This window comes from Thamnophis elegans, chromosome 11 (genome assembly GCF_009769535.1).
Source record: "Thamnophis elegans isolate rThaEle1 chromosome 11, rThaEle1.pri, whole genome shotgun sequence".
Taxonomy (NCBI): Eukaryota; Metazoa; Chordata; class Lepidosauria; order Squamata; family Colubridae; genus Thamnophis; species Thamnophis elegans.
Window position 1 is genome coordinate 4,650,509 of NC_045551.1, and position 144,179 is coordinate 4,794,687.

General features: G+C 40.6%; 1 protein-coding gene across 1 annotated transcript; it reads right to left on the bottom strand.

Annotated features, from left to right (window-relative positions):
• Positions 1-9,138: 9,138 nt before the first annotated feature.
• Positions 9,139-94,442, bottom strand: C11H1orf21 (chromosome 11 C1orf21 homolog). The gene is made up of 5 exons (XM_032227054.1): positions 94,236-94,442; positions 72,039-72,133; positions 27,820-27,896; positions 23,907-23,967; positions 9,139-9,713 (listed from the first exon to the last, which is right to left on the bottom strand). The coding sequence occupies exons 1-5, from the start codon at positions 94,327-94,329 to the stop codon at positions 9,675-9,677; spliced, it is 366 nt and encodes a 121-aa protein (XP_032082945.1). The 5' UTR covers positions 94,330-94,442; the 3' UTR covers positions 9,139-9,674.
• Positions 94,443-144,179: the final 49,737 nt, after the last annotated feature.

The window sequence follows — 144,179 nt, forward strand, 5'->3', positions numbered from 1 at the left end:
GTGGAATGATCTACCTGCAGAGATCCGGACCCTCCCCACTCTCTCGGCTTTCCGAAAAGCCACTAAAACCTGGCTGTTCCGGCAGGCCTGGGGCTGTTGACCCCATGAACGAGGTCCAGCCCCCCGTATGTTGAGTGTATAGTGTGCTGCTTTTAAATCTGTTTTTCTCTTTCCCTATATGTTAACTTTCATTTTACTCTTGTATTTTGTAAGCCGCCTGGAGTCCTACGGGATTGGGTGGCATATAAATTTATTAAATTACAATTACACATTAATCCAAATTGCACGTGTGCATGCTTATTTTAAAAGACGTATCTCTGAAAGGAGTGAAGAGCAATATGCTAAGACCAGATTGACAATACTTTGGAATGATTCCTAGGAATTGTGGGATGCACAAAGGTCTGTAGAGGCTTCCTACTGAAGGAATTAAGTCATATATCCTCCACTGAAAGTATGTCCCCATCTATGCATAACTATGGGCGCCCTGTATTGAATCAACATAAGCATCAGGTATTCCAATTGGAATCTAGGATGAAATAAACACAAGATTTTATTTTTGCAGGTGCTCAAGGCTTCCTTCAAAGCTTAATTTTCTTAGAACATCTTGTGGCCCAGTCCAGCACTTCTCTGCTATAGTTTCCTGTTTTGAATCCTTGTTTAACTAATAAACCCTTCATTCTTTAAAGGTGCAGTAGATGTTTTGGGATCTAATTTCTCTCTTTGGAAGATGTAATCTGGTAACAAGTTTCCGAAATCTAGGGTTGCCCAGATTGGTTACCAAACACTGGACCTAAAGGGGTTCTTTATATCAGCAGAAAGAGAAAGCCATTTTCCTTTGGCCTGGTGTCAAGCATGCCTCCTTCAATATCTCCTCCTTTACGCAAGGCTATCATCCAGGCAGCCGCTTTGCCTCCCGAAGCCATAGCAACACTTCTCACTTTGGCAACTTCCAATGAGAAAACTTCCCCATACTCTTGCATGCAATCCCAAACTTGCAGTTAAAAAAAAACCCCCAGTTCTTTGGGATCTCCTCCAAAAATCACTCCAAGTGGAGGAATCTCAGGCATTTGGTGCCTTCCGGGGTTCTGTTGCTGTGGCTGGGGACCCTCCCTCTTGCTCAGCTCCGGCAGCTGTTCCCAGGGACGTTTCGGGGCTAACCACGTCTTCTGCTCCCCACTCTGCCTGCTCGGCTAATTCACTCTCCCTGTCAGTGAGACTTACACGGACCCGCCGTCGTTCCCAGGCCTCCTGAAGAAGGTGTAAAGCAGGGTCGTCGTGAGATCCTCTCTTTCAGCTGCCTGCCAGTCATCTTCTGGTTTTCGGCTGGTTGTGACCCTTGCCATCGTCTTCTGCTGCTGGTTGCAGAGGTTTGTCATTTGGCCCACGAAAGCTTTTAACTCCGGGATGGGTGCGAAGTGAGGCCTTGCTTAATGTCAGGCATGCCTCCTTCAATATCCAAGAAAGGAAAACCTCAACTCCATTTTAATAGAGATAAAGTACTTTTATTAGATATGAAGTGAAAACAACAAAAGGAAAGCAAGATCTGAGCCAGGTAGGCGGGAACCAGTGGTGGGTTTCAAAAAATTTTGGAACCTACTCTGTGGGTGTGGCCTCCTTTGTGGGAGTGGCTTGCCGGCCATGTGACCTGGTGGGAGTGGCTTGCCAGCCATGTGTTTTTTTCTTTCTTTCTTTTTCCTTCTTTCTTTCTCTCTTCTCTTTCTCTCTCTCTCTCTCTCTGTTTCCTTCCTTTTGTCTCTCTGTCCCTTTTTTTTCTTTCATCTCTCACTCTTCCTTTTTCTTTTTTTATTCATTTATTTCTTCCTTTCTCTCTCTGTGTCAGTCTGTCTCTCTGTGTGCGGGGGGGCAGTGGTGGGTTTCAATTTTTTTGGGAACCTCTTCTGTAGGTGTAGCCTGCTTTCCGGGTCCACTGGTGGAACTCTTCTAACCGGTTCGGTAGATTTGATGAACCAGTTCTACCGAATAGGTACGAACTGGTAGGAACCCACCTCTGGCGGGAACATAAACATATCAAACGTCTACCCAGCACCCTCCCCCCCAATTCCCCATTCCATTGTCCAATCTGCAACTCCCTAAGGTGTCATGTGGGGTGCATCTTCAAACAGCCTCATCAAGTTGGTATGCAGAACCGTTGGCCTTGACAAAATCCAAACAGCCACCAGAATGCACAGAAGATGGTAAGAACAAGACTCCTCCAGTACAATATAATTTCCTTCCCCATTACTATGCACCCACCCACCCCGTTTCTATGGCAGCCGATAGCAAGCAAGCATAGCATGCAAAACAGAGGCTGACACCTCTGTATGTATGTATATTTATTTATCAGCACAAACACAACACAAATGTAACAAAGGCAACAGTAAAAATATTGGGTTTCTGTCTGGATGGTCTTTGTGACGAGCCGATAGACAGAGAAAGGAAGCAGTAGGCTTCCTCCCATATTTGGGCATACCAGGGGTTGTGACACTAAATACATACCTATTTCCCTGGCTCAGCTGATAAAGGAGGAGAACCTTGTGGCTTAGTAATAGCAATAGCAATAGCAGTTAGACTTATATACCGCTTCATAGGGCTTTCAGCCCTCTCAAGCGGTTTACAGAGTCAGCATATCGCCCCCAACAATCTGGGTCCTCATTTCACCCACCTCGGAAGCCGGTGAGATTTGAACCACTGAACTGCAGGTAACAGTCAGATGAAGTGGCCTGCAGTGCTGCATTTAATCACTGCGCCACCTTGGCTCTAGTGGTTAACACATCTGCCTAATATGTAATACAGCCCAGGTTCGAATCCCAGTAAGGGTATGGCTAGCTGATGAGAGCTAAATATCTTGAAATAGATCTATACGTCTCCCTTTATTTATTTATCAGCACAAATACAACACAAATGTAACAAAAGGCAACAGTAAAATATTGGGTTTCTGTCTGGATGGTCTCTTGTGATGAGCCGATAGACAGAGAAAGGAAGCAGTAGGCTTCCTCCCATATTTGGGCATACCAGGGTTGTGACAATACATACATACATACATACATACATACATCATACATACATACATATACATACATACATACATACATACATACATATATATATATATATATATATATATATATATATATAATTTTCCTGGTGGAATAGAACAATGAAAGTGATACCAATGAACAACTGAAGTCCTACAGCAGCTGAAGCTACTTTAATTGGATGAGGAAACCCCCCCCCACACAGCGAAGAGACCCCCCCCAATGAAAGGCATCCAATCCATCAACCTACATAACACACTTGCTGTTTCCCCCTAAAAGTGCTATGAATCACTATCTTCATAAAAATTAGCAAGAACCAATGAATTCTGGCAACAGGAAACATACAACAAACTTGGCTTCTTGCCCTCATTAAAAACAACAGTACTTTGATTTTTGTAATTTTATTGTCTAGTTCTGGTGTCATATGTATAGTCTGCTACCTTGGTAACAGTATATTTTGTTGGATGGCTGGACCTGAATACCTTCTGATATTTCCTCTACTGTATATCCACTATGATTTTTTTTAAAAATAATGCTAATAATCTCTTTCCTAGGAAAAGCAACTACTTAGTCCTTCAGGAATTTGCAAAATTTAGGTAGACTGCAGTTACACTAAACACCACCTTTTCAAAGAAAACTACCCCTTCTACAGGAAAAAAAAGATTTCTGTGGAGTCTAAATCTCCACCATCCATGGTCTAGACTATAAATTAGTCTGTATTATAAAAACAGTTCCAATAAAACCCTCTGGCCTTTAACTAGACAGTAAATCCTGAGGGGCAAAAAATTATGCAGCCCTTTCTGTGCCATTCAATGTATTTCTTGGCTTTTGGACCTTGTTTTAATAAGCTGAAGATCAGGTACATTTTAACAAACTACCATAGCAGCTATGAGTTAGGCAAGGCATTTTAATCAATGAGTTTTCTGGTTGATGAAGTTTCTACAAAGTGGCAATAGATGGCACTAAAGATTAAGACCAAAAACTGGAATTTGATTCATATTTAGACTTGGATAAGACCCAATTCCCCTAGTCTAGAATTTCCACCTAATTATTTATGGAAGTTCATGAAAAGGTAGCAAACAGGGTATTTGTTCCTCCTTTCTTCAATAGATTTAAGATTTTGAAGTATTCTTTGATCAGTTATCCTCAGATTCGTGCTACGGAGGCTAAATTATGTCGGATATTTGGGGAGTTTTAAGAATTGTAGCTTATTTCCTGTAAAGATCAGGAGGTGGCTGTTACATAATTGCTTGCATTAATCATCAAAGAAAAACTTGTTTGGATCCTGGACAAGTTTTTTTCCCCCCTTCTATGAAATTAAAACAGTATTTTAGCTTTGGATCATTTCCTTCAAAGAATAAATGAGCAAGTATAATTTTTTGACTTGACTTGACTGAATTTGGTTTTCTTTATCTTTAACTTGTGTGGAAAAATCTCATATATTTATGCAGAAATATTAAAGCTTTAAAAGGGTAACATAAAACCTATGTTTATGTGTGATGAGTTTCAAGAGGGGATATTTTAGCAGTAGATTAATGAAACACCCATATTCTGTTCCTCAGTCCATGTAGAAGAATGCATATTAGGGTATTGCAAAAAGAAATAAACACTCATATGGTTTCTCCTTTCTATTCGGGCTCTAGGAAATCTCTGAGACTTTCATTGCATTCTAGAATGAACACTTTAGGCAAAAAGGGATTGATTTGAGTTGGTAGAATCTAGGCACATGTCAAATCTAGGCACATGTCAAATCTAGGCACATCTGGTTAGCAGTTGTCACACAGTGACCTACCAGATGCATCTAAAAGGCCCACAGACAGGAGCTCAAAGAAGACCTCTTCTTTCCTTCATGTAGAAAATCCGAGTTTAGAAAACTTTTTTTCACTTTAGTGTATAGATTATATGCCTTTGCAAGAATCAGATTAGGATATGGAAACTGCTTCTGGCTTTGCTTTATGCTGGAACTATGGGGAGACATTTGGCTCTTAGTCTCTTCCTGTTTACAGATGTTTATAGCTAGGTTTTGTCCCATAAATGTTTACAATGACCCTATCCTTTTGATTATGCTGGCTGGGTATTATAGGACTTGTAAGGACTACAATCTTCTATTTCTACAAATAATTGTAATAAAGTGAAGGCTGTTTGAAGACTTCTAAATTATCCTTCCTTCTTCGGTTCTGAATTTTAGTTAAGTAAATAATGAATACTTCCATCAGATATTCAACTATAAAATGCCCATTTACTTGTAGGCATCACCCAAATGGCTCCTGATTGTTTGCTCATTTGGCATTTCAATTCCATTTGTTTGTAATTTTACCCTGATTTGTTTCTACTGTAGCACATTTCTTTTGGCCAAATTCCATTGCTATATCTAAACTGAAAATTATTATCTTGTGTTCTCTTGAAAGGTGGAATCTTCCTCTCTCCCAATTCCAAAGTATTAACTATTATCATTAATTTGCCGTGGTCCCTATGCACAATAGTTGTAAAATAATAGTAAAGACTAGATGGTAAAAGACATAAAAGACACCAAACTCACTGACCTGTTTTGAGAAGGGAACAAATAAGAGAATATCCTATGGAATATGAACATTTGTCATGACTATTAGAACACAGAAAATGCCTGGATAAATGTCTCTACCCTTTGCTTGCCTGAAGAGTTTATTTTGAATGTATTGAAGACTTGTCTGAAGTCCGTCCAGGTTTCAGAGAGCCAGGGCAATTTATTGTCTTGTTATTGCCAGTCCAAAAGTCAGAGGTTCAAAAGTAGAACCCACAAATATCATACATGAGCTGACGTCAGATATTATTTCCAGCAAGAGTCAACTCAAGAGATGCTTCTTAAATAAGGTCGCAGACAGTTGTCAATGGTTTACCTCTTCGCTTGGCAAGGGGTCAATTAGATCTTCACTGTTCTGCTCTCTTCTCTACTTATCTGGTGTAGGGACTGGGAGGCCTGATGTCATCTTCACTTGACTTGCAGCTGTTCAGATGATGCTTGTGTTTGATCAACCTCATATGATTCCTGGCTTTGTCCTTTCAGAGACCGACATTCCAGACTCAATTGGAACAGCTTCCTTAGGATCAGATTTAGATTCAAAATCTGAGTCCATGTTGCTTCACTGTGAAACCAGGAATCTTAAGTCACATGGGGTTGTGGATGAAACTGTTAATTCTCAGAAACAAAGGAGGATACCTGACGGTTAGATATAATAAAAGAGAAAACGTATGCATTTCATAATCAGAAACATAGTCCTTTAAATCCAGGACCTTTGCTGGAAGCTAAAGTGACAGTTCTCCAGGTAGTTGGCAAACGAACCTTTATGTACATGCAGCTTGCTAGCAAGTATGAATCAGTGTTGCTTAACCAAGAGTAGGAACTATGTGGTGAAGATATTATAAAAAATCATAGGACATAAACCAGTGTCAAAATTTGGCCCAAGAATTAGTTTGTGCAGAATTTGAAAATGTTTCAGAAATGTTTTGCAAAAACTTGCATAAACAGACCTTCTCTGCTATTCATTAAAGCTGTCATTCCTCACCAGCTTGAAGCCATTGCTCCTTTAACAATCTATGTTTTACTGAGTCAATTCATTAAAGCAGGTATGTCTTTTTCTGGAAACCTTTTTTGTTTTAAGGAATAGCATAAATATTGTGCTAACATAAATTACAAAATAGTTCTTGCAAGTACTTTAATTTTTAAGTAAATAAGTAAAGTATGTTCAGGCTGGATTGTACTCACAGTGATAATATTGAGTTTAAAGTAGTCGATTATACCTGTATCATCTTCAATTTAGCAGGCAGCAAGAATGAAAGTGTTGAGGAGAGTGACATTCCCATATACACTACTAATCAGTAGTGGAAGGCTAGAATCATGTGAAGCTAAGATTTTTGCATAACATTGCATTGAGAGAAATGCAAGTAAAAATATTACAATAATTTGCAATAAATTATGCATCAGACATGGAGTCTTAACTATGTCAATCCTGGTCATACATACCATCTGGTCAGCCTCTACGGCAACATTCGTTATGAAGCTGAATGTTGTTTAGATAGTTTCTTCCCATAATTATTGTTTATGCTGCATATCTTCCTGTATGGTGACAATGTTCCAAACTGTCTTGTTTTAAGAACACTTCTGATTTATGTTCTTTAGGCACTGGTGCTGCAGTGAAACTGTAACTGATACTGCTCCTACCTCAATCTGTGAAATCTGGACATCAAGTGTTTTGTGAAGCACAATGATATCAGATGGAGTGAGAGTATTTTGAAGTCAAACACAATCAGTTCTAATGCAATTATAGTACAAAGTTTTGACAATTGACACCCGAGCCCATTCAATGACCTTCGTCTGAGCAAAAGACACGTTTGGGATGTCTTGGGGAAGGGATTTTTGATCCCACCACTGGATCAATTTAAGAAAAAAAATCCCATAATTCAGTGACTATGGGCTGATGAGGACTTGTAGCAAAACCCCTAAGAGAAGCCCTTCAAGTGGGTTATGAAAAAACACACTATACATCAGTGGTGGGTTGCAGGTGGTACGCCCTGGTACGGGCGTACTGGAGCCTGCCCAGAGCACCAGATACCGTTCCAGTACGGTGCTCCGGAGGGCCCACCTGAGCTCCTTACCTGTCTTTTAAGGCTTCCGTGCTTCCGTGCATGTGGATGTGTGTGTCGCGCACGTCCATGTGGACGCCGCCGGTCCCGTTCCAACCATACAGGTTGGAACGGGATTCGGAACCCACCACTGCTATACATGAGGAACCGAGAAACTATGAGCTGAAACTATGTAAGTGGGAATGGGAAGGGCTTTTAGTAATTCCAGTTCAGCTAAGGAAATCTTACAGGGAGTGGAGGGTGGACTACAAAAACCCAAACCATCCTTTCCAAACAGTGTATTCATACACGCTACAAAGAATAGCCAATTAAATCAAGAAAACTGAAAATTATAAAGGGAAAAGAGGAAGCAAGAGACTTAGGAAAATAATTCTCAGCAGAGTTTAGAGTAAATATGGAAGAGATTTAAAAGAAAGCTAGGGATAATGGACAAAGAGAAGATAAGGAATGAACGATTCCACCTAAGTATCTGTTTTTACAGCAGAGATGAATGATTTGAAACAGGCAATGTGGTTTGCCTTCTCTCACCAAATACTTGCAGAATCATTCAACAGATTAATACCCAAGAAGTTATTATCCTCAATCTTTGAGAGTCAACGTTTCATTGTTGTGTTTACTTGAAGTTGGATGAGTCAAATTCTACATACCTGTGAATAATCCAGCTGTTAGGTCAAAATCTTGATATTCTTCACTTGCTGTAACTGAGTTAATGGCAAATAGAGGACCACTTATTTTAAGAGAAAATACAAAAACCCCTTTAGGAAGCTCCTTCAATTAGTTGGACATGTGTACATTCCCATGGGATAAAATGTTAATTATTTTATAAATCCCATTGACAATGTGATTTCTTTATTGATGGATTGACATCATGCGATCCTAATTGGGCAAATGCATCTCCATTGCTGCAAAGCTGCATTTTCCTTTATGATCATGTTCCTCAAAGTCACAGGACAGAATATAACATATATAAGTTATAATGTATTTTTAAAAAAATAAATGCAAACGTTTTTTTTTTTTAACCTTAGGATCATTTTTACTCAGGACAATATTTGTTAAAAATATTACATCTGCCTTTGAGAAGAGAGAGTATCAACTTTTTATATTATGGAAAAATAAACTCTACAGACATCTCAAATTGGCACACAGCATTTGAAAATAACATCCTTTCAAATCATCTTTCTAAACTTTTATCAACTCCCTTTTCCCAATTATTCTTAACACACTGGGATGTATGAATGGGTATAAGAGAAGAATGCCTAAAAACAGTAAAATGTTTATTTCTTTAAAAAAAAAGACTGTGTGTGTGGGAGAGAGAAAGGGAGAGAGGGATTCGAACTGATTGTGATCGTAATTCCCATCTGCCGTCAGCCAAGCCAAATACTGTAAATATATTCCTTGATTGAAATAGTTAATAAAAGAAACTGGTGGCTTATTTTTTAAAAAATACGGATTTTTCTGCTCCTGCATCACCATATTCAGTATCTGTATGACAACATGCTTTTTAATTGTTAACTTCTTCCTAGCAGAAAAACGAAGTTCATCATGGCAAAACATCCCATTTTCCAAAGCTCTAAACTCTCAGTATAGCAAGAACTCCATGCCCCTGGGCTGATGAGTAGGGTGAACTGGAAGATTCAGCTGCTTGGTTATGGAAGATTTTGTACAACACCACCTCCGCCAATAGAAAACAGGCCAACAACCCCAGTGAAAGCTGCAGTGTCCTTTAGATGTTTTAAAGTCAAACTTCTGTGGTGTTCCTGGGCCCGAGGAAATGAAAACTTGCAACAGATCTCAATTAGCAGCAGCAAAGGCAGTTCCATAGAAGCTGTTCTTCTTCCTGTGAACCATGCTCATTGTATGGTCATTAAGAAAACACCGTAACTGAATGGAGCATACAATGTGGGGATAACTGTTTGTTATGTAGCGCTGTTCACTTTGAGAAGACTCCTCCGAAAGATCTGGGTTGAACCGTAATCTATTTACACAGGAGCACTCCTGTTTCGATCAGCAGAACTGGCATTATGTGATATCCTCTTCTTCTGAACAATAATCACGACCCTTTGGAAGAAAACAAAAGAGATTTTTTTAAAAAAGAAGAATTACACTAAAACCGTACAAAAAGATAGCGCATCGAAGACGTAGGATAACAGCCCTATCATCATTTTGATGTATGGACATCTGAGTCATATATACAGGGGTTGGGTTTTTTAAAGAATATTTCTATTCCACAAAACTCAACAGAGGAAAATTAAATTAGCCAGTTCCCATTCTGTTTGTTCTACAATAACTTTGTGAACTGGGTATGTCTGAGAACTGTCAGTGGTGGGATTCAAATAATTTAACAACCAGTTCTCTGCCTTAATGACCATCTGGGTAGGCGGGGCTCGGTGGTCATGTGACTGGGTGGGCGTGGCCAATTTAGCATCACTCAGGTCGATGGGCGCTTCGCCCTAGCTGTTATAATGTAATAAGGGTTAACCGGAGAGGCAGTTTGTCTGTAAGCAGGTCAATAAAGATTAGGCTAGAAACAACACTAGAATGTTTCCTTCCTGTCTTCCTTACAGGATTAGCCCTGTAAAGTGGGAAAAAACAAAAGATTTGTTCCAACAATCGGTTCTCTGAACTGCTTAGAAAGTTACCAACCGGTTCTCCGGAATAGGTGCGAACTGGCTGAATCCCATCACTGGAGAACTGTAAACCCCTCTTCAGTCTTTCAGTACTTGGCAATAATCTCCTGTTGTTCAAGAAACCTGAATGGTCAGATACCAGTTACCACGTTGAGGCTGCACTCCCTTAATGAGGCAAGAATTTTAAAATGCTGTGTGTAACTTTTACCTGCAGCAATTAAGAACTGCAACAGTATATACTTCAACATACTTCCTTTCTTTGTATTTCCAGTAATCACCAAGGGCTTAAAGGCTATTAGTGTGTCTTTCAATAACTTATAGTACATTGTATTGCCGATGTGCACGGATTCTCAAATAAAGAAAAAGCTTAATATCACAGAACAGGTTGGAGGTCTTTATACTTCCCTTATCTAGATCTCAGCTCTTTAAAATTAGAAATGAAGCTTTGGAAAAATATAGCATCCTGGAATAAACGTTTTAGCAATAGCAATAGCAGTTCGACTTACATACCGCTTCATAGGGCTTTCAGCCCTCTCTAAGCGGTTTACAGAGTCAGCATATCGCCCCACAGTCTGGGTTTTCATTTCACCCACCTCGGAAGGATGGAAGGCTGAGTCAACCTTGAGCCGGTGAGATTTGAACCGCCGAACTGCAGTTAGCAGTCAGCTGAAGTGGCCTGTAGTACTGCACTCTACCCACTGCGCCACCTCGGCTCACAGTTTTCTACTGTGTGTGCGTGTGCAGATCCAGACATAATATTCTAGTATCTTATATGTATGCACATATCTATATATAGATAATATACCGTATTTTTTGGAGTATAAGAGACACCTTTTTCCCTCAAAAAGAGGCTGAAAATCTGGGTGAGTCTTATACACTGAATACAGCATTTTTTGCCTCCCAAAATTCTGTCCCCTTCATGAAATGGCCGTGCATACCTTTTAGAAGGCTTTCAGAGAGCTCCTCGGGGCTGGGGAGGGCAGAAATGAACAAAAAACAGCCCGTTTTTTGCCCCCCAGCCACCAGCAGCACTCTATAAGCTTCCTAAAGACTATCCATGCCCTTTTTGACAAAAAACTGGCCCGTTTTCATGAAAAACTAGCCTTTTTTTATCACACACCCCAGGAGCACTCTACAAGCCTCCTAAGTCTTTCATGCCTTTTAAAAAAAACACGGGCCCGTTTTCACGAAAAATGGGCCATTCTTGGGAGGTTTGTAGAGTGCAAAAAAATTTTTTTTAAAAAATTCCTCTTCAAAACCTTGCTGAGTCTTACACTCCAGTGTGTCTTATACTCCGAAAAATGCGGTAGATTGTAAACAAATAAGACTGATAAATGGCTGGTGATTTTGGATTTTTGCTCTTTACATTTATGTTTTCAGCTATAAATTTAGGTCTCCTAATGCCAATATTTAAAAGTGGATATTTGCTAACCTCAGATACCATATGACATATGTATGCCCTTGATAAGCCAGATTGCTGCACATCAGAATGGAATCTATGTTTCCATAAACGTTTTTGGAAAGCTCTTATTTCCTACTTAATCCAATCTCAACTTCATGAACTTGATGGTCGAAAAATTATTGCAAATCTACATGAGAGCTCCTGTAACCTAAAGGCTAGGAGTGTATAATACAGTGTTTACATAATAGTTATCTCACAGGGAAGGGAAAGGAGAGGAAGAAGGAAGGAAGAAGAGAAGAAAGGGGGGTAGAAAGGAGGGAGGGAAGGAGGAAGGAAGGGGGAAAGGAAGCAGAGAAGGAGAAAAGAAAGGAGGGTAGGAAGCAGGGAGGGAAGGAGAGAAGGAGGGAAGGGGAAGGAGAGAGGGAAGGAGGGAGGGAAGGAAGGGAGTAGGAGAGAAGAAACGAGGGAAGGAAAGAGGGAGGGAGGGAAGAAGAAGTAGGACCGTTGTAAGATAAGATGGATCTATGGGATGTTAAAAAAGCAATCTTCAAGATATTGTCAACTGTAGGGAAAATTGTTATAAATACATATTATTAATAACAGTTATGAGATCATATAATTGTGAATGTATGTATGAAATTGATAAAATAAAAAAAAAAAATTGTTATCCCACAAACCCAGCCCACATTGATTATATGTTGACAATATAAGTTTGAGTAATTTTCCAAAGCAATTCCATTTGCAATATTATAAAAATCTGAGTATAATTAACCATGGCATGGCAATCTCATGTTAAAGAAAGGGTCGCAGCAGGGACCATGTACTTAAACCAGTAGAAGGTAAACACTTGAGTCTCCATATTCACAAGATTTATCTTGGTGGATTTGCCTTTTCATGGTGGCAGCTGTAAAATTTATATACTGAAAATCTGGCTGCTGCTTGCTGCATTCACCCTGTGAGCGATGGAGAAGCAAATGCATCTTTAGTCTCACAGAGAAATGTCACTGCGTAGGATGGCTTGTGATATTGGCGTGATTTGTGTATCTGCATTAAGCTACTCTATCTTGACTTTAGGCATATGTGTTTATGCATGCATGGACAACATCGGGGGTAACTGGCAGAGTATACATTTTCACTGAATTTCACATTTTCAAAGTTTTGACACGAGACCCCCATGAATATGGAAAATTGCAATCTGTTGTGGAAGTAATTCTAAAACTCCACAGAGATATTAAGATTATAAGACCGCTCCATAAGCTGAGAACATGATCTATTCTATCCAGAAAACTCTAACCATTACCTTCTAAATCAGATACAATAACCATCATCAACAAAGTTTACTTTCCCAGATTAAAATGCAGTTTATATGCTTGAGCCAACCATTATGGTTTGGTCAGACTCACTTTAAAAGCAGAAATGAGATCAATGTTATCAACTTACGGACGACTCATTCCAAATTTTAACAATTTGGAATGGTCTTTGCTCAGTTGTCTGGTCTGCATTTAAAAGGAAGGCAGTGGGGCAGAGGTGGGTTGCTCCCGGTTCGGGCAAACCGATAATGGTAATTGGGACTGAGTCGCCAAACTTGTAGTGACGGCTGGCTGGCTGGCCGCGCCCCCAAACTGGCCTGCTCCAAGCTTGCCCTGCATCACCTTGCAAGTGCTCTCCTGCATACACATAGGTAAGTATTTGCACTAGCCTAGCCCCCCTTCCCATACTGGCAAGCATCTCCCGAAGCCACCGCTGTTGCAGACACGGTGGGGACAGGGGCAGCATTCTGGAGAGGGTGGCGGGAGGAGAGGGCAGTAGTGGCGGTGAGAGGAGAGGGCAGCGGCAGGAGAGGACAGTGGCTGCGGAGGAGAGGGTGGCATTCCCAGGTTCCAGAGCGAGAAACCAAAAGAGATGCCTCCCTTTGTGCTCCGCTCACTCCCCCCTGGAAATGGGTTTAGTTTGGATCTGGGGTCTGTCAAGGAGCCGCTCGGCTTCATCAAGTTCCTGCAATGGGTAAGTTGAGCGGTGGTGACGGGAGGCAGAGCGCAGAGCCAGGAAAAGCCATAAGCCTTCAACCTTGCAGCATGGAGGCCATGCCTGTGTTTATAAATCCGGCGGATCAGTGGGGAGGGAAGAGAACAATGGGAAGGGAAAGGGTGGGAAATGGGAACAAATGCAGTGCGAGGCACTGGATCTGTGCAAGGAGGGTGGGGAAGAGGGAGGAAAGTTCACCTTCACCCGATCCTGGCATGGGACAAGGGGGGGGAGGAGGAACCAGCTGCCACCCCCAAAACAACCCCAGATGTGGGGTGGGGGGCCTGCAGCTCCAGTGAGAGGGAGGATGAGAATCTTTCCTTCTTCAGTCTGTCATTAAAGGTTTTGCACCTAAGGTAATTATAATTATTAACTTGAAATACTTCAGCTCAAACTCTGCTTTACTTTTAAGCATCTTATCGGCTCATGATGACTCCATGTAGGCAGCAGCAGACTTGAAAAGGGAAAGGAATGAAAAGAGAACATGCAAACATTGGTTAAAACTCAGGGATACAACCCACGTCTTCCTGAAGAATGGCATGCAGCTCTTCGGCATAGCTCCTTTCTCAGGGTAACTGCCATGAAAAAAAGAGAGATCATAGCTGAACTTATTAATTCAATTTAAAAACTCTGTACTTGAATATAGGTCACTGCCATATAGCGTTAATATTACTCTGCTTAAATGATGCCTTCTCCGTGTTGCAATTTGGATTCAGTCTTCAACTTTAGTTCACCATATAAGCAAGAGGGACAAAATATATTTTAACCAAATTACCAGACTGAGAGAAGATTAAAAAAAAAATCGGGACGAGCAAATTAAGTGAGAAAAATCTTCCTTGGAAGGGCTGAAATCAGGAGATGGAAATACGAGTGGGAGCAGAAGTGGGTTCCTACAAGTTGCCCTATTTGGTAGAACCGGTTCGTCAAATCTACCGAACCGGTTAGAAGAGGTTCCACCAGTGGACCCGGAAAGCAGGCCACACCTACAGACGAGGTTCCAAATTTTTTTGAACCCACCACTGACACACCACACACACCCACACACAGAGGAGAGAGAGAGATGCGAGAGGAGAGGAGGAGGAGGCAGGCAGGCAGGCAGACAGACAGACAGACTCACATAGAGAGAGAAAGAGAAAGAAAGGAAGAAAGAAAGAAAGAAAAAAAGAAAGAAAAAGTGTGAGAGAGATGAAAGAATAAAGGAAAAAGGGACAGAGACACAAAAGGAAGGAGAGAGAGAGAGAGAGAAAGAAAGAAAACACATGGCCGGTAAGCCACTCCCACCAGGTCACATGGCCGGCAAGCCACTCCCACAAAGGAGGCCACACCCACAGAAAATTTGTTGAAACCCACCACTGAGTGGGAGAGAGGGAAGTTTTTGTGAGAAAATCTCTCTATGTCTAGGCAAAAAGGTCTATATTCTTAAAAGGCACGAATAGGGAAACAAACCTAATATTGTTGTATGCCACATGAGTAATCATCCCTGCTAAAACTCAATACTTGTTTTAGTTTTGAAATTCAGTTAAGTTCATGCTGTGTGTTTTAATCAACTTGATGATTTTTTTTTGGCAGGGTAGCATTATATTCCTTAGCATTACAACCCTAAATACAATTGAAAGAGGAAAAGTTGTAATCAACACCAAAGAATGAAATGATGGTGACAGAAGAAGTGGAGATTATTGTTATTTAAAAACAAGAAAACAATGTGGTATATGGCCAAAAGCAATTCATTTCAGTCTTCTTTCTCTCTCTCTCTCTCTCTCTCTCTCTCTCTCTTTTGGAATAAAGTCTAAGAATTCGGCCTATTTGTCATTGAAGAGAATCGCATAAAGATAGGAACATTGTAGAATAAATTATAGATGAGTCATGAAATATTTCTAAATTCTGGCCAGGCCTATGGAAAGGGATGTGCACATTCTGTCAATTGTTTTAGCTTGAAATGCAAATTAGATTAAGCTTTTTAGATACATGCAAATTATGGTGTAGTTTCTAAATGTTATGACTGATATGATGGAAATCAGATAGCAATCAGTTATCTTTGAGATTACTGCGCTATTAATTTTTATATATTTAAACTCTTCTGAGAACAGTGAATAAATAAATACCATCTTGCATTTAGTATTTCAACATTAGTTCTACTTTTAAATACTTGATTCTATCCTACACCTTCATCATTTCTACCACAAACACACATTTGTATCCAATGTTATGTTGTACAGTTAAGGGTATTTGGGTTATCATCATGGAAATTTAAATTCAAATCCCCTTCATCCATCGATTCGCTAGGCAACTGTAGACCATTCACATTTTCTCAACCTAATAGTGTTGATATGAAAATAAAATGGAAGAGAAATACTGTGTGTCTGCAATCTGAAACTCTATAAAAGATGGGTATAAAATAGAAACAAATTAACAAAGTTAATTCAAATTTGTCTAAACCATTGGTTCTCAAAATGTGATTTTTCATGTTGTCAAGACCTTTTCAAGGAGTCTGCATTTTTTTTTTTAGATTTCCCAGTTTTAATTTCTAATTTAGTAAATATCAATCATTTTTTTTAAAATTTAAAATAGTCTTAAGGCCAAAATATTTCAGAACTGCTGTTCCAAACATGTTCAGTTCATCCAGATCATGGTTGTCTTAAAGGTTCTTTTTCAAGAGGCCCTGGACTGTTTCTCTGAAGATGTTTCGCCTCTCATCCAAGAAGTTTCTTCAGCCCTGACTGGATGGTGGGGAATGGAAAGATTTATATTCCTTGCAGACAGCTGGTCATTTGCATTCTTTTTAAAGGGCCGTTGAGGCGACTTGGATGAGAAGCAAAACATCTTCAAAGAAAAACAAGAAAGTCCAATTGTCTCTTGAAAAAGCACCTTTGAAGAACCAATGATGATGGAAACGTGGGAAGAGATTTGGGTAAGAAACGTAAAATTTACGCAAGCTCAAAACTTGAGAGAGAATTTTTATAAGATGCTTTATTGATGGCATTTAGATCCCAAAAAGCTAGCTTGTATGTGTCCGAATTTACAATCCAAATGTTGGAGATGTGATTGTGTAGACGCTACGTATTATCATGTATGGTGGACTTGTAAAAAAGTTAAAGCATTTTGGATAAAAATATGGTGGATTATTCAAAATATTCTTAAAAAGAAGATAAAGTTTACTCCTCAGTTGTTCTTGCTAGGTATAATTACAGACTGTACAGTTATAGAGACTAATTTGATTCTGAATTTAACAACGGCAGCAAGATTGTTGGTGGTGCAGTACTGGAAGAAGGAAGAACTGCCTACTATTCAAGAATGGACATTAAAAGTAACAAACTTAGCAGAGATGGCTAAAATCTCAGCATATTTGAAGGACCATTCAGATGATAAATACAAGTTGGAATGGAGAAGATGGATTGACTACATTCAAAACAAATATTGGACTAAGAAATTTCAATTAGCTTATGAATGAACAATGAATGTTATAATTTATCTAAATTTAGTTTAATAAAAGGGGAGTTAAAATACAAGAGGGAGGTAAGATGTTATAGTTAGCTTATGTTAGTGTATGATTGTTAAATGTTTATACCCTGTATTTTGCTCTGGGAAGTTGGGGGGAGGGAGGGTCGGGGGGAGGTTGGGGTGGGAGGAGGGAAGGGGAAATATTTGTAAAATTTACCAAAACTTTTCAATTAAAAAAAAGAAAAAGCACCTTTGGGACATGCTGTTCTAAACCATTAAACTTTGAAGGTCCTAAAGCTTCTGTCTCTGTGCTTGAGGCACCAGATACTTATTTTATTTTATTTTTTAAAAACCAAAACAAAATCCAAGCAATTTCTGACACAGATATTCTGAGTCCTGCTACCTTTAACTAGTTCTAAATTATGCCTCTTAAAATAAAAATAAGCAAAGGTTACATGCATGTAAACAGAAGCACGATTACAGCAAATTTATCCCCACAACGCAATACAGACAAGGATGAATTTGAGTTTAAGGCAGCATGTTCCTGTTCTTGCTCCTTCTTCCTCTTTCTCATTTTTAACAATTGATGATAATCATGCTCATATTCTGGCAACGTTCTGCCTGTTCTTCACCACATCCTTTTATTAGCTGCTTTATTGTTTTAAAATGATGCATTCATAAACAAACTGACACCCCAGGAATAGAGAAAATCAGTAGGATAAATTATTCTTTTGCATAGCTCTATTATAGTTCCACAGTATGAGGTTCAGAAACCAGAAAAGCACAATGCCTTCTACTGCTCTAGCCTTTAACGCCTTTTCCTAATTGCTATTTAAAGGAAGGAACGGAAGAGGATGGATGGCCTGGTGTGGCCTGGTGAAAATAATTATGTCAAACATTTTTGCTTTAACGATAGTAAAGGGAACTGCAGAGACACTGCAGCTTTTCTGATGAATGGTTTCTCCAAGGGATTAAAGTGGTTCCCAACACCGAAACTCTGGTCTTCTGTTTCCATGATGCTCTTTAGAAGAATGTCAATGAATGCACACGGAAGCACGTATTCAGAGCATAATTTTTCGTTTCTTGAAAAGAAACAAGCAGAGTCCACCCACACGAGTGAAAACGGCTTTGCGGCCTAACAGAACTAAGCTCTGAAATCACAAAAGGGGGAAAGAGGGGGGGAAAAAAACCAAGCTTCTATCTCCACAACATGCTGTTTTAGCAGTAGCACTTAGGCTTGTATAACTCCCCATAGTGCTTTACAGCAATCACTGGGTGGTTTATAATGTCAGCATCTTGCCCCCCAACAATCTGGGTCCTCATTTCATCACTCTCAGAAGGATGGAAGGCTGAGACAATCTTGAGCTAGTCAGGATTGAACTCCAGGCTGCGGGCAGAGTTAGCCTGCAATACTGGATTCTAATCACCGTGCTATCACGACTCCTGTTTTAATCTCCCAAGCGTCATTCTTTGTAAGTGATCAGTAGGATCCAAGGAGGGTTGTGCCACTATCACATCTAGTTACACAAACATTTTGAGTCAAGATTAACACCTTCTTCATTATGTGCTTCAACAGATCAAAACATAACTGAAGAAAAGGAGGAGGATCTGAAAGGAAAAATGTTGAAAATTTTCAGAGAAATCTTACAGAGAAATAAGCAAGAGATTAGAGGAGATATTGATGAGGTGTACCGGTGCACACCAATTACGCAAGAAGACATAGACTGCCGAAGGAAGTTCACATAATAGCAATAGCAGTTAGACTTATATACCGCTTCATAAGGCTTTCAGCCCTCTCTAAGCGGTTTACAGAGTCAGCATATCGCCCCCAACAATCCAGGTCCTCATTTTACCCACCTCGGAAGGATGGAAGGCTGAGTCAACCTTGAGCCGGTGAGATTTGAACCACCGAACTGCAGATAGCAGTCAGCTGAAGTGGCCTGCAGTACTGAACTCTAACCACTGCGCCACCTCGGCTCTATATTTGCAAAAAGAACAACTAGGGACAAAATATATTGGAAAACCAGAGAGGGGACAATAACATACAAGGGAAAAGAGTTAATCACAGTTAAACATACCATGAAGAGTCAGAGAACAATGAAGGCAGTACCAATTTCTAAGTAATCAATTAAACAAAAGTAGAATAATGTACAGATGGTTGGTACCGGAGGGATACTTGTTTCATGGCAAAAAAAAAAAACCCTCCAAAATTGAGAGGATAGAAAAAGCTCAAGAATTTTTAAAAAAATATTTTACAACGGAAGAAGAACAAGGAAGCAGAGAAGAGCTAGAAAGTAGAAGTCAAGAAGAAGAAGAATCAACCGAGGAAAAGTAAAGAAACAGGGAAGAGGAACAGAAGCAAGAGAGAGCGAGAGCAGAAAGGGAAGGCATGAGAGGGAAAAGTCAGATACAAACTAGAAGTAACAAAAAACATCCCAATTAATTATGGAACAGGAAACAACAATCATTTCGACAAATATTAAGGGTATGAACGCATAAAAAAAAAGAGAACAGATTTTCACAAAACTCCGGAAACTGAAGGCAGACACAACACATCTGCAGGAAGTACACATCAAAAAGGAACATATTAACTTACTAGAAAATGCAAAATTAGGAAAATTATATACTTCATTGGCAGACAAGAACTCCAAACTCCAAATTAATCTTTGCCAACGAAGAGGGCAGGATTTTAATGATTAATTTGGAAACAACACAAAAACCGATTTTATTAATAGTAATATACGCCTCAAACCAGAATCAACAGGATTTTTACAGGAAACTACATAATAAAATAAATGAATTGGACTACGAAAACATCTGTCTAATTGGGGACTACAATGCAATAGCGGATAGAAAGATGAATTACAAAAGTAAAAAATATCACCAATGATAATTGCCAAAATGCTGGAAATGTGAAAAAGCCCACGGAACATATTATCATACATATTATCACACATGGTGGACTTGCGAGACAGCCAAAAAATATTGGAAAAAGATTAGAAAATTGGTTGGAGTCGATAACAGGAGAACAAATTGACTGGAAATCAGAGGCATTTCTATTAGGAATAATGATGACCAATATAAAAAAAGAGATTTTATATTTAACTTTACACTTAATCACTGTGGCTAGGATTGCTTTCGCTCAGAAATGGAAAGACAAATTGACACCAAATGAAGACGAAATAATAAGAAAGATTCTAGACTGTGCCAAGATGGACAAGTTAACAAAAGAAATTCAGGAAAAGGAAGAGACTAAATAGGCTGTTTAAGTAGTGTTTGCTGACTACCAGCGTGACCCTTCTCATTGCAAAACCTCATTCTGTAGTTCTGCAAAAGCACTAGCAATAGCCAATATTAAGCTAATATTTTATCATTCCTGTCTTACAGTTCCAATTGTGAAGCTGCCCTTCAAGCTAAGTTCACGAAAAAGGGCCAGTTTTGTGGTTCTATCCTACACACATTATTGTTATTTCAAATTCTTAGGAAACTCCAAGTCTTCTTTTCGGTTGGCAGGTCTTAGGAAAATGAAAGAATTATGGGCAAAAACAACCATTACCTTTGAACTAAAATTGAGGGGTCTGGAGCTTTTTCTAAGAAAACAAACAAAAGAATAGAACCACTTGCAAGTTATCCTCTATTAATCTCTTTGGGTCATCACAACCTGGAATGTAGGAGACAGGTATCCTGGCTTGTGGCAGATTAAATGGAAAAAATAATGCCTTGATAAGTGAGTTCTTAACCCTGGGGAGGAAATAATCTTCAATGAACACTAGAAATGGTCGACATGATTATATTTGGCCAAGAAGTGAAAACAAAAGATTGGGCTTCTTTTATGATTCCTCTGCTAATAAACCTTTTCTCTGAAACAATTCTAGGAAATGGATAGCACTCTCATTTACTTTGTGAATGTAAAGGATGGTTTATATATTGTGCCAAGAAAAAGTCACTCCCAGCTCCCAATAGGTACTTACACACTAATACAGAGACTCAAAGCAAAGTCTAAAAATTCCAGTGGCACAAGCATTTTATTGCTCAAGTGGAGGCAATTCTAAATTATATGGGGATTTTTTAATTAGTGGTTATTAATTTAATATTAATATCTCATTCCTTCTCAACATAATGGAAAACAGGAAGATGATTGCCTTCATTTTTTTCTTGGTCATTTACATTATAGCTTTTGAGAATATACGTAAGGGCAGCAGCTATATCGTGACCCGACAAATGCGCGCACAACAAAAGCGCGCCGACAAAACCGCGGCGAGAAAACTGCGATGTCGAAATTGCGCCCACAATAGCGTGCTGACAAAACCGCGCCCACAAAAAGCGCGATTAGGGTTAAGGTAAGGGTTAGGGTTAGGTTCGGGGTTAGGTTTAGGGTTATTACCTTGTTTTCGCATTGTTTGTTGAAGGCGCGCTTTTGTCGGCGCGCTGTTGTGGGAATGATTTCGATGTCACGGTTTTCTCACCGTGGTTTTGTCGCCGCACTTTTGGCGTGCGCGCATTTGTCGGTGAACCATAATTATTTAAACATAATAATGCCAATCCAACAGTATTATGTCATTTAAGACTACTGAAATCAGAGACCAGATACAAAGGCTAATGTTCTGTTCCCATGTAGCCAATATCTTTTAAAATATGTGGTATCAAATATTAACTTGAAAATCTTTGGCGCAGTGTGTGTTGGTGTGGGACAAGGGGGGTCAGAACACCTGAGGTAATTCACTTCATGGTCTGTGACGCAATATTCGCTCCATAAGATGAACAGATATTGCTTAGTCCATTTGTATGCCTTCCCCTCCAATAAAGGAGCACATGGTACAATTTATTCTATTTGCCATAAATAGAAATCTAGAACAAAAAGTCTGCCAGCTTTTTTTTAAAAAGTGTGCATTTCCAGGGTCCTTCATATCTGGGCCAGATGAAAACCTTTCATTTTCCCACATCAATTTTTCCTGTATCTTTCTCAAGCCCTCATATCCCTCTTTCCCCAGGGCAGGCTGTGTTCAACAAATGCAGTCCATCCAGTAGCAGCCAAATTCTTTCCATCATTTATTATTTTTGCGTTGTCTAGACAAGTTAAGTAATTGCTGCTCGGGGAATCACTTATTATTACACAAACCTTTCATGCATTTTCACATTTTATAGTTACAATACACATGAAATAAAAGCAGTGTATCCAAGTGTTTTGTGTAACCGATGCGTTGATTAATAGTACAGGAATCTGCAATGAAGTTGATTGGATTAATAGAAGCAACTACTGAAATCTGTGGCTGGTTATTCGGTATTGACATAAACCTATAGTAACTGCTTTTAACTGCACACATTTTACTCCTGCATTAGAAGACACTGAATTTTGCTGAATTTTTTCCCGGGAGGGAAAAAAAATCCTGAGATTTGTCATCATTATCTTCGTCCTGGATAAACTTCAATGGAAAAGTTGAACTATATACTAAAATATGCTTAATCCGAAAAGAGACTCCTGTTCCAAACACCTGAAGTTTTGTTGGAGGAAAGGATCATGCAGAAACCTAGATTTAAATTCAAATAGCTGAACTATGGTGACCAAAGGAATGACCAAATTTTCCACCTCCCCCTAGTGCATTTAACCAACATTTCAGTTTTGAGGGTAGAAGTTACCATAAGGTGAACAGATATTTCCACCCACTTATTGGGGGAGGGGGCAGTGCGTCTTATGGAGCAAAAAATATGGTAATTTGTACTTGCTGATGTCAGAGAATAATTTTCAGTTTCTCTTATGGAGAACAGTAGTTTTGTTACCTAAGGTAACACCTCTATCAAGGATGAAGATAAAATGTTCTCTGACTTTTTAAAAAAAATCTTCATTTTGGTTAAAGACCAAAAAAACCATGAAAAGAAAAGCAGAAGGGAAAATTGCAGTTATTGAACCATTATCAGGTATAAGATGAAATATCAGACCTATGAAAAAACCCCATTACCTTCTATATGCCATTATGTCAGGGCATGATAAACAATAATTCTTATATTCCCATAGAAGCTCTCGGATCAGACTAGCTTACTATTCTAGAGGTTTCATGGTTTTTCCAACTTTTTCAGAGTGCCAAATCTGCTTTAAAAAAATCTGTAATACCTGATCAAGAGTTCTAAATGTCATTTAAGAAGCCCTTTTAGAAGAAGAACAAGCAGTGCTGGTGTGGGGCTGAGTTAAACAAGTCATCAGCTTAAAATCATTATGTTCCTACAAATGATCTAAGTCCCAACCCCTCTTGAATTCTGTTGAGTCTTATTTAGCATTGATTTAGAGCTGATCCTTGGTTGAAAAGGTTGCAAAGAGTTTTCTTTCCCCTCAGTCCCGAGGAACTAATTTAAATCCTTCTTCAACCTAGTCTGGAAAAAAAAAGACATTCATGGCGCCTAAGAAATGTAGCCATACCTACCTACAAACTCTCTGTATTGTCTTGGCCTTGGGAGTTCGCTCTACTGAAAATGGACATTGTCCCCAAAGGAAGTTTTTCTTTAGGGTTTAAGGTTTTACATTCCAATAAAACCAATCAGTCAGTGAAAGTATAATAGCTGAGCATTAGGAACTTGTTATAAAATGGAAACTTGCTTAGTCAATGATAAGTCCCAAATGGATTCTCACCTTTTAAATGATCCCATAGTCATAGTTGTACATTTTAGATATTTCCGTGTCTCTTTGCATTTCAGGATGACCCACGAGCAACTATATCGCAGCTCAAGTACAATAATGTATAAATTATTGTCTTTTGTCCCTCTTACCTTTTCAATTTTCTCATCCAGCATTCGGAAGAATTCTTGTTGGCTTTCAGAAATGTGCATGCTGAAAACAGAAAGAATCATTTCAAAGGGATTTTCAAGTGATGTAGTTTAGCGGGACAGTTAGTCTTCTTATGGCAATCGCTAACCTGCCACTTTCAGAAGAAGAGAAGTCATCAACCCCCATTGAGCAAAAGACTCAGAAGAAGGACATTTGTTTTAGTGGGGATGCCTTTGCATATTTCAGCACATGCAACAAGGTCTAATCAGATTATGGAAACAGATCATGTATTTCATCTCACATATATGACAACAGAGGGAATGATTCCCAATGGAAAAATTCCCAATATTTGAATTACAGGAGATTAGAGGAAGTTTACTATCTTGACCTGCTTTTTAGGAAACAATCAGGAGAGTCGTAATTTTAATGAATCAAGAGCTGGGAACTATGAATTTAATTTAGGATAGCCTCCCCAAATTCAGAATAATTTAGTTATTTAAAAAAGTCTCTGTTGAAAACAAAGATTTCTCAAAGACACAGAACCAGTTTGGGAGAGCAAAGTTGGCACAATTTACTTTTACCCTCAAAAGTCCTTTTATAGAGTTGGACATAGCACAATAATTCTTTACATTGAATTCATCAGAAGCCTCTAATTTATACTCTAACATATACTGACATTTCCAGAACAAGAGTTTTTTTTTACCACCACCCACAAAATCAAATAATCTGCTTCCAGTAACAACCCAGTGCTAAGATGCCAAATTGGGCAGACTTCATTTCATTTAATTTAATTTCATTTCATTTTATTTGTCTTGTATGCCGCCCACTCCCGGAGGACTCCGGGCGGTTCACAACAGACAAGGGGATGGGGGATAAATAGAAAAAGACAACACTTTAAAAAAGACGCAACATTCACTTCAGTTCTCAGAAGCAGGAAGGGCTGGAAATATAGTTTTGATAATACTATAGTACAGAACTGCAATACTATTAAAGCGTGGCAGTGCATTTGCAAAGTTCAGGACCCAAGACATCATAAAAATATACAGAATAAGGTCAGATAATTTCACTGTACAAAGCCAGGATACACAGAGGATTCAAAGGCTATGTTTTGAGCATTCACTGCTGAATTTTAGGATGTATTTTTTTTAAAAAAAAAAAACAGAGTCTGGCATTTTTGCTTCTGGGAAAAATGAACTCAGATCAAAATATTCAGATACAGATTCCAGAGGACCACTCAGAAAGTAGAAGTGACCTACTTGAGATTTGCTTGTGTTTTGTTAGTTTTTTTGCTTTTATTATTTCTTATGACTCAGTGGCTTCCATTTTTTACTACAATTCTATCGGCAATATGTTGGTGAATCGAGATTTCTAATGGAAATACTAGTAGCAATACAGAATAAAATTATGGTAAATTTGGTCTTGGCAATTCATGATCTCCAGAACCCAATTCCCATATATAATATTGGAGTGATTAACAAATAACCCTGATGTATATAGGCCTTTTCCTAAAGGCATCTTCTGTTGGTATATAAGCATTCAGAATGAGATTATATACCGTGAAACAGAAAATGGAGAAACCAAGATTTTTAACGCCAGGCAACAACATGTCAAATACACTGGAAATCAAGCTTCTTTTTTTAAAAAAAAGGGAAATTACATATTAAAAAACCAAGACAAACAACTCTGTAGAAAAGGATAAATGCTTTTAAAAACATAGGGAGAAAAACCGCACATGTGATGCCAATGCCAAATTTGCTTACCTATTTTAGTTATGTTTTTTTTTAATCAAAAGTTCTCAAAAGTAATAACGGCAGATTTCAGAATTTTATCCAATGGTATGGCAGAAGACGTTTCAAAAACAAAAGATAAGACTTCCTTTTCAAGATTATCCAGGAAGAAAGATGGTTGATTATAGAAGTTAAACCAACTTCAGCTTCTTTCCTAAAAATTTAATGTCTTATCGGTCATCATCTCTGTAGAGAATAGTTAGTGAAAAGGACGGTCACGGGGAACAGGAAAGTGAAGAAATATGAAACACCAAGGAAGAGGCATCCTCAACAATGATCACAAAGAGGAGAGGCTGCTACATTCTAAATGCATCCATAAGGATTAAGTTCGGCAATATTTTTAATTAGTTCTGAGGTCATCTTTTTCAAGAAGCAGACATGTTTTAGGAGCATAATAACTTAGGTAACCAATTCAGTCATGCAGATGTATGCCCCGGCATCTCCCCTTGGATGTCTGATGAAGCCACATACAAAATAATGGAGAAATGATTACACTGCGCCATTTACAAAAGGTGATGTGGCAGTTTCATAGCAGCTGATGCCCTGTTTGACATACCAAGCATGAGAGATGCAGACAGAATGCTGATGAGACAGCTTGCTCATCCTCCATTATTATTTGAGGCAACATCAACCTAGCATTTGAAAATTCAGAACTGCTGCTGAGCTCTCTAGAACAGTGTTTCTCAACCTTGGTAACTTGAAGATGTCCGGACTTCAACTCCCAGAATTCATAGGGCTTTCAGCCCTCTCTAAGTGGTTTACAGAGTCAGCATATTGCCCCCACAGTCTGGGTCCTCATTTCACCCACCTCGGAAGGATGGAAGGCTGAGTCAACCTTGAGCCGGTGAGATTAGAACCGCTGAACTGCAGATAATAATAGCAATAGCAATAGCAGTTATATACCGCTTCATAGGGCTTTCAGCCCTCTCTAAGCGGTTTACAGAGTCAGCATATCGCCCCCACAGTCTGGGTCCTCATTTTACCCACCTCGGAAGGATGGAAGGCTGAGTCAACCTTGAGCCGGTGAGATTTGAACCGCTGAACTGCAGAAAACAGTCAGCTGAAGTGGCCTGCAGTACTGCACACTAACCACTGCGCCACCTCGGCTCATAGGGCAGCACCTCAAATATTGTAATGCTAATATCATGTCACCCCTAGTTCTTCTTTTTCACTAGACTAGACATACCCAATTCCTGCAACTGTTCTTCATATGTTTAACCTTCAGCTCCCCCTCAACCAATCATCTTTGCCATCTTCTTCTCTGCAGTCTTTCCAGAGTCTCCACATCTTTTTATATTGTGGTGACCAAAATTGGACGCAGTATTCCAAGTGCGGTCTTGCCAAGGCATTATAAAGTGGTAGTATCACTTCTCATGATCTTGATTCTATTACATTCAGAATAATCTTCTCTTTGGGTAAGTACAGTTGTCCCCAATCCACAGAGACCAAACCCCCCCCCCCACACAATTTATATCTAGTTTGTAGCATAGCTTCAGTTCGACAATTACGGGTGTCAAATATTTTTGCTTTATTTTTGTATTTAACTTTTTATAAAGGTGGCCACTATAAATTGTAGCTTGAGAGTAAAACAAAATAATCGTTTTTAAGGAGCAGCAAAAAGCCAGTAATATAAAATAAATTGATTAAATTGAGAGACCACCTCCTGCCAATTACCTCCCTGCGACCAATTAGATCCCACAGATTAGGCCTCCTCCGAATACCATGCGCTAGCCAATGTCGACTGTCGACCCCCCGGGGGAGGGCCTTCTCTGTGGCTGCTCCGGCCCTCTGGAACGATCTCCCCGTGGATATTCGGCTCCTCACCACCCTTCAGGCTTTCCGCAAAGCCCTTAAGACCTGGCTGTTCCGGCAGGCCTGGGGCTGATGAGTTCCCAGCCCCACTCGAATTGTTGTGACTGTTGCCTTGTTTTTAACTTGTTTTTGTCTTTATTTTGTTGCTTGTATCCTCACCCCACCTTTGTTTGTTAGCCGCCCTGAGTCCCTCGGGAATAGGGCGGCATACAAGTGGAATAAACATTTCCAAACATTTCAATAATGAAGAATATGAAAAATGGGGAAAGGGGCAAAGGAATGGAAATTAAATGCAACAAAATGAAATTGGACTTACTTTGCTCTAGGTTGATGTACTAATCCTGGCAGTTCTTTATTAGCCTTAAGTTTTACATGTGAACTGGCACTTTTTTCCTGAAAAACAAACAAACACAGATACATATTCACAAGTTGATGAGGTTTTTTTTTTTTTATGTTAGGGAATATTTCCCATCACAGTCAACTGACTAATGAAGAATTCACGTATAAATATGAGAGTTTAAAAATGAAAAGGCAGTCAAGTTTTACAATGATAATCTACGACAAAACAGTCACACATCAACCTCCTATTTGAACACCCAATTCAAAGTATTGTGTTAAGCCAATTTCTTTTTCATAGAATCTAAACAATTTGAATTATCCAAATGATCCAAAACGACACAGAAGCTTGAATAATGCAGTGATTCCTCGTGAAAACAAAAGCACAAATATTTAATAAAACAGACCTAGGGTATCTGGGAGCCATAAACTCTTATTTCCATAATCTGTTTTTTTTAAATATCAAAACACACCTATACTCAGTCTCCGGATCAGTCTCTGGATATGCTTCAAGGTGCTAGTCGTAACTTATAAAGCCCTTCATGGTATTGGATCTGGGTACTTGAGAGACCGCCTGCTGCCAATTACCTCCCACAGACCCATTAGATCTCACAGGGTTGGCCTCCTCCGGGTGCCATCTACCAGCCAATGCCACCTGGCTACTACCTGGGGGAGGGCCTTCTCCGTGGCAGCTCCGGCCCTCTGGAATGAACTCCCCGCAGGGATTCGGACCCTCACCTCTCTCCAGGCCTTCCGAAAAGCCGTCAAAACCTGGCTTTGCCGGCAGGCCTGGGGTTGATGAGTTCCCTCCCCTCTCGACATGTATGGTTGTGCGACTGTTGCCTATTTTTATTATTTGTATTTCGTTTTTTATGTTCCCCCTTTCCCCCTTTTGAATTGTTCGCCGCCCTGAGTCCTCCCGGAGAAGGGCGGCATACAAATAATAAAATTCTATTCTATTCTATTCTATTCTACTTTCTGCTGTTACATCCACTCAATGAATCTCATGCTAGAATACTGATTAACCACTCAGTAAGAACCAGATGGACCTGTCATCCATTGTTACTACTTTCCATCCCACAGATTTTTCAGCCCCAAAGCATCTTGACTCTTGATTACCAGGAGGTAGAAGCTGAATGGGGAAGCCATTAATAAATTATTTTGTAGCTGGTGAGATAGTTCTCTGTTAAAACCTGATATTTCTCAGAGTTGCAGAATCATATACTGCAGAGAAGAGACCGATGGAGAGATAAGCAACAATGCACGAATGGATTTTCATTCAAAGCTATCTGCCCTTTCCACTCAATTCTTCAGCAGCACAATGTAAAGCCTCGGAATAAAAGATGCCAAAGGCAACCCATCTCTTGTGTCCTTTTGATCCCAGGGCACTTGGGATTGTCATTCCTGGCCAGGCTTCCTTTTGCTTACAAACACGAGAAGAAGACAGAAATCTCAAGTCAACAGAGGTGGGGAATGAGTGCTAATGAAATTGAACAATAGCAATAGCAGTTAGACTTATATACCGCTTCATAAGGGCTTTCAGCCCTCTCTAAGCGGTTTACAGAGTCAGCATATCGCCCCCACAGTCTGGGTCCTCATTTCACCCACCTCGGAAGGATGCAAGGCTGAGTCAACCTTAATCCGGTGAGATTTGAACAGCCGAACTGCAGATAACAGTCAGCTGAAGTGGCCTGCAGTACAGCACTCTAAGCACTGCGCCACCTCGGCGCAGGGGCACTATGACAGGAGTCTCTGCAAAACTGGGGTTTTAAAATCAGCATCTAGTTCCACAAGTCGAGAATGCTTGTTTGTTTTTCATTATCTCCTGTGATCCAGTGGTGGGTTTCAAAAATTGTTCGAACCTACTCTGTGGGTGTGGCCTCCTTTGTGGGAGTGGCTTGCCGCCCATGTGACTGGATGGGAGCAGCTTGCCGCCCATGTGACCGGATATGAAGATGCCGACGACACTTGTCAGAACCACCTTAAATGACCTCACACACAGCACTGGCATGCATAAGAATAGGATGTAAACTTGTTTTTTAAAAGGCATCTTTGGTTTGCGTTAAAACAACTTCAACACACGCAATGTTCTGATTGCACCACAAAGGCAGTAGGATCCTGATCTGATAGGTTAGGAAAGGCTTAAAATATTTATTGTACCTTTACAAAAGAGATAGACGAGAATATCAGTGCTACGTTTCTGCATCAGGACAGGCCAGAGATTCAGATCTGGCATTATAACAAACATGAGCCCCATTGGCGTTACTTGACCTGATCAGTTTAATTTTTGTGACATCTCTAAACCATCATTTGAAATATTGGGTATGCTGGGCATGTATACATGAAGTCTACTCCTCTGAGTAGTGAGGGCTTTTCCTCTCTGAAAAGATTTAGTGAACTAACAGAGATTGACAAGACAGCGTTCTTCTCTCAAGCTATATAATGACATCTCCTTTCCTGATTTGATTTTTTGCTAATTCTTTCTTGGCAGACTCACTGGGATTTCGCCAACTATCTATTGTTCTTACACTATCACAGGAATAACATAATCTCTGGCCAATATTTTCTGGAAATAAAATCATGGAACTTGAGAGTTTTCTTTCTTTCTTTCTTTCTTTTTTTTTTAAATTATTTTCAAAACAAACACAACACACAAAATCTTCCTTTTTTACACACTGTAGAAAGTGTATCAGTTGGTTTCAAAAGACTTTCGTGCATCTCTTCCACAGTCATCAAGCATAATTCATATTAACTGAAGTATTTTAACTCAGATATTTATACATATTACCATCATTATACCTCCATTTGACTACAATTGTTTAATTGTTATCCCTCCTTCCTTCCCTCCTTTCTTTTCTCCTTCTCTCCTTCCTTTCCCTTTCCTTTCCTCCTTCTTTCCCCCCTTCCTTCTCTCCTACACTCCCTCCTTCCTTCCCTCCTTTCTTCTCTCCTTCTCTCCTTCCTTCCCTCCTTCCTTCCCTCCTTTCTTCTCTCCTTCCTTCCCTCCCTCCTTCCCTCCCTCCTTCCTACCCCCCCCTTTCTTCTCTTTCATCTCGGAACTTGAGAGTTTTCAAGCAAGTTCTTTTTTCCTTTCTTCCCAGTAAAAGTCTTTTCTTGATACTTTGGTAAAGTACACATAGTGCCTGGAACTTGTCCAGAGGTCACGTAATGTGCAGTATATGCTATAATCTATTTTGAAATCCCCCTGAAATGGTTTGAAACAAGTGACTCTTTCAACATATCCGCCTTCGGGCTTCGCTTACAGACCAGCAGAGCTAACCTTTGCTTTTCTTTAACAACCAAAGCATTGGGCAATCTGGTTACCCCCCTCGTCTTCACCAGGCAGCGCGGAAAGGCATTTTTGTCCCCTGGTTAAGATGGCATTGGCTTTTATGCCATGTAGGGGGGATAAATATGCTGCTGCAGAGTATATTACATTTCTTCTACACAACATCATCTCCGAGTTACTCTAAAATAGTCATCTTCCAGTGGTGGGTTTCAAATTTTTTTCGAACCTACTCTGTGGGTGTGGCCTCCTTTGTGGGAGTGGCTTGCTGGCCATGTGATCTGGTGGGAGTGGCTTGCCAGCCATGTGTTCTCTCTCTCTCTCTCTCTCCTTCCTTTTGTCTCTTCCCTTTTTTCTTTCATCTCTCTCTCACTTTTTCTTTCTTTTTTCTTTTTTTATTTCTTTCTTCCTTTCTTTCTCTTTCTCTCTCTTTGTGAGTCTGTCTGTCTGTGTGTGTGTCAGTGGTGGGTTTCAAAAATTTTTGGAACCTCTTCTGTAGGTGGGAGTGGCTTGCTGGCCATGTGACCTATTGGAATAGCTAACCCGAGGAGTGATCTGGATAATTCTTCTACTGTGTTTTGGATTTACAAAAAGAGTACGAATGAACAGGAGAATAAATGCACGCATCGCAGAACACAAGAACGCAGTAAGAAAAAAAGAAAAAAACTTCCTCCTTTTTCCAGCACCTTAAAGCTGCAGGACATGAAATTAATTTTGAAGGAACCAGGTTAATCTCCAAAACTGAACACTTCAACAAGAGAATAATTATGGAAGCTATCGAAATAGAGAAACACTCCCACAACATGAATAAACGTGATGATACCTCCCCCCTACCAGACATCTGGAAACCAGCCCTAGTCAACAAATGAGCCCCACCCACCACCTAGGCCGTTACAACATGAAACAACAACGGACACATAGTCAGCACCAACCAGCATCAATCTACCAATCATGATACAACCACACAACCAATCATTCCACTTACTGAAACAAAGCCAGCACTCCACACACCCCCACCAAGATTTATAGAGACGGCAGCTCCAATCACATTTTACGCCCAAAACCCAGCCTAAAGATGGCAAGTGAGACCTCGCTGAAACGTTGCCAAGACAATCTCAATCTTACATGGGAAAAGACCCGAATACAAGACCAGCATGTCTGTGTGTGTCTCTCTGTGTGTGTATGTGTGAGTGTGAGTGGCTTGCCTCTCTCTCTCTCTCTCCTTCCTTTTGTCTCTCTGTCCCTTTTTCCTTTTTTTCTTTTATCTCTCTCTCTCACTTTTTCTTTCTTTCTTTTTTCTTTCTTTCTTTCTTCCTATCTTTCTCTCTCTCTGTGAATCTGTGTGTGTGTGTGTGTGTGTGTGTGTGTGTGTGTCAGTGGTGGGTTTCAAATTTTTTGGAACCTCTTCTGTAGGTGTGGCCTGCTTTCCGGGTCCACTAGTAGAACCTCTTCTAACTGGTTCGGTAGATTTGACGAACCGGTTCTACCGAACTGGTGCGAACTGGTAGGAACCCATCTCTGTCATCTCTTTAATTACAATACCATCAAGTGAGATTCATTAAGCAGCTTCTTTTGTGCTTGTGAGCAGATTTTGTCGACCCTTCTTCATAATGACCGCTGGGAGGTTTTCCCATTCACTAAGGGCAGCCATGAGGGACACAACTATTTATATACGCTGTGATTTTACAGAATGCTTTCTATCATCTTCTCTAGTCCCCTAACCTCTCCTTACCTTTGATCCTTTTTTGTAAAGGTAGGCATTTTTCCAAACAAAGCAATATGCTGTAGTTACCAATTATTTTTATTTTTCTGAGAAACAATTATGTGGGTCCCAAAGGCAGTCTTCGATGTAAAGATAATGCAGAAGGCCGGTGCTTTCCTTCAACATTTTTTTTTTAAAATGAAACAATAAAAAAGTAAGAAAAAAAGCAGGTATGTGAGAAAAGTGGCTTCCCTGTGTGTCATGTTGGAGAGCCAGTTCTTAAGCCTGGTTATGCCATAGTGGATGAAGGAATAAATGTATAGAAGAATTAAGAAAGAAGGTATATTCACTTTGGAGAAGTTCCCCTTCTGCTTTCACTCAAGCTGCCATAGGTATTGTACAAAATTCCTGCTCATTAAGCCCACTGTATAGAATTAATGAAACATACGTTTGGAGAAACTGAGGCATTAGAATTAATGCTCATATAAATCTAGTGGAGGCAAGCAATTTTAGAATATAGAATAACAGAGTTGGAAGGGACCTTGGAGGTCTTCTAGTCCAACCCCCTGCTTAGGCAGGAAACCCTATAGCACTTCAGACAAATGGCTATCCAACATCTTAAAAACCTCCAGTGTTGGAGCATTTACAGCTTCTGGATGCAAGTTGTTCCACCGATTAATTGTTCTAAATGTCAGGAAATTTCTCCTTAGTTCTAAGTTGCTTCTCTCCTTGATTAGTTTCCACCCATTGCTTTTTGTCCTACCCTTGACTCTCTCTTCTTTGTGGCAAAACACTTTTTGAAGTTTTGAATATTATAGGGAATGTTACTGCTGTTGAGTAACATAGGTTTTTGTAGAATATTTTTTTTAGAATACAGAATACCAGAATTGGGGATCTTCTAGTCCAACGTCCTGTTTGAGCAGGAAACCCTATACCAGTGATGACTAACCTTTTTGTTTTCACATGCGCGCACACCCACACCCATAATGCAATGTGCGTGCACCCGTGTGCGCCCATATCCCGCGAATGCAACTCCCTGCGCATGTGCACGTGACCCCGTGCATGTACACGCAAGCTCTCTGTGCTCCTCCTTCCCCCTCCCACATGAGCCGCCTACCCATATTTGGCTTTCAGATTGGTGCAGGTGGCTTTCGAGGCCCAAAATGGGACACGCGGGGCTCGTGCAGTGCCAATGCGCCCCCCCCCCCCTGTGGGCCCCGTTTTGGGTCTTGAAGGCCTCCTGCACAACCCTAGAAGCCAAAAAGACTCATTGCAATAGCAATACCAGTTAGACTTATCTACCGCTTCATATGGTTTTCAGCCCTCTCTAAGCGGTTTACAGAGTCAGCATATTGCCCCCACAGTCTGGGTCCTCATTTCACCCACCTCGGAAGGATGGAAGGCTGAGTCAACCCTGAGCCGGTGAGATTTGAACAGCTGAACTGCAGAACTGCAGTCAGCTGAAGTAGCCTGCAGTGCTGCATTTAACCACTGCGCCACCTCGGCTCTTATGGGGGCGCTGCATTGTTGAGGTCCCAAAATGCAATGCAAGATCCCCTGTGGTGAATTTACAGATAAGAGACAGTCTACCGTATATCTCAGAGTATAAGCACAGCTGGCAAAACAAACACATAGTGACATGGCATGTGTGCCGTAGCTTTGCCATCACAGTCCTAGACCATTCTGGATAAATGGCTGTCCAGCCTCTTCTTAAAAACCTCCAGTGATGGAGCATCCATAACTTCTGGAGGCAAGCCAGTCCACTGTTTAACCGTTCTATCGACAGGAAATTTCTCTTAATTCTAAGCTGGATGTCAGGCCTGCAATTATATTCCTTTTAGAATTTTGGCCTGCCACACTTTCTCTTATTTCATTATGCTGTTTCTTTAAGTATACTCAATGGGAGGGGGGAATAGACAGGAGTAGGTTTGGTTTGGTTTGGTTTGGTTTTATTGGGATTTATATGCCGCCCTTTTCCCTGAGGGGACTCAGGGCGGCTTACAACCACAGGGGAGGGGAAGTGCAAGGTCAAAACAAAACACTTTGTGAACAAAAAAAATAAAATAATAAAACACAACTTTCATTCAGCAATCAAACACTCGGGCGGGTAATTGGAAGCCTATCCCCAGGCCTGGAGTAGGATTGTGGAATGTATTGTTTTTCATTCTTTGCTAGAAGCCAAGGTCATCCTTTGTCTCCGTACTTTGACACCTGACCGGAAGCAGCTGGGTGGAGAGTCCAGCATGGAAGAAGAAGAATGGACCATGTGATGGATTGTGGGTGTGGGGACAAGATCATGAACTTTTAACTGGGTGGGATTCTGATGTCATTTCCAGAATTGGGATTAACTCAGATGTGCTAAGATGTCTGCTTTATTAAATTGGAACTTTAAGGATCGTTTTGCCTTTGATTCTGATTTAATTCTACATGATACTTGGAACGCTGACACCAAACCTCTCTTTGGTAAGCTTCCATCTGTTACTTCTTATTGTTCCCTTAGGTGCTTTGGAGAAGAGGTTGACCACTTCTTCCCCGTGACAGACCCCCAAATATTGGAAGACTGCTATTATGTCAACCCTAGTCCTTCTCTTCGTTACACTAGACATATCCAATTTCCGCAACCCTGCTAACATGATTTTTTAAGAAGAATAAACCGTGTTGACGATAACTCCCAACAATAATATGTCTAAAATTTAGAGCAAGTATATGTGTTCTGCAAACATCCCTAGCTATTTTTTTCAGTTTGCAACACACCACTACTATACGTATTATGTGCTGACAACAGCCCCAAATAACTATCTGCACTGGGTGCAATAAATTGTGCAGTATATTAGTATTGGACACAAGAGGCCGAAGATAAAATCTTATTCCAGATAAAGATTATTAGACGGCATTAAGCAAGTTGCAATTTCTCATCCTAATGTACCTTAAAGACTAGGAATTGATACCAATTTGTCTTTTTAAGTAGATTGGAGAAGGTTGGGGGGTTGACAGAAGAAAATGGGTACAGCTAATCACCAAGTTTATCCAGGGAGAAGCAGCCATAATACCATATTGTACTGTTTTTAAAAAGCAACAATTGTCTACAACAAAGACATATCACAATGAGAGGTCCTTGATGCTCTCTGAGCTTTCTTGCAGATGTTTTATTATCCTAACTAGGTAACACCATCAGGACTAGACTAGCACTGATGATGTTACCTAGTTAGGGTAACGAAACGTCTTCAAGAAAACAAGCAAGCTTAGAAAGCATCAAGGAATCTTCATTTCAACCTGAGATGCAAATATTTTCCTTTATTGGTGCCACATATCACAAAGATTAATTCATTCATGAATAGGAGTGGCAAATTTGCCTGTATTTCTATGTCGTGTGTGCACATGCGTGTTTATCAGGGGTGGGTTTCTCTTGGTTCGCACCAGTACGCCAGAACCGGTTCGTGAAATTTAGCATACCTTTTGGAACCTGTTCAGGAAGGAAGGAAGGAAGGAAGGAAGGAAGGGGGAGAGATACACACAGGAAAGGAAGAGATACACCCAAGAAAGGAAAGAAGGAAGGAAGGAATGGAGGGAGAGGGAGAGAAAAAAGAGAGAGACAAAGATAGAAAGAGAAAGAAAAAAGAAAGAAAAAGGAAGTGGGGGAGAGAGAGAAGAAAGAGGTGGAGAGAGACAAAAGGAAGGAAGGAAGGAAAGAAGGAAAGTGTGTGTGTGTGTGTGTGTGAGAGAGAGAGAGAGAGAGAGAGAGAGAGAGAGAGAGAAAGAAAGAAAGAAAAAGAAAGAGAACTTAGGACCACAATTGAGCCCAAAATTTTGGTTGCTAAGCAAGGGCATTGTTAAGTGAGTTTCACCACATTTTCCAAGTTGGCCATGCCCACCCGGTCACATGCCCACCAAGCCACGCCCCCCTGCCACATGACCACTGAGCCACTCCCACAAAACAGGCCACACCTACAGAATAGGTTCTAAAATTTTTGAAACCCACCCCTGATGTTTAAGTATGTGCCACGATTATATGGAATCAGGTCACAGAACCTTAGCAATCACACAGGTAGGCTCCTTCAGTATATATAGAACCAGTGGAAATACTCTGTGGGATTCTTGATTATCACCCTTCGAAGAACTATTCAATGTCTAGCAACTGCATTTGAGATGGCAGCTTTCAATGGAATTCCATTTGGTTTTCTTTAAAAAAATGTGATACAAATGAAAAAAGTTGGATTTTAAAAAAATGCACAAGAAACTTGATCATGAAGAAAAAGAAAGAAGGAAACTTCTTTCGCAAAGGAGAAAAACAAATGCTGTCGCTTTAAATTGGAACTGGGCATGCCTGGCTGTGGAATTCTGGGAATTGAAGTCCACAAGTCTAAAAAAATTTGAAACCCACCACTGCGTCAGTGCCTCACCAGCCATAAACCTCACCGCACGTCACTGTCACAAAATGAACTAGAAGACATTAAGAGTTTGATAAGGTCATCTACTTTGCTACAAGAAAGCCCACCATCCTAGTAACAATTGAAGCAAAGCCAATATTTCTTACTGGTCATTTTAATAAAATTATTTCAAGGGCACATTTTCTGGGCAACAATTCAGAAGTTGCTTACTATTAGCTTTCTTTCTTTCTTTCTTTCTTTCCTTCCTTCCTTCCTTCCTTCCTTCCTTCCTTCCTTCCTTCCTTCCTTCCTTCCTTCCTTCCTTTCTTTCTTTCTTTCTTTCTTTCTTTCTTTCTTAGGTGTTTTTTTCTTTTTTCAACTATGACTGATCTACAATCCAATACTAGTCCTCCTTAAGTTTCTAAGAGCACCCAGTATCAGCTAGATAATGCCAACTCATCTAGGATATCACTTCACTAACCACATCCTCAAACAGCAACCACTTAGTGGGAACACTGTTGTAAGATACCCTACATTCAACCAGATTTAGCTACATTGCAACATCGCTGAAACTAAATGAAATGTTTGGACTGAGAGGAATGCTTCCTGCAGAAGGGAGCAGTTGTAAAGATAGGCTTACTGATAAAATTGCTAAATTGACTTTTAATGCTGTTGGAAATATTCACGAAAGAGAGGTGTTAGGGTTTAGTCCCACTAGATGACATAAAAGTTCCGTAATAAACTGTGGTACTGAATTTCATAAACGGACTGTTTCATCTGATCTCACTGACAACTTCAACAACTAATGGCAAGATTCTTTAAAGCAAATATTTCTGATATCTGCTTTAAATATCTTTCAATGCAGTTTCAAAAAAAAGGTAAATTCAGATGGAATGATGGTCAAGGGAAGATCAAATGCCACTCGCTAATGATTGAACAGTTTTTTTTTCCTATTAGAATTGTTAAATATTTTACCACACAGAGAAACACACATACCAATATTATTTGTTTGTTCCTCTGTAGCAGTGGTGGGTTTCAAAAATTGTTGGAACCTACTCTGTGGGTGTGGCCTCCTTTGTGGGAGTGGCTTGCCACCCACGTGACTGGATGGGAGTGGCTTGCCGCCCATGTGACCGGATATGAAATTATGAATTAGTACTTAGGTTGGTCCAAGTAGCTATTCAGAAACTCTGGCATTGAAGCATGCAAGTCTTAAAGCTGTCAAGTTACAAGATCCTTGCCAGCGGTGGGTTTCAAAGATTTTTGGAACCTCTTCTGTAGGTGTGGCCTGCTTTCCGGGTCCACTGGTGGAACCTCTTCTAACCGGTTCGGTAGATTTGACGAACCGGTTCTACCGAATAGGTGCGAACTGGTAGGAACCCACCTCTGCTCTGTAGGCTGTAACAATGATCAAAGAAACTACTTACTAAATGTCTTTTTGCTGCCATTTGTGTAGCTTCATCATATGCAAGAATATTAGGAAATAATACTAACTGGATAGCCAGATGCTATTAGCAGAGAAACATCACTATGATTAAATACTTCCTAATAATTTTACTTTTTTAAAAAATATATATATCACCTCACTCTGAATAATTCTTTCTCTAGAACTACCTTGGAATTTTCTCTGCTCTAATTTTACACAATGGACCCAGTCATTCTTAATAACATTATCTGAACGAACCATATCCACTTCCCTAGTTTTCTACAACATTAAAAGTTTCCTTAATATTAGAGAAAGCTCTTCCTTAAATTGTCAGGTTTTAAATGATATTATAGGAGACTCCAAGTATATGATGTAACTTTCCAGCCTTTGTTATGCTACCTGAAGAGTTACAGAAGTTTGAAGAACAATCCATATGGAAGGGACCAAAGTGAGACAAATTTTTATATTGTGAAAACCATCTGACATTCTACATGAGGAATTCATGTGCAATGCATTCCTAGGTTTTCTTTATTGTACCCAAAACTAATACTAGGAAAATCTAAAAAAAAATGCTGCTCACTTCCCACAGATCTTTTCCTTATAACCCAACAATTGTACAATACTAGATACATTTTAGATAGCAGATAGTTTGGATCACAATGCCAATATTTAACCCAATACATCGGTCTTAGTTGTATTCTTACTAGGCTTTTCAAAAGAGTTGAGATCTGTCAAACATCTTTTATAAATATTTCAAATAATACAATTATTGCTAATAACGTATGCATAAGCTATGATGGATTCTTCAAACGAGCATTACACTAGGGGATGCTTAGCCACAGAGAGAACAAAGGTTTGTTTAGCGACGTACAGATAATTCTGTTTACATTTTATTTATAAAGGTGAGCTATTGGTTAGTTGCAAAGGTATGCAATGCTAAGTCAGATCTCTCAAGGCTCAAGATGGATTGTTCCCTCTAAAGTCTGGAGACTAAGTTGGTATCTCCTGCCCAGAGGTGGGTTCCTACCAGTTCGCACCTATTCCGGTAGAACCGGTTCGTCAAATCTACCGAACCGGTTAGAAGAGGTTCCACCAGAAAGCAGGCCACACCTACAGAAGAGGTTCCAAAAAAATTTGAAACCTAACACTGACACACACACACACACACACACACACACACACACACACACACAGACACACACAAAGACTCACACAGAGAGAGAAAGAGAAAGAGAAAGGAAGAAAAAAATAAAGAAAAAAAGAAAAAAGAAAAAGTGAGAGATGAAAGAAAAAAAAGAAAAAGGGACAGAGAGACAAAAGCAAGGAAAGAGATAGATAGATAGATAGATAGATAGATAGATAGATAGATAGATAGATAGAGATAGAGATAGATAGAGAGAGAGAGAGAAAGGAAGAAATAAAGAAAGAAAAAAGAAAAAAGAGAGAAAAAGAGTGAGTGAGAGAGATGAAAGAAAAAAAGAAAAAAGGGAGCGAGAGACAAAAGGAAGGAGAGAGAGAGAGAAAGAAAGAAAGAAAGAAAGAAAGAAAGAAAGAAAGAAAGAAAGAAAAAAAAACACATGGCCGGCAAGCCACTCCCACAAAGGAGGCCACACCCACAGAGTAGGTTCGAAAATTTTTTGAAACCCACCACTGCTCCTGCCTAAAAAGCTCATGTTACTATGTTGAACTCTTTCATTCACATGGAATAGAAAAATTATTCACAAATGCCAGTTTTATAGTCCTTTTCTTTGCAATTTTGTTCTTACACAAAAACCAGTGATAACAGGATGGTCTAAATATAAATCTGTGCTCCTGTTAGATTCCTTTCCTACTTCATTCTCTTGGTGTTTACATGAACAATTATTTTGTTCTAGCAATTAAGCTGTCAGTCTGCCAGAACAATATTTGTGTTATACGGGGCCATATCCTTCATTTCCTACAATCACAGGCAGCTCAAAACAACTGGAGAGTATTGATTACATTATAAACCTACAACAAAGCGGTGTTTAGAGACTTATGAGAATACATTCAGGTTACCCCATGGTGCTTAGTGCCAGAACTGCACATAATTTCCCGAATTGGCAGACCCAGCACAGCAGAGGTGGGTTCCTACCAGTTCGCACCTATTCGGTAGAACCGGTTCGTCAAATCTACCGAACCGGTTAGAAGAGGTTCCACCAGTGGACCCGGAAAGCAGGCCACACCTACAGAAGAGGCTCCAAAAATTTTTGAAACCCACCACTGGTCCTTGGATATGATTATTCTACACTATCATGCCCATATTTATAAAACTCAGTGCCTCTGTGAAAGGTAAGGATGACTACTGCGTTTGTGGTGCAATCAGAACATTGCGTGTGTTGAAGTTGTTTTAACGCAAACCAAAGATGCCTTGTAAAAAACAAGTTTACATCATATTCTTATGCATGCCAGTGCTGCGTGTGAGGGAATTTAAGGTGGTTCTGACAAGTGTCGTCGGCATCTTCATATCCGGTCACATGGGCAGCAAGCCACTCCCATCCGGTCACATGGGTGGCAAGCCACTCCCACAAAGGAGGCCACACCCACAGAGTAGGTTCGAACAATTTTTGAAACCCACCACTGCAGCACAGAGATGCCCAAGATGATAAGCAGAGCCAAGTCTAATGTCCTTTTGTCAACAAAGCCACTGGAAAAAGCACAGCATTCTAGAAAAAAAAGAGATCATTATTAGTTTTCTACGCAATCATTCTAGGTAATTATTATTTTATAGTATGATCGGCGTCGTGTCGACGCCTGTATACACAACCATGACACGAGTTGATAGACCTTGGCACAGTTCCATCATTGATGTGCATTTTGCCCTGGGCCCTTAGAAAATACGCTTCACAATTTGCTGTTACAGTGACTTTTTATTTAAAGAAAGAAAGGATATCCCATAACTGATGCGCTTCAGGCAAAAACGAAGCCTCTTCGTTTTTCAGTAGTAGGTTTTGTACAGCTATTGCCAGGAGGATCTCAGTCCACCAACACAAAAAGCACTTTAAAATATCCTTTATGGTTGCGCTTTATACTTTGGAGAACAAACAATTGTCCACAGCTCCCTTCCTTTTGCACCAGACTAAGGGTCCTATTACAAGCTGAACAAAGAATGGCTTATAGGTTTCAAAAACAGGAAACAGATTGGTAATCTTTGTGAGACTGAAGGCGCGTGCCTCTTTGACGCACCTAAAATATCAGAATGCCTGAAAGGGAAACCACTGCAAAAATAGAACGTGTCTGAATCAAAATTCAGGAAAAAACTCTAGAATATCATTTTCCCCCTCTCTGCTTTTAAAAGGGGTTACCTTTGGCGGAGACAAGAAAATGTTATCGAAGATTTATCAATTTTTGACCTGCCAAGATGCTAATGAAGAGATGGATAAAAGCCTTCTAATAGCATGGGAGAGAAACTTTGGCTATGAGATTGAAATGGGCAAATGGTGGGATCTATGGAGTAAGACTATTAAACTTACGATATCTACAGCGTTTAAAGAAAATATATACAAGATGGTTTATAGGTGGCACTTCCCCCCAACGAGGTTAGCCAAGATGTTCCCTGGGTTATCTCCACTGTGTTGGAAATGTGGAAGAAAGGATGGCACATTCTACCATATTTGGTGGTCCTGTACTGAGGCCACGAAATATTGGAAAAGGATTAAAAAATGGCTAAAAGAGGTTACCATGGAATGGAGACCCGAGAACCTTCTACTAAGCATTAAACCAGAAAACATGAGCAATTCAATATGGCATTTGAGCCTACATATAATTGTGGCCGCAAGAATAACTTATGCACAATTTTGGAAATCCACTACCATACCGTCGGAAGATGCTATAATTAAAAAAGATCTATGAATGTGCAGAAATGGACAGAATGACGGGTCAGCTGAGGGACAAAGGAGAAACGGAACATTATCTTAGCTGGAACTTATGGTATATGTGGGCGACAAGGAGAACAGCAGGGACTTAAAACGGGGAAAGTTAAAAGTGAACATGGGTATTGTAATAGATCCCTGAATTTTGTAATGAGAAGATGTGGCTTAGAGACCTAACAATGAGGAAGGGAAAAAAGAAGTTGGGCTGTGAATGACTGTCACCGCGGGGGTGGGGGGTGTTGTATGTTTAAAATTGTATTTGTATTTGTATGTTTTACTCTTAAAAAAATGTATAACTAACTATTATAGTACCTATTATAGAGAAGAAGAAAAAAGGGTTACCTTTGCTATTATTTGCCGTCTGCAACACTTTATTTAAAAAGTGTATCTTCCATCTAGATTTTTAAAACCACTTAAGGTTTATTAGAAACTTTTGATAAATAATAGAGGATGGAAGGCCAAGTTATTTGTATTCTTGGATCAGGGGAGTCAAATCATTTGCTTTCCTGGATCACTTTTTCTTCAGCTAGGAAAAAGAAAAAAATCCTAACATAATGATGCTCCACAGGGCATTTCCCTTGAACGAGACATGATCTGCTTTGTGTTCCACAACATTTATGCGGTACATTTCATTAGCACATTTTCTTTTAATAGTCTCAAGAGGAATTTTCAAACAGTAACCAATTGAGTTTTTTTTAATTGGAAGAAGATTTAAGTTCTAATTATTCATCAATGAGAGTAAATACTAATTGAAGTTCTAAACTGTAAGAATTATCTTCCAGCAATTTGTGATCTTTAGTACGAGAAATAAATAAAATACTAAACAATATCCAACTTAGATTATCTTTGATGTGGATTTATTGGAACAAGGTCTCTTGGGTTACTTTATAAATTCTTTTATTTTTAAAGTTTTATGTGTGGTGCTGTATAATGAGCATCTGTGAGAATAACCAATTTGTGTCTCATGCACACTGTAGCGAGGTGTGTAAAACTAAGCCATGCTGAAACTATAATTGTCCAATTCATGCTTAATATTAAGTGATAAATTGGGTTTTACAAAGTCTTATTCTCACACTGCGCAAAATCAAAACTAAATAAACCATATTGATAGCTGGAGTGGCTGTGGCTCCTTGCAAATCTTGTTTTCATACTCCCCCAAAAACAAGTATTACCGCTTTTATATCCTGACTAGAAGATTAACAGACAATTAGTCCTTTTTTCTATGGCTCTGCCCCAAACTAAAAACGCAATTGGAATTTGTTAACTTCTTGAGGAAGGCAGGTAGGTATAATAGAAAGACAAATAGAGACTTATTCTAAATAATACAACAGGAAAAATGGAGAGAACTCCAATAAATGTTCTATTGTGTACCTGCATTTGGCAATGAACTTCCAACCTTGTGCCATGTGGATATACCTGTCTGTATATATCATTAGGTGATATGTCTTTCCTTTCCTTTCAAAACTGCAGTTCATATTTAATAAGTTTTGTTTTTTATTCACAAATCATAAGCTGCCATCTCAAGAAATCACATGCAGATTGTTGAGACAAAGCTTTGAATTTTTTTCATTAGCAAGGCAGCCTCAAGAGCCGAGGTGGCGCAGTGGTTAGGGTACAGTACTGCAGGCCACTTCAGCTGACTGTTATCTGCAGTTCAGCGGTTCTAATCTCACCGGCTCAAGGTTGACTCAGCCTTCCATCCTTCTGAGGTGGGTGAAATGAGGACCCAGACTGTGGGGGCGATATGCTGACTCTGTAAACCGCTTAGAGAGGGCTGAAAGCCCTATGAAGCGGTATACAAGTCTAACTGCTATTGCTATTTATATCAGTGGTGGGATTCAGCCGGTTCGCACCTATTCGGGAGAACCGGTTGGTAACTTTCTAAGTAGTTCGGAGAACCGATTGCTGGAAGAAATCTCCTTTTGTTTTTTTCCACTTTACAGGGCTAATCCTGTAAGGAAGGCAGGAAGGAAACATTCTGGTGTTGTTTCTAGCCTCATCTTTATTGCCCTGCTTACAGAAACTGCCTCTCCGGTTAACCCTTATTACATTGTCACAGCGAAGGCGAAGCGCCCATCGACCTGAGTGACCTTGAGTTGGCCACGCCCACCCAGTCACATGACCACCGAGCCCCGCCTATCCAGCTGGTCATTAGGGCAGAGAACCGGTTGTTAAATTATTTGAATTCCACCACTGCTTTATATCTATTAACATTTCACAATTGAGCATAATCGGATATGAGTCCCACATAGTTTCACACCAAGGACTATGCAGGCACTACCTAGAAAATTTCTTCTGGAAAGTTCAGAAAATGCAGCCAGACAATGTCTGCACCCACGAATTTGGATGAAAATTTTCGACACGCCGTTTGCCGGCTCTGGTTTGAACACTGTCCTAATTCAAAATTTCCTGATTCAAAGTGAATAGAGGAAACTAGCAGAGTGCAATTTTAAGCCAACATCATATTTATGAGCTTCTAAATTATGCCTTAGATGACTCCTGCAATTAAACAACTATAAAAAGACATGTTAGAAGATGTAAGGCTCATAATAATAAGAGAAATAGTTTGGACAGCCTAAAATACATTAAACATTGCAAAAATGGTTTACAAATAAATAGTTTAAATAAATGGAATTCAGAACAAGCTCTAGCAGAAGGCAGTAAAAAGGAATTTACAAATACATGGCATAATGAATCTTTCTTGAATGCAAGAACTTAATTTATAATTTATGTAAATATCTAACATCTAAATCTAAATACAGCAATGAAAATTGGATATTTATTTTATTATTTGAATTGTATTATTCAATATTATGGTTAAATATATTACCTACGAATGTCAAGACACTTACATTATTTGTCTAGTAGATGATGTACATATTTACATTAGCAAAGGCTGCATTCACACCTTCCTAGGAAAAGATCCAGCTGCTTTAAGGATATACACATGTTTGGGAATACCTCAGCACTCAAGAAGCACTTTTCCTGGTTTGAATCTGAAACACAGTCCTAGAAGACTCCTGGAGCAAATTCTGAGAGATCTGGCAAAGACCTTAGAAATATAATAACAATGTACTTCGTGTTTTATTTCTACAACACTAGTTTCATTTCTTTTTCTGTATACAACAATAATGATTGTCGAGGGGCCCTATGAGTCGGCTCTGGAGGACCCTGGACAGGGTTCCCACTCCAAGCAGGGCGCAGAGAGGCTGGTTGGCCACCAGGAGGCGCCTGAGCCTTGGACCAATGGGGAGGAGACAAGGGAGTGTGATCCGGACGTCATGCATTGGAGCAGTGGGGAGGAGACAAGGGAGGGTGATCCGGATGCTAGCAGTGAGTTGTTCCTGGATGCCTGGCACCGAAGAGCTAATAGGCGTCAGGAACAGTTGTGCAAGTACAGGAGGTAATTGCACTCAGCTGGTGGTCATTAGGCTCCTCTCCAGACTATAATAAGGACTGCTTGTGCACACACCCCTCTTGCAGAAGTCAATGCAGGAACGAATGTTGGAGAACAGTCTTGTGAGCCTGGCAGGCTGGATTGCTACCATGGCTTATTTGTGCCGGTTTGCTGCCAAGGCTTATCTGTGCCGGTTTGCTCCCAAGGACCTGTCTGTCTGTTAATAAATTCTGGAAAATATCTTTGACTCGGAGTGTGTTGGTGTGGGAAGAGGGGGGTCAGAACAATGATCATATTTAACTTCGCTGCTAGAATTGATCTCTTTTTTAAACCAGCAAAACATTCTTAGCTCTTGAATAAATCTCAGAAATAAGAATCAGTGTTACATAGGCAATAGTAGTTCCTTTAAATATATTACAATGAAAAAACATGATGTGAGCACTGCTCCGGCCCTCTGGAACGATCTCCCCGTGGAGATCCGGACCCTCACCACCCTTCAGGCTTTCCGCAAAGCCACTAAGACCTGGCTGTTCCAGCAGGCCTGGGGCTGATGAGTTCCCGGCCCCACTCAAACTGTTGTGACTGTTGTTTTGTTTTAACTTGCTTGTCTTGTGTTCTGTTTGTATTCCCCTTCCCTTTGGTTTGTTAGCCGCCCAGAGTCTCTCGGGAATAGGGCGGCATACAAGTTGAAGTTGAATAAACAACAACTATCAAGGAAATCATTTTAAAGACTCAGATATGGACCAATGTTGACTGTAAAAATAGTGGGAAGAAACACAAGGAAACGTCAATGTTTTAAGTAAGGGTACTGATAAATTAAGTCCAATGTAGAAAAGGGTATCTCTTTTCTTTTCAAGATAAGTATGCCTAATTATTTTGCACCCTGTTTTTCTTTAATATCTTTGGCTAGGTTCTGCCTTGGAGCAAGATGAGACGAAACTGCTAGATAAAAACAGATCTAAAAACCATGGGGGCTCATTGCTAAAAGACTGATTTTTTTTTTTAGCAGAAAGCTATCATTATTAAAGAGGCAGAGTTACAATACTAAAAATAACTAACTGCAAACTAGTACCGCCGACAGAGATTCTGTGTTGAACAAATGGAAATCACAATTCCACCCAGTGGTGGGTTTCAAAAAATTGTTCGAACCTACTCTGTGGGTGTGGTCTCCTTTGTGGGGGTGGCTTGCCAACCATGTGACCTGGTGGGAGTGGCTTGCCGGCCATGTGTTTTCTTTCTTTCTTTCTCCTTCCCTCCCCCCCTCTCTCCCTCTCTCTCTATCCTTCCTTTTGTCTCTCTGTCCCTTTTTCCTTTTTTTCTTTCATCTCTCTCTCACTTTTTCTTTCTTTTTTCTTTATTTCTTTCTTCCTTTATTTCTCTTTCTCTCTCTGTGTGAGTCTCTCTGTTTGTGGGTTTGTGTCAGTGGTGGGTTTCAAAAAATTTGGGAACCTCTTCTGTAGGTGTGGCCTGCTTTCTGGTGGAACCTCTTCTAACCGGTTCGGTAGATTTGACGAACCGGTTCTACCGAACAGGTGCAAATTGATAGGAACCCACCTCTGATTCCACCTCATTCTAACTCAGTTGAAGTATTTATGCCTTTGTTTCGGTTTGTAAGACATCCCTTCCCCATATAATGCCAAGCAACCCTAGAGGGATATCCTGCCTCTCTTTTGAAATGGGAACTGCAAATTTAAACGAAGCAGTTAGCTTTTGTCCTGAGAATGCTTTTGGGACATTGCTAGATATTCATTAAAAAAAAAAATTACAAAAATGAATCTCTCCTCCTGTTCTGGTTGTTGAGTTTCCTAGTTTCTGAGGTCCTAATCCCTGTGAGTAACTTCCGACCTGAAGGATGGCCAGAGAAAAGGCAACTACATCGTGAGGGAAGTTATCATCCAGCCCTCTCCCATAAAAATGAAATATCCTAGGAAATATTGAAAAGGCAGAATATTTCTATGGATGTGAAAAGAAAGAAACACGTTTTAAAAGACAGAATAGCTGCCTGTAGCTTCCTGCCCATCCCCACTGTTAATGGGCCATTGAGAAGGCCAAGCTAGTTTCTTTTACATAATAAAGACTTCTCCACTGCAGCCCCAAGGGGGATGGGAGTAAAGGCATGATAATATTGGCCCTTTACTCAACTGACCACATGGCATCTGAGAACTCATCCATACCTGGATTCAAAACACAGCCTAGAGAGTAGCCCCTGCATGGCCCCATGGGAGTCTGACAACCAATCAGAATACATTTCTTACACAGGAACAGGAAACAGAGAGGTGGGACTAAACGGGGTATAAAAAGCCTAGCAAGCCCCTCCCTCGGCCCTTCTCTTCTTCTCCACCAACATTGGAGCATGTGATCACCTTTTCTGTTCAGGACTCAAGCCACGTGGTCCTGTCCAACAATAAACCATCTTTCCAAGCAGCCTCCATGTCTCCAGTGTCTTTTCCCCCCATTTGGAGCTGAACCCAGAAGGACATTCCTTTCATCAATAGAAATGAAGCACATGGATTTAAAAATATCTGTTTGAGTAGCTGTACCAAGTATAGATAAAAAAACAGTCGCTATGATGAGTTTTGCTTGAGATAAACATAAACAACCATAAAAGGGAGCGTCTGAAGAAGCTGACCATGATTTATACATGAGCAAAAATTCAGTTAGGCGCCTAAAAGATTTGAGCTGTTAAATGCTAGTGATCTAAAAATCATTGACCCTAACACAATGTTGTCAGAAAGCTCCAATAGGACATGCTGTTCTGCAGCTGAGAATTATCTCAAAAATGTCCTCATGGTTCTAAAATATTTTGTTCACGAGGACTGTTTTTCCCCCCCAACATGTAGAATGTAATTCCCTAATAGTCATTTCCTCTTCACTCATTTTTTCCAACTAGTACCAAAAATGGAGAAATATTTATCAAACACCACAGTGGCTTTTTAGGAACAGTTTTTACTTTAGATTCATTTTTTTCCCCTACTTTGGTGGCCACTATTTATGTCAGTCTACAGGGACGGATTTAGATGAAAAGAGGCCCTAGGCTATTCCACTTATGAGGCCCTTTCACCTCCCATTTTTAAGTTTGTAAATTACATGAGAGACAATAAAATACATCATTACTGTGATATATATCAATATATATCAATATATATATAGCTGGCCTCCCGACGGAGGGCGGCTCTGCTCTGCGGCAAAGGCAGCGAGGCCAGCTGCCTCCCCTGCTGCGCTCAGCTGCCCGGCTCGGCCCCCCTCGCCCTCACCTGCCTGGCCGCTGGTGGGCTCCGCGTCGACGGGGCGGCTACTACTGGGAGCAGCCGCGCCTCTCGCCCGACCGCTGGTGCCGGGAACGTGGGCGGGCTCCCCAACTGCCGCGGCGCTGGAACAATCTTAACCAATACATTTTTATGTTTGTTTATTAGTCATATGCGTAGAATTTCTCCTTATTTTTGGTTCAGTGTTTTAGTGTTCACTGTTTTTAGAATAGTGTAATTTTAATTTTGCTAACAATTTGAATGTAGGCCCCTCTTGATCTTGAGGCCCTAGGCTGAAGCCCAGTTAGCCTACAGGAAAATCCGGCACTGTCAGTCTACCATGCCAAGAATTTCAAGGCAACATCCAACATCATCTTTGTCATAGTTTTGTTTTAGTGATTTCAGCTTTCGGAAGCCTGATCTAGATTAGTCTACATTAGTCTTTAAATTCATATTAGGCTTCAGCTATCTAAATTCTATTCCATTTCATCCATCAACCAAAGGTAATACCACTGAGATTATAGAAATGACACAGATTACAGAGATGGATGGATTCTCTCCTCAAGTGCAAATACTGCTATTACTAGCGAATGGGTTTAGGAAACGAAGGGCCTATGCATTACAGGAACCTTGACACTAATGTTCAGGAGAACGTGTGGGACAGGTTTTCACTCTCTTAATACTTATAACCAGGTTGAACTTTCTTACTTCAGTTTAATTCAGTGAAAGTCACTGACAACTGGATTAGCAGCAACTTTGATATCCCAATACTGTATCTTTCTGTATTAATTCTTGATCATGCTACAGTTTGATAAAACTAATGCATTTAGAAAATAACTGTTTAAAACCATGCTCACATTAAGGCATGGTGATATGTTCAGACTTCTGTATATTTATATAGAAAGTGACTGTGTGCAATGTATGTATGTATGTATGTATGTATGTATGTATGTATGTGTATGTATATATATATATATTTATCAGCACAAATACAACACAAATGTAACAAAGGCAACAGTAAAAATATTGGGTTTCTGTCTGGATGGTCTCTTGTGACGAGCCGATAGACAGAGAAAGGAAGCAGTCTGCTTCCTCCCATATTTGGGCATACCAGGGGTTGTGACACTAAATACATACCTATTTCCCTGGCTCAGGTGATAAAGGAGGAGAACCTTGTGGCTTAGTGGTTAACACATCTGCCTAATATGTAATACAGCCCAGGTTCGAATCCCAGTAAGGGTATGGCTAGCTGATGAGAGCTAAATAGCTTGAAATAGATCTATACTAGTCTCCCTTTATTTATTTATCAGCACAAATACAACATATATATATATATATGTGTGTGTAACAAAGGCAACAGTAAAAATATTGGGTTTCTGTCATGAGGGACTCTTGTGACGAGCTGATTGACAGATAATGGAGGCTGTTAGCTTTCTCCCATAATTGGGGCTTACCAGGGGTTGTGACACTATATATATATATATATATATATATATATATATATATATATATATATATATATATATATGTGTGTGTGTGTGTGTGTGTGTGTGTGTGTGTGTGTGTGTGTGTGTGCGTGCACGTGTGTGTGTATAGCTCAATGGTTAACACATCTGCCTAAGAGGCAATAGAGCACAGGTTCGATTCCCAGCAAGGGTATGGCTAGCTGATGAGAGCTAAATAACTTGAAATAGATCTATACTAGTCTCCCTTTATTTATTTATCAGCACAAATATAACAAATGTAACAAAAAGGCAACAGTAAAAAATATTGGGTTTCTGTCTGGATGGTCTCTTGTGACGAGCCGAAGGACAGAGAATGGAAGTAGTGATCTTCCTCCCATATTTGGGCATACCAGGGGTTGTGACTTTATATATATATATATATATATATATATATATATATATATATATATATATATATATATATATATATATATATATATATATATAAAACTTTTCAGAACAGCTGATCTTCAAACCTTCTCCAGGACTATTAGTTGTGTCTCTCTTGTTTATGGTGATTAGCTCAGCTGAGTGAACTTACTAAAACAAAGCTTCTACCCTTGAGGAAAATAAAAGCTACCGATTCGATTCCCTTTTCAGTTTTCCTTTCTATGCTACACAATACACAAGGGGGGAGGAGGGAACCCCTAACTCTGTAGGGCCCTCATTCAATTTTCATAAATGGGACTTAGGTTCTGCCTTATTTTACAGTACGGTTGCTATATACTTAAAAATAATCCTGCGTTTTCAGCACTGCTTCCTGGGCCATTCCTTTCTGAACAGTTATGCAGAGTGTATGATGGATAACCACGCAATCTTCAGCCTGCAAAAACAATGGTGACATGTTGTGTTACAAGGAGCCCACTTAATTCTTATCCAGTTGTGGATTGCTTTGACCTCACAGCAGGCCAGCAAAAAAAAAAAATTTGGCTTATTCCTTCATATCAGTGGTGGGTTTCAAAAATTGTTCGAACCTACTCCGTGGGTGTGGCCTCCTTTGTGGGAGTGGCTTGCCGCCCATGTGACCGGATGGGAGTGGCTTGCCGCCCATGTGACCGGATATGAAGATGCCGACGCCACTTGTCAGAACCACCTCAAATTACCTCACACACAGCACTGGCATGCATAAGAATAGGATGTAAACTTGTTTTTTAAAAGGCATCTTTGGTTTGCGTTAAAACAACTTCAACACACGCAATGTTCTGATTGCACCACAAACGCAGGAGTCATCCTTACCTTTCACAGAGGCACTGAGCTTTATACATATGAGCATGATAGTGTAGAATAATCATATCCAAGGACCAGTGGTGGGTTTCAAAATACTTTGGAAGCTCTTCTGTAGGTGTGGCCTGCTTTCCGGGTCCACTGGTGGAACCTCTTCTAACCGGTTTGGTAGATTTGACGAACCGGTTCTACCGAATAGGTGCGAACCGGTAGGAACCCACCTCTGCTTCATATCCTAGTGGGTAACAGTGACCTAATGAGCATCTAAGAAGAGCAGGCCATGTCTTTCTTGCTACAGGAAAATGCGAAGAACTGCTTGCTTTGCCTTTTCTATGGGGATGTTCACGATTTCTGAAGGATGAAACATGAATGACAGAATAACATGCATACTGTTTATACTTCTGAAGAAAGCCTTGATCACTTAACCTGGCACTTAAGGCTAGAAAGATACTTAAAGAGGCTTTCTGTAGCAACAATTACAGCTGTAAACAGCAATCTAAGAAACGCAAAGAAAAAATATATAGAACGCGCCTCTTTCACTGAACTGGGCAATACACAAATTGTGACTTTTAAACCCCACGCATTCTTTATATGGATCTGATAAGCATAAAACCAGTCAAGGCTATGCCACAGAACCTTTCCATGTGAATTCCAAAGGACATGAAAATGTCGAATTCCAAAGTATGACATTTATCTTGCCCCACGTCTATTTTAAATAAATGATGCACAATACATATTTGCTTTGCAATGAACATTCAAGCTAGCAGAAGTAAGATGATGTCTGAAGCAGCTGTTCCCAAGAGGAAAAGAACAGCAACTAAGTCATTTGTTAGGTAGAATCCTTCCATTCTCCATCATTCAACCAGAAGTGAAGAAACGTCTAGGATGAGAAGTGCCTTCAAGGACCCAGAAGACTAAGAACCTCCATGTTGTTGTTGTTGATTGCAAAGTTGTGTCTGACCCATCGCGACCCCATGGACCAGGTATATCCAGAGCTCCATGTCCTGTACCATCCTCTGGAGTCCATTTAAGCTCACGCCTACTGCTTCTAGTCCATTTAAACTCATCCCGACTACTACTACTGAATAGCAATAGCAATAGCAGTTAGACTTATATACCGCTTCATAGGGCTTTCAGCCCTCTCTAAGCGGTTTACAGAGTCAGCATATCGCCCCCAACAACAATCCGGGCCCTCATTTTACCCACCTCGGAAGGATGGAAGGCTGAGTCAACCTTGAGCCGGTGAGATTTGAACAGCCGAACTGCAGAACTGCAGTCAGCTGAAGTAGCCTGCAGTGCTGCATTTAACCACTGCGCCACCTCGGCTCCTACTGAAGACTCCAAAGGAAACTGTATATCCTATTGATGTCAGCAGGTGGCAGCATCTAGCCAACTTTGCCTGTTGGTGGAATGTATAGATCCATATACTAGCTTGGAATTTATTTCATTTTTTAAACCTTTGAACAAGGCATTGGCAAGCCACTTCTGTAATGCTGCCTAGGAAATGGCTAGTTGATTTTCCACCTTATGACAAGGGATAATTGGGAATACTTTGCTCTCCCAAAGTATTAAAAGTCATTTGTTGCTAATACGTTTCATTTTGCACTGAGGTTTAAAAGGATGATCTTGCATCGTTTTTTTATAAATCTGAAACCAAAGTTATGATCGGCTGTTACTCATGTGGTTTTTGACGATATTTATTACTATGGTTTTTATATTTGTATTGTTTTATCATTCTTTTTGCCTATTACTGTAAATCACAGATAATACATTAAATCACAATAACATAAAAGTAAAGGTTCACCTCGCACATATAGCAATAGCAGTTAGACTTATATACCGCTTCATAGGGCTTTCAGCCCTCTCTAAGCGGTTTACAGAGTCAGCATGTTGCCCCCAACAACAATCCGGGTCCTCATTTCACCCACCTTGGAAGGATGGAAGGCTGAGTCAACCTTGAGCCGGTGAGATTTGAACCGCCAAACTGCAGAACTGCAGTCTGCTGAAGTAGCCTGCAGTACTGCACCCTAACCACTGCGCCACCTCGGCTCTTGTGCTAGTCGTTCCTGACTCTAGGGGGCAATGCTCATCTCCATTTCAAAGCCGAAGAGCCAGCATTGTCCAAATACGTCTCCGTGGTCATGTGGCTGGCATGACTAAACACCGAAGGCGCATAGAACGCTGTTACCTTCCCACCAAAGATGGTTCCTATTTTTCTACTTGCTTTCCAACTGCTAGATTGGCAGAAGCTGGGACAAGTAACGGGAGCTCGCTCCATTACGCAGCGCTAGGGATTTGAACCGCTGAAATGCCGACCTTTCTGGTTGACAAGCTCAGCGTCTTAGCCATTGAGCCACCTTTACAAATGACAATACAATTGTCATAATTGTAATTATTACATTTATTTGTAAAACGTCTTTAAGAAATTCAAGCTGATGTGGTGCAAATGTTACAGTAACAATAAGAAAAGTGAAACCAACTCCAGATGCAGCCCTTTGCAGAGCAATACTGTAGGACTTATTCAAGGGAAAAATACAGGTAAACAAATAAATCTTCAGAGCTTCCTGGAAAGCTGGCAGTAATGAGGCCTGAGAGACACCAGATGGCAAGGCATTACAGATAAAATTATAAGGGTACAAAGACACATGTGGTACTGTCTTAAGAGTCACTGGAAATGGGAAAGTTTCATTCAGGGAGCATTTAACTTATCCCAACAGACCAGCACTGTTAAAGCCCATGAAACAAAACTTGAGGACCAATTTGGAATACTTCCAAGTCTAAAGATGCCTAGGCACACAGAAGGCGCATGGCTGCAGCCACCCACACAATGCACACAGTGTCAACATTTGCATATGAGTCAGGCACGCATAGCTAGATATACGTAAGCTCAAATGCACAGCAATTATCCTACACAGAACTGAGAACAAGAATACAGAATGGACCGCTGGGCGTTCAATCCACGCATGGATATTTTATGCAACGTTTACATTTAACACACAAGTATTTTCTGGCCTCCCTGGCAACACTACATAAGAAAAAGTGCTTTTTCCAAGGTGGCGCAGTGGTTAAATGCAGCACTGCAGGCTACTGCTAGATCAGCAGGTCAGCGGTTCAAATCTCACCGGCTCAGGGTTGACTCAGCCTTCCATCCTTCCGAGGTGGGTGAAATTAGGACCCAGATTGTTGGGGGCAATATGCTGACTCTCTGTAAACCGCTTAGAGAGGCCTGAAAGGCCTATGAAGCGGTATATAAGTCTACTGCTATTGCTATATTGCTATTTTTTTAGCAATAGCAATAGCAATAGCAGTTAGACTTATATACCGCTTCATAGGGCTTTCAGCCCTCTCTAAGCGGTTTACAGAGTCAGCATATTGCCCCCAACAACAATCCGGGTCCTCATTTTACCCACCTCGGAAGGATGGAAGGCTGAGTCAACCTTGAGCCGGTGAGATTTGAACAGCCGAACTGCAGAACTGCAATCAGCTGAAGTAGCCTGCAGTGCTGCATTTAACCACTGCGCCACCTCGGCTCATATCTCGGCTCGGCTTTTATCAGGGCATCTGTCAGCCTCTGCTTTGCTGTTGCTTCGGCTGCCATGAAACGGGGAGGGAGGGCATGGTATTTGGGAGGGGTTACTCATTGTGCTGGAGGAAGGTTCTGGAGCTCAGCTGCCTGTCGGACTACGCATGCGTGGGAGATTCCCGCCAGGACTAACGGCACTGACATTCCATCTTCGTGATGCCTTTTGAAGTTATCTCACACCTGACACTTGGGAGAATTATGATTGGACTGTAACTGTGATGCCAAGGGGTGGGGAATGGGCTATTCTATATATCAATCGCTTTCGCGCCTAAATAATCAGACTTCGCTTCGCTATGCCTTTAATCATTTATAATTAGTAAAAGTACACTTGATTTCTACTCATGGAGTCTCGGGGTCTTCTTTCCTAATTATCTAATGGAGAGGTTCTGACAGCAACCTAGTCTACCCAAATATGGGACAGAGCATACTGCTTCTGCTTTCACATTTCAGCCCCAATCCTTCGCCTTCGCAAGCAGTTGCTCTCGCCGCAAACTTATTTTTGCGTTAAATTTATTATTTACCCTTTATATCTTTGTTGGAGAACGTAAATTTAACACAGCATAAGAAAGTCAGTCAAAGTCATAGATTAGATCATACTCTTCGAGCCTCACATGAGATGTATCAAGCAATTAGTGGACTGCACTGTTTATAGCATGGGTGGAAGAAAGGCCATGTTGTTGAATTGAATTGAATTTGAATTGAATTTATTATATTTCTATGCCGCCCTATTCCCAGAAGGGACTCAGGGCGGCTCACAACCAAGTCGGGGCGGGGGGGGGGATACAAATAGGAAAAAAAGAACATGGACAGAACAATACCACAATTTAAAACACTCAACAACCATGCCATTCGAGCGGGGACAAGAACTCATTAGCCCCAGGCCTGTCAGAACAGCCAGGTTTTAAGGGCTTTGCGGAAAGCCTGGAGGGTGGTGAGGGTGCGAATCTCCACAGGGAGCTCGTTCCAAAGGACCGGAGCAGCCACAGAGAAGGCCCTCCTCCGAGTAGTCGCCAGCCGACATTGGCTGGCAGATGGAATACGGAGGAGGCCTAATCTGTGGGATCTAATAGGCCTGTTGGAGGTAATTGGCAGCAGGCGGTCTCTCAAGTACCCAGGTCCAATACCATGAAGGGCTTTATAAGTGACAACTAGCGCCTTGAAGCGTATCCGAAGACCAATAGGCAGCCAGTGCAGCTCGCGGAGGATAGGTGTAACGTGGGTGTACTGAGGTGCACCCACAATCGCTCGCGCGGCTGCATTCTGGACAAGCTGAAGTCTCCGAATGCTCTTCAAGGGCTGCCCCATGTGTTGTTGTTAGTTGTGAAGTCATGTCCGACCCATGGACAACGTTCCCCCTTCCTGTCCTTTACCATCCTCTGGAGTCCATTTAAGCTCACTCCTACTGGTTTGATGACTCCATCCTGCCATCTCATTCTTTGTCATTCCCTTTTTCTTTTGCCCTCAATCTTTCCCAACATTAGGCTCTTCTCCAGGGAGTCCTTCTTCCTTCTCATTAGGTGGCCAAGGTCTTTGAGTTTCCTCTTGAGGATCTGGCCTTCTAAAGAGCAGTCAGGCTTGATCTCCTCTAGGACTGACCGGTTTGATCACCTTGCAGTCCAAGGGACTCGCAGGAGTCTTCTCCAGCACCAGAGTTCAAAGGCCTCAATTCTTTGGCGCTCAGCCTTTCTTATGGTCCAACTTTCACAGCCATCCATTGCAACTGGGGAAACCATCGCCTTGACTAGACACACTTTTGTTGGCAGGGTGATGTCTCTGCTTTTTAGTATGCTGTCTAGATTTCCCATCGCTTTCCTCCCCAGGAGAAAATGCCTTTTGATTTCTTGGCTATAGAAGACCATGTACCTATATTTCACTACTCAGAATGAGAAGGATCAGTGTTAAATCTCCATTATTAGAAGCAAAACATGACTTGCTACTATCACTAAAGACAATTTATCTATGCATCTCTACACACCAGCTTGCCAAAAAAACATGTCTCAATAATATCTCATATCTCTTTTATCGCAAGATAAAACGCTATCCTTCAAATTAAACTTCGGTATTCTGTACCGAATTCTGTATTTAATCATCAGGAAAACAAAGGGGAGATCAAATAATACAAATGCGTCCCTCCCTCTCTCTCTCTCTTTTTTTTTTTAAAAAGAAAATCGGATTAGAGTTAAAGAAAAAAAAACAGTCTTAAAATCTCCCAGTGAATGTTGAGTTTATGGAAATCCTGATTTATTGCATATTTAGTATCTGTGGTTTCTGCTAAAGTTTTTCAAAATTTATCTTTGTTTGACAGATGTTGAGTGGTGCTCTTTAACCTTACAGTATGCTTCAAGTAGCTGAGGATCAACATTTCTTTCCTAACATTATAAAGGTTTAATTGAGGACTCAACTCTGGAAGTACTGAAATCTGGGCAGAAGGAGTCGTTTGTCGAGATAAATTTCCTCATAAAATTAATCTGGCTGGGGAATGTTCTTTGCAAATCTGTACAGTTTGGGGCTTTTTCCCAGGTAGATTTTATAAAACTCGAGAGGAATAGGAGAAAGGGAAGGCAGAGGAAGAATGGGAGGGAATGTAAGAGTAGGAAAGAGGGGAGGAATGGGAAGAAGAGGGGAAGGGTAAAGGGGAGGAAGGGGAAGGAGAGAAGGGAAAGGAGAGGAGGAAGGAAGGAGAGAAGAAAGAGAAGAAAGGGGGGTAGGAAGGAGGGAGGGAAGGAGGGAGGGAAGGAGGGAGGGAAGCAAGGAGGGAAGGAAGGAGAGAAGGAGAGAAGAAAGGAGGGAAGGAAGGAGGGAAGGAAGGAGGGAAGGAGAAAAGAAAGGAGGGAAGGAAGGAGGGAATGTAGGAGAGAAGGAAGGGGGGAAGGAAGGAAGAAAGGAAGGGGGAAAGGAAGGAGAGAAGGAGAAAAGAAAGGAGGGAAGGAAGGAAGGATGGAAGGAGAGAAGGAGGGAAGGGGAAGGAGGGAGGGAAGGAAGGGGAGTAGGAGAGAAGAAAGGAGGGAAGGAAGGAGGGAATGTAGGAGAGAAGGAAGGGGGAAGGAAGGAGGAAAGGAAGGGGGAAAGGAAGGAGAGAAGGAGAAAGAAAGGAGGGAAGGAAGGAAGGAGGGAAGGAAGGAGGGAAGGAGAGAAGGAGGGAAGGGGAAGGAGGGAGGGAAGGAAGGGGAGTAGGAGAGAAGAAAGGAGGGAAGGAAGGAGGGAATGTAGGAGAGAAGGAAGGGGGAAGGAAGGAGGAAAGGAAGGGGGAAAGGAAGGAGAGAAGGAGAAAGAAAGGAGGGAAGGAAGGAAGGAGGGAAGGAGAGAAGGGGAAGGAGGGAGGGAAGGAAGGGGAGTAGGAGAGAAGAAAGGAGGGAAGGAAGGAGGGAATGTAGGAGAGAAGGAAGGGGGAAGGAAGCAGGAAAGGAAGGGGGAAAGGAAGGAGAGAAGGAGAAAAGAAAGGAGGGAAGGAAGGAAGGAGGGAAGGAAGGAAGGAAGGAGGGAAGGAGAGAAGGAGGGAAGGGGAAGGAGGGAGGGAAGGAAGGGGAGTAGGAGAGAAGAAAGGAGGGAAGGAAGGAGGGAATGTAGGAGAGAAGGAAGGGGGGAAGGAAGGAGGAAAGGAAGGGGGAAAGGAAGGAGAGAAGGAGAAAAGAAAGGAGGGAAGGAAGGAAGGAGGGAAGGAAGGAGGGAAGGAGAGAAGGAGGGAAGGGGAAGGAGGGAGGGAAGGAAGGGGAGTAGGAGAGAAGAAACGAGGGAAGGAAAGAGGGAGGGAGGGAAGAAGAAGTAGGACCGTTGTAAGATAAGATGGATCTATAGGATGTTAAAAAAGCAATCTTCAAGTATATTGTCAACAGTAGGGAAAAATTGTTATAAATACATATTATTAATAACAGTTATGAGATCATATAATTGTGAATGTATATATGAAATTAAAAAAAATAATCTGGCTGGGGAATGTTCTTTGCAAATCTGTACAGTTTGGGGCTTTTTTCCCAGGTAGATTTTATAAAACTCGACTTGTCCCCCCCCCCCCCAAAAAAAACAAAGGTTTTTCTGCAGCTTTTATTTTGCTTTGGATGGCTGCATCGGTTTAATTAGGAAACTTTAGAGGGTGGTGGTTTCATTAGCACTATTATTGTAAATGAACTGTGTGGGTTTTGTTGTGATATATTTTGCAATTGGTTTGCTGGAGCCCTTTGGTATACTTTGTAAGCAACTCTGGGTATCATATAATCCAACAGAATGAGACACACAATATAAATACTTTATAAAATACATAATTATTTTCTAGCATCTGCTTGCCATAAGCGAGGCACTTTTTAATTTATCAGCTTCATTTTGGATTTCTCTATTCACTGCTGGCAAGTTCCCAGAACAACTTCATTAAATCTTACCTAAAATGTTTCAAATCAATGTTTTGCTTATTTTTAAATACTTCCTTAAAGCAGGAAAATATACAGCAAACAGATGTAGGCATGAAATTAGTAAGATAAAGAATGTATTTCCATACTGTTGATAGACAAGCCCTCTTTTAATAGCCGGGCATTCATAACAGAACTCACGCCTACACAGATTTCTTTAATAAACATGTCTTAAAAATATATATTTTTTTTCAAAAATAGGCTGCCTGTTGGCATCTAAACCTGCAAGCCTTTGAAACATTTCTACTTTACTTCCCATAATGAAGAGTTACGGAAATAAGAAATTTTAACATTATGTCATGAATTAGATGTCCCATAAGCTTAGGGACATTATATAGGAGGATAGCAAAAGAAACATGATACAAGGATTGTTGCTTTTGAGAGTGACGAAATCTCAGATTAATAGGTTGTGCAAGACTTGTATGATGAAAAGATAAGAGGCAGACGTAAGCTAAACGCAAGTCTTAATTGACTACATAGACTGTCATGAAATTTACTTGGCAGAAATATTTAAGCGGCCCTTTTTGGGGGGATTTCAGGTCTAGCCTAACTAGTCCTGACTTTGCTTAATTTTCAAGTCCAGACAAGGTTGTCTAGCAGGTGTCATTTCCTGAACTGCATTTCCATGACTGCATGTCTCTAAAGGCAGGAACTTTATTTTAGCCATATTACATTTTTACCTAAAGGTCCATGCCAAGATAAATTTCTACCTATTTCCCATTCTGCAGGAGAGCACAGCTAGTTTTTTTGGGACGCTAGGAATCACACACTGAAGTAAGGGGAGGACAGCATTAAATGGGGCAGTGACAAATAAGTGGGCAGCACCACATAATGTCCATTAGCAGATGAGATATTTGGTGTGTCACACACACACCTGCCGTTTTGCTATTTGATAAAAACTGCATTTGTGGTGCAATCAGAACATTGCGTGTGTTGAAGTTGTTTTAACGCAAACCAAAGATGCCTTTTAAAAAACAAGTTCACATCCTATTCTTATGCATGCCAGTGCTGTGTGTGATGTCATTTAAGGTGGTTCTGACAAGTGTCGTCGGCATCTTCATATCCGGTCACATGGGCGGCAAGCCACTCCCATCCGGTCACATGGGTGGCAAGCCACTCCCACAAAGGAGGCCACACCCACAGAGTAGGTTCAAACAATTTTTGAAACCCACCACTGATCCCATCATACAGTCATGCCAGCCACAGGACCATGGAAGCATCTTTGGACAATGCTGGGTCCCTCGGCTAGGAAACAGAGATGATCACTGCCCCCTAGAGTCGGGCACGACTGGACAAATAAGTGGGCAGCACCACATGATGTCCATTAGCAGATGAGATATTTGGTGTGTCACACACACACCTGCCGTTTTGCTATTTGATTAAAAACTGACTGTTCTGACCCCCCTCGTCCCACACCAACACAGACTCCGAGCCAAAGATAAGTTACGGTATTTAATTAACAGACAGGCAGGTCCTTGGCAGCAAACCGGCACAGATAAGCCGTGGCAGCAATCCAGCCTGCCAAGCTCACAATAATGTTCTCCAACATCAGTTCCTGCGTTGACTTCTGCAAGAGGGATGTGTGCACAAGCATTCCTTTTATAGTCTGGAGAGGAGCCTAATGACCACCAGCTGAGTGCAATTACCTCCTGTACTTGCACAACTGTTCCTGACGCCTATTAGCTCTCCGGTGCCGGGCATCTAGGAACAACTCCCTTGGCTCCTCCCCACTGCTCCAATGCATGACGTCAGGATCACACTCCCTTGTCTTCTCCCTACTGGTCCAAGGCTCAGGCATCTCCTGGTGGCCAACCAGCCTCTCTTCGCCCTGCTCGGAGTCGGAACCCTGTCCAGGGGCCTCCACATCCTCCAGAGCCGACTCATAGGGCCCCTCACTATTGGAGTCTGGTAGCAGCTCCAACGGCTCCTGTGGGCCACAACATTTGACTATGCCTAAGACTACAGTAGACTTCCTGCCATGACTTTGTCTCAAAGACACTAGCAACCAGAGAAATCTGAGAGCAGGCAATCCAAAATAATCAGCTGAATCAAATAAATATTAAATAAGTTCATCGGGTGTTCCTGCCTGATCCTGAAGGATCCTACTGCTATCTCACGATCACATTAGTTCAATCAATTCTTAAGCTTTTAGTACTAAAAGGAAACTTTTGAGATTTATTTCCTCTATGGTCAAGGATAATGAAACGGGTTATAAATACCAAGCCTTTTATACAATGCTTACATGAATGTACTGAGGTTCCTAAAGTAAGTGTCTCTAGAAATAGTATTTGCAATACATAGTAGTTGCAATATTATCTAGAGCCGAGGTGGCGCAGTGGTTAAATGCAGCACTGCAGGCTACTTCAGCTGACTGCAGTTCTGCAGTTCGGCTGTTCAAATCTCACCGGCTCAGGGTTGACTCAGCCTTCCATCCTTCCGAGGTGGGTAAAATGAGGACCCGGATTGTTGTTGGGGGCGATAGGCTGACTCTGTAAACCGCTTAGAGAGGGCTGAAAGCCCTATGAAGCGGTATATAAGTCTAACTGCTATTGCTATTGTTATCTGCAGTTCAGCGGTTCTAATCTCACCGGCTCAAGGTTGACTCAGCCTTCCATCCTTCCGAGGTGGGTGAAATGAGGACCCAGACTGTGGGGGGTGATATGCTGACTCTGTAAACCGCTTAGAGAGGGCTGAAAGCCCTATGAAGCGGTATATAAGTCTAACTGCTATTGCTATTGCTATCTAGAATTGTCAGCTAAGGGTCGGTAAGGGTTAGAGATCCTCCTTTGAAGTAGCTAGTCCATGACTAGCATTACCCTGGATTCATAGTTCCTGCTGGAGCAGCAGATGAAAGTTATGCCCAGGAGAACGTTACATTGCTACAGCTGGTGTCCCAATTACTGCATCGCCCACTGATGACAGCAGCTTATGCTCTGATTAGTAGATGACTGGACTATTCCAATACATTCTTGAAGATGATTCAAAAGCTGCCACTTTCCCCCAGGGATAACAAAGCAACTGCTGGTTGGGGAAACCAACTATTTCAGAATAATACTTGCCATAAGGTTACTGTGCTGGTTACCAGTTGAGTTCTAGGCCCAGTTCAAAGTGCTGGTCACTGCCTAGAAAACCCTTTATTGTGCGGCACCAGGATATCAGGATATATATACCATCTTAATAAGTAGGATTCTATTATTATTATTATTATTATTATTATTATTATTATTATTATTATTACTATTTTTTATTATTATTATTTTTCCCTTCTACAATACCTTACAGTCATTACATCAACATTGTTATGTCATCACACCTGTACATGTATATAATATTTCGCTTCTATATTTACACACCTTTATACACAGTTCTATATATAATTATTTATAGTTTTTTTGGCTTAATTAATTTTATTCTTGTTTTGCAGCCATTTGTAACCAATTGTTCCAAATTTCATAATATTCCGACTCTTCTTTATCTTTTAATTTCAGTGTTAATTTGTCCATCTCTGCACAATCCAAAGTTTTTTTTATCACTAATTCATCCGAGGGTGTATTATTTTGTTTCCAGCATTGGGCAAATGCTATTCTAGCTGTCGTTAGCAGATGTGTTAATATGTACTTAATTTTCTTTGTATATTTCCTTTTGATTGTTCCCAGCAGAAAGATTTCGGGTTTGTATTTTATCTGTTCTCCTGTAATTTCTTGCACCCATTTCCAAATTTTTCCCCAATATTTTTGTGCTTCCGGGCAGGTGCACCATATGTGATAATAAGTCCCTTGTACTTTTTTACACTTCCAGCAGGTCGGTAGAACTGGTTCATCAAATCTACCGAACCGGTTAGAAGAGGTTCCACCAGTGGACCCGGAAAGCAGGCCACACCTACAGAAGAGGTTCCAAACATTTTTTAAAACCCACCACTGGTCCTTGGATATGATTATTCTACACTATCATGCTCATATTTATAAAACTCAGTGCCTCTGTGAAAGATGAGGATGACTACTGCGTTTGTGGTGCAATCAGAACATTGCGTGTGTTGAAGTTGTTTTAACGCAAACCAAAGATGCCTTTTAAAAAACAAGTTTTCATCATATTCTTATGCAGGCCAGTGCTGTGTGTGAGATAATTTAAGGTGGTTCTGACAAGTGTCGTCGGCATCTTCATATCCGGTCACATGGGTGGCAAGCCACTCCCATCCGGTCACATGGGTGGCAAGCCACTCCCACAAAGGAGGCCACACCCACAGAGTAGGTTCAAACAATTTTTGAAACCCACCACTGATCCCATCATACAGTCATGCCAGCCGCAGGACCATGGAAGCATCTTTGGACAATGCTGGGTCCCTAGGCTAGGAAACAGAGATGATCACTGCCCCCTAGAGTCGGGCACGACTGGACAGGGAAAACTTTTATCTTTACCTTAGGTTAAATATTGTTTTACACAAATTAACTCCAAGCGAAGATGAAGCAATAAGAAAGGTTATGGATTGTGCTGAAATGGACAAACTAACTAAATAAATCCAGGGAAAAGAAGAATCAGAATTCTACCAGATATGGGATCAATGGTATAGGTGGATGGAGGAAAGAAACAAGAATCAATGAAGGAATATAATAAAACTCAAAAAAAAATAAATAGTTATGAGTAAAATAAGAGGGTTAAGAATGGTGAAATCCAAATGAAATACAATAGAAGGGGAAATAATATAATGTGAGCGGTATCAATTGATGATTGCTATTAGAAAGAACAGGAAGCTCCTGTTCGTATTGTATTGTGTAAATGTGGAGTACGTCTAAGTTTTGTGTGTGTGTATGTGTATTTTATATGTTTGTTAATAAAAAAAAAGATTGTTTTATAGTATGGTCTTTGTGTTATTGTGTCACAATTATACACCAGAGTCCGATGATTGTTGACTATATACAAAAATATGAACGAAACAAATAATCAAATAAATAATTATTAAGGCTGATTGAAATTCCTCTTTTAACAGGATTTGAAATCAACTTTCAGCCAAATTTTCATATTCTAATTTAAACAGAAGCTGTACTATAATTATTTTTAACTAGGACTACATACCGGTAGTTAACCATGGTTAAGAAAAGAAAGTGAAATTCATTCCAAAGACAAGAAAAGGTTAAAAAAGGAATATATAAAGTGGTTTATAATTTGTCTCCCTTTTATAATGATTTCATAGCTGAGGGTTATTTCAGCTTTAATATAGGGAAAAATGAACATAACTTCATTTCATGAAGCTTTTGAATAACTTTTCATCCTTATAACGCAACCCTCTTTCCAGACCTAGTAAATCTGGCCAAATGTGAATTGATGTGGTAATTCAGAGAACGTGTACAGAAAGTAGGATTTTGTGAACAAGTGATAGATTATTTGATGGACAAATGAGAGGGGCCACCTGCTTCACACATACACAATGGTAAAAATTAAATATTGGAAGCCCTCAAAGGCTGGGTACATACATAATGCCATAATTAAACAAGGATACTATGCACTGTCTGACATAAGAATCTAGTTTGCAGAATCCATATCTCCTCTAATAAAAAATGATTTTGAAATCCAGATTAAAAATTAAACATTTCATCAGCTAGCAATATTGCTCAAATTTGTTCAGTCAAAAGAAATGCCTGTTCACTGATTTCGCTTCAAACCTCAAAATAAACCTGTTTGCATAATGAACCTAAATAAATTTCCCTTATTGGATCCTGCTTCCCCCCCCTTACTTCATAGCACAAATGATTCTTTGTTAAATTTGACCATCTACAATTTTCTAGCACAGGGGTTTTTCCACTGTGAGGCCTAGTTTGGGAAACTAATGATGATATATGGAAGTATAAAATATGTTTATAATACTTGTAAATGTAGCTTGGTTTCATCAATAAAAAAAATCAATGATCAGGAACTTTAAAGTATCGTTTTCATAAAACTACTTTTTGACATTACTGATTATTATTAAAGGCCTTTACTTTGTATTTCATTTGAAAACCCTACAGTTAAGCAAAAGCGATGAAAATAGAACAATAATTACAATTTAGAAAAGGAACTAACTCAGCCCAACATCATAACACACATGCATTATCAAAAGGCAACACATTGCACTATTGCAATGTGCACAATATTGCACAATATTGCACAAATTGCACAATATTGTCCAATAACTAACAGTGGAGGAAAAGATTCTGACAATTTCTGTCAACATTTGTTAATTCAATACAGTTTTTATCTATGATATGTGAATGTTTACACATTAGTATCTTTTCATTCATAATTAATACCTAACAGCCTTTTAATCCAGGAACAGATTTTTTTTATCTTCTCGCTACATTTCCAGCAGTGGAAGAACCAAAATGCTTTGCTAAACAGCAAAAATTAAACAGTAAGTTATTCTGGTATAACTTTCTCTAACCTCATCTGTATTATATGTCTACACAGCAAACGAGAACAGATACAAACATATGTAAAATGAACATTATCATACAAGAACTTCAATTTGTCACAGGATTAATAAATGATGCTTATAAATAACAGAGATTCATAAACCATAAATTGCAAATATCCATTCACCAAAAATCTTTTCTGCAGCAGCAAAAAATATATATTAAATTTCCTCAGAAAATACAATAATACAATACAATAGTAGACTTGGAAGGGACCTTGGAGGTCTTCTAGTCCAACCCCCTGCCTAGGCAGGAAACCCTATACCGTTTCAGACAAATGGCTATCCAACATCTTCTTAAAGACTTCCAGTGTTGGGGCATTGACAACTTCTGGAGGCAACTTCTGTTCCACTGATTAATTGTTCTAACTGTCAGGAAATTTCTCCTCAGTTCTAAGTTGCTTCTCTCCTTGATTAGTTTCCATCCATTGCTTCTTGTTCTACCCTCAGGTGCCTTGGAGAATAGTTTGACTCCCTCTTCTTTGGGGCAACCCCTGAGATATTAGAACACTTCTATCATGTCTCCCCTAGTCCTTCTTTCTATTAAACTAGACATACCCAATTCCTGCAACCGTTCTTCATATGTTATAGTCTCCAGCCCCCTAATCATCTTTGTTGCTCTTCTCTGCACTCTTTCTAAAGTCTCCACATTTTTTTTACATCATGGTGACCAAAACTGAATGCCGTATTCCAAGTGTGGCCTTACCAAGGCCTTATAAAGTGGTATTAACACTTCACGTGATCTTGATTCTATCCCTCTGTTGATGCAGCCTAGAACTGTGTTGGCTTTTTTGGAAGTTGCATGTTAAAGATACTATTATTATTATTATTATTATTGTAAATTTGAGACTAGTATACTTATTTTTCTCAATGAGCAATAGATTCTGCCTTGATACTTTTCTATGAATTCGATTTTTACCCAGTTCTTTTTTTGATAGTAGGGTTAAGAATACTAAGAGCCGAGGTGGCTCAGTGGTTAAATGCAGCACTGCAGGCTACTTCAGCTGACCGTAGTTCTGCAGTTCGGCTGTTCAAATCTCACCAGCTCAGGGTTGACTCAGCCTTCCATCCTTCCGAGGTGGGTAAAATGAGGACCCGGATTGTTGTTGGGGGCGATATGCTGACTCTGTAAACCGCTTAGAGAGGGCTGAAAGCCCTATGAAGCGGTATATAAGTCTAACTGCTATTGCTATTGCTATTAAAGGTGAGACAAACTCATAGTTATGTATTGTTCTTATTTGTGATTTCCCAGACTGATTGGAGTTCTTTTGACAGGCAAACTGTAGTTGGGAAGATTTACTACTGTCCAAAGTCTTTTCTATTGCAAGAGACTGTGACTCTTAACTGTGGATGGTGGAGTTTAGAGACTTGGAAACTAGACTAACAGGCATTAATAACTTTTTATAGACCTTTAAAAATTACTTTGAGTGGAACATGTCTTATGCTGTTTGGAGCACTTTGCTCTGCTGAAGGCAGTCACAGTTTGTAAGCTTTATATAAGACAGAGTCAACTGTTTAGCTAACCACTCACAACACTGATCCTAGTTACCTTTTTCATTAAACTGAACTGACTCAACCGGGGGTGACGTTACTTTTTTACACTGTCAAACTACAAACTATGAAATAGATTTTTTGGGTTCCACCACAAAACCGCGTTCGACTAAAGCGCGCTCGACGAAACAGCGTAGCTGACGTCATCACAGCGCGACGAAAAAAGCACGCTGCGAACGCTAAAGCTAAAATTAACCCCTAAACCTAAACCTAACCCCCCTAAACCTAATCCTAAATCTAACCCTAAACCTAACCCTTAACCTAACCCTAAACCTAACCCTTAACCTAACGCTAAACCTAACCCTAACCCTTAACTTAACCCTAAACCTAACCCTAACCCTTAACCTAACCCTAACCCTAACCCTAACCCTAAACCTAACCCTAAACCTAACCCTAAACCTAACCCTTACCTTAACTTGAATCGGCTTGCTTTCAAAGCGCTATTTAAAGCGCCCTTTTTTCTCCGCGGTCGCTGTTGTCGCCCTGCTGATGACGTCAGCGACGCGGTTTAATCGGGCGCGCTATAGTGGAGTGCGGTTTTGTCGTGCCACGGATTTTTTGTCCCTCTGGATAAGTACTTAATTCTAACTGAGTTTTTGGAATGTTTGATTCCTGGCAACTATAAGGAGGCTTACAACGTATGTTCTTGGGTTTAACTTCTGATTACTTTAGATTTTTTTTAAAAAATCCAAATTGCAAGATTTATGTTGTATGTTGTTCCGAATCAGTTGATCAACTTTCAAACAAAGCCTAATCCCATTTTTAAAAAATCTGTAGGAAAATACAAAGAGCATGTGACGAACAATTCGTGCTTCAATGAGACGCTGAATGACAGGAACACACTATCAATCTCATTTTACCTTCCTCGGAGGTAATAGTTTACACAGAAATATCATCAGTAGGGCAATTATGCCAGTGTTATTTTGAATGTTAAACTGAGATGTTGTTATGGCTTTTTAATGAACTGAATGCACTGCTGTTCAGATAAAGCACTGAGTACTTTCAAGAGTAAAGATAAACGTAGCTCTTTAACTGGACCATCATCTTATTTACACAGATCTCATACCTAAATGTGGTGGCCCGGCAGGAGTCGGTGGAGCTGCCGCCAGACTCCGACGGCGAGGGGTCTTATGAGTTGGCCTTGGAGGAGGTGGAGGACCCTGGACAGGGTGTTAGGGCTCGTCCGGAGTTATTAAGAGCCGCCACCAGACTCCGACAGTACAGGGGCTGGTGGGTCGGCCTTGGAGAGGGTGGAGGACCCTGGACAGGGTGTTAGGGCTCGTCCGGAGTTATTAAGAGCCGCCGCCAGACTCCGACAGTACGGGGGCTGGTGGGTCGGCCTTGGAGGAGGTGGAGGACCCTGGACAGGGTGTTAGGGCTTGGCCGGAGTTATTAGAGCCGCCGCCAGACTCTGACAGTACGGGGGCTGGTGGTTCAGCCTTGGAGAGGGTGGAGGACCCTGGATGTTGACGCCACGCAGGGCGGGAGGAGGCATGGCACCATCCATCTTTTATCTGCAGAAGATGACCCTAACGAGCAACAGCTGCTCATTATTCCTGCATCCCGACGCAACTCACAGCAAGCTTCTGCTGAGTCACAACCCTTAAATATTTACAAAAATATTTTTTTTTTCATTCTTCAGCAATAATTTTCTTTAGAGTTACTTTATCTATAACTGGAATGTTTTTTTTAATATCTTTTTCATCTATAATAAAAATATTATAATACAATTTTCCCTATTTGGCTATCCATCAAAACATTTCACACTTTAAAATTCAGAACTCCCAAATCCCATGGTTTTCGGTTAGATGGAAATTCTGAAAGCTGAAATCCAGAACATCTGGAAGGGCCAGGATGAGGAAAACTGCTAATACCAGAAATCAACAAAACGTCCTTGTTAACCAACCAAATCTCATTTTCCAGATAATCCTGCATCTTTTTTTCAGACGAAGTCTATCTGCATTAGATTAAGATTGACCCAACAAAATTGAAGAAGGGTCTGGTCTCCTTTAATGAAAAGGGTAAAACCTTTCCATTGTCTTAAGCCCCAGATGCTTCTAAAAGCATAATCTTCATTAAGGAACCCTCATTATGGAATTTCCTACCCATGGCAATGTATTTGCAATTACTATTAGTTCAGTTTAGCTGACTGCTTAAGATACATCTCTTGCTGTAGGCTTTTGAATCCTCTTAATGTGCTTGTTCCTGCTGTTTTGAATGTAAGCATTGCTTTTAATGTTTGGTAATCAGCTCTGCTGCTTTATTTTGTCAACTGTGATCCTCTGATAAAAAAATGTAATCTATAAATAAAGCATATGTACTAATAATATGAATAGTTACAACTTCCAAGTACCCTCGAGGCTTCATATCAAAAAATAATTTTTTAGGTTTCTTCAAACAGAACAGTAGAAACTTCCCTCTATCTTTGCTCCAAACAAAATAAAAAGTATTTTACAACAGTGAGCACAATTCTTTAATGTAACAAAAAAGCAAATACTGTATAGCAGTGATGGCGAACCTTTTTGGCATCGCGTGCCAAAAGCGGGGGGAGCGCAGGGGGGTCGTGGGCGGGCATGCCACACCCATAATCCTATGTGCGTGACCCCGTGCACATGCGCACGCAACGCCCCCCACCCATGCATGCGCATGCAAACCCCACCCTCTTTTGAGTCCGCAATGATCTCATTTTTCGCCCTCTCCAGGCTCCAGAGGCTTTCTTGGAGCCTGGGGAGGGTGAAAATGGCCTTCCTGACCCCCCCCAGGCCCTCCGGAGGCTTCCAGCGACTTCCACTTGCACCCACAGCACCTGCCGCTCCCCACCGCCTTCAGAGGCAACAGAGGCAAGTGCTACTCTTGGTGGGAGGGCTGTGCTCACGCGGTCCTGGCCCGAAGCCTCATGACCACCACCCCTGCTGAGCCAAGCGCGGCTCAACTGCGCCGTAGGCACCTGGCAACACCAGCGGTCTCCCTGGTGGCCAGCAAGTGGTTGCAAGTGCAGTGCCCCTGATGTCCACTACCTTCCACCAGTGCAGAAAGGGTGTGCGGTGGGGAAACAGGTTCCCGAAGTGGGGGGAGGGGAAAGAGAGATCGGACCAGTGGGGGGGGGGTGTTTTCCCATTGGCCACAGGAGCAGCGCTGGGCAATATACTCTCAAGCAAATTTCTGAGGCTATAAAGCAGGGGTGTCAAACTCGATTTCATTGAGGGCCGCGTCAGGATTGTGTTTGATCTCAGGGGCTTGGCGGTGGTGGTTAGGGCGTGGCCAAAATGGGTATGGCCAACTCGATGTCACTTGTTGAGGCCCCGTTTTTGACTGTGATGGCCTCCCGCAGCCCTCTGCCAGCAAAAACAGAGCACATGGCCTCCATTTTCGCTGGCAGAGGGCTGCAGGAGGCCATTGCGGCCAAAAACAGAGCTCAGGGGAGCCTTGTGCAGCCTTCCTGAGCTCCCTTTTCACTGGCAGAGGCACCCTGGGCGGGTTCTTCACTGTTTCCAGGGTGGCCCCGTGAGCCAGATCTAAGCACTCTGTGGGCCAGATTCGGCCCCCGGGCCTTGAGTTTGAGAACCCTGCTATAAAGAATAGTGTTTTAACTTTTACTTTACTACAAAGTTTAATTCCTCCTTACCCACAGAACTGCAGGGCGCACAGACCCTGGCAATATGCAACTCAGGATAAAACAAGAATCCTACAAAATTATAAAGCTAGAAACGAGAGTATACATTATAACATATTGCTAAAAGTATTCTTGTAAATTCTGTTATGATTACATTATGTATATTTATATGTCCAAATTCAGGGTGGGATCCCAGAGAGTAAATAATGATAGACATCATCTTAAGAACAGGTAGCCTCCTTCTTCAACAGGTAGTAAATTCTGTGTTGGTAACAGCTCCTTTGCATGCAAACACATTTATCATGAGCCAAGCAGTATTGCCTCTTGCAAAGGATTGGATATAAATGCCTGCTGTATTGGAGCGCCCTTCACAGCATTAAAAATGGGATAATTCATAAAGGCAAGCAGTGAAGGGAGCATTTCACACTTTGCCTCTAAGCTATAAATACTCCTGGCATTTTCAAGAAAGTTCTTCTTCAGAGCTTTAAGTGTTCTACATACTTCACCTTTCATGGCAGACATAGAATCGCGTCCAACTTGTTAAATAATAATAATGTTCAACACATACCAAGTTTTCTTGGTTTCTGGCAGCTACTTTCTGATCATCTTCTCCCCCATTTTTCATGTATTTGACTTCCTCCACAGGTTTGATCCTATACTCATCTGGAAATTTAAAGAAGAAGAAAAAAGTCACACACAAAAGTAGTAATAGAAACTATAGGGCTTACAGCAGGGGTGTCAAACTCGCGGTGTCTTGTCGTCATGTGATGTATCGCGACTTTTTCCCCTTCGCTAAAATGGGGATAGGTAGGTGTGTGTGTGTGTGTGTGTGTGTATGTGTGTATATATATGTGTGTGTGTGTGTGTGTCAGGGACGTGCAGTCACTAGAGGCAAGGGAGGCGGAGCCTCCCCAGTCTCCTGAGAGAAAGGAAAGAGTTTTAAATATTTTTTTTTAATGAATTAAAGCCAGGATAGTTGCTACCAGATTTCAAGTCACAGTGGCAGTCACAGTAATATCAGTAGTCGGAGATAGCAATGACTGAGCACTGGTCATTTTTTCTCACAAAACTAAATCTCAGTGTTATTAATGAAGCTGTCCAGGAAGAGATGCATAACTCATCAAAGGAAATAGTTCACACATTGACTAAACTTTCCATGATGCCCTTTATGGTGCTACTGATGGAACAATGAAAGACGCTTAAGTGATTCTCCGGAGCTCAAGGCCTTGCCATCCTGTGACTGATTCCAGTATTTGTATTGTATTTTGTATTTATTAGTTTTGTATGCCGCCCGCTCTCGGAAGACTACAGTACAGGTAGTTCTCAACTGATGATCAGTTGCTCAGGGACTGCATGAAAGTATCATGGGTCCCCAAAAAGACACTTATGGCCCAGATTCAAAATTATAGCAGCTGCTTCCAAAGGCCATGTGATCACATCTTGGGCCTTCAGGAACAGTCGACAATTATAGCCATTTGCAATGTTCCCCAGTAATACAACGATCATTTATGATGTCTTTTGATTAAAAAACTGGTGTTTACTTCCAGTTTCCAGTCCCCCAAAAAATGCCACTGCAGAGAATGAGTTTGCTTTACAGCTGCTGTTAAAAAAAGTCATACAAATGGGTCAGCCATATGATGGACCTGTTTAATGATCAGCAAAACCTACAATCATAATTCCGGGCTCAATTATAGTCATACGTCAAGAGAGGGATGGGTTCCTGCCAGTTCTAACCTCTTCTATAGAAGAGGTTCCACAAATCTACAGTGCCGTTTAGAACCGGTTCCAGCTCCCTCCCCCCGCCCGTCCGCACATCATCAAGATGAAGAGCGAGAGGAGGAATTCTGGGAGTTGAAGTCCACAAGTCTTAAAGCTGTCAAGTTTGAACACCCCTGGAGTTTTTTTTCCTAAAGGGTTAGGGGCACAAGGGTCTTGTAACTTGACAGCTTTAAGACTTGCACACTTCAATGGCAGAGTTCCTGAGCCAACATGACTGGAGGAGGAATTCTGGGAGTTGAAGTCCACAAGTCTTAAAGCTGTTAAGTTTGAACACGCCTGGGTTTTTTTTTTCTAAAGGGTTAGGGGTGCAAGAGTCTTGTAACTTGACAGCTTTCAGACCTGCATGCTTCAAATGCCAGAGTTTCTGAGCCAACATTTTGGTTGCTAAGCAAGAGCGTTGTTAAGTGAGTTTCACCACATTTTACAAGTTGACCACGCCCACCCAGTCACGTGACTGCCAAGCCACTCCCATTCGGTCACATGGCCTGCAAGCCACTCCCACAAAGCAGGCCACACCTACAGAAGAGGTTCTAAAAAAATTTGAAACCCACCACTGAGTCAAGAACTACCTGTATCTGATTGTTACATATCTTAGTTCTTCCCTGCTCACAATCACTTAATTGGCTCCTTTATTTTTTTGTAATGCCCCTATTTTTCTCCAAATCCCCCCCCCTCTCTTTTGCCATTTTTTTTTCTATCAAAAATCCTTAACACTGCCAAAGGAAACTTGCTGGATAACAGCAATAATGGAATGATTCTCAGGTGCTCATATTCTGTCATTGGGTTTTCACAAATATTGAGTTGGGGTCTGTGGAAATAGTATATTTACTTGATTTACTTACTTCATTCATATCCTTAATTCAATATCCTTTTTTCCCCAGGAATTAGAGATAGCTTACTTGGAGATTCTCCTTCCTTCAATTACCATAGCAACAACCCCATGAGATAGTTCCGACTGAAAGTTACTGGCCTCCCAAAAAGTCACCAAGTGAGTTTCAACAGGGGATACAACAGAAACTGAACTCCCCTGTTCTACAGCATCCTAACCATTACAGTTTGATGGTGCTAGAATAAAAAGTCTCCTGACTACACCTTGTGTTCTATTACACTTCCCCAACCTGGGCCTTTCAGAAGTTTTTGAGATTGAAAGTATGACTATATCCACTTATAATACTAATGTTGCCATTATGGGAACAAGTGCAAATTTGAAGTACAGCTAAGACAAAATATAGCCTTAGTCCCTCTATTAAATCCACATTACATCATCGAGAAATTCCAAATTAAAATGCACAAGAGTCAAACTGTTCAATCTTAGTAGGCTGCCTTTTATGGGCTCTTAATAGCAATAGCAATAGCAGTTAGACTTATATACCGCTTCATAGGGCTTTCAGCCCTCTCTAAGCGGTTTACAGAGTCAGCATATTGCCCCCAACAATCCGGGTCCTCATTTCACCCACCTCGGAAGGATGGAAGGCTGAGTCAGTGAGATTGAGCCGTTGAGATTTGAACTGCCGAACTAGCAGTCAGCTGAAGTAGCCTGCAGTACTGCACTCTAACCACTGCGCCACCTCGGCTCTTCTAAATAGTTACTAAAGATTGCCAATTTTTATTTCCTCATCATAGATTGTTGCATCTCTGTAAAACAGCCTTCCTCAATATAGTGCCCTCCAAATTTGGTGATATATCTGGTTCTCAAATGAAGGAGAATATTTTTAGCTCAGGGTTGGAATGCGGGGTCCTTGGTGCTCTCTGAGTTTGCTTGTTTTCTTGCAGACATTTCATTACCCTAACTAGTAACATCATCAGTGCTAGCATGATTAGGCATCACTAGCCCTGATGATGTTAGCAGTAGCAATAGCAGTTAGACTTATATACCACTTCATAGGGCTTTCAGCCCTCTCTAAGCAGTTTACAGAGTCAGCATATTGCCCCCAACAACAATCCGGGTCCTCATTTTACCCACCTCGGAAGGATGGAAGGCTGAGTCAACCCTGAGCCAGTGAGATTTGAACAGCCGAACTGCAGTCAGCTGAAGTAGCCTGCAGTGCTGCATTTAACCACTGCGCCACCTCAGCTCTTACCTAGTTAAGGTAATGAAACATCTGCAAGAAAACAAGCAAACTCAGAGAAAACCACAGTCCTAGAATTCGTGGTCAGCATACCAACAAACATTAGTTCTGTCTTCTTCTGTCATCTCAGAATATTTTTTTAAAAAATGGCATTTCACAAGTTCAAGGGATCTCTGTTATTTTAGGAAGATTTGTTTCTACCCCACTAAGAAAAGTACAACTAAAATCTATGTTGTCAAAATGAAGAATTACCGCCAGAGGTAATTGGAAAAGTCTTAGTTCCTTGCTGAGAAAACAGAAGTGTCTCCTAGGTAACTTAACTGTCAACGTTAAAGAGAAATATGACTAATTATGACCTACAACAGTATAATATGAATCACGGCAAGTATATATATATATCTGTCCTGGAATTGACCCAATGCACTTTGAATTCAAGAACTGGATTTCCATGAGGCTGAAAAGTATTATTTTAATTCAAATGTCAACATTCACAACTGGTAACTTGCAATAATTCAATTTCACAAATATTTCCCCGTGACGTTTGTACTGATGAAAATGGAATCCCTATGAGAAGACACTAAATTTATTTCTCCCAAGCATTTGGAAGTAATTCTGATAACACAAACTAGGAATTGTTACCAGAATGACAGCTGGAATACAGTCAAACTAGGTTAAGCAAAGTCATCATACAGCTTGTCATTGAAACCATAGGGTTACTGTTCTGACCCCCTCCTCCGTCCAGTAACGAAAGCTGAGACAAGCATAAAATGGAATGTCCTTTAATAGCAAGTCCAGACTCTCGGTGGCTGAAAGCCAAATAAACACACAGATAAGGAGCTTGGCAGCAAGTCCGACAAACCTTGGCAGCAATTCAGACTAACTCTGGCAGCAATCCAGCCTGCCAAGTTCGTTCCTCTTTAGTCCAAGTGTTGACTTCTGCAAGAAGGGCGTGGCACAAGCAGTCTCTTTTATAGTCTGGAGAGGAGCTTAATGACCATCAGCTGAGCGTAATTACCTCCTGTAATTATGTAGTTGTTCTTGACGCCGAGTAGCCCTTCGATGGCGTGCATCCTGGAACAACTCACTGTTGGTTTCTGGCTCACTCTCGCTTGTCTCCTCCCCACTGATTCAAGGCTCAGGTGCCACCTGGTGGCCAACCAGTCTCTCTGCACCCTGCTCGGAGTCGGAACCCTGTCCAAGGTCCTCCACATCCTCCAGGGCTGACTCATAGGGCTCCTTGCTGTCGGAGTCTGGTGGCAGCTCCAACGGCTCCTGCCAGGCCACAACAGGTTACTATCAGAGGTGGGTTGTTCCTGGTCCAGCCTGGATCAAGAGAACTGGTAGTAGCGGTGGTGGAAGGCTCCGCCCATCTACCCAGACGCTTCTGCGCATGCACAGAAGCATCACGTGAGCGCACCTGAACCAGTAGTAAAAAAATTGGCAACCCACCACTGGTTACTATGTAATGTTCTGCAGAGCCAAGAACAATCTTGCAGAGAGAACATCCTATAAATTACATGAACCTTAGAATAGATTCTAAGGCGTGTAGGAAGTCTGCATTTTCGTGCAGTAACATAGGAATCGAGATACGCATGCATATTTACTCAGAGGCCTGGAATTCTCCATATTTTAACCACAATCATGTCGGCATTTTGTTCTACATTTAACTGATTTTGTTTTACAATATTTTAAAGATGGTTTGAAATTTGATTATCGAGGGATTTAGGAACAGACTTTATAATAGTTCTTCAAATCCAAAGTTACCATAATTTTGCTAGTGGTTTCAAATAATTTCTACCTTTTTGAAAACATTTGGTCAACTGACCCATAGGAGCAGAGAGAAAAAAAAACATAATGGCAACTTTAATTGGTGTTGTTACTTTAAAGCCATGTTTTTCAAATTTAGCAACTTTAATATGCTGGCTGGGGGATTCCGGGAGTTGAAGTCCATACATCTTAAAATGGCTAAGATTAAGAATCATTGTTTAAAGTCATAAGACTCACTGTGGCTTTTCACTGATTATCACTATGGCTTTTTTAAAATCCACTTTGCTCAATAACTTGCATTTCTGTTTTTTTCATATCTCTCTTCCCCAATTATACAAATAGAAATTCCTTTATATTTCCATATTTTATTTCTCAGGACTTTAAAAATAAAGAAGGAATGGTGCTATTTTATAGTTAGAGAGCATATACAAAAACAGCACTTAGCTACAATACAATAATGACTGAATAATATCACAAATGAAGGAAAGTATACGGGACCCAGGATAATGTTGCACGATCCAATGTGGATCAATCACCAGGACCAGAGGTTTAATTTTTTGAGTCCTAAAACTCGGAAGACTAAACCTCTTGTCCTGGTGACCGACCCAGTTCTTGAATAATATCAGTCAGATTTGATGGAGAATCCTTATTATGATTATCCGAGTTTATGCTTCAATCATAAAGAGAAATAGTAGACTGGTGAATAGAAGACGCCAGAAAGATATGGCCCTTGTGTTGGTTACTAGAAGGCCAAAGTTGGAAACATTAAAGATGAAAACATAGTGAGAGTATTTGACTTTGGAAATAAAAATGAAACAGGAGAATGACTTATTACTAACACCGTCTTTAAGCAAACAAAACAATGCCTATTTTACTATCGGTAAAAGGAAGTAGAGCATCAAATACATGGCCTGATGCTGATTGCAGAACAGTTTGTAATGATTTATGTACAATTTCCAAATTAAGGAAATGAAGTTAAAAAAAAGAACAGTTTAGCAGATACGATCTTGACCCACCGTTTTCAATGAGTACACTGGGAATCGCCCTGAACTCTTGAACCTTATTGACAAAGGACCCAGAGGAACTCTGGAATGAACTTAAAGATAAAGATAGAGAGCCGAGGTGGCGCAGTGGTTAAAAATGCAGCACTACAGGCTACTTCAGCTGACTGCAGTTCTGCAGTTCGGCGGTTCAAATCTCACCGGCTCAGGGTTGACTCAGCCTTCCATCCTTCTGAGGTGGGTGAAATGAGGACCCAGACTGTGGGGGCAATATGCTGACTCTGTAAACCACTTAGAGAGGGCTGAAAGCCCTATGAAGCGGTATATAAGTCTAACTGCTATTGTTATTGCTATAAAGCTGACGGAGGCCAACTCCAAAAATGTCAGGAAAGAATTTTCAACAAAGTAGTTCAGAGATCTGATAGAACAGCGATGGCTAATCTTTTTCTTAAGGTGCCAAAATTGTGTGTGTGTGCTATCGCATGCGTATGCATGCCCACCCATCTGCACATGAGCACATGATCCACCCCCCCATGCATGCACACATGACCCCACACACAGGAGGGAGTTTTCACCCTTCCTAGTCTTCAGGTAAGCCTCCGGAGGTTGGGGAGGGAGGAAAACAGGCCCAATGGGTTCAGTTGGGCCTGTTTTTTGCCCTCCCCAAGCTCCGGAAGCTTTCTTGAAGCCTGGGGAGGGCGAAAATGGGTTCCTTTGGCCCTCTGGAAGGCCGAAAATCAGCTGATGTGCTGGCAAATATATCTCTGTGTGCCACCTGTGGCACGTGTGCCATAGGTTCGCCATTACAGTGATAGAAGAAGCAGTATTACAATGCCATCAGTAAAGGCAATGAAATAGACATGGAAAAACAGGGAGGATCTTCCAAAGGATCTCTGAATGCAGAAGTAGATTACAACCTGGAACTGATTTGCTAAAGGATGCCAAAGGACGGATAATGTCTGATTCAATAACTGATCCAAAGATCAAAGAAAGATGGTGGAGTATACTAAAATGCTTATGTAGCAGGGATATTGATGCTCATAAGACCTTAAAAAATACTCCATGCTTTTAAAAAAAACCTCTTGTATTAGACAATGAAGTAAGATGAGCACACTGGTCATTACAAATTGGAAGACGATAGGAACTGATAGAGTCGAGGTGGCGCAGTGGTTAGGGTGCAGTACTGCAGGCCACTTCAGCTGACTGTTATCTGCAGTTCAGCGGTTCAAATCTCAGCGGCTCAAGGTTGACTCAGCCTTCCATCCTTCCGAGGTGGGTAAAATGAGGACCCGGATTGTTGTTGGGGGCAATATGCTGACTCTGTAAACTGCTTAGAGAGGGCTGAAAGCCCTATGAAGCGGTATATAAGTCTAACTGCTATTGCTATTGCTATTGTTATCTGCAGTTCAGCGGTTCTAATCTCACCAGCTCAAGGTTGACTCAGCCTTCCATCCTTCCGAGGTGGGTGAAATGAGGACCCAGACTGTGGGGGTGATATGCTGACTCTGTAAACTGCTTAGAGAGGGCTGAAAGTCCTATGAAGCGGTATATAAGTCTAACTGCTATTGCTATTGCTATTGTTATCTGCAGTTCAGCGGTTCTAATCTCACAGGCTCAAGGTTAACTCAGCCTTCCATCCTTCCGAGGTGGGTGAAATGAGGACCCAGACTGTGCGGGCGATATGCTGACTCTGTAAACCACTTAGAGAGGGCTGAAAGCCCTATGAAGCGGTATATAAGTCTAACTGCTATTGCTAACTGCTATAATACCTACGTAAATACCGCAAGTAACAGGAAAAAAATATCAGTAAAGTTTTTAACCAAGGTATGGTACCAAATTGAAGGAGGTCACTCTACATACTACACTACATTACAGGAAGGGAGGGAGGGAGAGGGAGGGGAGGAGGGAGGGAGGGAGAGGGAGAGAGGGGGAGGGAGGGACGGAGGGAGAGAGAGAAAGAGAGAGAGAGAGAGAGCGGGAGAGGGAGAGAACCAGAGGTTTAGGGAAACCGATAGCTCTGAAGATCAGCTGGGAGCAAACTGGTTCACTTCCACTAGCAAGCGAGGGCTCAGAGAACCGGTTATTAAAGTGGTAGGATCCCACCCATGGAGAGAACTGAACTAAAGAAAATGATTTACACCATTTAATATATACTCTGAGAATTCCTAGGGAGGAGCTGTTCTGACTCCGTTCTTCCCACTCAAATGTTCTAAGCTTCACTGCGTTTTTGGTTCCTCTGGAATGCACTCCCTGCCTCCTGGGAATCTGGATTGCACTCCTTAATTTCATTTGCAGTGCTAGCAAAATCATGTTCAGGTTCATCCAGTGCAGATTAGAATTCTATATAGAAAAAGATGTTCAACTGGTTTTTAGAAAAGGCCAAGAATTTACCATATTGCTGATGCACGTTGGGTAAGTGAGAAAGCCAAAGAATATCAAAAAATAAATCAGCATATGCTTCACTGATTATAGAAAGTGAGGAGTACAAATAATAATGTTTTATCCTTTTCATACATGATTCTAAAGTGCACGATAAACAGAACCATAAAACTGAAATCGCTTAATAGTCCTGATAACAACAATCAGGTTGTTGCTTTATTCTGTGGTGTGTGAAGGGAGTCAATACATTGGTACAATAAAGGGCATTATTTATGTCAGAAGGTGTAATCTCAATAGAATGGATGGACTTGGAGCCTCATTATAAGAACAGAATGTAGAGGCCAACCCATAATGAGGCCAACTCATGTTATTATCAGATTCTGCTTTCTTTTGATGAAGCTATAATTTATTCTACTTCTGTATGACCCGTATGTAACTTCAGAATACAATCAGTAACCATGTGGGCTTTGGAGTCCTCTGGGTTCTTTTTGGTCTTGTTGTATTCGGGTCTTTTCCTGTGTAAGATTGAGATTGTCTTGGCAATGTTTTTGCAAGGTCCCACTCGCCATCTTCAGGCTGGCTACGTGCTTGTGCGAGTAAGGCGTGGTCGGAGCTGTCGTCTTTCTATAAATCTTGATGGGGGTGTGTGTGGAGTGCTGGCTTTGTTGCTGTAAGTGGGTTGATTGGCTGTGTAGTTGCATCCTGATTGGTAGATGGAGTTGATGTTTGTAGATTGGTCGGCTGTTTCGTATCATCCTGTGTGGCTGAGGTGCTGGCTGTGTGTCCATTGTTCTTTTGTATTGTAACAACCTGGGTGGTGGGTAGGTTCATTTGTTGACTAGGGCTGGTTTCTAGATGTCTGGTAGGCGGGAGGTATGAATAAACATGACGATATCGGCTCTGAAGGATGTGGATTGACTATATACAAAATAAATATGGGACCGAGAAATTCCAGTTAGCCTATGCTTAAGATCAGAAATGATTTAAATTGTTTAAAGTTGGTTCAGCAAGAAGAAGCTAAGGTCAATGTAGAATGTTATTAATTTTTTTTATTTCATTTTTTTTTTCCTCAATAGATTTTAGACTGTGTTTGTTAGAAATCCATACCGTGTATGGGTTCTGGGAAGTCGGGGGGGAGGAGGAGGGGGGTTGGGGGGAGGGTGGAGGGGGGGAGGGGTATATATTAGGCTAGACAAGAATTTGGTGGTAAACTAGAATTATTTTGATATACAAGAAATTGTTCTTCGATGTCTTACTGATTGAGGAATGATGAAATGTTTGCCTTAAAAGAAATAAAACTTTTGAAACAAACAAAATAATAATAATAATAATAATAATAATAATAATAATAATAATAATAATAAATAATTGGGGGGAAAAATACCACCACCTGCATATTCAATTCAAAGCCATCTTCACTTTTTTAATGAAACAATTTTTTAAAAAATTAAAATTGAAACGCAACATGACAGAAAGATAAAATAAATGTAAATAAGTAACAATGAGCCTTTAGAGAAATAACCACATTTACCCATAATAAAATTATTTTTACACAAATAACTAAAGAATTCCATGTGGAGACAAAAAAAAAAAATTCCACCATACAATGCTACCATAGCAACATAATGAAGTAGCATGACATCCATTAATATCAGTCTTAGTGATAAATGAGTACATCACCGAGTACTACCGAATCAATTACGAAGTACAGAAAAAAAACTGATAAATTAAGCAACACGAGATGCAGCTCCAACACAAAGAGGTATTCTTATGAGATGCATCCAATGAAAAATAATGAAAAACCACACCTCACAAATCAGATTAAGCGCATCTGAATGAAACACAGTTTTCACCAATTCAGACTTTCAACAGTCAGATATTTCTGGTCCGGATGTATACAGACAAACTTTCAGAGATGTTTCACAATGTGGAGATCCTGTGAACTACACAACAGAAAAAAATCTTTTAAAATCAGTTTAAAACGGTTCCACCACAAAACCGTGTTCGACTAAACCGTGTCCGACTAAACTGCGTCGCTGATGTCATCAAAAGGGCGACAACAGCGCGGAGACAGAAGCACGCTGTAAACCCTAAACCTAAAATTAACCCCTAAACCTAGCCCCCCTAAACCTAATCCTAAACCTAACCCTAAACCTAATCCTAACCCTTAACCTAACCCTAAATCTAACCCTAATCCTAAACCTAACCCTAAAGCTAACCCTAAAGCTAACCCTAAACCTAACCCTTACCTTAAGTTGAATCGGCTTGCTTTCAAAGCACTATTTAAAGCGCCCTTCTTCCTCCGCGCTGGCTGTTGTCACCCTGTTGATGATGTCAGCCACACGGTTTAATCGGGCGCGGTTTAGTCGAGCGCGGTTTTGACAGGTCACGGTTTAAAACAGACCTGGGTACTTGAGAGAACACCTCCTGCCAATTACCTCCCTACGACCTATAAGATCACACAGACTAGGCCTCCTCCGAATACCATCAGCTGGCCAATGTCGACTGTCGACCCCTCGGGGGAGGGCCTTCTCTGTGGCTGCTCTGGTCCTCTGGAACGATCTCCCCGTGGAGATTCGGACCCTCACCACCCTTCAGGCTTTCCGCATAGCCGTCAAGACCTGGCTGTTCCGGCAGGCCTGGGGCTGATGAGTTCCCGGCCCCACTTGAATTGCTGCATTTGTTGTATTTTTAATCTGTCTCTGTATTCTGCTTGTCTTGTTCGTTTTTGTATTGCCCCTTCCCCATGTGTTCGTTCGCCGCCCTGAGTCCCCCTGGGAGTAGGGTGGCATACAAGTTTAATAAATACTAATACTAATACTAGTTTTACGAATAATACTTTGCTGATCCACTGATGGTAAATACATCGAGGTTCTGTGATCAACTGGCATCTTTAATGACAATTTCTTTCTTTGGTTTTAAAGCATCAATAATTCCCCTTCTACAGCAAGACAGCAAACAACTTATGTTGCGAAACTGGAAATAACATATGGGAATATTTTGCTTGATATCTGAAATTGAAATACACGCTTCGTGTAGCCACTTGCACTGTTTTTATTAGTGCCAAATAAATGCAACGTTAGTGTTACATCATTAATTCTTATTTATGGAAAGCAGCACACATGGTTGCACGCATTGACATATTAGTCATGTACAAAATAATGAAAGATGTGATACAACATTAGCTTTTTTGCTGTCTATATTTAGCCAAGCATTTTACAAACTTTACCAAAGGCAAAGAAGCTGCGCTACACAATTATAGCACCCTTTGGCAAACAATACCCCTAAATATTGAGCATCCTATATTTAGGTGTTTATCATTTCACGCTTCCTCTTTTTTTATGCCAGTACAAGTCTAAGTCTAATGTGAAACAAACCACAACATAAATAATACTGTTATTATTTATGCAGGTAAATAGAAATACCATTGTTCCATGATTTAGAATAATGACAAAATGCCTGTCTACATGGGGCAGCCCTTGAAGAGTATTCGGAGACTTCAACTCGTCCAGAATGCCGCCGCGCGAGCAATTGTGGGTGCACCTCGGTACACCCACGTTACACCTATCCTCCGCGAGCTGCACTGGCTACCGATCAGTCTCCGGATACGCTTCAAAGTGCTAGTCGTAACTTATAAAGCCCTACATGGTATTGGACCTGGGTACTTGAGAGACCGCCTGCTGCCAATTACCTCCCAAAGACCCGTCAGATCACACAGGGTTGGCCTCCTCCGGGTTCCGTCTACCAGCCAATGCCACCTGGCTACTACCCGGGGGAGGGCCCTCTGGAACGAACTCCCCGCAGAGATTCGGACCCTCACCTCTCTCCAGGCCTTCTGAAAAGCCGTCAAAACCTGGCTTTGCCGGCAGGCCTGGGGTTGATGAGTTCCCCTCCCCTCTCGACTTGTGTGGTTGTGTGATTCTTGCCTATTTTAATTACTTGTATTCTGTTCTATGTTCCCCTTTTCCCCTCTTGAGTTGTTCGCCACCCTGTCCCTCCCAGAGAAGGGCGGCATACAAATAATAAAATTCAATTCAATTCAATTCAATTAATTCATGGTGTTGGCTTCTGGAGCCAACACATGTGAAAAAGAACAGAGCTTAAAAGTGCAATGGAAAAAAGAGGTTTGTGTTGGCCTCTATTTTACACCCTTTCAACTGAACCCTAAAATCCTGGCCCTTTCTCCATGTCTTGGATTAAGGTGGGTATGATAAAGGGTTTCAGGTTTTTTTACTTTGTTTCCTCAGGATGACTGTTCTGACCCCCCCCTTCTCCGTCCAGGAACGAAAGCCAAACAGACGTACAAAAGAATGTTTTAATCAGTCCAAGCTCTTGTTGGCTGCAAGCCCAAATAAACAAAGATAATAGCTCTGGCAGAAAGTCCTATAACCCACACCACACTGCAAACCCGGCTTCTCTTATCAAGCCACTTATCCAAGTTGGCTTCTCTCGAGAACAAGAGCGAGAACGTTGACTTCTGCAACCAGGGCGTGGCACCAGCAGTCTCTTTTATCAGAAGGAGGGGATCTTGATCAGCCATGTGGCATGCCCCCCGCAACCCGTTGTTGATGCCAGGAGGCTAAAGTTGAGGTGCGGGGGGGTCACATGCATGTGGGGGTATGGGGGAGTGCAGGGGGGTCATGTGCGCATGTACAGGGTTGCCAGGGAGGTCACACATGCATGTGCAGGGGTGTGGGGACCAAGGGGCTGGTCGTGCATGTATTGCATTATGGGTGCGTGGGGGCACTGTCACACATGCACCTGCGTGCTTTCGGCACACAACAACAAAGAGGTTAGTCATCACTGTCTTAGAACATCTTTAGGAAAAAAAAGAATTTCACTAATTTTTGAAAGGAAAAGGAATGAGACATTTAATTTATTTGTTTTCTGCTGACAACATTCTTCCATGTTCATGTCTTGCACTGTTTGGATCTGCTTCAACGGAACAATGTGGTTCAGAGGTGGGCTTCTACCAGTTCGCGCCAGTTCGGTAGAACCGGTTCGTCAAATCTACCGAACCGGTTAGACGAGGTTCCACCAGTGGACCCGGAAAGCAGGCCACACGTACAGAAGAGGTTCTGAAATTTTTTGAAACCCACCACTGGTCCTTGGACATGATTATTCTACACTATCATGCTCATATTTATAAAACTCAGTGCCTCTGTGAAAGGTGAGGATGACTACTGCGTTTGTGGTGCAATCAGAACATTGCGTGTGTTGAAGTTGTTTTAACGCAAACCAAAGATGCCTTTTAAAAAACAAAGTTTACATCATGTTCTTATGCATGCCAGTGCTGTGTGAGGAAATTTAAGGTGGTTCTGACAAGTGTCATCGGCATCTTCATATCCGGTCACATGGGTGGCAAGCCACTCCCATCCGGTCACATGGGTGGCAAGCCACTCCCACAAAGGAAGCCACAACCTCAGAGTAGGTTCGAACAATTTTTGAAACCCACCACTGATGTGGTTTTAACTGAAATGATTTGATGGTTAAATAAAATTGATTGCTATACAAAGAGAATCTGAACATTTTTCAGAGACAGAAATCTCTTACTTAATTTCAAACATACAAAAGTCTGTTGTTGCATTATGTTGTACCCAAAGTTTTTTTTCCCCAAGGGTAAACTCCCTTTGTTAGAAGATAGCTGATGTTAATAAAGCAATAATTACGCTTTGTCCAATGTTGCCCAAACTAATAAAAAATATATATATTTTAATTAAAGCCAGAATGTGACTTTAATAGAATGTGAAATGCAACGCATTTCAAACAATATTCTCAATTTTTCAGAATGAGTATGTTTTCTTTCAAGAAGTATGCCTATGCCTGATTTTGCTTGATTCCTATCTGATTATTCCAGACACCTTAGAATTTTTATGAATCAGATATCAACCATGATGCTCCAGCAGGACACCAAAAAGTTTGTGAACAAGAGTTAGAAAGATGTTAAATATAAATATTGCTAATTTAAATAGAGTTAGATATTAATACCAAACAATTAAATAGACGATTGGATTAAAAATAAGATAGACATGCATGCCAAGGAACTAAAAATATTCTGTAGCCTTGCCCAAGGGCTTCTGGTCAGAGATGTCAATTAGAATGAGTGGCAGTACAAACTGGGAATTTCAGAGGGAAAGTTCAATAGTTTGGAAAATATAAGATTAACTCACTGGAATTATAAAGATAACTATGCGCTTCTAGGTCAAGGTTATCCAACATCTCTTTATCACAATTAATGAATTATTATGTGAGAAATAGAATCAATTATTTATTCAACTGAAATATATATAAGTAGCACTTTTCAGAGTCAATTGCTGTAAGTGCTACTTCAGAGAAAAATTCAGTCTATGCATTAACACTATCTTTATGGAGATATATTCACATTTTTAAATAATTTTTGCAGTGTATTTGCATGGCCCAAGATTGAATGGTTTTAAATAGATGAAATACTTAGAATTTAAAAATTCTACCTGAGAAAAACTTAACTCTATCCATTTCCTTGCATAAAAATAAAAGATGTTTCTACCTCACCACCCCCAATTACCACCAGAAGTATTCGCAGTCTGTTTTCTATTTTATTTGTTCATCAAAAACCTTATAGAGTAATATAGAATTCTTTGTAGACTTAAAAACTCTTATCTTTCATGGAAAATTGCAAACTGATTTCAAAGATTTCTGATGCTTAAAAACAAAACTTTATACAGGTTTCACCTTTCAGAAAGCTACCCACATTTAAATACAGGTGAAACTCGAAAAATTAGAATAATCGTGCAAAAGTTCATTTATTTCAGTAATGCAACTTAAAGGGTGAAACTAATATATGAGATAAGACTCATTACATGCAAAGCAAGATAGTTCAAGCCGTGATTTGTCATAATTGTGATGATTATGGCTTACAGATCATGAAAACCCAAAATCCACAATCTCAGAAAATTAGAATATTGTGCAAAGATGCACTATTCTAGGCTCAAAGTGTCCCACTCTAATCAGCTAATTAAGCCATAACACCTGCAAAGGGTTCCTGAGCCTTTAAATGGTCTCTCAGTCTGGTTCAGTAGGAATCACAACCATGGGAAAGATTGCTGACCTGACAGTTGTGCAGAAAACCATCACTGACCCCCTCCATAAGGAGGGAAAGCCTCAAAAGGTAATTGCAAAAGAAGTTGGATGTTCCCAAAGTGCTGTATCAAAGCACATTAATAGAAAACTATGTGGAAGGGAAAAGTGTGGAAGAAAAAGGTGCACAAGCAGCAGGGATGACCGCACCTGGAGAGGATTGTCAGGAAAAGGCCATTCAAAAGTGTTGGGGACTTTCACAAGGAGTGGACTGAAGCTGGAGTCAGTGCATCAAGAGCCACCACACACAGACGGACCCTGGACATGGGCTTCAAATGTCGTATTCCTCTTGTCAAGCCGCTCCTGAGCAGCAAACAATGTCAGAAGTGTCTTACTTGCGCTAAAGAAAAACAGACCTGGTCTGTTGCTCAGTGGTCCAAAGTCCTCTTTTCTGATGAGAGCAACTTTTGCATCTCATTTGGAAACGAAGGACCCAGAGTATGGAGGAAGAATGGAGAGGCACACACTGCAAGATGCTCGAAGTCCAGTGTGCTTCATTAAGTCCTGGGTCAACGCAGCTGGGAGATTTTGGAGCACTTCATGCTTCCTTCCGCAGATGAGCTTTATGGGGATGCTGACTTCATTTTCCAGCAGGACTTGGCACCTGCCCACACTGCCAAAAGCACCAGAACTTGGTTCAATGACTGTGGGATTACTGTGCTTGATTGGCCACTGACCTGAACCTCTAGAGAATCTATGGGGCATTGCCAAGAGAAAGACTGCGGGACATTACACACCCACCAGTGGTGGGTTTCAAAAAAATTTGGAAGCTCTTCTGTAGGTGTGGCCTGCTTTCCGGGTCCACTGGTGGAACCTCTTCTAACCGGTTCGGTAGATTTGACGAACCGGTTCTACCGAATAGGTGCGAACTGGTAGGAACCCACCTCTGACCATGACCTGGATGACTGAAAATCTCCATAGAAATCCACCCTTTTATCTTTCCTGCCAGCATTAACCCAGCAAGGGTTTGAATAAGAGACTCTCTAGCTTTGGATCTTACAACTTCCCTACTAGAATTGCTCTGCCAGTGAACCTGATCCAGTCAATAAGTATACACACTGAAACATTAAGTATTGAGTTATATACACACACTCAGTAAGATGTTCCTGGTTTATGGAGATAATAACGCTAAGTGGTGCTTATCTGGCAATATACTATTGCCCTGGAGGAGAAAGCCACTTATTACATTATTGTTCAACATAAATAAAAGCTAGCAACAGACAAAGGTGAGTACATTTTTCTCTCAACTCTTCGTGGCTTCTATCAAACAGGAGAAATAATCTCATCATTAAAGTTTAGGGGAAGTTAAAGGAGTGTTGTCCTAAATCAATAGGTGACAGATTCAGCAGATTTATTTGACATATTTCTATTTTTCCCCACCTTTGTCCAAATATAGAATACTGAATAGGTGAGTAGAAATTACTAACATTGTGCAATATTTGATGAACTCGTAAGGCTTTTTGGTCATTAAAATCCTGTAAGTGTGAATTTTCTAAGTCCTGGCTTATAAGGTACCCTCAATATTTGATGCAATATAGTGATATCTGTTCTGACCTCCCTCGTCCCACACCGACACACATTCCGAGCCAAAGATAACTTACGGCATTTAATTAACAGACAGACAGGTCCTTGGCAGCAAACCGGCACAGACAAGCTTGGGCAGCAATCCAGCACAGATAAGGCCTGCCAAGCTCACAATAATGTTCTTCGACATTAATTCCTGCGTTGACTTCTGCAAGAGGGGCATGTGCACAAGCAGTCCTTTTATAGTCTGGAGAGGAGCCTAATGACCACCAGCTGAGTGCAATTATCTCCTGTACATGTGCAACTGTTCCTGATGCCTATTAGCTCTTCGGTGCCGGACATCCAGGAACAACTCAACTGCTGAGGTCAGGAACACACTCCCTTGTCTCCTCCCCACTGGTCCAAGGCTCAGGCGCCTCCTGGTGTCCAACCAGCCTCTCTGCGCCCTGCTCGGAGTCAGAACCCTGTCCAGGGTCCTCCACATCCTCCAGAGCCGACTCAGAGGGCCCCTCACTGTCGGAATCTGGTGGCAGCTCCAACGGCTCCTGCTGGGCCACAACAGATATCTATACAACAGGTCCTCAATTTATGACCAGTAATTTAATAACCGTTTCAAGTTACAACAGGCACAGAAAGAGTGCTATATGGCCCATAAAACAATTCTGGACATCATAAAATTCTGCTGCCGTATCCTCTCCTGGGAATCACATGACCATATTTCAGAAAGGTCACATTTATGGCTGGTTGAAGCATCTTGCAGCAAAATGATCCGTTTACAATGGTTTTTAAAATCACTTTCTGTCAGTTTGTTTGTTTGTTGGTTGGTTGGTTTCTGGGAAAAATAAATCTATTTGAGAGAATGGGGTTTGCATTTATCACCACATCATTCACTTAACAATCTCCATAAAGGATAATAAAATCGGGCCTGGTAATATGGGCGCTTCAACTCATGATCAGCCAGACCGAGAACCAAAATTCCAATCCGATTGCAGTCATAAATTAAGAATTATCTGTCACAGGAAAACATTGGTAATTGTTAAACTAAGTCAATATTAAAGAAAGATGGGAAGAACATGCAGAAAATAAAGGAAAGCATACTCTGTTTTTCCCATTTTCCTATCCTGCTGCAAAGTGTACTTCCAGGAACGCTAGCATTTTCATAAGACAAGGAGAGATAAGAGTATTTATTGTACATGGTGTTGCTTCCTTGTTTACTTTTCAGCGATCCAGCAATTCACAAATTTGTTCCCACTGTTTATTAGGTCTTAAACCTAAAGCACCAGGAGTGTGATAGCACCTTATTAGTGTGACTAATAAGTATTTAAATAGTTTTTATAAGAAGTTACAAAGCTCAAGTTAAGATAAAAAAAAATTCTAGATCAACAGAAATAAATACAGCGGTTTTCTAAACGCTACAGACAAAAATAGAATACAAAAAACTATATCTAAATATTTAAAACTAAATTTAAAAAACTACTTTAGGATTAAAGTGCTGAGATGGTAACACGTTAAAGACAAAACTGTTAAAAGTGTATATTGTTTTGTGGCCAGGAACAAATGAGGCACAGCAGAAAACATGAAACAGCATAGAATGTGTTAAAATACATGTTTATGAGGTCTAAAATAGGAGGCCAATTTTCTGCATAAAACAGGGACAGCTGAAATTTTTTTTGCATCTATCCTAAAGATGGTAAGGTCTCCATCTAAAAATAAAAAGCAAATGGGATTATTCTCAAACAGGCTGAACTTCTGTCAGAAAGTGAGGTTATCAAATTAAGACTCAGCTTGTCGTAGAAAGGACACTGAAGAAATATGTATTGCTAGCATCTTAGGTTTCTCCAGGGGATTTTTGGCTCTGCAAAATAAATACTTTTATACCTTTCACTCAATGTCACAGAGAGCATTAAAGGTTAAGGAAAAAGCTGTACAATACACTGGGTAGATAATATTGAAAAAGTAATTTTTCCTGGTTATATTCCCGGCCATTATTGAGTATCTAATATGTTCTGCGACATCTGGAGAGATACATTTGAAGCTGAATTGCAGCTCTTAATAACCTTAAAGCCAGTAGAAATGTGATGGACATCATCAGAAGTGTTTGTTTATTTATTTCTAAGTAAATGGTTCTAACAAGAAGTATCACATATGCAGGGCCGGAGTTTCCTATAGGCTAACTAGGCTTCAGCCTAGGGCCTCAAGATCAAGAGGGGCCTACATTCAAATTGTTAGCAAAATTAAAATTACACTATTCTAAAAACAGTGAACACTAAAACACTGAACCGAAAACAAGGAGAAATTCTACGCAGATGACTAATAAACAAACATAAAAATGTATTGGTTAAGATCGTTCCAGCGCCGCGGCAGTTGGGGAGCCCGCCCACGTTCCCGGCACCGGCAGTCGGGCGAGAGGCGCGGCCGCTCCCAGTAGCCGCCCCGTCGACACGGAGCCCACCAGCGGCCAGGCAGGTGAGGGCGAGGGGGCCGAGCCGGGCAGCTGAGCGCAGCAGGGGAGGCGGCCGGCCTCGCTGCCTTTGCTGCAGAGCAGAGCCGCCCTCCGTCGGGAGGCCAGCTATATATATTGATATATATTGATATATATCACAGTAATGATGTATTTTATTGTCTCTCATGTAATTTACAAACTTAAAAATGGGAGGTGAAAGGGCCTCATAAGTGGAATAGCCTAGGGCCTCTTTTCATCTAAATCCGGCCCTGCACATATGTATGTTCCTGGATCAGAATTTCCCCTTGTTGCTTCATATTTCCCAGGCTTTTGATACTGCTATTTGTGACCAATTTTACTTTAATATCCCTTAGAGCCAAGGTGGCGCAGTGGTTAAATGCAGCACTGCAGGCTACTGCTAGATCAGCAGTTCAGCGGTTCAAATCTCACCGGCTCAGGGTTGACTCAGCCTTCCATCCTTCCGAGGTGGGTAAAATGAGGACCCAGATTGTTGGGGGCAATATGCTGACTCTCTGTAAACCGCTTAGAGAGGGCTGAAGCGGTATATAAGTCTACTGCTATTGCTATTGCTATTATGCTATGTATTTGTTGAAATTACTCTTAGTAATAGTCGCTAGGTAGCAGTTACAGTAATATTTCAATCCATAGAGTAATGGATCAATCACCATCTTTCCCTTCAGTGGCTGACAGGAATCCTGTCAAGTATCTCTAAACAAGAATATCTACTGAAACCTTGAAAATATGTGTTTATTAATATAGAATAAATCATTAATCCCTATTTGTAACATTTACCCCTTTTTCATTTAACTTTTAGAAAGATTATCAACTTCAACTATTTCACTGGAAATATATCTTAAATATTTGCAATTCAACAAGATCATCAGGAATGCATATGTTCTGTACTGTGCATCACAAAACAATACACACACACACGAACTTTTGGGCCAATATAACATACATTTTAAAAGGGGAAAAAAGTACTATCTAGAAAATTATATGAAAACTTACAAGAATATTCTTATTTTTGTATTATTATTCTACTTGAAGAGTGTTCGAAGACGACAGTTGGTCCAGAATGCAGCCGCGCGAGCGATAATGGGTGTACCTAGATACACCCATGTTACACCTATCCTCCGCAAGCTGCACTGGCTCCCCATTGGTCTCCGGACCCGCTTCAAGGTGCTAGTCGTTACTTTTAAAGCCCTACATGGTATTGGACCTGGCTACCTGAGAAACCGCCTCCTGCCATTCACCTCCCAACGACCAATAAGATCGCACAGGTTGGGCCTCCTCCGGGTGCCGTCAACTGGACAATGCCGGATGGCGGCTCCCCGAGGGAGGGCCTTCTCTGTAGCTGCACCGGCCTTATGGAATGAGCTACCCGCAGAGATCCGGACCCTCCCCACTCTCCCGTAAAGCGAGCAAGACCTGGCTGCTCCGGCAGGCCTGGGGCTGTTGATTAATATCCAGCCCCACTTGATTGAATGGATGTTGTATTAATTTTAATAATTGTATTTTTAAATTTTTTTTAAATGTTCTTACTTTGTTGTGAGCCGCCCAGAGTCCCAAGGGAGTGGGCGGCATACAAATCTTATTAAAGTTGAAAGTTGAAAGTACTTCTCAAGAAGACAAAGGGCTTATGGGAACAAAAGAAGCAATAAAAGTCCCAACCCAAATAACTAGAACTATCTCAAAAGAGAAAAAAAAAGGTTGTTACAATAGGTATCCGCAGATACCGTTCATATAGTTGAACACACTTTTACAAACATTGTAATGAGAAGAAGCTGGACCTAGAAAGCAGCAAAGATTTTCATTTCATTCATTTTAATTTATTTGTATGCCGCCCTTTTCCCTAAAGGGACTCAGGGCGGCTCACAACTCAAAGGGAGGGAAAAACAGACAAAGTTACAAAAAACATAAAACCATACATGGTTAAAAAACACAACAATCATACCATTCGAAGTGGGGCAGCGAGTCTTTAGCCCCAGGCCTGTCGGAACAGCCAGGTTTTAAGGGCTGTGCGGAAGGCCTGGAGGGTGGTGAGGGTACGAATCTCCACGGGGAGTTCGTTCCATAGGGTCGGAGCTGCCACAGAGAAGGCTCTCCTCCGCGTGGTTGCCAGTCGACATTGACTGGCTGATGGAACTCGGAGGCCTAATCTATGGGATCTAATTGGTCGAGTGGAGGTAATTGGCAGTAGGCGGTCTCTCAAGTACCCAGATCCAATACCATGAAGGGCTTTGTAGGTGACAACTAGCACCTTGAAGCGTACCCGGAGATCAACAGGTAGCCAGTGCAGCTCGTGGAGGATAGGTGTTATGTGGGTGAAACGAGGTGCACCCACAATCACTCGCGCGGCCGCATTCTGGACTAGCTGCAGTCGCCGAATACTCTTCAAGGGCAGCCCCATGTAGAGCACATTGCAGTACTCCAGCCTAGAGGTCACAAGGGCACGAGTGACTGTTGTGAGAGCCTCCCGGTTCAGGTAGGGACGCAACTGGTGCACCAGGTGAACCTGGGCAAATGCCCCCTTGGTCACAGCTTACCACTTGCGTTCCAAAAACGAATCCTTTGAAATTGAATGTTGAGAAACACTGAACAAATAGTTAGGCAGGAAAGTAAGAAGGGTGAAGAAAAATAAGAGATCCACATAAATAAAAACTCACCACCAAATACATCTCCATTCTGGTAGTTTTTCCCCTTCTGAGCTTCCTCTTCGTTTTGTACAGCAGAAACATGCTTGGCTGACGCACAGCCCATACTTTCATTTAGTCAACTCCAGCTTGACTAAAGCCGCAAACCATTTCTACAGGTAAGCTCCCATGGTCTTTGTGTTTTTGGGAAAAATAATCCACCTTCCAGCTTTGTAGTCAAAATCTGTGATATAAAAAAAGAGTAATAAGAAAAAAAAAATCAATAGGTATATAGCAGTTAGACTTATATACCGCTTCATAGGGCTTTCAGCCCCCTCTAAGCGGTTTACAGAGTCAGCATATCGCCCCCACAGTCTGGGTGCTCATTTCACCCACCTCGGAAGGATGGAAGGCTGAGTCAACCCTGAGCCGGTGAGATTTGAACCGCTGTACTGCTGAACTAGCAGTCAGCTGAAGTGGCCTGCAGTACTGCACTCTACCCACTGCGCCACCTCGGCGCTATATGAGCTAAATGGCTATTACTAATGTGTTCCACACTAAAATATTTTAAGAGAAGGAGGTTCCTTAATGATCCTCTTCCTTATTACATAAATTCTTAACTGTAGAACAAGTACTTTATATTATTTAGCCTGTATAAAATTGTAAAAAAAAAAAAACTTTTGTTTTAATGCCTAAAGCTTTCTTTTCATCAGCGAACTTCATCACAACCCACAAAATCAAGGAATCGTTTCACTTAAACAATTCCTTCATCACGTACAATGTGTGTTTCAAGGAGATAAATCTGTAGAATTTTCATACAAATGATGATTTAGTGACAAAGTAGTTCCATTTCTAACACACAGGTTATCATGTATGTCAACTTTAGGAAACGGGTTCAATTATTGATAAAGATTGTTGAGTAAATAGTTGTTCAGAAGGTTCATGAATAATTGAATAAGATCAATTTCCCCATATACCTCAATAAATCAGACCTCAGCATCAAATTGCTACTCTATCGCCAACCTGTTGAATCAATCCACATAATGGACTGAACTTCAGCTAATCATAGCCAGTATATGGATATTATTTTAAATTGCATGGGTATTCTAAAGAATCCCTTAGATGTAAATTTATGAGATATGCTCCTTGCAGAGAATACCTATGCATAATGTAAAATAACCCATAGACCTGGGGATACTATTATTATTATTCCAAGTCTCCTGTTCTACACTTGAGAGTTTTTTGTAACTCTTGAACATACATAACAAATTATTCAGAGTTTACCTGTTTTGTTATTCCTACATCTCGTTCTATAAAAGTCCGAAGAGAAAAGCTAGGTCTATTTCTATAAAATTCCTTGCCATTATAATCAGTATTGGTTATGTTGGAATACAATAAACAATGTTATATATCACTAAAGAACAAGCTTCCCTTGTCTAGAATAGCCACACACACACACAAATCAAGTGTTCAGTTTTACTTAAACATCCTTGTAAAAACATGAAGCCTCATAAAGCAGGTCTGACACTGGTTCATTACTAAAATGTTTAAAATTACCAAGCTGTCTGGATTTGATGAAAAACTGTAACTTCTAATCTCCTTCTTAGAGTTATGCTTGGATAAGATGGGTGACACCAATCCAATAGACTGCTGTGACTAAATATTACACTATGTTATAATATATAACATATAGATGAAACTATGAGGCACTAATTATATTTATTGCTGATTATGCTTATTTGCATAACACTAATATGGGACTGTTGTGGCCCAGTAGGAGCCATTGGAGCTGCCACCAGACTCCGACAGCAAGGGGCCCTATGAGTTGGCTCTGGAGGACCCTGGACAGGATTCCAACTCTGAGCAGGGTGCAGAGAGGCTGGTTGGCCACCAGGAGGCGCCTGAGCCTTGGACCAGTGGGGAGGAGACAAGGGAGTGTGATCCTGACGTCATGCATTGGAGCAGTGGAGAGGAGACAAGGGAGTTGTTCCTGGATGCCCGGCAACGGAGGGCTAATAGGCGTAAAGAACAGTTACGCAGTTACAGGAGATAATTGGACTCAGCTGGTGGTAATTAGGCTCCTCTCAAGACTATAAAAGGAGTGACTTTCCACACGCTCGTCGCAGGAATCAACGTATTTACTAAGAGCTGGAGAAGCTATTGTGGCTAGCTTGGCAGGCTGGATTGCTGCCAAAGTTAGTCTGTGCTGGATTGCTGCCAAGGTCTGGTCTGTGCTGGATTGCTGCCAAGGTCTAGTCTGTGTGTTAATAAATCCTTGAAGTATCTTTGTCTCGATGTGCTTTGGTGTATGAGGAGGGGGGGGGTCAGAACATGGGACTAAGTTTAAATATAAAGAAGACCAAACTAACAACAGGCACAGCAACCAGCCTTAGAACTGACAATGAAAATAATGAAGTGGTGGATAGCTTTTCCCATTTAGGATGAATTATAGACACAAGAAATATGCTATCGACTAGCACTTGGCAGAACTGAGAGGACCTCTGATGGCAAACCTGTGGCATATGTGCCAGAATTGGCACACAGAGCCCTCTCTGTGGGCATGCAGGCCATCACCAACTGGTCTTCTGGTTTCTGGTGGACGCATGCATGCCAGCCAACTGGTCTTTGAGTTTCCAGCGCTCTGGCGCACACGGAGACCAGCTGGACAGCGTGCCGGCATCTGCCAGAAACCGGAAGACCAGCTGGCCATTGCGTTCTGGTTTTGGGCACTTGGTTTGCCATCACTGTGATAGACCTTGGAAAAGATATTCAAATGCCAGGATGGGTGTTTGCCTCCAAGGACAGAGTTGTGCAGACAATTCCCTGCAACATTTGGTGAATGTGAAAGTTTGATGGAGCTGATCTAACTTCAAGGCAGCTACTTTGCAGGCAAAAGTACGCCTCTTGGGACTCAACAGATGTAGATCCCTAGTTGATAGCACCTTTCAGCATGTCTTCTCTATCAGATTTTACAGGGCAGGCCAATTTCACTAGGGAGAGGTGCAGAGGTGGGTTCCTACCAGTTCGCACCTATTCGGTAGAACCAGTTCGTCAAATCTACTGAACCGGTTAGAAGAGGTTCCACCAGTGGACCCGGAAAGCAGGTCACACCTACAGAAGAGGTTCCAAAATTTTTTGAAACCCACCACTGGTTCTTGGATATGATTATTCTACACTATCATGCTCATATTTATAAAACTCAGTGCCTCTGTGAAAGGTAAGGATGACTACTGCGTTTGTGGTGCAATCAGAACCTTGCGGGTGTTGAAGTTGTTTTAACGCAAACCAAGGATGCCTTTTAGAAAACAAGTTTGCATCCTATTCTTATGCATGCCAGTGCTGTGTGTGAGGTCATTTAAGGTGGTTCTGACAAGTGTCGTCGGCATCTTCATATCCGGTCACATGGGCGGCAAGCCACTCCCATCCGGTCACATGGGTGGCAAGCCACTCCCACAAATGAGGCCACACCCACAGAGTAGGTTCGAACAATTTTTGAAACCCACCAATGGAGAGGTGGTACCTCAGATAGCACAGTTCCCATGACATTTTGGTTGCCACTAAACTGTGATTTCAATGAGTTTTCTGCATCTTTTTTGCCTTCATTCAACAAAGTAGGGCCACCAGTACTTCATTCAATCAGCCACGCTTATATTCATGGAAGAAAAGAGATATGGGGACGATAGTTTTGAAGATCGGCGGAAGGACGAGACGAGAGCCAGGACTGCCAGAACAAGAGGTTTATTTACATTGAATATTTACAGGCGATTCAGCACCATCCCTGCTTGACAGCTATTCAAACGAGCTGTCAGGGCAGGGATAACCAATGGGCGCCCTTTCATCGTCTAGCAACTGATGACGCTGCGCCTTAACCAATCAGGGCGCCTCTAGCGGCTAGCAACAGGCGATGCTGCGCCCTAGCCAATCAGGGCACTGCCTGGCTTGATGCTAGCTGCCAGGTCGTATGTCGAGGACTTTCCGAGTCCTCAACACATAGGCATCCCTGTTTCAAGTTTACTTTCACTACTGAATCACTGCAAATTCATGCATATTGTCATTTGTAGTTTATTGTAGAAAATCTTCAGATCTATAACCATTCCAGTATTCCAGTACTCCCGTTAATCTTGGAGTGCTCAACCTTCTGACCCAATATGCACAGTTAAAGTAGTCAAGCAAGCAAAGATCAACTTCTCAAAATGTTTTTGCTTTCCCCATATTCATCGTCTGCTGGTTATTTGACCTCATGTGTCTCTGCCTTGTCAAAAAACCTTCTTTTATAGCAGCTTTTGCCTCTGCAAGCATGATCTTAAGCAAAATTCTGCTTACGTGAAGAAACATTGTGTAATTTATATATTTCTTTTGATTCCTTCTTCTTCAGTATAGGTATATACACCAATCTATCTCACTCTCTCTTGTTCCATATTTGTTGAGCCGAGGTGGCGCAGTGGTTAAATGCAGCACTGCAGGCTACTTCAGCTGACTGCAGTTCGGCTGTTCAAATCTCACTGGCTCAGGGTTGACTCAGCCTTCCATCCTTCCGAGGCGGGTAAAATGAGGACCCGGATTGTTGTTGGGGGCGATATGCTGACTCTGTAAACCGCTTAGAGAGGGCTGAAAGCCCTATGAAGCGGTATATAATTCTAACTGCTATTGCTATTGCTATTTATTTATTTAGAAAATCTATATAGCAATCTACTCGCTCACAGTGACTCTAGGTGGCTTACAAGCAATAAAAACGTATGATAGAAAAAAATGAAAATAAAAAACAATAACCACCCCCACCCACCAATAAAATGTTAGTATTTTAAGTTCCTAGTAAGGTGGCAGGCTGAACCAAAGTAGGCCTCAAGCCTGAACCAAACTAGGGTTTCATGATATTAAGCTTTAACTGTTCATATATAGAAATTGAAAAGGTTTGCTTTTAGAACAAGGTGCAATTAGACATGAGTTAGAAGGAAGTCTGCACATGAAATCTGCTGAAGCAAAGTATCTATTTTAACCTATTTGCTGGCTTGGTTGTAAATCTGTTTAGTAGAAACATTGTCAGTTCCTCAAAATACGAGCTACGCTGCTCCATGTATACTTCCTGTAACTTCCTGTAACTCAGGGGCAAATCTTGAGGGGTGTTTCCAAAACTAACAGATGGCTTTAGCTGAAAGCGATAAATTGTATAAGGAATTTCCTGACTTTCACTCTTTGTTCAGGCCACTGTTTCTGAACCTGCGCAATAAACATTTCCTTCCCTAAAGAGCTGGCTTGCGTGTCCTGTCTTTTCTACACCAGTTTTTGGCGACTACTCCGCCGGGACACTGAGCGAGGCGATGTTTCGCTGAGTGCAGCTTGGACCCTGCAGGGGACCACCTCCGAACAGTCTCCAGGCGCCACGGGGGATTGAGCCTCCGGGAGACGGCTGTGGTACCTCGTTGGGGCCAACGGTGCTGAGGGCTAGTCCAAGATCCCTTAAGGGAAGGAAAGGAGGTCTGAACTGTATCCTGGCCAGGACGGGGCTTTGTGGAGACGTCTCAGGCGAGTATATGTAACTGTTTGAAACCAGTTTGAAATAGCTCAGGGAGTTCTGTTCCTGGCACAGTCCTATCTGACTGCTGGTCTACTGCCTCTCTTCCTCCTTTTCTACACGACTAATTCTGAAATTTATTTTTGCCCTGTAAATGCTTCCCTTTATTTGTAAAAGTTGTCAGCGTGGTCTTTTAATCTCCCTTTAACCACATCAAATCTCTTCCGTAATATTTTTAGGTATTCCTCTTAGGCCTAAATTTTCTCGCAATCCTTTTGATTTTGAATGCATAAATATTTTTAGTAGAATGTTCTTGTTCCTTTCCTTTATCTCTTTGACATTTTTGACTGCTACATCTTTTCTTGTCCTTTCACTCTTCTAGGGAAAGTTTGTTCAGTTGTTGTATGGCTTTGTTGCCATACATTTTTTATTCTCTCTCTCTTTTCCTGGCTCTTCTGATAGCTTACTCTGAAAGCCCTTGGCTCCTTTCTTCTTTGACACTCTGAGAATACTTTTTCCACTTCAACTTTCATAGCTCTTCCCATAGTTCCTAGTTTGCTATTGAATGAGTTATTACACTGAATCTGTTCCTTACATTGTTCCTATATTCTGACTGACCTTCAAGTGAAAGCTTGCTGGCACACCTACTCACTTAATGCTCTAAATTTAATCTGTGTATCTGACACCAATAATTTATAGTTTGCTCCACAATCTGTACCTAGCCTGTCCTGTCTGACTAGATTATATTTCTCCAGCTTCTGTTCTCATTATTTAGTCTATTTAATTTCAGTATTGTCCATATGGTGATGTCTATATCTAGAGTCTGTTTATATTGCTTGAACAAATACACAAAGAAATCTCTCTGCAAAAGTCTATTAGCCTATCAGTACCCAATCTGAATCTTTCTAATTCCATGTACTGTACCTCTGGATCTACAATTTTTGCATTCCAGCCACTCATTAAGAGCACATCCTTTTCCTTTGTCTTAATATATTTTAGACTGTGTTTGTTAAAAATCTACACCGTGTACGGGCTCTGGGAAGTCGGGGGGGGGGGGCGGAAGGGAGGTGGGATTTTAGGGGGGAGGGGGGATATATAGTATGTGTTAGATTTTTAAGTAATGTGATTGCACTTGTATACTGTTGCTCTTTAATTCCAGTGTAAAAATAGGACAAGCTGAATATATTAACAGATAGTAGAAATACACCGAAGGGAGGAGTAGAGGGATAGAAGAAAGAGGGGTAGAGAGGGTGGGAGAGAGGACGGGAGGGAGGGTGAGAAGGAAGGGAGGGAGTGTACCGGGAGAGAGGAGTGGTAGACGGGGAGGGGAAGTAGGGTAGAGGGGAATGATGGAGGGAAGATCGAAAGTTGGAGGGGGGCGAAAGAAAGGGTGTATGGAGGGTCGAAGAGGTACATTGGGTTTCTATTTTGGGGGGTATTATTGACAAGAGGAATGGCTGCGTTTATTGTTTAAAGTTATAAGGCCCAGGTTGTGCACAGTATATATGTGACTGTACGAAAATGAAAATGGAAAATAAAAACACATTTACACAAAAGTTAAAAAAAAAAAGAAGAAGAAGATCTTTCCTTGATGTCCCATCTAGTGATTTGCCACAAAATTATCCAATCTGCAGGGTTACGATGTGGAGATCCCCGCATTCAGATCAGAAACACCATACATTGTTTTGAACGGTTTAATCCATCATCTCCTCAAGCTGCTTCAAGTCAGCTTGGAGAGAGTTAAGCAAATTATTTTTGCATCCATTCAAAACCAAGTTCCCAAGAAAGAAAGATTTAAGCACTCAAATCCATATAACAGTGTTGATTTATTTATTTTATTAAGGGTAGATGAACAGCAGAATTAGCTCAGCATTACACAATTAATATAATGTGTGACTGGTTTACACAAAGTGGTACTCAGTGTATATCCAGCAGGCCATTATCAAGTATATTGCAAGGTCTCTATGGCACGTGTGCAAGACTTTTCTGGAAAACATCCATATGGAAATTAAGGTTCTCTAATTAATAAGTGCTGCAGAACATCTGGTGACAGGGGAAGCACAATGGTGCTTGGAAGACCTGGGAGAAAGAAATCCTTGAGGGTGGGATATTCTGTAGTAACAGAAACACATTATGCAAGACAGGCATTCTGGAAAATAGGGGGACATTTTTTTAATAGGGCAGAAACAGAAGCAATGTATTTGCTAACTAGGTCATTATTGCAGTAATCAACTCTCCTTTCCAAATCATTGCTTACCTCTCAGCTGTCATCTAATATCCAATTTACTCATTTTAGCCTATAAATAGAGTGACGTCCTCTTAAATTCATTTTTACTGCTTTTAGAATAACGACAGAGAAATGGAAAAAAAAACAGAAATGCATGCATTGTCAAATTAAAAAAAACAACACATACATAGAAAGTAGAAGGAAGTTTTAAACCTGCTATTAATAATGCAAATACATATTTAAGTAATTGTGGATTTAAAGGCAAGGAGTTACCAACAATTGTGAAATAAAACAAGATGTGCTACAATACTGACTTACATGATAGAATACATTAATTAGTATTTTATTGATTTTCGTATTTACTACAATGTTTATTATGAGTTTATGAGTTTATTATTTATAGGCCGCCCTTTTCCCTGAGGGGAAAAGGGCGGCCTATAAATTTGCTGAACGAATAAAAAAAAGGAACAGAAATTAGAATTCATAGAAAATATAATTCTATTTTTTCATTAAATTTCTCCTTCCCCTGAATCCTACACCAAAACAGAGCATGCTTTAACTCCTGGATAATGGCTGGGAGGAGATCATCACAATTAATTTAAATTGGTTAAGACGAATATAAGAATATCCTTGCTCAATTAGGACAAGGTCTATGTCAAACAAGGATTTTGTTCCTTACAGTGGCATCTTGCAGGTTGGAGATGGAGACGTGTCCTCCTCCCAAGTTATTGTACTATAATAACCCTTCATAGTCCTAACCCCAGTGAGTACATTTGGTGCTCCCTTAAAAAACATTCAAGTTAATAGCCACCAACATGTCTTATAATGAATTATATCGTAAATGAAAGACTACTTCCTTTTGGCTGTTCTAGATCTTCTTCTGAGCAACTGTTTTTATAATCCCTGAAGAGTGTTCAAAGACTACAGTTGGTCCAGAACACAGCCGTGCAAGCGATATGGGGTGTATCTAGATACACCCATATTACACCTATCCTCCGTGAGCTGCACTGGCTTCCTATTGGTCTCCGGACGCGCTTCAAGGTGCTAGTCGTTACTTTTAAAGCCCTACATGATTTAGGACCTGGCTACCTGAGAGACCGCCTCCTGCCACTTACCTCCCAACGACCAACAAGATCGCACAGGTTGGGCCTCCTCTGGGTGCCGTCAGCCAGACAATGCCGGCTGGTGGCCCCCCGGGGGAGGGCCTTCTCTGTTGCTGCGCCGGCCCTGTGGAATGGTCTACCCATAGAGATCTGGACCCTTACCACTCTCCCGGCCTTCCGTAAAGCCGTCAAGACCTGGCTGTTCCGGCAGGCCTGGGGCTGTTGATTGATATCCAGCCCCGTTCAGATGGAATGGGTGACATGAATTTTAACACTGTATTTTTTTTTATCTCTATTTTTTAAAATTAAATGTTTCTTGTCTGTTGTGAGCTGCCCAGAGTCCCTATGGGAGTGGGCGGCATACAAATTCTAATAAACTTGAAACTTGAAACTAATCCTAGTATGGTGCTTTGAGAAATGGGGGGGGGGGACCTCTGTCTTGTCCATATCTCACCCTGCAAAGCACAATTTTAAACACCTTAACTATGTAGTTATTACATTGCCTTTTTCTTTTTGGCAAATTCTTAACAACTAGCAGAAATACAATCCCAGTCTTAGAGTGTCTAAGGAGTACTTCCTTTTTATTTGGACCATACGGTATCTCTTGGAAAGGGTTAATATTCGACCCATTAGATCGCACAGGGTCAGCCTCCTCCGGGTTCCATCCACCAGCCAATGCCATCTGGCTACGACCCGGGGGAGGGCCTTCTCTGTTGCAGCTCCGGCCCTTTGGAACGAACTCCCCGCGGAGATTCGGACCCTCACCTCTCTCCCTGCTTTCCGAAAAGCCGTTAAAACCTGGCTGTGTCGGCAGGCCTGGGGTTGATGAGCTCCCTTCCCCCCTCGACAGGTGTGGTTGTCGGTCATTTTAAATGTCTGTTTTGTATTTGTATGTTCCCCTTCCCGTTTGAGTTGTTCGCCGCCCTGAGACCCTTTAGGGAATAGGGCGGCATATAAATAAAATAAAACTTAAATTTAAACTTAAACTTAAACATTTTTGATTGATTTAATTTAATTAATTTAACTCCCCCTCCCCCTGCTCTATTATTTAGGTAAATAGATAACAGCAATCAGTAAGCTCTAAACTCTGCTAAGGGATACAATGCAGATCTTGGGATCTGGGCTCATTTTTCCATCTATGATGGCAGCACTAGCATCCTACTTTTATCAAAGTGCTTTGTTGGAGACATGCCAGGAAGTTACAAGGAAATTGAAATTTAATAAATTTGTATGCCGCCCAATCCCGTAGGACTCTGGGCAGCTTACAGAGACAAGATAAAAAGTTAAAAATTAGGAATAAAAAGATACAGTTTTTAAAACAACACACCATGCATTCTGTCTAGATGGGGCTGGACCTTGATCAACAGCCCCAGACCTGCCGGAACAGCCAGGTTTTGGTGGCTTTTCGGAAGGCTGAGAGAGTGGAAAGGGTCCGGATCTCTACGGGTAGATCGTTCCACAGGGCCGGAGCAGCTATAGAGAAGGCCCTCCCCCGAGGGGCCGCCAGCTGGCATTGCCCGGTCGACGGCACCCGGAGGAGGCCCAACCTGTGAGATCTTATTGGTCGTTGGGAGGTATGTGGCAGGAGGCGGTCTCTCAGTTATCCAGGTCCTAAGCCATGTAGGGCTTTAAAAGTAATGACTAGCACCTTGGAGCGCGTTCGGAGACCAATAGGGAGCCAAAGGATACAACCTTTTACTTTTATCCCACGATATAGGCTGGTATTTCTCAACCTTGCCAACTTAAAAATGTGTGGAGTTCATCTTCCAGAATTCCCCCAGTCAACGTGGGGATCCAGCCTAACTAATAACTTACTGCAATACTTTTAGAAAATAAAAAAAAGGCAATCCAGGAAATTATATGTCAGTATACTTAATGTGTATCCAGGAAAAAGTGGTAGAAACTATAATCAAAGCACAGAAAATTCTGCAAAGTCCTGCTTCACTAAACTTCTAACGTTCTTGAGGGAGTGAATGAAGGTCATACCGTACAGTGGGAGTTTCAAAATGCCTTTGACAAAATTCCTCATCAAAGTAAATCAGGAGTCACAGAATGAGAATGGTTATCCTTTTAAGGATTACTAATGCATTAAAAAAACATAAAGGCATTTTTCTCAAAGGAAGACAGTAAAAAGTACACTCTCTCAAGGATCTGGGTTGTGATCGCTGCTTTTTAACTTGACCATAAAGTATCTTAATTAAGAAATAAACATGAGCTGGCTAAGTTTGCGGAAGCATCTGTAATCATCCAGGAAAAAACAATTTGTAGACAGCTGTGTTAAAACAAAACCCATACTAAGGATCAACAGGAAAGCTTTATCAATGTTTTAGGAATGGTATTGGACCTGGGTACTTGAGAGACCGTCTCCTGCCAGTTACTCCCAAAGACCTATTAGATCCCACAGACTAGGCCTCCTCCGAATTCCATCTGCCGGCCAATGTCGGCTGGCGACTCCTCGGGGGAAGGCCTTCTCTGTAGCTGCTCCAGCCCTCTGGAACAATCTCCCCGTGGAGATCCGGACCCTTACTACCCTTCCGGCCTTCTGCAAAGCAGTTAAGACCTGGCTCTTCCGGCAGGCCTGGGGCTGTTGAACTATCCAGCCCCATTCGAGGTTACGACTGTTGTGAATTTTAAACTGCTGTTTTTGTTTTATTTCTGTATCCCCTCCCCTTTTTATTGTTAGCCGCCCTGAATCTCTTGGGAATAGGGCGGCATACAAACTCAATAAAATGAAATGAAAATGAAATGAAAAAAGTAAGTATTGCTCAAGATAAGGCAGATTGCAAAGGGAGCTCTGAGCCATGTTTCAGATACAACAGAAAGATACAGTGGATACTAGTCTGCAAGGGTTTACATCTTCCTTCTGAGTAAAGTCTTCAAGGGATTTCCACTTGGCCCCATAAGACACCCTAGCGCAATGTTTCGTAACTTTACCAATTTTAAGACACGTGGATCTAACCTTGCAGTATTCTCCAGCCAGCATGATTTCCATTTGGTTGTGCGAGAACCCTAGTGCCATAATGGCAAACCTATGGCACACGGAGCCATTTCTGAGGGCATGTGAGGTGTTGCTCTGTCAGCTCCAGTGCGCTGGCCAGTTGATTTTCGGCCTTGATTTTCGGCTACTTTTTGCCCTCTGGAGGCTTCCCTGAAACCTCCAGAGAAGGGAAAACCTCCTAGTGTGTAAGTTCGGGAACGGACTTCCAGTTTGCACATTGGGATGTTTTTCGCCCTCCGAAGGCTTCAGGGAAGCCTCCTGAAGCTTCTGCAGGGAGAGAAATGGCTCAACGGGCAACCCAGACTTCCGGTTTGTGTGCTGAGCTGGTTTTTCACCCTCCCCAGGCTCCTAGAAAGCCTCTGGAGCCTGGGGAGGGTGAAAAACAGACATACCGGGCCCACTGGAAGTCGGAAAATGGATTGTTTCTGACCTCCAGAGGGCCTCCTCGCGGGTGGGGGACTGTTTTTGCCCTCCCCAGCTCCAAGAAAGCCGTGTTGTGCACATGTGTGGGGAAGCGCTGGGAGGGTCACATGTGCATGTGCAGGAGGCACGGTGGGGGGCATTAAATTAAGGGGTTGGGCACATGAGTACGCGTGATAGCATGTGCACATGCTTTTGGCATCCGAGGTTGTGACCCAGCGGGAGCCATTTGAGCTGCCACCAGACTCCGACAGTAAGGGACCCTATTACTCTGAAGGGTGTGAAGGACCCTGGACAGGGTTCCGACTCCGAGCAGGGTGCAGAGAGGCTGGCTGGCCAACAGGAGGCGCCTGAGCCTTGGACCAGTGGGGAGGAGACAAGGGAGTGTGATCCTGATGTCATGCATTGAAACAGTGGGGAGGAGACAAGGGAGTTGGTCCTGGATGCCTGACAACGGAGAGCTAAGCAATTCGGAGAACCGGTTGTTGGAAGAAATCTCCTTTTTTTTTTTCACTTTTACAGGGCTAATCCTGTAAGGAAGGCAGGAAGGAAACATTCTGGTGTTGTTTCTAGCCTCATCTTTATTGCCCTCCTTACAGAAACTGCCTCTCCGGTTAACCCTTATGACATTGTAACAGCTAAGGCGAAGCGCCCATCAACCTGAGTGACCTTGAGTTGGCCACGCCCACCCAGTCACATGACCACTGATCCCCGCCGGATGCGCCACGCCCCACACCCGATTTAGCAAAGGAGGAAAAAGTCCCGATATGTCACACGATGCTGCCATGATGTGAGTTTGACACCCCTGCTGTAGTTGTTTCATCATTGGTAGCACCTTGCTTTTCTACAGATAGTCCTCATTTACCAACGACCTTGTGTAACAACTGTTCACGGCTATGATGATGATGATGAAAAAGTAACTGCCTGACTGACCAATCCTAACATTTATGACCTTTGCAGATCTGAAAAACAAAGAAAATGTGACGGAAAAATAATAAGTACAGTTGTGGTTTAACTTAACATAGAGTTGCCCTTTGCAGTTGTTACTAAAAGAGGACTACTTCTACATGGATTAAAAGCAGATTTTTGCAAAGATAAGAGTATAATGATGCAGCAAATCAGAACACACAAGGAAAGATCATAGCATAGCCCCCCCTGATATCCTTTTTTCAATTGTGACATCAACACAGCCATCTGTTAGCCCTTGAACATCTTACAATTTTAAAAAATGTTGTTTGTTTTATTCCCTTAATTTCTAACTCTACTTTTTCATTCCTTCAACGAATAATTGGTAGTTAGGACCGTTTGTAATCTTTGCAAGCTAAATGCCCTAGGATGGTAGAGCATCTGTGGCAAAATGCCATCATTTTTTTTAATGAGAGAGAGGGAGACAATATGACCCCGTTTTCATCTAATTTACTCAAGGATACAGGCAGATAATCATGTCTTTCAGGCGGGAGCAGCAATATTCACTAAGAAAGATTTATGCATAGCTTCTCTCACAGACTACTCAGACTTCTCATATCTGCTCAAGTGTGGTGTCCTATATCACCCTTCGTTGCCTTTTTTTTTTGGCTCTGCTCTCCTAGACTGACATTGGAGGCCATATCAAGAATACAAGTATCAATGTCACCCTGCATGAGCCTCAAAAGCTGTGTACAACAGTGTGCCAATGGAGACTACGGAAACCTACTTTTTTCTTTTTTTAATTAAAGAGTTTTAATAGATTTTACAAATGTTTCCCCTTCCCCTTCCCTTCCTCCCCTCCAACCTTCCCTCTCCCCAACCTCCCAGAGCAAAATACAGGTTATAAACATTTAACAATCATACACTAACATAGGCTAACTAACTTTACATCCTACATAGCAATAGCAGTTAGACTTACATATCGCTTCATGGGGCTTTCAGCCCTCTCTAAGCGGTTTACAGAGTCAGCATATCGCCCCCACAGTCTGGGTCCTCATTTCACCCACCTCGGAAGGATGGAAGGCTGAGTCAACCTTGAGCCGGTGAGATTAGAACCGCCAAACTGCAGATAACAGTCAGCTGAAGTGGCCTGCAGTACTGCACCCTAACCACTGCGCCACCTCGGCTCCATTTAGTATCTGAAAAGGTTGCTTATTCTTGCCTGCTCTAAGAAAAAATGGTATTTGTGATGAAGTTAAAATGTCCTTAATGATAATTAGAGATACTTAAATTTATTAAACCCTGGATATACATTCATTACACAAGGAAGATTCTGCAAATAGTGAAATACCACATGCTATGTAAACAGTTTTCTAATAAAACTTCAGTTTGTTTTTATAAAGCATTCCTCTATAATTCATCGTAAAACAAGCTCCAGCTTGTAGAAAGCAAAGATACTAGCATTTCATCAAATTTTTTGTCTAGCCTAGCTAGACAAAAACGATAAACAAACACTTCAAATTACAATTGTCCCTACTTTAACCCGGCTATTTTTCAGCTTCTCCACCCTGTCTAGCTCTTCTTCAATTGACACAGCTGCTCATTTCCCCTCCTTCATTTTAACCTTTTGAAAAGTTTTTTTAACATGTGAAAAAAGGAACCCAGTTTTCTGTTACTTGTATTCATCAACTGGCCATCCATTTCATCCAAGGAGTACAATCACAAAGAGTGAAAATGGGTGAGACTGATGAACTTTCTTCCAACCCAAAAGATTCACCTTTGACATTTTATGTATTGGAAGGGGGAGCACAAAAGAAGTTGTCAAACTACATATAAAGCAACCTGATTTGTACTTAAATAACTACTGCGTTAGCACTGATTTTACACACAAAATCCATATCCCACTGTTCTGACCCTCCTTGTCCTACACCAAAGGATGCCGAGACAAAGATACTTCAAGGATTTATTAACACAGAGACCAGACCTTGGCAGCAATCCAGCACAGACTAACCTTGGCAGCAATCCAGCCTGCCAAGCTAGCCACGAGAGTTCTCCAGCTCTAGTGAATACGTTGACTCCTGCAATGAGCGTGTGCACAATCATTCCTTTTATAGCCCTGAAAGGAGCCTAATTACCACTAGCTGAGTCCAATTATCTCCTGTAACTTCATAACTGTTCCTTACGCCTATTAGCTCTCCGTTGTCAGGCATCCAGTACCAACTCCCTTGTCTCCTCCCCACTGCTGCCGTCCGGATCACACTCCCTTGTCTCCTCCCCACTGGTCCAAGGCTCAGGCACCTCCTGGTGGCCAACCAGCCTCTCTGCACCCTGCTCGGAGTCGGAATCCTGTCCAGGGTCCTCCACATCCTCCAGAGCCGACTCATAGGGCCCCTCGCTGTCGGAGTCTGGTGGCAGCTCCAACGACTCCTGCTGGGCCACAACAGAATGTTAGATTCTTTTTTCTTCTCCTGGGAAAACCAGGTTTGCAAACAAGTGAAAATCATCTGGACTGAGTAAAAGCAGCTTCTAGTCTGACTCATTTTCTCTCTCTTGCTGGCAATGTGAATGTACTTCAGGGCCTCCCATCTCTCTCTACCGCTGAGATGGAACCAGGAGGAAAATCTGCATACCTTTCAACTGCCCCTCCCCAAAAATGTATTAGTGTATTGGGACAATGTGATCCAGTTGGCCAAGAATAACTACAGAAGCTAGGAGACTTTATTTCTCAATCCCTGATAAGTGACAGTTAATAGTGTCTGAACTGAAACCAGAGATAGATGCAAAATAATGTGTTGCAATCATACTTAGTATTTAGAATAATACTTGTTAAGATCTTGCAGCTACCATTGTAAAGTAATAATCATACCAAACTCTCGATATTTTTGCCTCTTTTTAGTTGGGTATAGAGCAAAATCTTTATCAATATAATTATATGAATCAAGTGCTGCTTAAAAGTTTGTGAATTCTTTGGAATTTTCAAAATTTCTGCATAAATAACTGTCTGCGTTCCAAGTATCATGTAGAATTAAATCAGAGTCCAAGGCAAAATGATCCTTAAAGTTCCAATTTAATAAAGCAGACATCTTAGCACATCTGTGTTAATCCCAATTCTGGAAATGACATCAGAATCCCACCCAGTTAAAAGTTCATGATCTTGTCCCCACACCCACAATCCATCACATGGTCCAATCTTATTCTTCCAAGCTGGCGTCTCCACCCAGCTGCTTCCGGTCAAGTGTAAAAGTGCGGAGACAAAAGATGAGCTTGGTCTTCTAGAAAAGAATGATAACAATACATTCCACAATCCTACTCCCTTCTATTCCCCCCTCCCATCAACTATACTAATGAAACAGCATAATGAAATAAGAGAAAGTGTGGCAGGCCAAAATGCTAAAAGGAATATAATTATTTTAATGGGATGTTAATGGGGGAGTATGAGTATGAGAGGTTCTGCTTTATTTAAAGAACAGAATCTTGGCTAGTCACTATCAAAGTCTGATCTTCACAACAGAGGTGTGTGGAAGAGTGTCATGGTTTGAATAAAGAAGATTTCCGAGGATTCTTTAAAAAAAAAACACTCCTTGGTGCTCAAGTTCACAAAATTCTTTCCAAGAAGTCCAAACTCCCATCCTTCCACTGTCAAGAAGAATATGTATAAATGGATGCAATTCAGTGGTGGGTTTCAAATTTTTTTGGAACCTCTTCTGTAGGTGTGGCCTGCATTCCGGGTCCACTGGTGGAACCTCTTCTAACCGGTTCGGTAGATTTGACGAACCGGTTCTACCGAACTGGTGCGAACCGATAGGAACCCACCTCTGATGCAATTCAACATCAGTAGTAGCAATAGCAATAGCAATAGCAGTTAGACTTATATACCGCTTCATAGAGCTTTCAGCCCTCTTTAAGCGGTTTACAGAGTCAGCATATCGCCCCCACAGTCTGGGTCCTCATTTCACCCACCTCGGAAGGATGGAAGGCTGAGTTAACCCTGAGCTGGTGAGATTTGAACCGCTGAACTGCAGATAACAGTCAGCTGAAGTGGCCTGCAGTACTGCACTCTACCCACTGCGCCACCTCGTCTCATAGTATCCGCCCCAGGAGTACCCTCCCCATAGCAAAGCATGTAATACTGAGAGAAATCTCAAAGCCACCCAAGGTAATGTATAAGGAACTGAATCTCTCTTGCAACTGAATCTCTCTTGCATTGGCAAATGTCAGTGTTTGGAAGCATTATTGCTTCAGACAGTTTGGTAGTTCACTTTCTTCTATCCAGGGCATAGCATATAAGCAATACTTGAGCAGAATCCACAGGATTGTCTGGAACACTACATATCCTCTTCACATATATATGGTGCAGGTACATGTATATTTATTTAAGTATTATAGCATATGCATATTGTGTTATGTACGTGTTTGGATAGATATACGATTTCTCTTGCGAGCAGGCAACAGAATTTCATTTTTAACGTGGGCCAGCGTGCTCACAGTAAAAAAAAAAGACAATAAAAGCAATCTTATTTAATCTTACGGGACCACCATCAGGAGAACATTGAAGAACGATAGTAGGCATGGCAGGATTGCAAGAAAATAAGACATACTGTCTCTTGCTGTCTTTCTACAATTTGCAGAAGACCATGAGCTAAACCAGGGAAAAATATTCTGTGAATGGATGGAAGTAAAATGGAATTTGGGGTCTTGGATGAAAAGCGTTGTGTTTGGCGAAAGACACTGCATTCCAGAATAAGAGCCTTATCCCTTCTATAAATCTAAACACAAAACACACAAATCAATGGTTAAAGCAGAAGGAAGTTAATGCTTTGGAATGGCCAAGTTAAAGTCCTGGTTTTTAATCCTGGATAAATATAGTTTTAAGGATCTAAAGTAGGCTGGTTCATGGGATGAAGCCCACCAACAACCTCCTGTTCTGCAAGGAGGAGTGGGTTCAATTTTCTCCAAGCTAATATGCATGATTGATCAACAGCTGTCACAGATGTTTAGCTGGAGTTACTGAAAGCAAAAGTTTACCTATTTTTGCCACACACGTTTAGCTTTGAATAACCTATCAATACATCAATGAACACTGTTTTTGACTCATTTGTTTAATTGGGTTTTCTTTATCTGGTTTTAGAACTTATGTAGAAACTTTAGAATACCTCTTCAGCTAATACCTCTTCAGCTAACCCAAAGGCTACCAATGTCTTTTTTCTTGGAAGGCAGTTATACAGTATATTTGTTAATGTCATTTCTTGTTTTTCTTTCTTTCCATTCTCCTCGTTTTATAGCTGCCTTTCTTATATGGAGGGTGTAATTAGCTTTTTACTCACAATCGAGCAGAACAAAATGCATTTTCATCAAAACACTAAGTTCAGGCCTCAGATTATCCCATTCCATTCACCCAGATGTGCCTCCTCATTTCAAAGGTCTGCAAATGAATGATTAAAGTCCATGACAACTGATTACAATCTCTTTTCAGAGGCAGTAAACATCTGTGTATCACGTACTGGACCCAAACAAGGGTCTTTATACCCAATTTATAAATTCCCAGAGGGATTTCATTCGGCCGATGGCTGTTGAGGAAGAGCATTGTACTAGATGGGTTCAGTGGGCATCAGATTGCTCCAAGAAGGCATTATCATACATAATCCTGTATGCATTAGCTGTGCCAAGTGAATTCTGTTGTTAGTGGCATCATTTAACCCAGAGCTTTATTGAGAACAGTCTAGACACACTTCCCACCCTCCTCAAAAGACTTCCAAGGCAAGCTGCATAGAATCTTAATGTATAAAACTGAGTTGACATAGATCCATTTAATCTAAGATGATGCTCTTTTGTTGTAAGACGCCCGGAGTCCTCCGGGATTGGGTGGCCTATAAATTTAATAAATGAAACATATATTACTAGTCTACAGAAGCTGATAACCAGGCTTCCATTCCAAATATTGTGCGAATGACTAAATTAGACTTAATTTGGCAGGGAGGGTTTGAAGCTGTGAAATCTGATCACGGCTCATATTGATAATCAATCAAAGAGACACAGCGTTTGAAAGAGTAGCACTGATTAATGAATACCTCAGCTGGGCAGGGATGAATGCTGACCAAATGCAGCAAATTCTCTCCTACATTTTTCACCTTGTACAATATGTGCTCTTCAGCTTTTCTTCGGAGGGATAATTTTAAGATTAGCTCAAACCAAATTCCCTAGGCCTTATATAAGTTATTTCCAAGACAGGTTCATTGAAAAAAAAAGATAAATATCAAATGTATGTACTTATGTACTTACATTCCTGTTCTGACCCCCCCCCTTCTCCGTCCCGGAATGAAAGCCAAAACCACATAACTAAAAAGGTTTCTTTTAATCAGTCCAAGCTCTTCTTGGCTGCAAGCCCAAATAAACAAAGATAATAGCTCCGGCAGAAAGTCCTATAACTCACACCAAAATGCAAACCCGGCTTCTTTTATCTCAAACCACTTATCCAAGTTGGCTTCTCTCAGTTTGTGAACAAGAACAATCACTAGAACAGGAGCGAAATGTTGACTTCTGCAACCAGGGCATGGCACCAGCAGTCTCTTTATACTCAGGAGAGGATCCCAATGAGCAACAGCTGCTCGCAATCATCTCCTGCAAGTACTCAGTTGTTCCTTCCGTCGAGTAACCCTTCGACGGCGTGCCTCCTGCAACAACTCCCAAGTGTTGCCCTGAACACTCCCTCTGATCCAATGCTCTGCCGCCACCTGGTAGCCAACGGCTCCTTCCGGGCCACAACACATTCCTATCTATTAAAGAGTTACAAAACCAACTGCTCCAATGGTAGATCACTGCCAAATTCTACTAATCCAATAAAACTGCTTACATTCTATAAATTTGGAAAAAAAAATAGGTCTATTGATAATATCTATTAAGTCCATTAGATAAGGAAAAATAAAGAGAAAGGTAGATTCTAAAAGAAATCATAGGATAACAAAGAATACATATGTTTAGGTATCCTATTGGCGATAAGGGCTGAGAGAATGGGTTCACATAATTGCATTCCTTTTCTACAAATTCAAAGTCATACTGTAGTTTATCAAGCATACTGTCTTACAACAACAATTGAAAATGACAGGCTTCTACCTCTGCAGAGATTCTGAAAACGTTCACACAGAGCTAATATGTGAGTTTGAGTAGCTGAATGTGAATTCTCTGAAAATAAATATGTAAGCAGAAAAAAAAGACATCAGCTTTAGGATCTGCAGTTTGCAAGGCTCTCATAAGCACGAACAGTCCAAATTAGGTGTGAAAGGGAACTGGAAAATTGTCTCTGCCATTGCTGATCTCCAAGTATTGTAGAGTACTATTTTTGAGGGTGGGAGGTAAAATAAATCTGAAAGATAGATTATTATTATAGACCGTAAATCCGTAAAATGTGGCAACACAGCAAATCTCTCACTAAAGAAAAATGTAGTCAAATAATTGTCTTTGTTTTGTTGTTGGATATGATTATCAGACCATCTGGAAGCCATTCATCTAATTCCATTATTTGCTCCTGAAACAGAATGACGCCAAGAGATTTTAATTGTGTACGTTCTATTGAAAACTCAAAACTTGTTCCAAAAACTGTGTTTAATTATTATTTCAATCTTACCTCAGCTGTTAAAACCATGCCTCTGAAATTATATCAAATAATTTCTTCCTTTTATTGTTTTTTTGACAACTAAATCTATCTTTGCTTACATTATTCAATAACTCATTCCTAACCCAGTGATGGTGGGACATACATAAAAAAAATGAAGGGATACACTATGCCAATACAAATATTCTTTTTTTTAAAAAAAATAATGCTTAAAACAAAAGAAAAGATTGTGATATTTTAAATTGTGCAGCAAAAGATTTTAAAAATGTGTTTTTTATTTATTTATTTTACTGGTTAGAAATCCTAACCATAACCTTTCAACTCATCTCAAAAATGTCAACAGCCAAGCGGAATATCACACTTCCATTTCTATTAGGATACTAGAAAATACATTTCGAGATACAATTATAAATTATGGTCATGACCAGAGGTTCTACTATAAATGGATTCTCCATGGTCAAAAAAATGCAGCATGGGAAAGTTAATTGTAACCCTCCTTTTACTCAAAAGATTAAAGACCTGGTTATATTTGGTACCTGAGTGGATTGCCTACAGAGCAGTGGTGGGTTTCAAAAATTGTTCGAACCTACTCTGTGGGTGTGGCCTCCTCTGTGGGAGTGGCTTGCCACCCATGTGACCGGATGGGAGTGGCTTGCCGCCCATGTGACCGGATATGAAGATGCCGACGACACTTGTCAGAACCACCTTAAATCACCTAACACACAGCACTGGCATGCAGAAGAATAGGATGTAAACTTGTTTTTTAAAAGGCATCTTTGGTTTGCGTTAAAACAACTTCAACACACGCAATGTTCTGATTGCACCACAAACGCAGTAGTCATCCTTACCTTTCACAGAGGCACTGTGTTTTATAAATAGGAGCATGATAGTGTAGAATAATCATATCCAAGGACCAGTGGTGGGTTTCAAAAATTTTTGGAAGCTCTTCTGTAGGTGTGGCCTGCTTTCCGGGTCCACTGGTGGAACCTCTTCTAACCGGTTCGGTAGATTTGATGAACCGGTTCTACCGAATAGGTGCGAACTGGTAGGGACCCACCTCTGCACCTCTCCCTAGTGAAATTGGCCTGCCCTGTAAAATCTGATAGAGAAGACTTGCTGAAAGGTGCTATCAACCAGGGTTCTACATCTGTTGAGTCCCAAGTACTTTTGCCTCCGTAGTGCCTGCCTTGAAGTTAGATCAGCTCCATCCAACTTTCACTTTCACCAAATGTTGCAGGGAATTGTCTGCACAACTCTGTCGAACTGGTAGGAACCCACCTCTGCTACCGTTGCATGGACATATATGACATATAAGACTCATTCATACAAAACACAGGTTAAAATATGATTATATAAACATATTAGAAATATAGAAAACTATATACAGAATTCTATTTATAACTAGAATGATACATTATACATGTTTTTTCTTCCTTCATTACACTTTCTATGATTTTTCCCCCTTTTTCTTTCTCTATGATGACAATGCATGTAGTTATTTAGTTGTTATATTCCACCAGCAAAAAGCTGGCACTTGTCATTTAAAACCTATGCAAAATAAATGGCACATAATTTTCTGAATTCTGTTGTCACTTCTATTCTTTTATTTTGCATAATTTATGCTACTTCTGTGAGAATCTTGAGAACAGATCACTGGAATTCTTATTTTAACCATCCTGCTGGCTTCTGAGACATAATTCGTTGCCCACACACTTTCCCTCACTTTTCTCTGGAAACAAAGACTAGAAAAAACACAGTTTTAAAAAACTGAACTGTACTTTAGCAAAATACCTTCCAACGAGTTCAGAATGTCATACCAAGTTTCTCCTCCTCGCAAAAATCCTTTAAAGCAGATTATTGGACAAAGTCAGTCTGTGACTTAATTCAACTCAGGTGTGTCAAACTCAAGGCCCGGGAATCGGATCTGGCGCATGGGTGCTTAGATCTGCCCCATGAGGTCACCCTTGAAACAGCGAAGGACTGGCCTGTGGTGCCGTTTCCAGCAAAAAGGGAGGTTGGGTGAGCCGCGCGCAGCCCCTCTCAAGCCCTGTTTTCAGTGGCAGACGGTTGCAGGAGTCCGTCGCAGCCGAAAACGGAGCTCAGGACCCCGTTCTCTCTGGCAGAGGGCTCGGGACACCACAGGCGCGCCCCTGATACGAGTGATGTTGAGCTGGCCACGCCCACCCTGGCCACGCCCACTTCTGGCCCCCGAGGTCAAACACAGCCCTGATGTAGCCTCAATGAAATCACTAGAATAGAATAACAGAGTTGGAAGGGACCTTGAACGCCTTCTAATCCATCCCGTCCCAAGACATTTCTGTGGTCATGTGGCCACCATGACTATACATTGAGGCTCACAGAATGCTTTATCTTTCCACTGAAGTTGCAAGCAAACTTGAATTTAAAGTCCTTAGCTCATGTCTGATAATGGATCTACAAAGATGAGACTCTAGCAAGTTTTGTTTGTTGTAAGATATGTGTTTTATTTCCATCAGGAGGAACCTAAGTTTCTAAATATTTTCTCTGACGCTGATCACTTCGATACTTTTCCAACTATAAGACATGATTTCCAGATCAATTGATAAGGAAGTTGGTGGGAGGCATTCAACAGTGGGGTCTAAATCACTGCATTTGATACTTATGTATTTAATTGCTACCATAGTTTTCTGTTCTGACCCCCCTCGTCCTACACCAAAGCACGCCGAGACAAAGATACTTCAAGGATTTATTAACACACAGACAAGACCTTGGCAGCAATCCAGCACAAACTAGACATTGGCAGCAATCCAGCACAGACTAACCTTGACAGCAATCCAGCACAGACTAACCTTGGCAGCAAACCAGCCTGCCAAGCTAGCCACGAGAGTTCTCCAGCTCTAGTGAATACGTTGACTCCTGCAAAAGGGCGTGTGCATAATCATTCCTTTTATAGTCTTGAGTGGAGCCTAATTACCACCAGCTGAGTGCAATTATCTCCTGTAACTGCTCCTTACACCTATTAGCCCTCCGTTGCTGGGCATCCAGGACCAACTCCCTTGTCTCCTTCCCATTGCTCCAATGCATGATGTCAGGATCACACTCCCTTGTCTCCTCCCCACTGGTCAAAGGCTCAGGCACCTCCTGGTGGCCAACCAGCCTCTCTGCGCCGTGCTCGGAGTCAGAACCCTGTCCAGGGTCCTCCACATCCTCCAGAGCTGACTCATAGGGCCATTTGAAGTTACAACGGCACCAATATGTCTGCTTCTTACACTACAGTGATGACCATTGCAGCATCTCCATGGTTATGTGATCAAAATGCAGACGCATGGCAACTGGCATGTATTTATGACGGTTACAATGTCCCTGGATCATGTGGGTAACCTCTTTTGACTTTCTGACAAACAAAAATCAATGGAAAACTCAAGACTCACTTAACAACTGTGTTACCAATGTAATATCTGCATGTTTCACTTACCAACAGTGGCAAGGAACCGAGGTGGCGCAGTGGTTAAATGCAGCACTGCAGGCTACTTCAGCTGACTGCAGTTCTGCAGTTCGGCTGTTCAAATCTCACCGGCTCAGGGTTGACTCAGCCTTCCATCCTTCCGAGGTGGGTGAAATGAGGACCCAGACTGTGGGGGAGATATGCTGACTCTGTAAACTGCTTAGAGAGGGCTGAAAGCCCTATGAAGCGGTATATAAGTCTAACTGCTATTGCTATTGCTAAGGAAAGTGGTAAAATAGGGCAAAACCCATTTAACAACTGCCTTGCTTAGCAATGGAAATGCTGGGCTCGATTGTGGTCATAAGTCAAGGATTACCTGATGGGCAACATGTTTGGAAAGCCTCCAGCTTTTCAAATCATTCAAGCAGGGTCAAAGATTCTGAATCATACAGCAACATCAGTAATGATTGATATATGCACATTTTAGAAGTAACACTCGTGCTGTTTCTTGCCAAAGGCAGTGGCAGATATTTTCTATTATTTGACAGCTGAATGGAGGTATTTAAACCATTCACCTTGCTTAAGCTGATCTCTGTCAAAGTGGATGGTTGCCCGCAAGCGATGTGTACCTTGATCTTACTAGCAAACAAAAGGAGGAAAAAAAGGGATACAATTTATATAGCAATGCCTCCTGGCTTTGTAGCAGAGAAGCAGGTGACCGGAGAAATCATCCTCTCCTTCTTTTAGGAGGTAGATCAACCTCACTTGGCGTTAAAAAAAAGAAAAATCAAACTTTATTGTTTTAGGGAGAAGAGAAAAGGAAGGTATTTCTTTTTAACTTTTAACAAATTACATGCAAAAACATTCACTGATGGAAGAGGTAAAATGCAAAGTTGTTAAAAATCATAAAATCCTGAAAGAACCTCCAGTAGAAAAACAAGTAGTCCTCAAGTTATCATTGCTCATTTAATGACCATTCAAAGTTATAACAGACACATCCCAAAAAAGGTATGTACAACCTGGTTCTGAAGTTCTGGCCCTTGTCCCATAATCACATGGGCATGATTTATGGCATTTCTGAGCTGTGGTGGCGCAGTGGTTAGAATCAGTATTGCAGGCTAACTCTGCCCCCTGTCAGGGATTTGATCCTGACTGGCTCAAAGTTGACTCAGCTTTCCATCCATCCGAGGTTGGTAAAATGAGGACCCAGATTGTTGGGGGCAATATGCTGATTTTGTAAACCTCTTGGAGAGTCACATGGGTGGCAAGCCACTCCCACAAAGGAGGCCACACCCACAGAGTAGGTTCGAACAATTTTTGAAACCCACCAGTGGAAAAAATTAACTTAGCATAATAGCGATAGCATTCAGACTTATAAACTGCTTCACAGTGCTTCACAGCCCTCTCTAAGTGCTTTAGCAATAGCAATAGCAATAGCAGTAGACTTATATACCGCTTCATAGGGCTTTCAGCCCTCTCTAAGCGGTTTACAGAGAGTCAGCATATTGCCCCCAACAATCTGGGTCCTCATTTTACCCACCTCGGCAGGATGGAAGGCTGAGTCAACCCTGAGCCGGTGAGATTTGAACCGCTGAACTGCTGATCTAGCAGTAGCCTGCAGTGCTGCATTTAACCACTGCGCCACCTCGCGGCTCTTTACAGTATAAGCATTTTTGTCCCCAACAATCTGGGTCATTTTACCGACCTTGGAAGGATGAAAGGCTGAGTCAACCTTGGCCCTGTTGGGATTTGAACTGCCAAATTGCAGGCAGCCAGAAGTAGCCTGCAGTACTGCATTCTAATCACTGTGCCACTGCGGCTCAACTCAAGTTAGTTTAACCCTAAACTAACTTTTTCCTATTCCTTTAGAAAATTGATGACTCTTAGAATTGACATTATCTACTGTCAGTTTATCACCTGGAACATCCCGCTTTTACCATATCCCAATTTCAATCTGAGGCTGGGGAGAAATGTGAACTGCTAGTTTCCTATTAACTTGATTTTCCTAATTAACAGGGGGGAAAAAAGGATTTGATGACATCTATTTATTGCGTCCTTGCCAAAACCTATGTTACTCTACTTGAGATGCAGAATACTGTGTGTCTATTCACTGTCTGGAAGCAACTGTCAATTCTGTAAAATACAAGCAGTGTCACAACAGTCGAATGTGACAAATATATCATAATGCAATATAAATTTATATGCCCCAAACTATTTTGGATGCAACAGAGTTGCCCATTATATAAGGAGTATGTGCAGGCAGAGAGTTTGTTCTCCCCAAATTCATTAAATAGGGTTTGATTATATTACAGAGCACAATTGGGAAACTCTTTGAAGCACGTGGGAATGCATATGTTAAGACCCCTCTTTTTACTCCCAAAAGCAGCCATATAGTCACCCTACTTCATATGGATACTTCAAAAGGTTCTTCCCGCTGTCTCCACATGTGTATGAACGCACAACCACTTTGTTTCAAAGTATATTTTTCAAAGAATTTGAAAACCTAATATACAGAATATATTGGCCGAATCAGCAGCTATAATTAGGGGGTGATTAAAGACAGCAAACATGAAATAAGTGTAATGTAGGGAAGACCTTGGGAGATTAGGAAATAATGGACCAATGTTGCTGGTGCCCTAACCCTAAACCTAAGAGCCGAAGTGGCGCAGTGGTTAGGGTGCAGTACTGCAGGCCACTTCAGCTGACTGCTATCTGCAGTTCAGTGGTTCAAATCTCACCGGCTCAAGGTTGACTCAGCCTTCCATCCTTCCGAGGTGGGTGAAATGAGGACCCAGACTGTGGGGGCAATATGCTGACTCTGTAAACCGCTTAGAGAGGGCTGAAAGCCCTATGAAGCGGTATATAAGTCTAACTGCTATTGCTATTTTTGAGCCAGGTGGAATCTCTGCCATCCAAGGATTCAAGCGTGTTTCTCTTCCGGTTTCAGTAGCACTTGTTTCATCATTGCAACTAGTATATATATTAGTTAAAAAACAATAGGACATAATTGAGTATTTCTTGTGATCCTGATTAACACTTCCTTAATCTCAACATTAAATAGATAACCGTGGAATAAGCTCTATGTGAAAAGACTGGTTAGTTCTATGTTGAGCACACTAGTCACAAATTAGCTTTATAATGTAATCCCAAATACTTTATGAATAGCTTGGAGTCATGTGAATTAGCCTAGAATTTTTCTGTACATATTGAAATGTATTTATTTTAATGTATGGATGTATACATGTGTATATACAGTTGCATTTGCGCTGATAAATAAATAAAGGGAGACTAGTATAGATCTATTTCAAGCTATTTAGCTCTCATCAGCTAGCCATACCCTTACTGGGATTCGAACCTGTGCTGTATTACATATTAAGCAGTTGTGTTAACCACTAAGCCACAAGGTTCTCCTTCCTTCCTTCCTTCCTTCCTTCCTTCCTTCCTTCCTTCCTTCCTTCCTTCCTTCCTTCCAATGTGTTGCAGCTGTCCAATTCCAATGGACCCATAAAAACAGATATATATAAAACCACATAGACAACCTACATTAAATGTCCTGTCCCTCTTCTCTACCTTGTCAACCAGAGGATTGCCAACTACAATTGAAACCAATCCTGGAAATATCCCCTTTCAACAAATGCATGAATGCATGATAGAGGCACACACACATAAACATTTACATTTGCCGTAAGGATCTTCTAAAGAAGAGCCAAAATGTTTTTATTAACTTATTCATGAAAATTAATTGTAAAACAAGGCATCCAATGTATAGATCACTCATCGAGATATATTAACCTTTCTTTCACATACATGCAAACCACCATTGCAGACGCAAACACCAAGACACACTCACACATGGCTTCCTTCTTCCAGGACAAGCAACAAAAAAAGAAGAAATACACCAGACGGTGATGCTTTCAGAGCATGAAGAAATACGGAAGGAAACTGGATGGTGGTGAGCAACAGAAGGATACTGGATAGGGATGGGGGGGGAAAGAAACGTAATCCAATTTAAGCATTATTTTAAAGAGGGGGAGGATAAAAATATAGTCAGGTAAACTACAGAGATAGCAGCAATAGTATTTATATACCACTTCATAGTACTTTTATAGACCTCTCTAAGCAGTTTGCAGAGTCAGCATATTGGCCCCAACAATCTGGGTCCTCCTTTTACCATAATACTGCATTCTAACCACTGCGCCACCATGGCTCCTGATAGCAATAGCAATAGCAGTTAGACTTATATACCGCTTCCTAGGGCTTTCAGCCCTCTCTAAGCGGTTTACAGAGTCAGCATATTGCCCCCAACAACAATCCGGGTCCTCATTTCACCCACCTCGGAAGGATGGAAGGCTGAGTCAACCTTGAGCCGGTGAGATTTGAATCGCTGAACTGCAGATAACAGTCAGCTGAAGTGACCTGCAGTACTGCACCCTAACCACTGCGCCACCTCGGCTCTGATGAGCTCTGTAACTCCAGAGGCACCTAGCAATAGCTAATGGAACAGCTAATGGAACTTCCAAACACACACACACACATACACACACAATTCTACTCACTGTCAACACACCCCGCTCCCCAATTCATAGGTAATTATGAAAAACTTCAACTTCCAGGAAATGGTGTGGAATACTATAACTCCCAACTCAAGGGCCATCAATGAGATTGAGGTTGAGTTTCTATTGGTAAACACTTCCAATTCAAACATGAATTACGGTTCCTAGTGTTCAAAATAACACTATGCTTTTTTAAAACATGATTTCCGAACCTTTTACTTGGACTATTTCTCACATTGTACTACCTTATTTTCAAAGTTCAAAATATAAACACATGGATACAACACTGAAGCATAAAATAAGAATCGCCTTGAGGTTAGTCCATCTACTCCAATATTTATCATGTAGTGACCATATGCTTCTGGAGCTTACAGATATAAAAATGTTAGGCTTCACCAAATTATTACTTTTCTCACTGTATAATTTTCAGCGATAATTTTATATATCTAGGAGACTCTACTTAAACTTAAGTAGAGACTCCTAAATATATAAGCCATTTAAAAAAAAAACAGCACCATCACTTATAAATTAAGGCAGGGACTGTCATAATAATCTTGTAATAGTGGAATCCATAAATTCAATATTCTGCAATCAGATACTACTTAAATTAGCATTATAAACCATTAGATTTCTGGGCACCAAGCAGAGACTATGATGGATATTGTAAACTAGCACGTTTAGATGGAGAAAGTTGTTTTAAGCTAATTTTAAATTTAACCGAAGCTCAAAAGCTACACGGTGCCATAGTTTAAAACCTGATCTCGTAAAAATACATAAAAGATTTTGTTCTTCCTTTAACAACTCCGGTATTCCAGCTAGCCAGATCATTCTTAATCCCCAGGGTTAACTTATTATTAAAATAATGGATAATAATACTGTAGAACCAATACCTCTGAATACACCAGTGAGAACTATTTTATATATAATGACATCAAAATATTTATTTTTTAAAAAGAATTCTGAATTTTGAAGTGTCTTCCCGAGATACTTTGGCTCAAACATGCACGTTAAGGAGTTTGCAGAAAGTCGGGCGGTGTATGTTTAAAAGCCAATTAATTCAAACTCTGGGTTGTCCACAAATACCTCGCTTGGTAGCTTATTGGGATATCTGCTATTCCTGACCTTAATTTTCTATCAGATTCTTTTAATTGAACAAGGGAACTTGACCGTCTGCAAATCAGAATACCAGCTTTAAACATCATTTTATTTATAAGCATTCTTCTACTTCCTACATTTCTCACACTGACATTTTTTAAAAAATATTGAATAGTTTTCCAGAAAAAAAAGTACTGAGAGACAGCTTGACTGTTAATAAACAATTTTATAAGTAGCTGCATCCATCAGGGCAGCTATTTTGTGAATAAGATGCAACCCTCATGATGGTTTCTAATGGCTGTAAAAAATCCAAATGTATCTTACTCATCCCACAAGGTCATCTATCTCTAATATGTAAACATATAAAGATCCCACATTTTAAAGAAAATTCCATAATGTAATTCACAGGAAGGAAACTATATATTTGGGGAACTATAGCTGGCAAATAGTGATTTAGAACATTCGAAAGATCTTAAAAATACTCCATAGTAGCTGCTGCAAATCATGGGTTCCACATGGGAAATGCCCTGGGAGTTTTACTCCTAAAATAAGCTTAACATTAAAGAAAAAAGTTGATTTCAACCCAAAACCTAGAGAGAAGAAACTTTGATCTTTTCTATTACCATTGTTTTGTTTTTGTTTTTATTTCCAAAGGTTTTATTTCTTTTAAAACACAAATATTTCATCGTTCGTCAATCATTAAAACATCAAAGTACAATTTTTTGTGGGGGGGGGGCTTCCCTCCCTCCACTCCCCCTACCCCCCTCCTTCCCCCCCCTGACTTCCCAGAACCCGTACACGGTATGGATTTCTAACAAACACAGTCTAAAATCTATTGGGGGAAAAAAAAGAAATAAAGAAATTAATGACATTCTGCATTGACCTTAGCTTCTTCTTGCTGAACTAATTTTAAACAATTTAAATCATTTCTGATCTTAAGCATAGGCTAACTGGAATTTCTTGGTCCCGTATTTATTTTGTATATAGTCAATCCATTTTTTCCAGTCTCGTTTATATCTCTCATTTGAGTGATCTTTAAGATATGCCGATATTTTAGCCATCTCGGCTAAGTTTGTGACTTTCAATGTCCATTCTTGGATTGTAGGCAAGTCTTCCTTCTTCCAGTATTGCGCCACCAACAGTCTTGCTGCCGTTATTAGGTGCAGAATCAAGTTAGTCTCTACCACTGTAAAGTCAGTACATATACCTAGTAAGAATAGCTGAGGAGTAAACTTTATCCTTCTTTTAAAGATATTTTGCATAACCCACCATATTTTTATCCAAAATGAAGAAACTTTGATCTTGTTCAGGTGGATGCCATAGGTCCAATCACATCCACCATGGCCATCTTAGAACAACATCCCTACTTAAGCAGGTGACTGCAGGAATCATTCATTGTTTTGCATTGCCTGAATCCAGTAATTATGATTAATTTATACTTCCATTTTCTATGGCCCCGGGCAATTGAATTAATTCATTAAACCATGGTTCAATTAACCACGGGTAAATGTATTGTATAAACATGAGAAATTATTAATAATGAATGAGAGATGCAAAATTAAATCACATTAACTTGGTATATACTTCATTATTCTTTGGTCAGGAAACATAAAAAGTAAACTATAATTAATAATCAGTGGAACTGCTTAACTGTAATACAAAACTGCAAATGTTTTGATATATAACTAAGGGATTGAGAATATCCCCTAAAGCTACTACAGAATTCAGATTTTTCACAAAGTCGATAGCCATCTGCGTAAGCAAAAATTGCTTTATTTCTTCTATCTCCGAGGTCCCTGTGATACATCTGAAAAAATTAACCTAATCATTAGGGCCTTAATATTTTTAAAAAATTATATTAGAAAGGTTATGCTGCTAGAATTAATAAATTAATATCAGGGGTCTTCACATCTTATCCTTTGATAAGATGTGAAGACAATATTGTGTATATTGTACACAATATTTTAAAAAGGCAGGAACATAGAAAATCTTCATGTAGAATGAAATAGATTTTGAGTAACTTAGAAATTTTTATCATATAAAATGCTCCACAATGAACACAAAACCCCCTAATTAAAGAGAAATTGAATAAATGTAAGTTAACAGAGAGACATTCTTGACTGTTGCATGAAAGATACATTGTGTAGCAACACACAAGTTATGAACAGTGAAACTGATTATGTTACATACAGTACAAGTCAACGTACTGTATTTTATTTCTGCTTTGCTTAGAGATGGGTTGAAACATTTGAAGAAACAGAAATATCAGAGTTTCTGTTTCCAAAGAATTCAGTAACTAACCATTTCCATTAAGGCCCCCAAATTAAAACAAATATATTAATTGACAACAAAGGATTTTTAAACATATGCTTCATGGTGAAAAAGAAGTGAAAGCTGACAACCAAACAGGGAAAATTTTCAAAATAAAAATTACTCAAGAATTTGGTTCTTTGCATCCTAGCTTCTCCTTTAAAAGATATGCACCAGGGAATCTGTCTGGAACCAGGTTAATAATCAGACAGAAAAGGTTTATACCCTATTAAGATAACGAAGATAAAAACTAAAGAATGTATGTAGAGTTGTTGTTAATTCCTAATGACTAAGTTACATTTTCTGATTCCTTACTAATTCAAATGGCAGCAAATGAAATGAAATTAAGCACTCCTATTGTACTGCAAAAAAATATTGTCACCTGGATTCATAAAAAGGAATGCTACAAGCTATTACTTCCCTAAGCACTATTTTCATTAATACCTAACTTGGACTTCAAAATGCCTGAATAACAATAGCAATAGCACTTAAGACTTATATACCGCTTCACAGTGTGTTACACACCCATCTCTAAGCGGTTTACAGAGTCGGCATATTGCCTCCAACAATCTGGGTCCTCATTTTACCGACTTCGAAAGGAAGGAAGGCTGAGTCAACCTTGAGCCGGTGAGACTCAAACTACTGAACTGCAGGCTGCCAGCAGTCAACAGAAGGAGCCTGCAAAACAAATATGGGACTAAGAAATTCCAGATAGCCTATGCTTAAGATCAGGAATGATTTAAACTGTTCAAAGTTAGTGTAGCAAGAAGCAGCTAAGATCAATGTAGAGACGTTTTTTCTTATTCCTTTTTTCTCAATATATTTTAGACTGTGTTTGTTAAAAATCTATACCGTGTACGGGCTCTGGGAAGTCGGGGGGAGGGAGGTGGGGTGGTGGGGGGGAGGGTGGTGGGAGGGAGGGATATATACTAGGTTAGATACGATGTGTTAGATTTCAATGTAATGTGATTTCACATTTATACTGTTTTTCTTTAATTTCTCTGTAAAAATAGGATAAGTTAAGTATATTGACATATAGTGGAAATACACCAAGGGGAGGAGGAGTGGATAGAAGAAAGATGGGTAGAGAGGGCGGGAGAGAGGAGGGGAGGGAGGGTGAGAAGGAAGGGAGGGAGCGGATCGGGAGAGAGGAGTGGTAGAGGGAGAGGGGAAGTAGGGTAGAGGGGGATGATGGAGGGAAGATAGAAAGTTGGAGGGGGGTGGAAGAAAGAGGTGTACGGAGAGTGGAAGAGGTATATTGGGTTTCTATTTTTGGGGTATTGTTGACAAGAGGAATTGCTGCGATTATTGTTTAATGTTGCATGGTTCCGGCTATGCACAGTATATATGTGAGTGTATGAAAATGAAAAAATGGAAAATATAAACCTTTTACGTGAAAAAAAGAAGTAGCCTGCAATTCTGCATTCTAACCACCCCACCACCATGGCTCTTATAGAAGCATGAAGGACACAGTGAAATGGGCAGGAGAAGGACAACGTAATTTTTAGAACACTCCATTTCCTATATTAGTATACTTTCAGAACCAGAAGAATAAATTAAGAAAATGGCTCTAAATTTGACTGTTACTGTAGTAAAGTTTGAGTTAACCTAATCTCCAATTACATCAAACATTACTAATGTGCACTGAGCAGAATCAGATTCAATTCCAGCTACAAGCACATGTTTTAAGACCAGTCACTATCTCTCAACACAAATGATCCTACATGGCTATTGTGGAGAAAAATTGGTGGTATGGGCCGATATCAAAAGAAAAGTGTAAAATTAAGTACTTCCAACAAGCAGGATTAGTAGGAGACAATATTGCTATTAGTCTTTGATGGCATAGCTGCAACAGGGTCAAAATGTTCTTTACAATCATTGGAATGGCAGCTCACCCTACAGAGCTCTGAAAAGGGATCATTTCTATATAGAAAAATGATTCTAGGAAAATTTAGCAAAATATAGCCTCAAGTAATAGAAAAGCAATTTCCCTTTGTGCAACCTAACCATTAAGGCGTGTGGCTGTAGAAATTAGACACTGTGCTGAATGAGGGAGTTGGTATTTGTTCACATAGAAGAATAAATTTTCAGACAAACTTTGTGATTTATATAAAAATTCATGAGGGGAGGAGCCAACGTCGCGACGATACGGACGTGCGGTCTCGATGCTCCGAGACCGCAGCCGATACTTTTGTCGCTGGGTGGTGCAATCGGACCTAAAAAGTCCCACAGAGACGGTGAACAGGAAGAATATGTCTTGCTGATCTCAGGGACACCGCAAGCCAGCGACAAAAAATCTAGCCAAGGCTGATGAAGTCGGGGCGACTCCAAAATGGAAGGATACGGAAAGAGAAAGTGTTTCCAGCTGGTGAGGAATTTTTACCGTTTTAAAAAGAGACTGCCTATAAAAAACTTAAAATTAATTTAAATTGGAGAACAGAAGAAATAAGCAGCGGAATTAAATTTGAAATGGTTTTGGACAGTGGGTTAGCTTATTTTTTAAATGCGATCTTCATGGATGGAATTTATGCAAGCCTTTTAAAAGTGTTAATGGAGGATGTTAGAAATAGTAAATGAAATGCCAGTATGTGGTTATGTATTAAATCTTGGTATAATTTATGATGAAGGGCGTTTAAACAATTATAGGCAAATGAAAATGGAGATATGATGAGGGTAACATGTATAAATATCTGAGTTAAAATATTTGAGTTAATATGAATTATGTTTGTTGACTGTGGAAGTCTTTTTGTAACCAACTGATAGACTTTCTACAGCATATAAAGAAGGATGTGTTGTGTTTCTTTTGAAAATTTAAAAAAATGTATTAAAAAAATTCATAATTTGTAAGAATTATATTCTAAAACATAGTATTAAGTTTTCATTCTTAATTCTTTTGGGAATAATAGAATATATTAAAATAAAGAACCTAAATAGTTTTTTTCCCTTTCTTGCAAAAGGAAAAATACCCTAAAATATCAACTGAAACTCGTCATATTATGTGTACAATTAAAATTACATCTCTTTTTTACACTACAGCTTTCATTGTCTCAAGCCAGCAAAGCAATCAACAGATGCTGTATAGGGTAGGACCTAAAATATATTTTCTTGAAAGAAACAAACAAAAAATGCAGCAAAATTACCAAAAATTCCAGAAAAATAAAAAGCATCAGTCAAAATCAGGGAATTTCAGATTATGCACAAAAGATATCTTAAATATGATTGACAAGAAATGTAAAATCTTCTGATCAAACAAGTTATTTCACTGGAATACATCTGACTAAACAAGACAATCATCTCTACACTGGGTTAGCATATTAGGATAAATCATGTCTAATTTTACCACTATAATTGGGTGGGTTTTGAAATGGTCTACAGGGAAATGTATTGCTAGGAGATTCCCATTTACCTTGATGAGGCCATGTTGTGACAGGAGCCATTCTGTTAATGAGGAAGTCTCCATCTTTCATATCACTATATAAGAAACATAACATACTCTCAATATTTTAAATGGGTCCATTCCATTCATTATGATTATGGGTCCCTGCCTCATTTCAGCCCTCTTGCTACTTGATTTGTATTTCGTTCTTTCAACTATCAGTCACTATCCTGAAGTCCCTCAGTCTTCACAGGTTCTTCTAGCATATAATTTGTATTTTTTAAAAAAATTAAAGATAACATAATAACTAACAAAAATTAATGCAGAATAAAGAGAAGGGACAGAGAGAAGCTTCTGACTTCCTTTGCAATAAATACAAGTAGGATGACAAAGTTATCAGCCATAAATTGTAGATATTGTGTTTTCTCTAATCAAAACAAATTAATTTAATAAACTCTTCAAGGAGGCATTTTGCAATCTGCCTCTTATTCTTCAGCGAGGTGGTCGATACTGTTCTACTCCATTGTCAGAGTACCATTTTGGTTTCTTAAAAACTAGCTCTCAGAAAACTACATTGGTTATTGGTGTGTTATTGACAACACGCAGACCTGTTTAGTCTACATTGTGATCATCTTGTTCTTAATGTCTTTCAGGAAACTGGTGTGCATTTCGAAGTATTTTAAAAGTACTGACTTGCCCTGAAGCAGGTTCATTCATATCCCCATCTCACAGAGATTGCCCTAGATATACAGCTACATTTCCTCTTATAGATGCGGATAGAGCTAAATCAGCTATTCCAGGAATTAGTGAAATTATCTCAGTCCAGCTGCTAAGGGTTCTTCGTAAACATACTTTAGAGCTTAGCCAATGCTGTGGATAATCTCGCATATCAAAAATTGAATAATCTCACTAATATGAACATTGTCTGCCATTATAATTTACTGTTCTTAAACTTTGCTCAAATTTTAATTGCAAACTTGTTTCTGTGCAAAATTCCCCTTCAGTTCATAATATAAAACAAGAATCTGCAGGCTTAGTTAGCAAAACAGGAGTCGCATTTATACAGCTACAGCAATATTTGAACAATCTGTCTTCAAAATGACGTTATAGGCATAAGGAAAATGTTGGACTTTAATGCAGTCTTGGTTTATTATCTCGTTAATTACCTTGATAACTGCAATAAAACATAATCAGATGTTTGATATGGCTTAACAATACTTCTTGAAACATCTTGTTTAGAACTACACTGAAAAACCTGAGTTTATATGCACCATCATCTTTGTCTCTAAATCTATCGTAATAATATCTACTTGAAATAATCTGTTTTTTTCTTATAAATAAATTTAGCATTTATAACAAGGGGGCGAGTCACTAAGAAATTCACCAATTTGCTGGTTAGATTACCTTAATGAGAAATTGAGAATATCACACAACTGAAAAACAAGAATTTGTTTTTTAATTGATTTCGGATTCTTATAATTAAGACCTAATTCTACTTTGTGAAATCCCTTCCTATCAAAGATACACAAATTATGTTTCACAGAATGTCTTCTTTGGGAAGAATTCTGGATATTCTCTGAAACTCAAGATTCAAAAGGAATGTACTGTTTGGGAAAAAGAAAAGAAAAATCCAGATTGGTTCAAATGTCCTATGGACCATGCCATTCCGGGACAATTGAGTGATAAACTGTACTGACCAGGATACCACAAGCTGCTTCCCATATGGAGCAATTTATTTTTGAAAATGGCCAAGCCAGTGACAGGATGGATCACTGTGGAATACTTCAGAAAATTCTATTCCTGAATCAGTGAGCTGTCCTTAATTACAAATATCTGCTACTCAGAAAATTAGTAATGCATATTGCGAGGGAAGAATTCTAAACAGAAATTTATTATTCTTGTTATGTGCAATTTTCCTCTTTGAAAATAAAGTCTGTTTTATTTCATCCCTCTTCTTTGAAATAAGTTATTTGAAATATGGCTAAACTGGAGTAGATCAGACTTAAATGGAGTTTGGTATTTTGTGTTTCTGCTTGTTTTGTGAAACTCAGCCATTCTTGTAGCAGCCTGGGTGAACCAGATCCTCACTTTATGCCATTACATGGTTTATGTGAGCACAATATGCTACGAGAACACAAGAATTGTATTTTTTTTAAAAATACAGTTTTGCAGTTAATTTAATGTGTCGTTTCTTTTCACAAAAATTCTTGTGCTTAGCACTTCACAGTGACAAATTTACTTCACAATAATGTGTTAAATTGTCTTTCACTTTATACACACACATATATATTCATCAATGAAGACTGATATATTGAAAACTTTACTAAAACAATTACACACATCTCATGCAAAAAATATATAAGCAAGCATGTCCAAAATGAAATCTGTAAAGGCTTAGGTAATAGATCTAGTACATCCAACTCGCACCTATTCGGTAGAACCGGTTCGCCAAATCTACCGAACCGGTTAGAAGAGGTTCCACCAGTGGACCCGGAAAGCAGGACACACCTACAGAAGAGCTTCCAAAAATTTTGAAATCCACCACTGGTGGGTGTGTAATGTCCCACAGTTATCTACGCATTAATAATGATCTAGTAATATTTCCTTATACATTTTAGGGACCTTTCCTTACATAATTGGTGTTTTCTTTCATACTTTTGGATTTCTAATTTCTGTTTCCGTTAGTTGGCAATTGCTAAAACCAATCCCACGTGAAAAAGTATTCAAAGCCTTCTTGATTTTAATTGTCAATTTATTTATTCCTGCACATTGTAATATTTATTCATTTACATATCTCTGTTTTTCCACTGTTGTGCAAACACAATTCCAGCAGCTGCTAACATGTGTAAAATTAAATACATATTATACTCCCTTTCAAATAGCCAACAAAATATTTCTGGTTTTAATTCCATATCTTGCTTTACGATTGCTTCTAACCACTAACTTCTGAATAGCTACTTGGACTGATCTAAGTACTAATTCATAATTTCATATCCGGTCACATGGGCGGCAAGTCACTCCCATCCGGTCACATGGGTGGCAAGCCACTCCCACAAAGGAGGCCACACCCACAGAGTAGGTTCCAATAATTTTTGAAACCCACCACTGATTCATAGGCATTTAAAATTTATCTGAAACATTATAGACCAAGGAAGCAAACATTCTGTGTCAGATCATCAAATAGTAGTCTGACACACAGGTGGGTTGCTAATCTTTTTACTACTGGTTTGGGTGCGCTTGTGCGTGCACACAACACTTCCATGCATGCCACTACTACCGGTTCGGCCGATGTGGGCCGAATTGGCACCTCTGGTCCGACCACTGGGATAGAGAAAAACAGAACTCCCAACGATCAATAATTTGGGATTTTAAAAAGTGGCAAGAAAGCTGTTTATTTAATGACAGAGACTCATATTAAACAGGCAATAGATTATTTGCATGATGATTACTGGATTTTATTATATCTACCGGCCCATCACCAGGAATACTGTGGGCGTACGACCTGAGGAAATTCCCAATACTGACTAATAATGAGCAAGAACTTCCTTGGGGATAAAAAGAAAATTCCAGCAATTGCTTAATCAGCACTTGTTAAGTATGTAAATCAAGCTCACATCCCATGAAAATGTTTGCACTGTGGAGAGGCCAGTGAGTCTATTGTTTTAAATGGTGTACAGCATGACGTTATCCGTGAACGAGACCACTAAAAACTATTCGAACACTGCCTTAGCACAAATGTGGAAACCTGTAATACCATGCAGTACTAGGAAAGAAAAAAGGGAGAAAGAAAACAATTGCAATCTGCAATTTTGCATCCTGGTTTAAGCAATCTAAATTTAAACAATTTGCATGCATACTAAGCATACTTTATAAAAAGTACTTGGTAGGTTGGAAATTAAAAGCAAAGCAAAATAATAGAGAAATTGTAAGCTAATATGAAAGTTCATTAATATGAACCAGAATTATGGTAGGTTTACTCACTGTATATTTAATAACTTAAAGCATGTGTCATTCTTATGCTACAGAAATGCCGTTTCATACTTAGCTTATCATAAGCAAATAATTGTACACCTTTATAGATGTACTACGTTTATAGATGAACTAAGGAAGAAGGATATATTCATACACAGAACTCCCAAAGGCCACTGCTGTGTTGGAATTTGGAACCATCTCTCTCATGGGCAAAGCTGGTGTATGTCTGTTTACACCTGGCATGTAATGGTTGAACCAAATCTCAGCATAGAAAAATGAACAACAGATATAAATTTGTTTTTGTTTTTATATCAGCTATCTTTCATTGTAGAAACGCAATACTATTCATAATCAAAAGTATTCCACATCTGTGGGCCAGTGGTGGGTTTCAAAAATTGTTTGAACCTACTCTGTGGGTGTGGCCTCCTTTGTGGGAGTGGCTTGCTGCCCATGTGACCGGATGGGAGTGGCTTGCCACCCATGTGACCAGATATGAAGATGCCGACGACACTTGTCAGAACCACCTTAAATTGCCTCACACACAGCACTGGCATGCATAAGATTAGGATGCAAACTTGATTTTAAAAGGCATCTTTGGTTTGCGTTAAAACAACTTCAACACACGCAATGTTCTGATTGCACCACAAACGCAGGAGTCATCCTCACCTTTCACAGAGGCACCGAGTTTTATAAATAGGAGCATGATAGTGTAGAATAATCGTATCCAAGGACCAGTGGTGGGTTTCAAAATCTTTTGGAACCTCTTCTGTAGGTGTGGCCTGCTTTCCGGGTCCACTGGTGGAACCTCTTCTAACCGGTTCGGTAGATTTGACGAACTGGTTCTACCGAATAGGTGCGAACTGGTAGGAACCCACCTCTGCTGTGGGCGTACTTAAAGCAACAGAGAATTATCAGCCATATTTTGGAAATGGACAGGGAAATATTCTTTATTGTCTTCCTAACACTAACGGTATCTTTTCATGTTGCTATTTTTATTTTTATTTTCTAGAATAAGGATAAGAAATAGAATAAGGTCTAGAATAAGGTCAGAAACAATGACCAATCTTACTAATGACATTGGGTCAAAGCCTTATCATTTTTTTTCTTTTACATTCTTCTGTTTCATAAATGTTTAAAATGACAGCATTATGTCTACTAAACAGGGTTTGTTGCAAGAACCTCTTTAAAGTAATCCATTGGGCCAAACCAACATTTTAATGATCAGTTACTATTTGATGAAGAGATTAGCTACTTAAATAATGCAATACCAAATGTGATGATGCTGTTTTTGCCAACGTACAAAAAAACGTGTCATTTCCAAATTGGAGAGCTCATTTTATATTTGAGAAATCATAATGGAGCAACTTATACTTATCCACTGCATATGAATATTCAACATCATTTACCAGTTGTGATCCTTTTATAGAACTAAAGGCCTTTTAAACAAACATATTCTTTAGCACCTTTGATCATTTTTTAGTTTACTTCAGTGGTAGTCAGCCTTTTTCTACCTACCGCCCAGTAATGGATCTTTCTTGATGGAAAAATTTCCTTACTGCCCACCAGTTTTTGCGCAAGTGCGGAATATTTTTTAGAAAGGAGGGTGTTGTTTTTTTTTAAAAAGAAATGTACGTACATTTATCTTTTTATTTCTACTTTATGCATGTTTATAATGTTTTTAACTTTATAAAGTTTAATTAGAAAACAATAAAGTAAATTGAAATTAGCTTTAATAAGATTAATGAGATCTTTGAGGCTGATGCTGCGAGACTAAATATTTGATATCTGGTTCGATTTTCGTAAGGAACAAACTAAGGTCTCCTCTTTCGGTGATATTCAGACGGTTTCTCTGTTTGCTCATAATATGATTCTACAGCCTGATTCTACAAGATATGTGGTAGCTTCTGCCTGTCCCTGCTATCAATAGCAATAGCAGTTAGACTTATATACCGCTTCATAGGGCTTTCAGCCCTCTCTAAGCGGTTTACAGAGTCAGCATATCGCCCCCACAGTCTGGGTCCCCATTTCACCCACCTTGGAAGGATGGAAGGCTGAGTCAACCTTGAGCCGGTGAGATTTGAACCGCCGAACTGCAGATAGCAGTCAGCTGAAGTGGCCTGCAGTACTTCACTCTAACCACTGCGCCACCTCGGCTCCTCCATTCCTCCCCTTCCTCTTCCCACGTGTTTGCGTGCACACGCACTTTGGTTTATTGATGTTTGTGCTCGCGCCTGCCCACTCGCTCAAAAGGAGGTTTTAATCTCCGAAGTCCCTACCGCCCACCTGGAATCCCGAAACGCCCACTAGTGGGTGGTAGGGAACAGGTTGATGACCCACGGTTTACTTGGTTGAAATCACTCAACTCACCAGCCAAATGCAAAAATCTCAATTCCTTCAGGAGCCGAGGTGGCACAGTGGTTAGAGTGCAGCACTGCAGGCTACTTCAGCTGACTGCAGTTCTGCAGTTCGGCTGTTCAAATCTCACCAGCTCAAGGTTGACTCAGCCTTCCATCCTTCCAAGGTGGGTAAAATGAGGACCCGGATTGTTGTTGGGGGGGCGATATGCTGACTCTGTAAACCACTTAGAGAGGGCTGAAAGCCCTATGAAGCAGGATATAAGTCTAACTGCTATTGCTATTGCTATTCAGTCTACCGAGGAGCAACTCTCCAGAGTGCAGGTGGGTGATCTCACGATCTCTCCTTCTTCCAGAGAAACCTTGCTGGCCAGAAATTACATTTGACCTCCAATCTCCACCTCAATGCTCTCCTTCAGAGACAACCATTTTGCCATGAACCCCCCCCCCCCAAAGAAGTTCCCTCTTTGATCAGAAATTAATCTGGCCAATGAACACATTACCCTGCTCTGCTCCCAAACGCTCATCCTTTTTTTAAAAAAAGGATTCTGTAACTGTTCCATTAATAGCTTAGTAATATAAACCATTGCTGCAGGGATCACATAAACTATGAGCGAACGGCAATAATCCCCAAAGTGTGTGTCAGGACAAACTAATGTTCCTGAAGGTCTTGTAGCAAGGGGAAAATGAAATATAATACAGGTGCCTGCAAATACAAAAAAAACAACTCACCCAGAGTTAAGATTAAAAGGTTGTGCCAAAGGATAGATTAGAATCAGGATCTCTCTCAGTTAACATTCCTGGCCAATGTGACAAAAGGCACTCACGAAACTTCATTTATCCAGGTTTTCACCACTATTGAGCAATGTTTGTGCAGACAAGAAGTCTTTTCACTAACTGAAACTCTGCTAACCTTCATTTGTTTGAAACTGCCACAATAATTACGTTTTACTGACTCTGGTCCTACCCACAATGGTCTGGTTTTCACACAGCACCACATCATAATAGATGCTTCTGTCTGCCTAGTTGAACCAACTTATTAACTTATTAAGAATGAGATATATACCTTTTCAGGTCCTTTCATAGAATTTTACCGAAAATGTGCCGAAATGGATAAACTAACTAAAGAAATCCAGGGAAAGAAAGAATCAGAATTCTAGCAGATATGGGATAAATGGTATAGGTGGATGGAGGAAAGAAACAAAAATCAATGAAGGAATATAACAAAACTCAAAAATAATAGTTATGAGTGAAATAAGGGGGTTAAGAATGGTGAAATCCAAATGAAATACAATAGAAGGGGAAATAATATAAGGTGAGCGGTATCGATTGATGATTGCTATTAGAAAGAACAGGAAGCTCCTGTTCGTATTGTATTGTGTAAATGTGATGTACATCTAAATTTTGTGTGTGTGTATTTTACATGTTTGTTAATAAAAATCTTTTTTTAAAAAAAAGAGATAGTCATGCAGATATCCAGATGCCAAGTCCTGGAAGGCTTAACAGGTTAACATTAGCACCTTAAATTGTACCTGAAGTTTTGTGTCTGTGTATTTTACATATTTGTTAATAAAAATATTTTTTTTTAAAAGAATGAGTCCTTTCATAGAATTTTACCTTATTGGAGAGCCGAGGTGGCGCAGTGGTTAGGGTGCAGTACTGCAGGCCACTTCAGCTGACTGTTACCTGCAGTTCAGCGGTTCAAATCTCACCGGCTCAAGGTTGACTCAGCCTTCCATCCTTCCGAGGTGGGTGAAATGAGGACCCAGACTGTGGGGGCGATATGCTGACTCTGTAAACCGCTTAGAGAGGGCTGAAAGCCCTATGAAGCAGTATATAAGTCTAACTGCTATTGCTATTGCTATTGTTATCTGCAGTTCAGCGGTTCTAATCTCACCAGCTCAAGATTGACTCAGCCTTCCATCCTTCTGAGGTGGATGAAATGAGGACCCAGACTGTGGGGGCGATATGCTGACTCTGTAAACCGCTTAGAGAGGGCTGAAAGCCCTATGAAGCGGTATATAAGTCTAATTGCTATTGCTATTGCTATTGCTATTAAGAAATGGTCATATGATCCCCTTTTGCAACCTTCTGACAAACAAAATCAATAGGGAAGCCAGATTCACTTAACAACCGTGTTACTAACTTAACAACTGAAATGATTCACTTAACAACCGTGGCAAGAAAAGTTGTAAATGAGGCAAAACCTACTTAACAAATGTTTCACTTAACATAAAGTATGGGCTCAATTGTGATCCAGGATTATGTATTTTTGATTTGAAGATATTCCAGATCTCCAGATTATAAAGAATAGCTTTGAGCACTATTCTTTTATGAAAATGCCACCTTTAATGATGTTTTACTGGAAGTTTTAAAGTTACATTCAACTGCATGTATACAATGTTACTACCTTTATTTATTTACCAATAGAATGATTTGCAACAGTATTTCTGAATACGCAAAGCAATAGGAAACAAAAATATTTTCTCATACCCAATATGTTCATTAGTTTAACACTAGCTTAACACTTGTTTCCACCAATTTGGGCTGGATGTAACAGATACATTTTATTCTAGAGTTTCCTATGATTTTGATACCATGACACCCCAAATTCCTAACCACTTTGGCTACTGGTTAAAAATTCTTCTCAGATGCTCATTCCGAATGTATTTTCTACAAAGTGAATTTTATTAAACCGCACTTGAGAAGTAGGCGAATGCAGAAGTTTTAACTCCCATTATAACAATTTGTGAAAGGGTTACTTCTTTCTAACCATCAAGAAATGTACTTTTGAAAGTACAATAGTATCAAGAAACTTAAAAAAATATATTGGGCTTATTACTTCAAAAATGCTTTGGATTATGGCTAAGAATTAGGAATCCCTGTCCAACCTCATGTTCAACTCAGATTAGAAGACAATATGTCAGCATTTGTTTTAATTTCTTGTCATTAATCATAAAGGAATTTACTTGGGATTCTAAATGACCTCTCATCCAGGCATTGTTGAGACCTGCATGGCATACCACAAACATAAATTCATAAAAAGTGAATATTTTTTGTTGCAGTGTTGAATACAAATTCCATTTATTTTTCATTTGCTTCCTCCTCTTTATGATTCTGACTGATAATAAGAAAGTGGTTCCAGGGGTACGTCTGGCTGAAATTTGCAGATATTCAACATAAAATAGCAATAGCAGTTAAACTTATATACCGCTTCATAGGTCTTTCAGCCCTCTCTAAGCAGTTTACAGAGTCAGCATATTGCCCCCACAGTCTGGGTCCTCGTTTCACCCACCTCGGAAGGATGCAAGGCTGAGTCAACCTTGAGCCGGTGAGATTTGAACCGCCGAACTGCAGACAGCAGTCAGCTGAAGTGGCCTGCAGTACTGCACTCTAACCACTGCACCACCTCGGCTCGATAAAACCCTGGTTTTATTTGTTCACTCGGGAGTCAAGCTTCTACAGCTTCAGTTATGATTATGATTAGCTACAGGCAACACCAGTGGTGGGATTCAAATAATTTAACAACCGGTTCTCTGCCCTAATGACCAGCTGGGTAGGTGGGGCTTGCTGGTCATGTGACTGGGTGGGCGTGGCCAACTCAAGGTCACTCATGTCGATGGGCGCTTCGCCTTAGTTGTTACAATGGTAATAAGGGTTAACTGGAGAGGCAGTTTCTGTAAGCAGGTCAATAAAGATTAAGCTAGAAACAACACCAGAATGTTTCCTTCCTGCCTTCCTTACAGGATTAGCCCTGTAAAGTGGAAAAAAACAAAATGAGATTTCTTCCAACAATCGGTTCTCTGAACTGCTTAGAAAGTTACCAACCGGTTCTCCCGAATAGGTGCGAACTGGCTGAATCCCACCACTGGGCAACACGTTAGATTATATGTAACATAAATAAAAATTAAAATGCAAATTGACATTTCTTAGTCAATAACTCTACGCTACAAGTAATCCTTGACTTATGACCACAATTGACCCAAAAATTTCCATTGCTAAGCAAGGCAGTTGTTAAGTGAATTCTGACTCATTTTATGACTTTCCCCCCACAGTTGGTAAGCAAATCACTGCAGTTGTTAAGTGAGTCAGGCTTCCTCTATTGACTTTGCTTGTTGGAAGCTAGCTGAGAAGACTATATAAAAGGTGGTCACATGACCTCAGGATGATGAAACTGTCATAAATACATGTCAGTTGCCAAGCAGCCGAATTTTGATCATGTGACCAGCTAGGTAGGTGGGGCTTGCTGGTCATGTAACTGGGTGGGTGTGGCCAGCTCAAGGTCACTCACGTCCATGTGACCATGTGACCATGGAGAAGCTGCAAAAGGTCGTAAGTGTGAAAAACAATCCTAACTCATTTTGTAAAGTGCTGTTATAATTTTGAACTGCCACTAAACAATTGGCTGTAAGTCAAAGGCTACATGTATTGCTATGTGCTATTGTTATATATTATCTACTTGCATTTAAAGAATGAACAGAATATCGTCATAACCACCCCAGCAGGTAGATTTGAAAGGAACTAATAAGAAGTTTAAAAGGTTGATGGTGTGCCAAGAAGTAGAACAAGTCATACTTATTTTTCTTAAGAGGAAGACTAGGTTTTTCGGTTCACCGACAAATGCACGATAGACATTTGCGCACCGACAAAACTGTGCCGACAAAACCACGCCGACAAAACCCCGACATCAAAATCGCGCCGACAAAATCGCGTCAAACTACATAGTGGGACGCGTATACGTACGTTATAACCCTAACCCAAATTGTGGTTGTCATCGCGCTTTTGTCGTCACGCATTTGTCGGCGTGCTTTTGTGGGCGCGCTTTTGACGTCGCGGTTTTGTCGCCGCGCATATGTGTATCGCGCAATTGTCGGGTCACGGGTTTTTCTCAAACTGCATCTTTCATATAACCCTGCACTTCCATTTTCTAGGTATAATAATCATGGAAGTCATTCATCAGTCCTCTTATAAGTGTATTTATTTTGTTATTCTTATTATTGTACATATATCCTGTCTTTCCCCTAAAACAAAAGGCAGCCTTAATGGAAACCTTCCCTCATTTTATCTCATCAAGGTAAAATTTTCATCCTCTCTTTTTAGGATAAAAAAACCAATGCTTGGCCAAGTCATCAAAGCAGGGTTTCAATTGGGCTTCTTCCTAGACACAATTCTACATTTTAATTATTGTTATCACACCGGTTCTTTTAAAAGTACACACCTCCAGCCAAGAGGTGATAGGAGAAATAGTAGAAAGTTGCTTATGCTGTTGAAGAATAAGATTCTTCAACAGCATAAGCAACTTTCTACTATTTCCAGAATATAGTCCAACACTTCCGATGTATAGGACAATAAAATATAGTCACAGATAGTTTAGTCTGATCCCACTTTTTTAATGAAAAAAAAAGCTTCCACAGTAGATGGTACTTATTTGTGTGTCCCCCTTACCTGAACATTATTGAAATATACAAAAATCAAAACCAAAACCCTATACCTTTTGATATAAATTATGCTATTTACCCGAAGCAAAGATAGAAAAGTTTGATTTTAAAAAGCACACACACACCCTCTTTCTTTCCCATCCTTTCACATTTTCTTCCCATGGTTCACAAGGCTAGAAAACGAACACATGTAAAATACTGCCAGATGCATATGCTATAGAAAGAGACATAGTCCAATTCGTTGTCTCAGGCATAATTGACCCAAAGGAAGCAGTTAGGAAGATACACCAGGGAGAGAAAGAGAAGGAGAGAGGGTAGGAAGGGGAAGAGAGAGGGTAGGAGTAGGGGAGAGGTAAGGGAAGAAGGAAGGGGAAGGAGAGGAGGAAGGAAGGAAGTAGAGAAGGAAGGGAGGGAGAAAAGAAAGGGAAAATAAGGTGGTGTTACAACAGGCGCTAGGGATGGTAAACAAAGCAACCCAAACTGTATATTATAACCTTTTAAATGGAATAACAAAAGTATAAGAATGGCAAAGAAAAAGAATAACTATGTGAATGTATACCTATAATTGTATGTAAGAGAATAAATGACAGTAAGAATATAAAGCACAATATAGGTAAACAATCTTTGGTTATAAATAGCTAAGTGTAAATAAATATAGAAATTGTACATAAAAATGGATAACGAATAAGGAGACCATGAATGCAAGACAGAAATGTATAGAAGGGAAAACACTAACTGCAAAGAAACCGATACGGAACTGCTGTATGATATAAACTTTTTGTTCCTGTGTTGTTTTAAGTCATGTGTCTGTTTTTGTTGATGTGTTTATGTGTTTAAAATAAAAATGTATATATAAAAAAAGGAAGATACACCCCCTTACAGCGGTGAACCCAAGATCCTCTTGGGTCTGCCATTGTGCAAGAAGTCACTATTTATATATCCATGTTGCTTGCTGTGAGGGCAACTCTAACCCCTAACGTAAAATCACAATATAAATAGGACAAAATTAAGGATATTCACAGGGATAGCTCAGCTCAGTCTAACAAACAGCCATTCAGTATGCAAACCGTAATACCACTAGCGGCAGAAAGGGCTGTTCCTCAGTCACAACTGAAAGAGGGAAATTTCCTTAAACGGCACATTTACTCTTGGCCAACTATACCCCCAGTTGTGGGGGCACAACTGCATCATGCAGAACAGCCATAGCAGGAAACATGGCTTGTTGTTGTCATCTTTTTGGCAAGCCAATACTGTATAAAAGCAACCCGCGGACGAACAATGTGACAGCTCACAGAGCACTGTTGGCATAGCAACAGACAGGCCCACCACGGTGTTATTTTTACTCCAGACCTCCACTCCCATACTTAAAAAGTCCATTTTCTAAACTCAGTGGCAAGGCATTACTCCACTTCTATGATTCTCACCGACTCCGGGATCAATTCTACGACCCTAAACTCCAGCACGCGTCACCGTATGGCAAACATTTTATCACAATAGAAGCCTCTAGCATCAAATCTTAGAACGGTGGAGTAAGATATGGAGATATCACTCCCTTTCAAACCATCACAAAAACGTTAGTCGGAAAACAATTATAATGCAAGGCACTTTTTAATTGATGAAATGTTTTCTCACTTACCCCGAAAACTATCCTGAAACCAAACCATGAGTAAATGACAAAAAAAAATAAAATGACCATTTTCACATCATGTTCCATTCTTTGAGTTTTCCAAATGCATGCATACATAAACCCATGTACAAACCTATATATTGGTCGAACAAGATAAGAAATAAATGCCTTAAAAAAGTTGTAACGTATGGAAGTCCGAGAGAAGAAAAAATAAATAAAAATTTGCAGTGATGTGAAAGACTGAAGTTCACTTTTTTTAAAAAAAGATTTCTGTTGGACAAAAACACCCACCTTCTGTCTATCAATCTTTAAGAATATTGAATGTTGTAAGAAGGAAGTATGCACAGATGTTGTCTACTAACATCCAGTCCCAAAGACAGAAAGTGAAAAATGGCTTTCAGCCGCCAATATTATTGCACAACAAAACACACACCCTGCTGTGTTCTGCTGCTGCTGTAACTTAAGCTATCAAAAAGGGAATATGACATGGAGTTCCAGCCTACGTTACTGAATTGAGAAAAGATAAGAGTCACAATACTTGGGACTTGTCATTCTGAAGATATATAATACAGGTATTATCAACATAGCTGCAAACCAGAACTTTGAACAATACCCAGTGCTTAAATCTTTCCACCTACCACACAAAATTTCTGACAGTCCATCCTTGTCTTTAAACTTTACAAAAAAAATAATAATCATAATTAGCAAAACTTCCTGAGCACACACTGACAAAACGCACAGCCTAAAACATATATCAACTTTCTGTTATAATTAAAATTATGAGGCCGTTAAATGTTTTTTTAAGATATCAAAATAGAGTCAGACACTCAGACATAACAGCCAGTAAGAAGAATGCAGAAATTATGTGCAACTATAGTAAATTGCCAGTCTGAATCCCTTTTCTACATCATGCTATTATTACATTTGGTATATTCATATGGTTCAATTAAGGATTAGGGCTCCCTTGTTACACTGTAGCATCTAGTAACTTACCTACAATGTTTCAGTGTTAATAAAACTACTGTCCTTTTTCTTATATTAAAATATGATTGT

Excerpts from the sequence above, each read along its gene's own strand:
- C11H1orf21 (XM_032227054.1), bottom strand. The coding sequence starts at position 94,329 with ATGGGCTGTGCGTCAGCCAAGCATGTTTCTGCTGTACAAAACGAAGAG. Across the intron at positions 23,968-27,819 it reads GTACATCAACCTAGAGCAAA|CATGCACATTTCTGAAAGCC; the intron begins GTAAGTCCAATT and ends TTCTGTTTTCAG. Across the intron at positions 9,714-23,906 it reads TGGATGAGAAAATTGAAAAG|GGTCGTGATTATTGTTCAGA; the intron begins GTAAGAGGGACA and ends TTTCTTCCAAAG.